Source organism: Gobio gobio (assembly GCF_949357685.1).
Source record: "Gobio gobio genome assembly, chromosome: 7".
NCBI classification, from domain to species: Eukaryota; Metazoa; Chordata; class Actinopteri; order Cypriniformes; family Gobionidae; genus Gobio; species Gobio gobio.
In genome coordinates, this window is record NC_137103.1 from 48302097 (window position 1) to 48446275 (window position 144179).

Genomic DNA, 144179 nt, shown 5'->3' on the forward strand with positions numbered 1-144179 from the left:
CTTCCAGAGTCAGGGCCAAAGCCGATTCGAAAGACCGTTCTTCGCCAGCTTCTTTGTTTACAAGTAGCACGCGGAACCGCCGCCACTCTGCCGTCATTATGTTAAGCCCGCCCACGACTATGATGTGATTGGCCTGACCAGAGTTTGGTTTTTCCAGCTCGCACGCCAACAGAGAGTTGCTAGACGCCCTGGCTGCAAATTAGATTTGCTGCCGCTAGGGTGCGTCTAGATTTCTAGGCTGGATGGGAGTGGAATGTTCAACCGGGTTATTTCCATAATGAAAACGCAATCTACCAGTTAGCACCTGGTTTAAGACGTGCTTTTTTGGGGCGGTAAATAATGGCACAAACCCCAGTAAATTGACGAGCGCAAACCTCAAATCATCTTGCATGATCCATTTAAATACTCACCTCCCATAAATTTAGCACCTGAAAGGGAAACTCCTACAAATGCATATGCAATAAGGTCAGCTGCAAAAATAACTGTCCATGCCTTTTCAGCGCTAATGCGTGTCTTTAGTAAATCCTGACAGTAGTTTTTAATGCCAAAAGAGTTTGCACTGGTGCAAGCTGTACTGGCCCTAATAAATCTATGCATTAAAATATAGGTGTGTTTCATTCAGCTCTTTATTCAGGTCATTGATCAGGGAGTCTGTCCAACATGATCTCATGAGTATTCCTATGTATTTTATGTAAAGTGTGGTTCTACCACATCAGAGCCGTTGAAGACACATCAACAATGAAGACCAGGCTAGTCTGTCGCAATTGCAAAATTCTTCCAACGCACTGCAGTCCATTACTGAAAATGACACATTACAAGGTGTAAAGGTTTAAGCCGCTTGGGGTAAACTTACACTAACATTCGAAAGTTTGGTGTCAGTAAGACGAATTGTTTCTGTTTTAAATAAATGCCGTTCTTTTGAACATTTAAAGAATTCTGGGGGAAATTACGGTTTGCACTAAAGTTGATGATAATCATAAATGTTTCTTGAGCAGCAAATCATCATATTAGAATGATTTCTGAAGATCATGTGACACTGAAGACTGGAGATGCTGAAAATTCAGCTTTGATCACGGGGAAAAAATTACATTGTACAATACATTTTTACAAATGACAAATTTTACATTTTTTTTTTTTAGGAGACTTCTTTAAGAGACTTTTTAAATAATAAAAAAAATCTATAAAACATCACTATAAAACCAAACATTTGAACTGTGCATGTCATCAGATTAAAAATATATATATATATATATATATCTCAGATACTGTTTAAGGCATTTAATCAATTTATTTTGCTGATATTGAATAGAATGTGCTGAAAAACCACAATCACAGTGGTACATCTGAAACTTTTTCCATATATTACATATTTCGAAATAAGTAAGTAAGTCTCAAACACAACAATGACTAAAATCAGATTTTTTTTATTATTATATTGTACATTTATACCCCTTATACAATATATATGTTGATATGTGGTGGGGACAGGTCACTATAATTCATAAAACTCCATAAAAACTCTAAAATGTCATTCGTAATCCATTTTTGAAGTGCCCTATGAAGACACCATTCTTGCAAACCGGAATGCAGTGTTGGTTTTGGTGTCTGCGATCGGTCCTGTTGACACTCACTGCTGTTACAGATCTAGGCGCTGTAATGTACAAAGTCTGTTTGCTTTTTTTACTTCTCAAACATGCCGGCAGAAACTCCCCACTGCTGCACACTCCACATTCTCCCACAAGCCCCTGTAAAGTTTGTTGAGGTACTTTCAGGACGGCAATGCTGAAGAACTTCCAAAACTTGGGAAGGATGAATGCGACTCCTCGGCCGGTGGACTTAACTGGGAATTAATCGTCAATCATCCAACTAGATGCATCATTGGATGCTTGAACCAACAAACAGTGCGAGTGTTGATCATGTTGTCATTTCTCCTCAATTCCCCTCCCTCTGATGAACACAGTGTCTCTCATTGAGTCGATAGATGCATGGTGCTCGTATTAATAATGAATCAGTAACCAGTGGCACAGACACGCTCAAAAAGCTTGTCAGCCCGGTGGGATCTGCTTATGATGTGCGGCTGGGAGTTGATCTCTCTCTCTCAAGTCGGAGGCGTCCAAGGAAGCCCTGAAGTGTTCTGCGCTTGCTGAGATCTTAAGCACATACAGATTCATGCTTCCCTTCCATTCTACCCCTCTGGCAAGCATTCGGGGCATAACAGCCAGATTCTGAACCGGCTTCTTCCCATAAGCTATCAGACTCCTGAACTCAAAATAACCCCATAAAGGACAACTCCGGTGAAAAATGAACCTAGGGGTAATTAACACATGGTTACCAAGTAGATCGTTCTCTGGGATGCGTTTTCATGAAAATCGAATGTAAAGAGTTTTATCTCTAAAACAGATTAGCTTATAACGCTAGTATATGGGGCATAGAATAAGTAGAATTAAATGTCTAGTTAATACCACTAACAAGGCCTAAAATAGCCTCACACTAACACGGTAGCATAATGAGGGTCCCTACATGCAAACCGAAGCATTGAGAACTTTGTAAGTGTACAAACAGTTTAATAAGAAGATACTTTATAAAGACAGTACATTACGCGTATACTGACAGGAGCCATCTTGGAAAACAGTCTCGACAAGTCGAGCCATGGTTGAATAATCCGCCATCTCTTTAGTGTGTATCCTTTGGAAGCACTAGTCTCTGTTGCGTTCAGTTTAAAATATATTTATTTATTTATTTATTTTCTCTGTTGCGTTCAGTGCTTTCTTCCGGAAACAACGGACCATATGAGATTCCAAGTCACAGTTCATCACTTAGCACAGCGTTCGTGGCTTGACTTGTCGAGACTGTTTTCCAAGATGGCTCCTGTCTGTATATGCGTAATGTACTGTCTTTATAAAGTATCTTCTTATTAAACTGTTTGTACACTTACAAAGTTCTCAATGCTTCGGTTTGCATGTAGGGACCCTCATTATGCTACCGTGTTAGTGTGAGGCTATTTTGAGCCTTGTTAGTGCTATTTATAGCGATTTAATTTTACTTGCCCCAGATACTAGCGTTATAATCTAATCTGTTTTTAGAGATAAAACTCTTTTTACATTCGATTTTCATGAAAACGCATCCCAGAGAACGATCTACTTGGTAACCATGTGTTAATTACCCCTAGGTTCATTTTTCACCGGAGTTGTCCTTTAACCACTGTATCTCACTGATTCCCTTGCAGTGAGCCTCATGTGAACTAGACTGGGATACTGCAATAACAGTATTTATTTATAATGTGCACTAACTGGGTTTACATGCCGCCAATTTCCATGGCTAAAAAGCTATCCATCCATCCAGAGAAAACAGTCCTTGATGAGGATGGGTGGGGTCTTTTGTAATGTTTTGGGCCCTGGTCAGACAGCGTTTGTGTGCATGGTCCTGGATGGAAGGCAGCGAAGAGCCGATGATCTTTTCCGCTGTCCTCACCACTCTTCGTACAGACTTCTAGTCTGAGGCTTTGGAGTCCCCAAACCAGACTGAGATGCAGCTGGTCAGTATGCTCGCTATAGTGCTTCTGTAGAAAGTGCTGAGGATGGGAGGTGGGAGGTGAGCTATTCTCATCCGTCACAGAAGGTGAAGACCCTGTTGTGATCTCTTAACAAGAGTGTTGAGGGCCCACTACTGTGTGAACTGCACCCCCAATGTATAAATAAATAAAATGTATACATTTTCAAATGAAAATGTGAATATAGCACTGGAACTAATATTGCAACATTCAGTTCCAAAGTCTTATTTCACTGCACATTATGAAGACATCAATGAACCAGCCAGAGAATGTTCTGAATATTTTATTGTACACACTTTAAAGGGATGGTTCACCCAAAAATGAAAATTCTGTCATCATTTATTCACCCTCAAGTTGTTCCAAACCTGTATGAGTAGTTCTTTGTTCTGCTGAACACAAAAGAAAATATTTTGAAGAATGTTTGTAACAAAGCAGATAGAGCAACCTTTGACTACCATAGAATTTTTTTTCCATACTAAATTTGTATGGAAAGTATTCCATACTATCCCTTTAAAGTAAATGTTCTTTATTGGCATTGATGGTTCCATGAAGAACATTTAACGTCCATAGAACTTCTCCATTCCACAAAAGTTTCTTTATTTTAGATTATTAAAATGTTCTTCACACTAAGAATAAATTTATGTTCTTTGGGACGCAAAAATGGTTCCAATATTTTGGGAGCTTTATTTTGTGAGAGTAGTATATATGCCAAAGTACAAAAATTATGTTGGAACTTAACCAACTGCCTCTGAGTCTTTCTGAAGTGATGACAAAAAGAGTTTACAAAAAGATCCTTTATTGAACTGAACAAACTATGGCATTATTATTCCAGCCATGAAGGCTGCAGAGAAATATGAAATATTATTCCTTCCTTGCAGTTTTCACACCTTTATGAAGCTTTCTGGTTTCTCCTTCAATGCATTACTTCATGGGAAAACCCATTGATCATTTTCTTTGAATTGTGGCCTTCTCTCTTTTTTCCCTAGAACTAGCTCTAATTCTTCAAGGAAATTTGACCACCCACTTATGTGACTGCGCTCTGCCTTCAGCTTCAGAGGAAATCCTTCATTGAAACATTAATCGTTAATCTTTTTCTAAATAATTGACATGGTTTTATATATTCATATATATTTTTAGACCTGGATAAATGTGACTTCAGTAGTGCGCATTTGCAAAAAACTGCATATGATGGGATGTGGTCATGTAATGAAAGTTATGCTTGGTTTACTTTTTTAAAGAGGAAAGCAATCTCAAAATGACTTCAAAAAAATCTTTTTCCGTGATACTCCAAGTTGTTCTTAGATCAGTCATGGCGGTTTGGGAACCCAGACAAATGTCCTGAAGCAGCGTTAATCACAGACACAGGTAATGCAATAGCATGAAGTGTGTCATTGAAATAATTGGGCCAATATTAGTCTTGTCTAAAAATGTTGTCTGTTTATTATGATTAAAAAGTACATCTGGATTTAAGAGAATTCCACTTCTCTGATAGAACCACAGTTTGTCATATATAATGAAGTTACCTTGGCCATTAGTTTGCTTCTCCCTGCGGTGGCTTGTTGATTTTCTTCAGTGATCAGCTTAATGGAGCCGGAGCACCATGTTCCTCAACAGATGGAGATATTCTCCTCTAAACACCTCCACCTGCTGCCATCTCTGCTGCACCAGTCCTCTCTGTGTAAAAAAACTACAGGAAACCTCAAGCAAACGGATCACATTTCATCCTAAAATAAAGAATAAAATCTATTTTGCCTATATATTGTATACTCTAATAGAATGTTTTTTATTAAATTATCTATTTCAAACTTATTTCATGGTTTGCGTTCTCCGGCCACCAAATGCTGTTGCCGTGCGGATGGGGTCCGGAACGAATTGGGGGTGTTCTGTTTTAATTGAAGATTGTGTTATTTAAATGGCACCAAATTAAGTAACTAATCAGCTTTTACAACAGAAATGAATTTCCTATCATCACTGTAAAGCTGCTTTGAAGCAATCTGTTGCAAAAAGCACTATGTAAATGGTGACATTAAATAAGTAATTTTAAATCAGCATATTCCTGACGTCAAAGCACTTCTCTTAAAGGGTTATTTCACCCAAAAATGAAAATTCTGTCATTAATTACTCATTACTCGGTCGACACGTGTAAGACCTTCGTTCATCTTCGGAACACAATTGAAGATCTCATTGATGAACCAGCCATAGGCAGAAACGTCATTGCAACTTCAAAGCCCAGAAACCACAGTGGTTCAACCTAATGTAATGAAGCGACGAGAATAACAAAACTAACGACTTTTATTTAACAATTTCTTCTCATCTGTCTCAGACTCCAAGGCTGTTGACGTGCAGCGCTTCCGAATTGTGTCAGAATGCCGGCTCATTTTTTACATTTTACATTTATGCATTTAGCAGACGCTTTTATCCAAAGCAACTTACAACTTGGGGGTACAATAAGCGATTGGTCATGAAGAGTCGAGTGAGCGCAACAAGTGCCTGAAATATTTAGTCTGCGTACAATTCTCAGTGTAGCACAGGCTAGAGTAGAGAGGGAAAGAGGAGGAGAAAGAGGAAAGGTCAGGCTTAAGGTGTTAAGTGCTCATGGAAGAGAAGAGTTTTTAGTTGACTTTTGAATGTTGTCAACGAATCAGCGTTTCGGATGGCGGTGGGAAGATCGTTCCACCAGCTGGGAACGTTGAATGAAAAGGTTCTGGAAAGGGATTTTTTGCCTCTCTGTGATGGTACTACAAGCCTTCGCTCCTTGGCTGAACGAAGGCTTCTGGTGGGGGTGTGGAGTCGTAGAATCGAGTCAAAGTATGTTGGAGCTGAGCTCGTGGTGGCTCTGTAAGCGTCAGCGCCTTAAACTTGATGTGAGCAGCGAGTGGTAGCCAGTGCAGAGAGATGAAGAGTGGTGTGACGTGGGTCTTTTTGGGCTCGTTGAAGACCAGACGTGCCGCTGCATTCTGGATCATTCGAAGTGTTTGGATCGCACAAGAGGGGAGTCCAGCCAGAAGCGCATTGCAGTAGTCAAGTCTAGAAATAACCAGGGCCTGGACAAGAAGCTGTGTTGCGTGTTCTGTTAGGAACGGTCTAATCTTCCTGATGATGTAGAGCGCAAACCTGCACAAGCGAGCTGTCTTAAATGTGTTCTCTGAAGGACAACTGATCATCAAATGTAAATCTAAGATTTCTGACCAACTTTGATGGGGCAATCAGGGATGTACCTAACTGGATGGTGAAGTCATGTTGCATAGTGGGACTGGCGGGGAAGCTGAGGAACTCAGTCTTTGCCAGGTTGAGCTGTAGGTGATTTTTACTCATCCATGCAGAGATGTCAGCCAGATAGCTGGAGATTCTTACAGCTACTCTGGGGTCGTCTGGATGGAATGAAAGGTAGAGCTGAGTGTCATCAGCATAGCAGTATTATGAGAAGCCATGTGCCTGTATGATGGGACCTAATGAGCTAGTGTAAATGGAGAAAAGGAGAGGTCCAAGCACTGAGCCCTGAGGAACCCCCATGGTCAGTTGATGTGCTTGGGATTCCTCTCCAGGCAACCTTGTAGGACCTACCTGTGAGATAAGACTCACAGGTATATATGCGCAAGTCATTTTTGGTTAGCCATTATTGGTTAGCACGTTATTGCACTGACGTGAACAGCATCAGCCAATGGTGGGTCGGGGTTCTGATGTAGAAGCCGATAGCCCTGCACTGCACTTACAACATAACTGAGAAGAAATTCTTGAATAAAGTCGTTAATTTTGTTTTGTTTTTGCACACAAAAATTATTGTCGTTGCTTCATAACATCAAGGTTGAACCACTAGAGTCACATGGACTATTTTAACCATGTTTTTACTACCTTTCTGGGCTTTGAAAGTTATAATGACGTTGCTGCCTATGGCCCGTTCAGAAAACTCTCCGAAATATCAAAAATATCTTAATCCGTGTTCCGAAGATGAAAGAAGGTCTTACGGGTTTGTGAGTAATTATAACAGAATTCAAATTTTTGGGTGAACCCTTTAAAGGCCCACTAAAGTGCCCTGAAACGCGCAGCATTATTCAATGTGTTGATGTAATTTCCCCTAAAATGGCTCCAACTATTAACAGCTCCTCCCCTTTTTTCAAAACAGCCAATAGCGTTTCATTAATGTAACAGTTTGACTAGAGCCTTTCTGTTTGGTAAAGCCAGTTTCCTCCTAATCTCTAACCATTTATCATCATAATCTCCTCCATATAGCTTTGAAATACAGCATTCTGTGCAGAATTTAAATGGGTGCGATATGTTTTGTTGTCTGCGCCGACTCGCGCATATGATCCGCTCCTCATGTCTCTAGTCTAGACCAGAGCCGTTGGTGTGTGTGTGTGTGTGTGTGTGTGTGTGTGTGTGTGTGTGTGTGTGCTGCGGTGGCGGACGCTTTAGATTCTAGATAGCATTTCATTGGACAGCAGATGTAATGAGAAGCTGAAGTCCGCGTTGATGTCATCAAAATCGGTGATCCATTTTTACGGAAGTGAGAGACTGTACGTTTCGAATGCTTATATCTCCTAAATCCGAATGTTGTCATTGTTTTGGAACACATCAGCTTATTCCTAACCATAGTCATACTAAAAGCTAAAAAACTTCAATTTGGATTTCAGGGGGCCTTTAAAATATAGACCTGTACTTTTGTGTTTTTGCTGTGTGTAGGCTACGTCCCCAGAAGTCTTCTAAAGCAAAACTGATTTAGAACTGAAAACTAAAAGAGTCATTACCTTCACCTACCCTCTGGTTTGAAATGGCAGCAGCGCTGTCTGAAAGTTTATTAGCTGGGGAGTTTCTGGCCCCTGTCTCGTCCATCTTGACCACCTCTCCTCAGGAAAGACTCTGTCCTTTGCTGACTCAGTTTTGTTGGATCATTTTTCAGCAGAGAGCTTTCTCCTGGCCTTGTGTTTGTGTCGGCATATGTGATGGACAAAAAGATAAAGAGCTTACTTATGGATGTTTCTTTCATCCACCCTCATTCATGAGTCAGCATGAAATCTGTCATAAACTATCTGAAAATATTTAAAAGATCTGCTTTAAAACCAGTTTCCTGTGCAAAATAACTTCCAAGTATTTCCATTTTGATATACAAATATCACTAAAGGTATAAGATAGCTTGAAGTTCATTAAAGCTGCAGTCTGTAAGTTTTGCCTCTTTGTCGCCATCTCTGTTTGAAACCTGCCATTGCAGTTATTTGTAGAATTATCTTTATGTGGGTTGTGCATCAGCATGGCTCCTCAGTGCGGATGAACCTAATGTTTTGAGGAGTATGTGTGGCTGTCAGTCACCATACTGTACTTCAGAATCAGATTCTACGTCCTGGAAGTATGACCAAAATGTATGACTTTTCACCGGAAAATGTAATCTGAACAAGTAAGTAATATGTCTACCACTTTTGTTCTGACCAACTGAGGGAAAAAAGGCATTACAATAAATCGCACTACTAATGGTGATTGAATCTGACGATCGCTTAGCTATCACATCAAACTGTGCAAATTATTATTATTGTTATACTTTACTAAGTACTTTACTTATACTAAGTGTATTTAATGTGTCTTAGCGTTACCTGTAGATTTCAATTTCTGTACGGTCTAAACGTTTGCTTTTGGCTACAGGTGAATCTCCAGTTGTCACTGATGATTGTCGTTTGAACCTTTCTGGATTACCATCCGCCATCAAAAGGATACGTTAAATTATTCCAGCTGCTGTGAGAAAAGGCTATAAATGATCCTCCACCTGCAGCATCCTCACATGTGTTACTGGACTCCTCCCTTATGTATAATGACGCAAAGACATGCTCAAATTTCCAGTGGAAAGCTACCAGTATTCAAAATTAGCTCAAATTAGTCCACATTATTACAAGCTTACCGTTGTGAATCGGGCTACGGTAAGGAGATTGTTTTGAACACTGGCTGGTTATGTACTTGCTCAAATTGATTTTGGATAATTTTTTACAGACTGCAGCTATAAGTGAGGTAAATGTCAATTTATTAACCGCTCTCATTCAGTTCAGTGAAGGTGTCACCAAACAAATTTGATGTGGAAACTATTTGTTTAAAGAATCTGCAAATTTAAAGAATCTTATAAATTCAGGAATCGGGCTGTATGTTTGTGATTCACTAAAAAGAACCAGTTTATAAGTGCCTTTCATTAGGAAATCAATCAGACCACATGGTCTCGCTGTATGTTTTGGATCACTCAATAGTCATTTGTTCAGGAGGAATCAGACTACACTGGTCGTGCTAGGATTCACTAAAAATAACCGCTTCATAAGTCTTTTGTTCAGAAATTTTGCCAGCCACCGGGCTGTATGTTTTCAGTTTTACTAAAACGAACCGACTCAAGAGTCTTTTGGTCTTTAATCAGACCCCAGATGTGCTGAATGTTTCTGGTTCACTGCGAAGAACCAGCTCAGAAGAGTCATTCTTTTGGGAACTTACACTGGTCGTGCTGCATATTGTTGATTCACAACAACAACAAAAAAGAATCTGCTTAAATGAAAATTAATGTTTTTTGGGGGGGGCTTTTAGTATGAATATGTTAGCAATATTATATATAAGGTAGTGTGCACAAAAACAATGTCAAAATTTGCATTTAGAAGATATAAGCATTCAAAACGTATAGTCTCTTACTTCCGCCAACATGGATCAATAATTTTGATAACATCACTCTGCACTTCAGCTTCTCATCAGATTTTCTGTCCAATCAAATGTTCTCTAGAATCTTTTGTAAGACATAAAATGACTTGAGACTCGACTCGGACTTGTAACTAAAGACTCCAGACTTGACTCTGACTCCAGTGATAAACACTCCAGACTTGACTCGGACTCCAGTGATAAAGACTTCAGACTTGACTCGGACTCCAGTGATAAAGACTTCAGACTTGACTCGAACTCCAGTGATAAAGACTTCAGACTTGACTCGGACTCCAGTGATAAAGACTTCAGACTTGACTCGGACTCCAGCTTAAAGACTCCAGACTTGACTCGGACTCCAGTGATAAAGACTCCAGACTTGACTCGGACTCATGGGCGTCGGAACCATTGTATGTAGGTGGGACAAGACCCACCCACTTTTTACGATCAATGATATTGGACCCACTCACTATTATCGTCTCTAACATTCAGCACATGTCTGTTTACCTAACCCTAATCGATAAACACTTATTATTAAACACATATTAGACGCTTTATTTCCACTTTTCTAATATTTTCTTAATTTGTATTGAAAATAAATGCCTTTCCGATTTGATATGTGATGGGAAAACGGAGAAGATTGATTTCGGCGAAAGCCGGACTCGAACCGCGGGTCGATTTGTGTCAAAACTAGATGCCGTGCGTCTTACCCCTACACTACTGTCGCTCTCAATGAAATGGCAATTGATTTACGTAATTTTGTCTTTCCGACCTATACGTTTACCAAGTAAAGCGGTATATTTGTACTTAATGTAATTGGCATCTACTCCAGTAAAAAAATTCTGAGGACCCACCCACATTTTTTTTGCTTCCGACGCCCATGCTCGGACTCCAGTGATAAAGACTTCAGACTTGACTCGGACTCCAGTGATAAAGACTTCAGACTTGACTCTGACTCCAGTGATAAAGACTTCAGACTTGACTCGGACTCCAGTGATAAAGACTCCAGACTTGACTCTGACTCAAGTGATAAAGACTTCAGACTTGACTCGGACTCCAGTGATAAAGACTTCAGACTTAATTCGGACTCCAGTGATAAAGACTCCAGACTTGACTCTGACTCAAGTGATAAAGACTTCAGACTTTACTCGGACTCCAGTGATAAAGACTTCAGACTTAATTCGGACTCCAGTGATAAAGACTCCAGACTTGACTCTGACTCAAGTGATAAAGACTTCAGACTTGACTCGGACTCCAGTGATAAAGACTTCAGACTTGACTCGGACTCCAGCTTAAAGACTCCAGACTTGACTCAGACTCCAGCTTAAAGACTCCAGACTTGACTCGGACTCCAGCTTAAAGACTCCAGACTTGACTCGGACTCCAGTGATAAACACTCCAGACTTGACTAGGACTCCAGTGATAAAGACTCCAGACTTGACTAGGACTCCAGTGATAAAGACTCCAGACTTGACTAGGACTCCAGTGATAAAGACTCCAGACTTGACTAGGACTCCAGTGATAAAGACTCCAGACTTGACTCTGACTCCAGTGATAAAGACTCCAGACTTGACTCTGACTCCAGTGATAAAGACTCCAGACTTGACTCTGACTCCAGTGATAAACACTCCAGACTTGACTCTGACTCCAGTGATAAAGACTCCAGACTTGACTCTGACTCCAGTGATAAAGACTTCAGACTTGACTCGGACTCCAGTGATAAAGACTTCAGACTTGACTCGGACTCCAGCTTAAAGACTTCAGACTTGACTCGGACTCAAGATGAAAGACTTGTGAACATAGTATACAATAGATCATAGAAAGTAGTATACTAGTAAGTGAGACTATACTGTGAGAGTAGTATACTAGTAACTGAGACACTGGCCGCATTGTGTGATTTTTATGCACAGCTCGCATTGACAATTCAACAGAAAGATTTGCACTCAAACTCTTGCATCACATCTACACAGACTGCAAACTCACATTCACAACTCAGGTATGATTTATTTATTTCGGGATTCGATACACTGGCCTCGTTGTGTTTGTTTACACACTGGCATACACTTAAATGTTTAGTCTCTTGACTCGTGTTGAAATTTGCTGTGTCAGTTGCATCTGTGATTTATGTATATGCTTTTTATTGCTTTTCTCATCAAAGTTATTGAACCTCAAGTGTTTATCACATTCCTCTGCATATATACAGCAATTAGTTTACTCCCTGGAGACATTCATCTTGATCTTCATGAATCCACAATGTGCTTATATATCTAATTTTCACTGAGGAGTCATCATACTCTGTCTGGGGAACCTCGTTCAGAGACCCGCCTGCAAAGTTTCACATGAGCTCACCTGTCCAGTTGTGGTTCAAAATGAAGCGGCGAGCGAGGACCGGCCGCCTTAAAAGATATCATACATCATCAGATTGCATTCTGGGGACAATGGGATCTGCACTCATTCAAGGCCCAGATTTCCATTTCAATTTTCTGCTCAGTGGAGTTGATGTATGTGGCGAATCGCTCCACAGCCTCGCTCTCCACCGGCCCGTTCCATCTTCACACCATTTATTAGCCTGGAATCCCGGTGACCTTGTCTCCCCGCGCGCTTACGCCACACCTGCTGTCACCGAGAGCAAAGAGAAGTGCCGCGCTATGAGACGGGCCGCAAACCCCAGGACATTACACTTATCTGAATCCAGCACACTTCAATTTGGTCTGGACCCTGCATCTCGGCCCCATTTCAAGTTGTTGGTTAAACTTTACATTCACTCTCCCCTGAGAAGAAAGCTGGGATGGATGAAGAGATGTCACCATGCTTTTCTGACTCACATATATATTGGTGCTTGCATGAAGATGAGCTGAAACAATATATTGTTGTTGTCATTTTTGTGGTTATCGTTGTTATTGGTTGTTGTCCTTGTTGTTGTTATCAGCATTTTTATCATAACTCTTGTTGTTACTATCGTTGCTTTTACAGTTGTTATTGCTATCGTTGATGTATTGTTGCCTTTTCCATCATCGTATGTGTCGTTTATTAAGGTGAGCATTTCTAACAGCCCAGGGGTTTTCAAACGGGGGTTATATATATATGTACACACACATATATATATATATATATATATATATATATATATATATATATATATATATATACATACATACATACATACATACATACATACATACATACATACATACATACATACACACACACACACACACACACACACACACACACACACACACACACACACACACACACACACACACACACACACACACACACACACACACACACACACACACACACATAAAACTGAATTAAATAAATAAAACTTACATTCAAATAAAAAAAATTGATTAATATAAATAAATAAAACTTGATTGAATAAGTTAAAAAATAGCAAATAATTTAATAAATAAATAATTTAACTGTACTATATTATTGTAACTTTATAGAAATATTTTCTATATAATATTTTAGACATTTATAATAATTATTTGCAGACTAATTTGTGTTTTTATAGATTTAAGAGCCTTTATAGATGCCTTTTAAATGTTATGATCAGGGTCTTTCATGAAAATGAGTAGGATCATATTTGGGGGTCTGTGGCATCTACAAGATTGAAAACCCCTCTAATTGAATATTTGAACATGATGTTTATGTATGAAATTTGTTTGTTTGTGTTGGAGACAAATACGGCTTTAAATTGTGTTGCTTGTTGAGGAGAAGTGTGTTAATTCTTTTTTAAAAGTGAGGAAGATGTCATCGTGGTAAAAACTAACCACCTAGCAACCTTGCAATGAACTATGATAACTGAATAACACTGTCATAATTGATTAACTTTGTTATACATAATCACAGTTATTGTCATGATTCCCCTGTGTCTGTGTTCAAGGACTTTTATTTTGTTATTATATTGCCTTGATGTTTCTGGTTTCATTTCCTGTGTTAGTTCCTGTTTCCTTTGTTTCTATTGGTGTCTTGTTAGTTTCCATATTTACCCTTGTTAGTCTCCATGGTTGTTCATCACACACACACACACACACACACACACCTGTTCCTAATTAGCCACTTTTATTCCTGTGTATATAGCTGTGTCCCAATTCAGAGGCTGCATCATTCGCAGGCCGATTGCATAACAACGGTGCGACAAAGGCTGTTCCAATTCGAAGGCTCCTTCAAATATGGCCTCCAAATGCGTCCTTCATTTCCCAGGCAATGAAGGTTACCTGCCTACTAGTCTCGCACAGCCAGACCTTCAGATTGACAGCAGAAGGTCTGGACTCCATCGCAGCTTTCATTGGTCGAGGACCACCCAAGAGGACATTTGACTGACATGTAACGCAACCAATCACAGTTTGTTTTGTTCCGTGTCATGTTTAGGGGCGTGAAAATGTAAAGTCCATGTGGATCTACAAATTATTCATTCAAGAACGATGTGCAAGTTTACTGCAATAATGGAGCCGAGAACTTCACATACTTGTGTAAATCCAGCATTTAATTGATCTTGGTAAAAAAGATCACATTGTTCTTCTTCCACGAGGGAGTTTGGAGTCACGGCATTGGTTTCCCGGCGGACCGTTAAAGAACGCAACACACTCGTCTCGCGGACATCATGTAGAATTCAACCAATCAGATGACGACTTCAAAACTCCTGAAGTCTTTCCAGAAAAGTGTGCCATATGCATCAGACGTTCAGCCAACGGTCCGTGGGCATGACGTCTGAGGCTGAGACTACCTGCCAAACCCAGAATTCAGCTCTAGAGATGGAAGAAACAAAGCTTTTCAAAGCTTCGAATAAATTAAACCAATTTATCGTACTAGTGGGGAGGAGCTACATGTACACTCCACCCATTTGCTCTGCAGTGAGCAGCCTCTCAAAAGATTCGTAAAGGTTTCAATGCTTCATGAAGCAGTTTCTCGAAATCGCCCACCACAAGTGATGACAGGATTTTTTAAAGAGAAATTGCCGGATTACACTTTCAAATGTAAGGCTGTGTGTCCACCAAAAGCGTTTTTATCAAGCTGAAAACACTAGGCGCTCTGCTGAAAACACTTAGCTGTGGGTGCTTGAGAGCGTTTTGGCAGCACAGCGTTTTTTTCTGTCGAGACTCTGCTTGCTATGATACGGAATATCCCCGGAAGTGTTAGTATCTCATTTCACAGCTAGTTGGTTTATGTATTGTTTCTATATAAAAATGTAGATATAATGTAAAGTATTTATTTTTTTCCGTTATTATGCTTGTCGGCATGTTGGTCGGTGTTTTATTTGTCCCGCTCCTCCTCCACTGTGATTGGACGGCTGGGTAAAAAAGTGACAGTGATGAGCGCTGCATTTTACTCAAAGTTAAACATTCTTTTCTGGGAGAGAGAACTTAACACCGTGATTGATTGGGACAGTGTCTGGGGTAACTGTTTTGCCACCTCAAAAAATCCGGCTCATCAAATGATTCACTATAAGTTAATTTACGAGGCATATGCCACTCCCTGTTTATTATATAAAATGAAAAGAAAGCCTGATCCTTTCTGTCATGTGTGTAGCATTGCAAGTCCTGGTACATATGTGCATATGTTCTGGGACTGTCCCCGAATTTAACAGTTCTGGTCTTCAGTCCAGAACTTATTGTCAGATCTTCTGAGGACCCCGATCCAAAAGGACCCATTGGTTTTTCTCTTGTTGGATGATTCTTCATTATCACTTTCTGTCAATTATAAGAAGATTCCGTCCGCTGCCCTTACTGCTGCTAAAAAAGTTATCCCGAAACTGTGGTTGGAACCATCTACCCCAGCTATGTCTACTTGGATGTCCTATTTGCTGGACATTGCCCTCTTGGAGTGTACCACAGCTAAAGTACACAGTGCCACCAGAAGGACAATAGAATTTTGGTTGGACGTTAAGATTCAATCCAAATTTTAAAATCTTGAGATGTACTGGATATCCTTTATATTTATTGTTTTGGTCCTTTTCTTGTTTGTTTGGTTTTTGTCACTTATTTACTTATTTTACTATATGTGTTTATATTTTTTAACTTTATTTCTTTTTTCTATATCTTATGATTGTGGGCGGATATTGGGTTTTGTTGTAAATAGTTGAAAAATTTAAAATGTCTAATAAACAAAGAATCACAAAAAAAAAAGTTGAACATTCTTCAACTCTCTGCAACCGGTAAAAAAAGCTGAGCGCTCAGCACTTGAGCGTGAAATAGACGCTCAGCTCATGGCGTTCTAAAAATGCAGTGCTCCATTGAAAACAATTGGAAAAACTGGCCAGCCGCGTGAAGAAAAAAATAAAACGCTTTGGTGGACACATGGCCTAAGTATTGGGTTTCAACTTACTCGAATATCTAATGATACAAATGTACAAATTTGAAAGCGGTTCAAATGTTGACATCTTACTAAGATGCGATTTTATATAGTTTATACTCTTTGTACATAAATGAACCAAGGTGAACATATTTAGACAGTGAACCCTATTTTGTTTTCAGTTGAATATACTGTAACATTCAAAAAAGTCCAATACAAACGTTGCTGCTGCTCATCAGCTGCAGCTGTCACAGTTGCTGGGCGACAAGAACAATCATCTGTAGGCTAGACCATCCCATTTAACAGCTCTCAGTTCAATCTTCGTGGCCTTTGAAATCCGAGTCCTTCGAAGGATGCCGCTTCCGAATTGGGTCACAGCTGTACCCCCATGTTTCAGTCAGTGTTTGACGTTCGTTTTCTTGACACCGGTTGTAGAGCGGTTACGTCTGTTGTGTTCCCTTTGTCATCATGTTTGAATTATTGCCATCGATTTCTCGTTTGGATTATCTTTTATAGTGATTGCTATAAAATCCTCACCTCTTCTTGTCTCTGCTACTGACCTGAATTAAAACAACATTTAATTAAACTGAACTGACTAATGATTATTGTCTCTGTAGAGTTGTTTTAAAGCTGAAATCAGTGCATAATTTATTAATTTTACTACATTAAAGGCCTGTTCACACCAAGTACAATAACTATAACGATAAAGATATAGTTCTAAAAATCGTTCTCAATATTATAAAAAAAGCAGGGTTCACACCACAGTGTGTCACACAGTGTGTTTCTCTTTAAAAAATCCTGTCATCACTTGTGGTGGGAGATTTCGAGAAACTGCTTCATGATTTTTTTCCAGCTGTTAAATGATAAAACACTGTCAGCCAATCAGAATCCATTCTAATTTAAGGGCTCACGCATTTAGAAAAGAAAAACGACATTACAGAAAAGTTATGCTGCGTTCCAGGCAGGTTTTTGAGCCCGTAAGTTACGTCTTCAAACCACGACTCACGACTTTGTAGCATTCCAGGCAAAGTCACGCCAAACTGCCTGAGCGTGAGGAATTGTGGTAGCTACACTCTAAAAAAAAAAAGGTTCTATATGGCACCAAAAATAGTTCTTGGCTCGTAATCATAGGGGAACCTTTTTTAGTGCTATATAGCACCATTTTTGGTGCTTCAGTGGTTCTTCACCGGTTCTTCACCGGTTCTTTGACTAAGGTGCTATATAGCACCTCTGAAGAACCACTGAAGCACCAAAATTGGTGCTATATAGCACTAAAAAAGGTTCCCCTATGATTACGAGACTTTTTTTTAGAGTGTAGATGTAAACAAAGCATGGCGGACCGTACGGGGCTTATGCTCATTTGCAATCATTTCGTTCGCAAAAGGTGCTTACTCCTTGCTTATTTGAGGGAAATGGAGGGAAAAAAAACGGCGCATAAGGCAAGAGAAGCTGTTATACCTTTTATTTCACATTATTTGAATATCCGTAGGGGCTGCCATTGTTGTTTCGCTGGCTATGTGACGTCAGAGCGCGTAACTGGGAGTACATCGAACTAGTGCGAGTTCACGGGTGGGAAGTCACGGGTTTGACTGCTGTTCCAGTGCACTATCACGAGTAAGGTTGGAAAAACACGAGTTACGGGTTGCCTGGATCGCAGCATTAATCGCAGAGGTCCAGAAAAATCCACCACTGTTTGACAAGTCAAACCCCCTTTTCAAGAAAATGGATATATGGAAAACATTAGTTCTCCTAAAAAATGGTGAGAAGTATTAACGGAGATATCATTGTGCCAGGCTAGCAAACATAAAATTACCTCAGGTATCCAGTGCTCGCTTCGACAACATTGTCTTGCTTCTTTTGAAGTTGCAGCGAAAAAGACTAGGTGGTGTTTTTATTTCACTATATTGACTAATATGTGAGCAAAATTCCCTGTTAGATTATTAGATCGATTACAGCTAGATTTGCTCGAAACATAGCATCTTGTGGACATCTGCTGGTTAAAGCTCTGTAAATGTAACAAGATCAGCAAAAACATGTTCAATGACATTGTACACACTTTGAAACCGCAGCGCGCAAACTTTGAATACACGGACCTTTATCGTTCGTTGGTGTGGACGCTAATATATTTATCGGTATAGTTCTAATATAGTTATCGTTCTTGGTGTGAACAGGCCTTAAAGGGTTAGTTCACCCAAAAATGAAAATTCTGTCATTAATTACTTACCCTCATGTCGTTCGACACCCGTAAGACCTCCGTTCATCTTCGGAACACAAATGAAGATATTTTAGTTGAAATCCGATCGCTCAGAAAGGCCTCCATTGGCACAATGCACGTTACACTCTCAAGACCCATAAAAGGTACTAAAGACGTCTTTACAAAGTCCATCTCATTACAGTGGTTCTACAATAACTTTATAAAGTGACGAGAATAGTTTTTGTGCGCAAAAAAACACTAAATAACGACTTATATCATGATGACCGATTTCAAAACAAGGCATCATGAAGCTTCGAAGCGTTATGAATCAGTGAGTCGATTCAGTGGTTTGAATCGCCAAAGTCACGTAATTTCAGCAGTTTGGCGGTTTGACACGCGATCCGAATCATGATTCGACTCGCTGATTCATAGCGCTTTGAAGCTTCATGATGCCTTGTTTTGAAATCGGTCATCATGATATAAGTCGTTATTTAGGGTTTTTTTGCGCACAAAAACTATTCTCGTCACTTTATAATGTTATTGTAGAACCACTGTAATGAGATGGACTTTGTAACAACGTCTTTAGTACCTTTTATGGGTCTTGAGAGTGTAACGTGCATCGTGCCAATGGAGGCCTTTCTGAGCGATCGGATTTCAACTAAAATATCTTCATTTGTGTTTCGAAGATGAACGGAGGTCTTATGGGTGTCGAACGACATGAGGGTAAGTAATTAATGACAGAATTTTCATTTTTGGGTGAACTAACCCTTTAAGTTAACACTGTTTTCCCCCTGTTTATTAATGTGAAGCTGCTTTGAAACAATATGTATTGTATAAAGCGCTATATAAATAAATGTGTTGTGACTTGATGCTAAAACCACTCAAACCAACACAATGAGCATGTGGCAATTAGATTTTGATAGGCAAACACCACTCGCAGTTTCTTCAAAAAATCTTCTTGTTCTTCTCTTGTTGTTTTCGTTGTGGTGTATTTACATGCAAATTCTGATCTTTTGGAAAACGTTGTGCTTTGCCATTGTGGCCGACAGCTGTGTGATTTTTATTCAGCGGTGGTGCTGAGGAAAGAGCTTTCACCTCACAATAGAGATCTGTTGGTGTTTGTGTGCCCTAGATTGAGCCGGCCTGTGATTACATTATTTCCTGATGTCAAATAAAACATTACACACCCGTTCACTTCACACGATCATTTAGCTAATGTCCCGAGAGTTAATTGGCCCTGTTCCCTCTGCCAGCCCTAAGCATATTGATCTATAGAAATGACTCTTGAGGTACGACCTGAGAGTACGCAGAGAGAGAGAAGAGACGTCGTCGCAGGAATGGATAACATTTATCTGAGAGCTCAGACCTTCGCGGGCGCCACGATATTCTGACGAGGAATTCTTTGAAGCTGACAGAATAATTAAAAACATCGACCCAGTCTCTATTGATGGGTGAGGGAGACGTGGAGGAAGAATGAGAGCGAATTAGCATTTTGACCTTCCTGTTTCAATGGCACGGATGCCCCTTTCTTTCCAGGGCACACGGTAGACTCAAAGAGACATCACACACCTCTCTCTGGCAAAGGTGTGTTACGGGACAAATGCAGTGAGGGAGAGAGAGAGATTAATGTCACATTACCTATTCAGCTTCTCATTGCAAACAGTTTCCACAAAGCGAGGGCATATTTGAATATCTAAATTGTCTGTGTGGCGCTAGAATGGCAGCTAATGGGTCTTCGCCCTTGTCAGATTTCAGAAAGTCAAAAAGGATTGCAGAATTTGACCAGTGACTGTGTAACTGTTGCAGCTTCCTCAAGAAAATCACAAAATAAAACAGCAAATGTGCTACTACTATAATAGTATATATTGTTACACTGTGTATATGATGTGCTTTTGAACCTTACTGTATTATGTAGATGAGAGTGGGCCTAGTTGACACTTTTTACTTCTGTAAACATATCTCAGGGTGGGTTTATTTTCAAAATTCCATTTCTGTGTAGACAAACCTTAAAGGTGCAGTAAGCGAATGGTTTATATTTGAAATCACCAAAACAAACATGTCCCTACCCAAACGGATCACACCCCTATCTTGATGCCTCTACCCCTACATTCACATATTTGCTATGCAACACAGGCAACGGCTATGGTGGAATCTGCTGTATGATGGCGTCAATAAGCGAAAGCTATGATAATTCAGGCTGAATGTCTAATTGTGGGGTCTTCTGCTGTTGTAGCCCATCCGCCTCAAGGTTGTGCGTGTTGTGGCTTCACAAATGCTTTGCTGCATACCTCGGTTGTAACGAGTGGTTATTTCAGTCAAAGTTGCTCTTCTATCAGCTTGAATCAGTCGGCCCATTCTCCTCTGACCTCTAGCATCAACAAGGCATTTTCGCCCACAGGACTGCCGCATACTGGATGTTTTTCCCTTTTCACACCATTCTTTGTAAACCCTAGAAACGGTTGTGCGTGAAAATCCCAGTAACTGAGCAGATTGTGAAATACTCAGACCGGCCCGTCTGGCACCAACAACCATGCCACGCTCAAAATTGCTTAAATCACCTTTCTTTCCCATTCTGACATTTAGTTTGGAGTTCAGGAGATTGTCTTGACCAGGACCACACCCCTAAATGCAGTGAAGCAACTGCCATGTGATTGGTTGATTAGATAATTGCATTAATGAGAAATTGAACAGGTGTTCCTAATAATCCTTTAGGTGAGTGTATTTAGTTAGTTAGTTCAGAGTAAACTATCTTCTGTTTGTTGTATATTATGTTTCTGGACAAATGACTATCATTATCTTTACCCTTATTATTTTACATATACATCTTTTATTTTAAGTATTTATAGTTTTGTTACTTCTCTATTTATATTTTCACACCATCTTAGAATTTTTTTTTAATATCCTGAATTATTGTCAAAGTCAACCTTGAGCAACTGTAGAGCACTGGAAACCCTCAGCCTCTGAAATGTTAAACTGCACTTCAGAGTCGTTCACATTTTATGTATGATGTCTCACATCTGTCCTTGAGTAACAGTAGAGCTCTCAAAAACATCCTCCAGAATTGATGACCATTGCTGCATTCATCCAATAATAAAACTTAATATAGACAACCAAATTGTATTCTCAGTGCAAACACTAGTCTCTCACCATGAAATGAATAGTTTACTGCAGATAATCGATGATGTGATGGCCTTCAGGAAGAATACACTTTCTACAGATACAACAGTGTTTCTGACTTGAGAGCAGCTGCCAGAGAACATGACAAATGGGATCCATCTTGCACTGTTGAGATATGGTGTTTTTGAGACTGCTGCTTCTAAGGGATTTTCTGTTTTGATGCATGTAGCAGGTCACAAGAGCCTGTGTGTTTTATCAGTACCTCAGAAGAGGGGAACATCTAACCATATCAAAAACAGGAATCATATTTCTGTGAGGATGTGCAATAATACAGGCAGACTGAACTTGTTTTTTTCTCTGTCTGTCAATTTAATGCCGGATATACTACCATCAAAAATTTGGGGTTTAAATGTTTTTGAAGGAAGTCTCTTATGCTCACCAAGGTTCACTGTATTTTCTTTTTATTTAAAATGCATTAAAAACAGTATTATTGGGAAATATTATTACATTTTAAAATAATAGTTATATATATATATAATAGTTATATGTTATAATAATAGTCTCTCTCTCTCTCTCTCTCTCTCTCTCTCTATATATATATATATATATATATTTTTTTTATTATTATTATTTTTTTTGTAATGTATTCCTGTGCTGCCGAGCTAATATGATGATTTGCTGAAAACTGTGATACATTTTTTCTTTAGAATTATTTGATGAATAGAAAGTTCAGAAGAACAGCATTTATTTGTAACAGAAATCTTTTGTCGCAATATAAATGTCTTTACTGTAACTTTTTGATCAATTAAATGTGTAAATCACTAGACATCACAAGCAACTGAGATTTGAAATTAAATCAGACTTTCTATGTATTTGCATGAACTTTGTGCTTCTTATTGGACAAGAGGGAGTTGACTGAACACATTTTTCCTTGATTTGACTGTGACCATCCTCGCTGTCCTTTGCCAAGGGCTTACTGTGTGTGTGTGTGTGTGTGTGTGTGTGTGTGTGTGTGTGTGTGTGTGTGTGTGTGTGTGTGTGTGTGTGTGTGTGTGTGTGTGTGTGTGTGTGTGTGTGTGTGTGTGTGTGTGTGTGTGTGTGTGTGAGTGTTCAGGGAGTATTGACAGCAGCTCTAGAGCTGGCAGTCTCATTGGTGAGGTGAGAGGGTGTGCTCATCTGTGGCGTTAATAAGACTGTTCCCGCGCCTGTGTGTGACCAGCGTGCGGCTGTCAGTCAGAGCCGTAACCAGGCGTTCAGCATTAATTCACTCTGTCAGTGGAGGAATGACCATACTGCTCCGCTCCATTACTCTCCGTGACCCTGGGCCGGAAGAGGATTAAAGTCTGTCACAGTGTAGTGTCACCTCCCCTTCATTCAGCACACTCAGCAACTCCTGACTCATAGTCATAAAGCTGCTTTTTCAAATCCTGTTGAAATTTTTCCAGATTTTTCAGCGCTTCAGAGCCAACCTCTTTTACAAAATTACTAGTAGACACTCTCTATAATGTAATACATTTACAGTAATATATTTAACAGATGCTTTTATCCAACACGACTTGCATTTTATCAATTCATGCATTTACTGATAATCAAACCCATGATCTTTGCATTACTAACCGTGATATTCTGTTTAAGGTAATACAGTATAGTTAAATTGGCATACATAGAGTAACATATCCTATCCCTAGTCTCACATTGCACTGTAAACCCTAATGCTCAGATATTTAATTGGTTTAGGACAAACTTAAATTAAACAAATGAGTTCAGTTAACTTAACTTTTATGAGTATTTAAAATGTTCTTTTCCTTTTAAGTTCGCAGCACTGACATATTTCATGTAAACTGAATGGTTTCATTATTTTGAGTTGGTGAACTAATTTCCTTTAATTTAGACTCAATTAAATTTAAGTGAAACAAGTAGTGATTAATGTTTTGTGATGCTAATTTAGAAGAGTTTCTGTTAATGTGGGTTTTTGGAGAGTTACCATTATGGTGACAAGTGGCGCATGCTGCTTGGTTTGTGAGCAGGTAAGTTAGTCTTTTGCTGTACTCATTCAGTGCTATGCTATTATTTCTGAATTAGTTTGGTATAGCTAGCAAAATATTTATGTTGAGATAACCTGATCATTTTAAGTTAAATGTAAATTAGTGTACTCAAACATTTTAAGAACAATAAAAGTTAAGAACAATAAAAATGTATGAGTACAAAATAAAAATCTTACTTAAACTCTGAGTTTCTTAACTTAAAAAAAAAATCTCATTAAACTTTTTTGAGTTCTGACAGCTTTTTGCAGTGAAGTAAATAACTAATTTGATTTGCAACTTAAAAAAAGGTAATTAACTAAATATTTTATGTTAATTACTGTCAAAATGTATGAGTTAACTAACTCAGTATTTCAAGTTAGGAGCAATTAACATACTTGAGTACGACAAAATTGGGAACATCATAACTCCAAATATTTGATGTAATTGATTACTTCAAACTTTTTGAGTTAGCCCAACTTATTCGGGTTTACAGTGGGCCAGACTTTTGAACCACATTTAGACACCTTGGCCCACATATAACTTGCCCAACTACAGTTTGTTTGTGCTGTTGACATTGTAAAAAAAATTTTTGTGCCGCCTTAAAATTAAGTTCAGTCAACTTGAAATGTGAAGTTGTATTAAAATCATGACTCAAATTGTATTGCATCATTGTTTATGATTTAGATGCATCATTCATAATGCTTATATGAGTCTTGCACTGTAAAATTAAAAATTAAGTACGAACTTAGAGGTCGTTTCAACTTAAATGGCAATAAACTTTTTTTTTTTTTAAATAGTTGAATCTTGTATAACTTATAAAAAGTGGAAAATTGCTTCTTATTTTGATGAGTTAAAAAAGTAAAAAAAAATTCATAACGTATTGATCTTATTTTTTTTAGAAAAGAAAGACAAAGGTATTTCTTTCTCTCTCTCTCTCTCTCTCTTTCTTTCTCTCTTTCTTTCTTTCTCTTTCTTTTTCTTTCACTCACATGTTTGGCAGTCATTTAATATTTATCAACTTAAGTCCACCTAATGTAATATTTGTGAATAAATTAACACATTGATATTGTAATTTACTTAGAGCTTATTTATAGCATAAAATTGATGATTTTGACACTGGATTCTGTAGATAGTGTGCTCTGCCATCTAGTGTATACTATGTGTCATTACATTCTGGAAGATGCTTGCATTTTTCCTCATTGGTGTTTCTTATTCTGCAAACCACAGACATGTCTTAATCTGTGTACACTGGAGGACATCTTTGCCTTTCTTACTATGGAATTAGTAATTCAAGCAACTGTTTATTCATGGTGATCTTTGAGCACTTTGTTCTACCCATGGTTGCCTAATAGGCAAAGTGAACCAAGTTTCTCATAGTGTACTCCCTCTTTCATTCATTTGCGTTATTTCTGTTAAATGTGAATGAACACAGAAACATTATTAACACTTACAGACTTTATTCATAGTTGAATATTGCTAGTTGCACCTGTGTGCAAGGTTTCTGTGCAACTAGTCTTGAAAGGTCTTGTCCTGTCTTGAAAGAGGTAAGCTGCTATCTGTCCTTCACAGATCACCATGTTCCTCGTGGTCGCTCTTAAGCAGGATCTTGGCTTTCATCATGTTCTCTGCCACTGCACACAAAGAAAGATATAGACAGGGGAAATGATTAATGCATGCTTAACTAATGACTAGTGAATCAAATATTAATTATCAACATTAGCACAATCCGTAGCATAAAGTAGCAGAGAATGTGTCACGAATGAGCGCGAATAAACAAATGAACAGCTCGGTTCTGCTGTTGGGAGCTTCAGAGGGTCTCTGAAGAGCTCCTGTTTCTCAGCGGAGCTCATTAGACAGAAACACACTCACAGAAGTCCATGTCGCCTGCCTCGTATGTGTACATTCGGTTGGCATACTTTCCAGTGATGTCAGCTCGTACAGTCAGTGAGGGATCTGGGTGGAGGAGAAGAGAAGATGGAGACGAGTGATTCTCATGACATCTTAACCTAATCATCCCAAAATCAAATCATTTCACATAGAAAATGAAACCAGGCCCACCAATTTTTAAAGTCTCCAACTATGATGTGTAAATACTTTATACAAAATTATAAATGCAACACTTTTGTTTCTATGTACACAAAAGGCCTATTTCTCTATTGTTCACAAATCTGTCTAAATTTGTGTTAGTGAGCACTTCTCCTTTGCAGAGAAATGTGCTGTTTTAATGTATTGGGGGGGTTCTGGGGGGGTCCGAGAACCAGTCACCCGCTCACCCACACGACGCCATACACGCTTGTCTGCCATCTACCCTGTACAGTGAAAACCGGGATTCATCCGTGGAGAGAACACCTCTCCAAAGTGCCAGACGCCATCGAATGCGAGCCTTTGCACACTCAAGTTGGTTACGACGACGAATTGCAGTTAGTCAAGCCGTATCAGCATTTCGTCCACACGGATCCAGCGTTTTGGGAGCATGAAACTGATATTTTTTGAAACCGGGTCCCAGAGTGGATAAATCTGAAAACGACACTCTTGCGTTTTCGTGTGTACAGCCAATCCGTATATTTTACATCACACCACGTCCCGCGTGGGAAAGACTAGAAGGGATACAGCTATGGGCACTGGGCATGTGCACATCAGTATTGCGTCATTTAATGACTGTAGGCCCTATTTGCATTATTGTAAGGGTTGGGGTAGGTTTAGGAGTTCATAAAACACATCTGGTAAGTAGCACATTTATTTCTTATTTTATTGTGAGATTTTGCCTCACTTCCTACCATTGTGGTACACCTTGTAGCCACAACTCTTCTTCTCCGTTTTTAGTGTATTTCTGTGGCAGAATTACAGCGCCACATACTGGCCTGGCATGTATACTACATCGTTTTTTTTGTCTTTTTCATTGCTCTCGTGTGTACGCCAAGCCTGTTGCACTCCTATCAGAAACTGAAGCCTCCGCACCTCGATCGCCCCCCGGTGGCTGGTCCCAGTATAACTCATAAACCCCACCTCTCCATGTATTAGAATGGACGCGAGACACACTAAACAATTAAATTACACTTCAAATAATTGTTTCCTAAACATGGTTTCTGTCATTTTAGGCAGTTTTTATCACGATGATTTCATTTCAACGGGGGGAGTGACATCATGATTGACGGCTTCTCTGAGTGAAGTTGTCACTGAGGCACTAACGGACTTTTTTTGGGATTTTTGGGAGGAGATTGGAGCTTTAGCTTTAATTTCTAAATTTCTATAACTGTTTATTTCACACCAACATAATGAATTGTTCTGCATCTGCGAGAGTGTGGGCGTGCTTTTGATAATCGCGCCTCTACTTCCTGCTCTCTACTGTGCAACTCCGGTCCTGAGATCGCTACTGCGTAGACTCGTCACAAGATGTCAGCGCCGTGTGCGGGCCTACGAAAGCTTCAACTCTGGTCAGCGGAAGTCAATGAAGTCGCGTCGTCCATATTTTTTTACGGTCTATGGTGTATGCAGATATTTCTTGAAACGATGGGAAAAAAAGATTGGAAAGGGAAAGCTCTGGCCTCGTGTGGATGGGGCCTTAGAGTGACCTTTTACTGTGGCCAGCCTAAGGCACACCTGTGCAATAATCATACTGTCTAATCAGCATCTTGATATGGCACACCTGTGAGGTGGATGGATTATCTCGGCAAAGGAGACGGTGCTCACTAACACCGATTTAGACCAATTTGTGAAAAATAGTTGAGAGAAATAGGCCTTTTGTGTTCATAGAAAAAGTCTTAGATGGAGCTCAGCTCATGAAAAATGGGGGCAAAAACAAAAGTGTTGCGTTTATAATTTTGTTCAGTGTATATAATATAATTAAATAATTACACAGTATGTTCCATTACAATATTTCTAGTTACTTTGTACCAGAGACTGCACTGACCTAATGACACAATAGTTGTTGCTTCTTGAAATCCCATTTGTGACAGAGTTAAGAATATTATCTTATTAATAAAGATATATTATCCTTACTGTTAAATATATGAAAACTCACCAACAAACATGATTCTGGGGACATAGAAGCCATCAGGGGCCAAGTTTTTATCGGTGGTCTCATGCTGAAATCACAATCACTAGGTCAAGAACATTCTTACTGTTTTAAATGCATATCTTACTCGAATGTCTGTTTAATATTTCACAATATTTGAACTTTACCACTAAATTTAGCATGATGAAATCTGATTTGCCCAGCCTTTGGATGGTTTGATGTTCAGCAAAAGCCTTTTTCAGAGCTAAAAGGGAATAGAGTGGAAGAAAAGATTATTAAATTGCATGCAATCACATTTTCTACTGAAAGCAAAGACTTAAATCAGGGGTTTTCAAACTGGGGCTCAAAAAATAAATTTAATATTTTGATTAAAATATAAAAAATTTAATTGAATAATAATACATAATACATATAATGGTGGTGGTATAGTGCAGAAAAAAATTCAATGATGTAACTTAATAAATATTTTTTTACACATTCATATTGTAAATTTTTTGTATAATATTTATTCAGAATATTAAAGGGTTCTTTCAGGCGCTTCATATATAGAATTTTTTAAGTATTCCCATTAAGTGATGATTTTATGATTTAGTTTGATTTACAGTTTTTCTCTGTCGCTTTGGTACATTTCTCGAATCATCCTCGACATTTGCAAAACAGCAAGTGCATTTCTTAAAACAATTCGTACAAATAGCAAAACACCATAGATTACCTGCAAAAGCCAGTCTCTTGCTCAAAATCCTTAGTTCATCTCTCAAAAGTAAATATCTGTGTCAATGAACATGTCAGTGCCATCAGAATGAGAAGTCCTTGTGTCATTGTGTATGAATAAGTCAAATTGCTTAGTCATATTGTCAATATAACTGTACTCTGGAGGGATGTTCTGATGTAAATATGGCTAAAATTTTGATGACAATTATTGTAAATTGTAGGTTACACCTTAGTGTATGTGTGAGTTTGAATGCAAGAGACGGGACAAGATTCACATTTATGCTTTTACTGTTTGTACTGTAATTTGTTCACAGACCATGTCATTGCGATACAGAAAGGAAAAGACAGCACTGCATAGCACAAAGACCCCCCCCCCCCCCCCCAGAAAAACAAAAGTAGAAATGTGAACGTCTAACGGAAATGTATAGAGATATGCTTGACATTTTATGACAACTTGTTCAACCATTTTGCATGTAAACACATATGCTATGAACTAATGCCTAAATGTTGTGGGGGGTGAGACTATTCAACAGAGACCCATTATAATACATTTTGATCAACATGACATAAGCAACTGATAATGTAGGAAACAGCAGAGAATTGTACATAATCGTTTGCATGGATGTACACAAGCATTTGCAACTTGTTCAAAGAAATGAGAAACTGCTTTTTTGATGTGCACAAGTGACACAATGTGAGAATTGAACAGGTAGTTTTGAGAATTTCAATTCTGATCTGAGAAATGTACCAAAGCGACTGAGAAAAACTGTAATTAATATTGTAATTAATTTTTTTAAATTAATTTACCCATTAAACATGAAAGTATTATGTAATCACTGAAGACATTTCTCCTTATATAGAACCTTTTTGACATAAAGAGTTCTTTAAATTGGGTCAATAATATACCGAATCCTACTGAATTTTTTTTCCAAAAGTGTGCAACCTTTTAAGTTTTGAATAGGGGTCCATCACATACGCATGATGATATTTTGTACGGTTCAAGGAAACTAAAAAAATTAAACCCCCTAATTTAAAGGAACAGTGCACATTACGAGTTTGGAATTAACATTTTTGGGTAAAATATTCCTTTAAGCACACTTGCATGTATCTACGGCACAAGTCTGTGTGTGTTTTTTTTTTTAATTTAATTTCAGATCATGTAGACTATTTGAAAAACGATGAAAATATGCAAACCTTTACTGTACTGACAATCCTCCATATGCTGAATGACCATCAGTGGCTTGTTACTATGGTAAAACAGATATACTGCATAATTAAAGCCACATTATGCATAACATGTAGAGTGGAGTTTAATGTGATTGTGTAATCTTTAGTATACCTTTTATGTGCTTTAGCCAGTCCCTCCTCATAAGTCTGAACCCAGGTAATGTCATCGCCCCAGCCTGAAAGAAATGAACCACTTTGAATTGGATGTTTTGTTTTTCTGTGGTCGATTTGCCATAGTATAAGAACAAAATGGACTTATTTGGTTCTGTTTGTGAATATGTAATTCTTTGATACCTCTTGAAAGAGTTTGGGCTGCCTTTTTTTTCCTTTGAGTAGAGACGTCACAGAATACAAAGCACAGAAATAAGACACAGAACATCCAGTGCTGCATGATGATAGTATAGTTCTGGCGTGCTGAGAGAATAAGAGAGAGAAGAAAAGGGATGTCAAAGGTGACTAATGCTCTGAATAAGACAGTTTTTAAGGTTGGGTCCACCTTGCATGTCATACTGTCATATAGTTGACAAGAGCTGTTGAACTGGCCAAACGTGCTTCTGAAAGCACTGAGGGACAAATGTTCACAAATATAATACAGCATTTTTATTTGAAAAACTATTTTATCTTTTAACTTGACAATATTCATGAGTACATCAGTATTTTCACCTACACAAAATTTACACATACCTTGTCCTGTATAAAATGCTATTATGAATTAAACTTTTTTTTTCCCCATAAAGATTTCCCTAGACATTCAAATTGTACAGTTTTGCATTCTCTAAAAAAATATTTTTTTCGGGCCGGCAATTTTTAAGCGAAACACAAAAGAAACCCAAGCATGTCAAATGAGTAGCCTATGATGTGAAACTAATAAGGCAGTTAGCAGTGCTCCAACAAACAACAACCCAGTTTTTATATATGTGGATAATATTTAGATTCAGATTAACTCTGTCCCATAGCACACAATAAATAATTTCAAGAAATAAAGAAAATTGTAGAAACCTACCGGGAGTGAAACAGGTGAACCAGAGCTACTGTCCCTTTCTCTATTCCACTATACGTTGTTTGTCAGGCACTTTATAGTCACACTCCGTGTAGCCTCCCAAACAGGTTTTTGCATACAGGAAATTCCTCTCATGTTTATTTAGCCAATCACAGAAACTCAATAGACATCTTTATATTGCGTTGTGTCCCAGATAGCAATGAGTCGGCGGACCACCGGCGGTGATCCGGCGGCTGTAGAAGCGTCAGAATTGCGTAATCGCAAACACGTTTGACGGCGCACCGCCGGCGGCAGCCGCTTTTTAAAAGCGGCAGCCGGCTTCCTACCGCCTTCGTACCGCCGCCGGCCCGCAGGCAAACCGCCGTTCCGCCGCCTTTATACCAAAAGGCGGCCCGTCGGAGGCAAACGCTATTTTCGAGCGATCTGCCTCCGCTTATTGTGTAATAAATAATATATATATTTATTTATTATTCATATATTTGTAACATGCAGTTTATGATGGATAATAATTGAACAAACCAGATAAATTCCCATTTGGCATTTTTATTCCACATTTCAAAGTACATTAACTGTCAATGATACAAGATAATATAAATGAAATATAACAGACAATAAATAAGCTTAAATAGGCCTATAAATAACAAAACATTTTTACTAAAGAACCTGCATGTTTCCAATTAAATTTTGGTTAAAAAAAAAAAAAAAACAGCCTTACAAGCAAATTATAACACTTACAATATTTGTTAATAACAAATAGGTCAGCTCTGGGATGAAAAGAATTACCATTAAATATTATATCAAATAATGAGGATATTTGGTACCAAAGAATGTGCAGGATACCAAATAAATCGAGGTATAACATCACATTTAACAAGCCATTTCTAACAATAGGATAAATGGTAATAATTTAGAGTAAAGCTCTGGAGAAGAATAGAACAGTAGTAGAACAGACCATTATAACAAGCCTGACTATGGGTTCTCCGGTTTTCCCCGACCTCCAGAATGAGGCAGCGCAAATTGGCTTATCTTCAGTGATTTCTTGTGCGCCTATATAAAGGACAAACAACCTCGCCATCCCATATCCATCCAAGGAGCTGCCTTCAAGGCAGGGTCACAGGGAATAAAAAAAAAGTAATTTCCACAGTGAACAGTGTGGATTGGGTGAGTGTAGCCTGAAACTTCTGGCTTCTTTAGGGGTCTTGATGTTACTGACTGCAGGATAAAGAAAGGGTTCCAGGTGTCAGTAGTCAGCCTAGGTGTAAGAGGTCGGCTGTGGGTCCCTCTCAGCTGTGCGGCGTCTTTTTCCACCTTCACGATCAGATGCTCCTTTCAGGTAACGCATAACGTTAACCTGGACCGCCTCATCAGTGGCATCCTGGGTTGCCGGGTTCTTCCGGATGGCTCCTGTAGAAAATACAGATCTGTCATTCCATTTGAATGGCATAAGGCCACACACATCTACTTAAATATATAACAAATTTATATATATTACTTTGAACAATGGTCTTCAGGAACATGTCTCTAAAACATGCTTTATCCCCTACACCCGTCCAGGTTGTATTAATGGAAAGGTGATTAGAGAAGATACTCTGAAGTATTCGCCACACGGTTGTCTTTAGGTCCCTCCCACATTTGATTGCCAAAAACCGAAGCTGAAAATACAAAAAAGTGTTACAAATTACATCTCTGAAGCTTCTCATACATAAATATAAAAATGTGACAGGCTGTGGATTCAGACTGTAGAATATGCAGTGTACAATCTTAAATTTTACTTTTTAGATTACCCTACAGCATTATAAACAAAATCAGCACACTTACAAATCGTTCCTGGAGATCTTTATCCTGCCTCAAACTGTTGTCAAGCAACGCCAAATGGGTTGTCTAGGGGGAGTAACAGACCCCCTGGCAGGGAGAACTCTCCAACAGACACATTGGCACTGAAATGTTGCCGCATAGTGTCCATTTTGTTGTCCATGCTACGCACAACATCGCCAAACTCTCCAAGACGTCGCAGCATTAGGGTCTGATCTGCACCTACAGGGGTTCACAGAATAAAAGAATAAAGCAGTCAGTCCTGGTCCCTCAACTACTAAACTATGACATTTACAACTAGGTCTACTACATGTGCAGGTGGCCCCAGTGGGAATTAAACCAACAACCACAGGTGTTGTTTGCAAGTTGTACCTGATTGCCCAGTACGAGCAAACGTCATCAACATTGTTTCACTTGCTTCACCTGCTCTTGAAGTGAGCCGCTGTCATCCGAAGCTACAAAATGAAAGGCATTTGGTAATTTTGGACCTACATCACAGTCAAAAAAGTAAAATTTAAGAAAGAGTGCATGTTCTCACCTGCTTGTGCATTGCTTTCCCTCAGGGCTTGGTTCTCATTCTGGAAATCTACATAAAAAATATTTTATTTTAATTATATATATATATATATATATAAATAAAACAACAACTACAGGCACAATTTTCCATACTGTTAAAGTTTCCAACATCTGCAATTTTCTGTTTGTCCATCTCAACTCCTTTCAATATTCTTCTCCTTATAGCCCAGTAACTAGACATTGTGACTAACAATTTATTTACCTTGAAAGCCGAAACGATTATCCAACAGTAGGTCTCTTGGATGAAGACAACCGATTGTGCTCTGGTCAAGGTATCTGCAAGAAAATGTGAACAAAACCGCATTGTTAACGTTATATACAGAATATACAGTAGCTATGCTGTGGGGGGAAAAACTGGTCAGCCAAATGTGGAACAGTAAAATGTATTCATTCAGTGTAGTGATTCAAGTAAACTGCATTGTCATCAAACATAAAAAGTACAGCAGTTCAGAGAAATAACTCATAAATGACCTTAAATGCTAGAAGAACAGTAGCAACACAGCACATGTTAGCTAACACTTGCTAAAACTGACCTAGCAGCATGCTTGTTCGGACTAACACAATCATTTAAATAACCTATATACATCATTCTGTTTTGTTAGAAAACACCAAAAGTTAAACTTAAGTCTTTCTAGATGTAAAGCTTTGGCTAATTTACCTACAGTAGCTAGATACATTTTAACATGTAGAACATGCTTGAACTCAGTGTGTAAAAAAGGCGAAACAGCACGTGTTAGCTAACACTGTGCATTGTGCACTATATCAGCGTGCGTGTCTGAACAAACTAATTAAAACAACCTACCGGTATATACATCAAAAATGAACATAATATTGTGTGACACAAAAAGGAAACATGTACTTACTTAAACGCTCGTAGTCGAGGACATTTTCTGATCTCCTCTCTTCAAATACTAAAACCGTGTGATGAGTTGCTGGCCGCTGTTGGTAAATCTGTATGTTTTACCGGTTTGTCTTCCGCCTTTTTTACGTATACTGCCCCTCTCGGCCGGTGGAGGTACTTCTCTGTTTTTTTTAATTTTATTTTTATTTAAATTAGTACATGTATAGACAAGTACAATACAAAAAGTACAATGAGAGAAAAATAAAAATAATAAAGCATTGTGGTACAGTTCCGAATATGTAGAACAAAGAATAACAACAAATGTAACACTGTATATAAAATAAATAATAAAAATAAGAATTCTGAGATAGAAAATACTTTATAATATTAAGGCAGTCACATGAAATTGAAAAGCTTTCAGGTTTCTGTTTTTGTAAGCTTTTTGTTTTGCGACCTCATGTTTGAGAGGGTTTCAAATATTGTAAAAATCAGCTTTATAAGAGGTAATATTAGAGGGCTTCTTTTGAGTTATTTTTGTCTTATGAATGTAGAATTTTTCCTAAATAATTAATAATATATTTTTGTTTTTCAGAAAAATATGGGTTTTGAAAACAAAGTAAAATGTCATGAAGTTAGTTCTAATTTTTTGTCATGTCTATTTTAAAGTCAGTCCAAAAAGAAATAGAAAAAAGGGCAATACAAAAATAAGTGTTATCCTAAAATGAACTTTCAAACTTTCTTAACCCTCCTATTAGCCTATGCTAAAAAAAAAAAAAAGTATTACATCCATTATGGGTCAAATTGACCAACACTGTTTAAACACACTCGACATGCAAATAATCAAGTGAAAATTTAAATGTAATTTCCTAAACCTAACCTTATCATGGAATCAAGAGTCAAGAATCTGTTATAAACCCTAATGGCTTTGGAGCAAAAAAAACTAATATTTGATATAATTCACATATAGGCTATTATGATTTTATAATCGCTTCAAATGTGAGAACTAGCTAAAATGCTGTCAGTTCCACTCTATTTCCCAACAAGCCAAACATAGCCAACGTGGCTGGTCGAATTTGAGAGTAGAAATCCTTGTATTTCACAGCGGCTTGCCGCCAGCCGGCCGCGGTCCATTAGGCGGAGGCAACCGCCAGAGAAAATGAAGCCGGCGGCCCGCCGGCTAGTCGGCCGCGGCATCTCGCAAGAAATGGGAGTGACGTATTCGGCGGCAAACGCTTCATCACCGCCAGCGGGACGCACCTATAGCCGACAGCTTAGGGCCGGCGGCAAAAAGAAGCCGTGCCGATATTTTTTGCTATCTGGGGTGTAAACGGTTCTTTTTCAGTCAAAGATCTCTGTGCTTTCTTAAGACATTTCATTCGAGAAAATATTCTTTGCCTCATGCTGTTCTACTATTCCAGGTATGAGATTTGAATATGCACAGTTATGCAACAAGCTCAGAAACCAGTTTTAGGTGGAGGCCTAAGTGCTTAATGATTATCCTGTATCTGTATCTGGATGTTTGGGGTAATAATAGAGACTCACTAGTGGACTCAGACTGATGATAGTCTACCTGAAAAGTTTTAAAAGTAGTTTTGATATTTTTTATATAAAGACTACCCAGCTGAAAAACACAGTTTATGTTCGGTCAGTTCGGTCCAATATCCGCAGCTATTTCTAAACATCCAGTCTCCGGGTGTTTCCCCTTGTTCTGGTCTTGATATTTTTTTAACACATCCTTCACTTAATCAATTGTGATTTGATTATTTTGTTAGTTTACCACACCACATCACAGGGGTCTCTTTATCAATTTGTCAAATATTTAGTACTTTTATTAATTGTCCAAACTGAATATTCCCATCAACACTTAGTTTGACCATCAGATTGGATCTACACGGTCCTTCCTCCTACTGGAGGGCTATCTCAGAATGTTTTACCCGTCAGAGCAGATCTAAACAGGTCTTCCTCGCACTGGAGGGAGTACTCAAAAAATATTTGTCAGGTAACTGTGCATTTAAACATCACCCTTACAGACAAATCTTCCTGGACAGGAACACCAGGGCTATCTCTACCTTCTATGGGATCAATCAATCAATCAATCACCACAGGAAATCATACAAAGATAACTTACCTGTGATGGAGGATGACTTCTCAGTCCCGTGTTTCTTGGGAATATTTAACTTTTAGGTAGACTATCAATATATCAATATTCTCAATCATCAGTCGATGTCCACCCCTGTGATGTGTGGCAGCAGCTGCAGCGCAAGATATCTTGGGAGAATGCTCAAGGAACCACAGACACAGTGTACTATACTATAATACTATAACATTCTCAAATTTATTAAGGAAGAAAGGTCATATATAAAGGTGTAAGTGAAACATGTATGTGCGCAAAATGTGTGTATGTGTATCTTAATGTTTTGTCTGGGATGTCTGGGTGTGTGCGAATGTGTCCAAGGACTACTGAATGTTTTGTCTAATTGTGCACACGTACCATGGCAGAAAAGTCAGTGTTATACAAGGAAAGTTAGAAAGTGAAGCCCAAGAAATAAGAAAATATTAACAGCATGTTACTTGTAATGTGTTACTTTACCTGTTACATCAAAACAGTAATCTGATTACATAATGCATGTTACTTTTTATGTGTTACTTTACCTGTTATATCAAAAAGTAATCTTACATAATGCATGTTACTTGTAATGTGTTACTTTACTCGTAACATCAAAAAGTAATCTGATTACATAATGCACAGTACTTGTAATCAGTTACTTTACTCGTAACATCAAAAAGTAATCTGATTACATAATGCACATTACTTGTAATCCGTTACTTTACTCATAACATCAAAAAAGTAATCTGATTACATAATGCATGTTACTTGTAATATGTTACTTTACCTGTTACATCAAAAGGTAATCTGATTACGTAATGCATGTTACTTATAATGTGTTACTTTACTCGTTACATCAAAAAGTAATCTGATTACATAATGCATTTTACTTGTAATGCATTACTTTACTCGCTACATCAAAAAGTAATCTGATTACATAATGCATGTTACTTGTAATGTGTTACTTTACTCGTTACATCAAAAACTTAATCTGATTACGTAATGCATGTTACTTGTAATGCATTACTTTACCCGCAACATCAAAAAGTAATCTGATTGCATAATGCTTGTTACTTGTAATGTGTTACTTTACCTGTTACATCAAAAAGTAATCTGATTATGTAATGCATGTTACTTGGAATGTTACATTACTCATTACATCAAAAAAGTAATCTGATTACATAATGCATGTTACTTGTAATGTGTTACTTTACCTGTTACATCAAAAAGTAATCTTATTACGTAATGCATGTTACTTGTAATGCGTTACTTTACTCGCAACATCAAAAAGTAATCTGATTACATAATGCATTTTACTTGTAAATGCGTTACTTTACCTGTTACATCAAAAAGTAATCTGATTACGTAATGCATGTTGCTTGTAATGCGTTACTTTACTCGCAACATCAAAAAGTAATCTGATTACATAATGCATGTTACTTGTAATGTGTTACTTTACCTGTTACATCAAAAAGTAATCTGATTACGTACTGCATGTTACTTGTAATGCGTTATTTTACTTGTTACATCAAAAAAGTAATGATCAGTAACGCACATTACTTGTAAAGCATTACCCCCAACACTGCTCATTTCAGATGTTATTTGAAAACACCTGATCGCTTTTGTTTCAGTCTGAAAACATCAGATCAATGTAGATTTCAGTCTGAGGTTTTCTCAGAGAGGAGAGCTAAATTTGTCCATTTTGAACATAATCAGAAAGAATTATCAGCTAAGAAGGGCAAATCGACGTAGGCTACTCTGGAAGACTGGAGGGAGCGTGAGTGTTAGACTGAGTTGGGCTTTCTTTTTCTTTGTATATCCACCAGATCTTTGATGTAATAACGTCCTCCATGTTCTGATATCAAAGACACGCGAAGTTCCACTTATATGAAGTTTTTCATCTGCTGGTCAAACTCAGAAAAATCTCAGAAAAATGTGTGTGTGTGTGTGTGTGTATATATATATATATTAGTCCACCCAATTGGACATCTGAAAATCTCAGAAAAATGTGTGTATATGAAATATAATAACCACAGATTTTTTTTTCTTATGTGTTTTTATTGCTCTTCGGGCATGAAAAACAAGAACTTATAAATCTTGAAATTATAAATCTTGTTTTTCATGCCTGAAGAGCAAAAAAAAAAAAAAAAAAAAAAAAACATAAGAAAAATAATCTGTGGTTATTATAATTCATGCATGAAATGGTTAAATATCACACACACTGATAACATAAAAAAATAGCAAGTTGTTTAAAAATGTAAAAAATAGCAAGTTGTTTAAAAATGTATGTTTTTGTTTTAAAATTAATATTATTTTATTTATTTATTTTTGTTTTGGTTAATAGTTTTATTAAGTACATTTACTATTAAATTCATCATCTTTTCTTAGTTTATTATTATTTTTAACGAATGTATTCATAAACATAATGTATTCATTCATAATTACTCAGAAAGAAAAGAGAAAACAAGAGAAAGAGCAGGGGCTCGTAGCAATAATCTGTATTCTATAATCCCTTCTGTATTTATGTATTTTATTTTAAGTTAATTATTACGTGTTTATTTATTTTTCATCTGGTCTGTTTGTGACAGTTAACACACTGATATTTGTCCCAGTTTCGGGCTGGAACAAGAAGAGAGACCTGACATAAATTTGGACAGCTACAGTGTTCAACTGTTGTTTGTTGTAGTCATGGGCACCTGTAGCCTTTGACGACTGCCTAAATTCCGCGCAAGCGCAGAATCAGCACAGTGGAGGATTGTGGGACAGAAAGCTATCGCCACGGCAACAGCAGAGTTTAGCGAGCGGAAATCTGCAGCTAGCAGAACAGCAACGGCGATTTAATTACCAAACAAACATCTTTCGCACAAAATACTGGTTTAGTTTGATGCCATGAATGAATCAGTAGCCAAAAAGACCCAGGACACTCTGGGAAAAGTGATCAAAAAGCCTCCTCTGACAGAAAAACTGCTCAGCAAACCGCCGTTTCGATACCTGCACGACATCTTCAGTGAGGTGAGTTGCTAAACACATGATGATTATTTAGACATAAGTGCTGTTTTATTTCCCTCACTGTCTACATATTCACATTTAGATTACACAGTTCAAATCCAGTGTATAGATCTCAATGTGCTAGCCTGCTAATGTAGCCTGCGCATAGTCTTCAAAATATATCAGATAACTCATAGTAGATCAGTCTGAATGTGTAAACATCTAATATTAGCTTTAATATTTGAACGCACCTAGCTTTGTTTTAGTTTCAGGGTTTAGGTAATGTTTGTATTTAGATGGTGGTGAGCCAGCTAATAGATGTTTAAAAACAATAACTGTTAAACAATGTCTGCAATATAATCTTTCTTTTAAAAACAGTGTTGGTATAACTTAACTTACTGTTATTACATATTCAGCTCTGGTTGAGCTGTTTACCTTGTTACTAGGCATAGCTCTGTCCACATGGTTATGCAAACAAAACTCAAGGGTCCACAACATCATGAATGTAGATGAACTTGACATATTCATGAGATATCATAACACAGAGATGTACTCGTATGGCAGCATATCTGGAACCAGATTGTGTGGCAACGTTTTGTGGTGTTGAGTTTTTAATTAAGCGTATATCGATCTAATATCACATTTAGTTCATGAAATTATAATGCCCCTAATAAATGGCAGAAATTGCAGACAAATCATCCAATGGTTACAAACCAGTGTCCTGTTAAATCATGCACACTGAGCAAACTAAAATAGCAATTCAGAAATGTGTGTTTTAAAAATTATTAGTATTATTAAATATGAAGTTATTTAATTGTCATTTTATTATTTTTAGTTTTATTTAATATATGTACTATTACATTAATAATCTTATATATTTATAATGTATAGATGGCACATTTAGTTGATAAAGTTATGTACAAAAAAAGCTACTTTACCTGTGAGTGCAATTGTTTCCTGATGTACCTGACAGTGGTGTAATGGTATTGCTAGAGACACTAAATTGGTCAAATAAAATGTTGGTCCAAGTTGTAAACTACAAAATATTAACATAAATTACAGTGACCAAAATATGGTAAACAAATCAATCTATCCTATATTTGATTTTATATTCAGCTCTATACACTGTTAATTCCATCTCTTGTCAATTCATGCGGTGCATTCTAGCAGGCTTTTTAAACAGAATTGCAGAATTGTTCACATGAATGCTGGACACTTGTTGACTACTTTCCCTGTAGTCCAACTCTTTCCCTGTTGTAATGTCCCCATTTTATAGTAGTTTTGTCCAAAAATGTATATGTACCGGTACACACAATTTATATTTGTCTACAAAATTAATTACAAGAATTTAGGGATAGTTCACCCAAAAATTGTCATTAATTACTCACACTCTTGTCTTTTCAAAATCTTCAGAAATGACAAATGAAGATCTTTGATGAAATCTGAGAGCTTTTTGTCCCTCCATTAGCAGCTACGCAACTACTTTGACGCTTTAAAATGTTCATAAAGAGTTCGTAAAACGAATTCATATTGAGCGGTTTAGTCTACATTTTCTGAAGAGACATGATTGTTTTATATGATGAGCAGATTGAACTCCAGATTGAGAACCAATGAGGTTCATTCTTGTGTTACGCAGCACGTTTGAGCTTCTGCAAGACCCAATGAGCTTCATTCTCGTGTTACGCATCACGTTTGAGCTTCCGCAAGAACCAATGAGGTTCATTCTCGTGTTACGCATCACGTTTGAGCTTCCTCGAGAACCAATGAGGTTCATTCTCGTGTTACGCATCACGTTTGAGCTTCCGCAAGAACCAATGAGCTTCATTCTCGTGTTTTACGCATCACGTTTGAGCTTCCTCGAGAACCAATGAGGTTCATTCTCGTGTTACGCATCACGTTTGAGCTTCCTCGAGAACCAATGAGGTTCATTCTCGTGTTACGCATCACGTTTGAGCTTCCGCAAGAACCAATGAGCTTCATTCTCGTGTTTTACGCATCACGTTTGAGCTTCCTCGAGAACCAATGAGGTTCATTCTTGTGTTACGCATCACGTTTGAGCTTCCGCAAGAACCAATGAGGTTCATTCTCGTGTTACGCATCACGTTTGAGTAGGGCTGTACGATTAATCGAAAAATAACCGAAACCGACATTCAGAACCTCTAACCGACATATTTTTCCCATGTCGGTTATTTCGGTTTTCACGTGACTCCGCCCCGCGTCAGTCACATCAAGTGCAGTTTGCACACAGATGCAGGAGCAGTTATATGTGTTTATAGATGCCCAGAATCACTATAGTAACTGCATGTTTTACACAGTTTATACAAGTCAGTTAATTGCTGTTCTTATAGCCTACGCGCTGACACACACACATACACACAGAGAGAGAGACGGCGCGCGCAAGCCCCGAAGCCGCTTTCACTTTCGTGGTCGTAAAGTTTGTCAAGTAAATGCGTTTAAACGAGACAACGCGCGCGCCCTGAAGGCGGACCTCTTTCACCTGCGTTCTCGCAAAGCTTTGTCATTTGTATGTGGTTTAAGCCCTGTCAGTTTGAACATTAAAGCGAGTTTCTACCATCAGATGTGTATTATGTTGAACTAATGCCTGATTTATTGTGACAAACGAACACTCAGACAGAAGCTCGCACATCACGTGAAGATCGTGCGAAGAGGAGTGCAAAAACGCAGGATCAACGCTGTCCTGTGACTAAAGTAAAGTCACTAAAGTAGCTTAGAAACTCAACCGTTATTTTAATACCTTTGAAGTAAGTACAAACCACAGCTTCATAATGAATAGAGACAGTAAGAGTAATTCACACACACAATCACTCTCTCATTAATGCATTCAAATAAATGTAATTTAGGCCTATGTGCTAATGTATCTGTATCTGATGTACAACAAACAGAAATCTGCTCCATAGACAATAACTGCTGAAAGTGAACCGTTTCCTTCAAGTATTTTAAAATCACAAAGAAATGCACTTTTTCATTAGAAAAAAAAAAATCCACCTTTAATAGTAGAAATTATTTACAGTACAAACCTTATCAGGAACTTACTCAAAAAACTTGAGGGCAAAAAAAAAAAAAGAAGCAAAATAATCGTTCATTAATCGTAATCGAGGTCAAATGTTCAATTAATCGAGGTTTTTATTTTTGGTCAAATCGTTACAGCCCTACGTTTGAGCTTCCGCAAGAACCAATGAGCTTCATTCTCGTGTTACGCATCACGTTTGAGCTTCCGCAAGAACCAATGAGCTTCATTCTCGTGTTACGCATCACGTTTCAGCTTCCGCAAGAACCAATGAGCTTCATTCTCGTGTTACGCATCACGTTTGAGCTTCCACAAGAACCAATGAGCTTCATTCTCGTGTTACGCAGCACGTTTGAGCTTCCACAAGAACCAATGAGCTTCATTCTCGTGTTACGCAGCACGTTTGAGCTTCCTCAAGAACCAATGAGTTTGTTCTCGTGTTACGCATCACGTTTGAGCTTCCTCAAGAACCAATGAGCTTCATTCTCGTGTTACGCAGCACGTTTGAGCTTCCTCAAGAACCAATGAGTTTGTTCTCGTGTTACGCATCACGTTTGAGCTTCCTCAGGAACCAATGAGTTTGTTCTCGTGTTACGCATCACGTTTGAGCTTCCTCAGGAACCAATGAGTTTGTTCTCGTGTTACGCATCACGTTTGAGCTTCCACAAGAACCAATGAGCTTCATTCTCGTGTTACGCAGCACGTTTGAGCTTCCTCAAGAACCAATGAGTTTGTTCTCGTGTTACGCATCACGTTTGAGCTTCCTCAAGAACCAATGAGTTTGTTCTCGTGCGTCAAGCATGTTCGGTGGAGGTTTGGAATGACATGAGGGTGAGTAATAATGACAGAATTTAAATTTTTGGGTGAATTATCCCTTTAACAAAAACCAAGGTGTCAATATCATGAGCAACATGAATTCAGTCAGACGTGTCCAAACTGTTGACAGGTCATACAGTTGTAGCCCTGTACAGTTGAGTTGGTTCTAGACAGTATTAGGTAAAGGAAGAGGACAGTTAAGGATGAAGTGTTTGTATCCAGAGATAGCCCTGTGGGTTGTAAGCTCAGGTAAATTTAGCTAGACGAAAAGAATCACACCGTCTGTCTACTGAATGCATCAGGGTTGCCATGTCTGCACAACAAAACCCACCTAATTGCTAATCAAAGCATAATTACAGCCAAAACTAACACAATCTCGTACTGGGGTGTAAAAATGAAGTGCCAGGGTGGGTGGGTGTTCGCTTCAGCCCACAGAATACAAAAAAAACCTGCGGCAATAGTGTAGAAGTAGCCACAGGCTTGACAACACTGCTATGCATACTCTCCTCATATGAGTTTAGTTATGCCATTGCTTGTCATAGAATAATGTAGTATTTTGTAAATTACTTCTCCATCATTACATGTTTTCATTAATGTGAACAATTTACAAAAGTAATGATAACTTTCTTCCAAAACCTAGTGAGCTAGCAATGCTTTGAGTTGCTGTCTACGTAGAGTGTTCCAAATCAATGACTTATGAGGGTCTATTTCAGACTGTAGACAATAACAGCAGCTTACTAGGTTTTGAGTGTATGTCTTTAGATTGCATGTTTTAAGATTACAGAGTGTGTGTCTTCAGATTTTTTTTAAATTAAAAAAGTGGTTTAATCTCTTGTTTACCCATTTTTTTTTAGGTAATACGTACCACAGGCTTTATGAAAGGACTTTATGCAGAAGGGGAGATGAAGTCAGATAATGTGAAGGTAAAACACCAATATAAATGTGTCCACTTTTTGAGGAATGTTTAGGTGCACAGTTTTTGTAAGTTATATTTGGTTAGCTCTTCTTTGTCCCAGTGGTTTTGTGTTAGATATTTACTACCGTAAATTAATACATCTATTCAGCAAGGATGCATTCAATTGATCAAAAGTGACTTTTATACAAGACATAATGTTACAGAAGATTTGTTTCAAATAAATGCTGTTCTTTTTAACTTTCCATTCAGTTTCTACAAAAATATTAAGCAGCACAACTGTTTTCAACTTTGACAATAAGATTTTTGTCTTGAGCACCATATTGGATTATGCTATTAAACAATATAGGCATATTAGAATGATTTCTGAAGGATCATGTGACACTGAAGACTGGAGTAATTGATGCAATTTAATTCACAGAAATTCAGTTTGGCCAACTAAAAAATGTAGATGTGATCTGTCACTTGAAAAATTTCAATTGGAGACCTGAATTTTTTTTACAGTGTACCAACCCCAAACTTTTTAACAGTAACTTGAATCATATTTGTCAAATCCTAGGCCCCATTTACACTGCATGGTTCAAGTGACCCAATTCCGATTTTTCACAGATCGGATATGACATGTGAATGTGTAAGCAGGAAAAAAACCCCGCATGAATTCCGATATCCTCAGATCGGATTCAGGCCTCACTCATGTGTGGTAATAAATCCAATATGATTCGGATACGTGCATTTGCGCCTGCCATGTTAGCGCTCAAATTGGATATTCCCCAGTAAATGCGAGTCGTACGTCATTGAAAAAGGGACGGAGACGAATGACGTCAACTAGGGTTGGGTATCGTTTTTTTTCCCCCCGATACCGGTGCCAAACCGATACTTTTAAAACGGTACCGGTGCCTGAACCGTTACTTTAAAAAAAAGAGCCACAAAACGAGGTGGATGAGATTAAAGAATGGCTTTTTATTGATTTTTTTTATTATTATTTCAAATGAACAATTTATTACAAATTAAAAGTATACTTAAATATATAAATATAAATAAATACAAAAGACAATTTACTTTGTAATAAATACTGTAAAAATACAAATTCACAGTAAAACTAAAGCCACCTAATCCAACTACAACAGGCGTAATTTAACTCTAAATAACAGTTACAGTAATAACAGCAGTAGTTTGTATTCTTGGTATGCTACAAACCAGCTTCAGCTTTATTTTGCAGAAATATGACTATAATCTCTGGCTAAATATTTTAGAACGCATCGCCTTATTGTTTCCATGGCGACGTGCCGTGCTTCTCACATGACACACAGCTGCCACAATAGCGCGTATGACAGCTCAGCTGTATCAGGTTAATTTCGTTTTTTCTTTTTTATTCAAAATATTCACAAACTTGCTAACTATGAACCATGAACTATCTGATATTCTGATTTTCAAATATGTGTGAGTGAATGTGTGTTAGTTGATCTATACTGCGCGATGAGCAGCGCCATCTAAGTTTGCGCCTCAGAGAACCGGATCTGTCGGATTTACATCACGTAAATTAATTCACGTGTCACAAAATGCATGAAAGTAAGTGACTGCTGAACTTGGAGAAGAATAGAGTAAACTATATTAGAGCTGCAACTAACGATTATTTTTTCTGTCGACTAATCTAACGATTATTTTTTCGATTAGTCGACTAATCTAACGATTATTTTCCAGATTAATCTTATTATTCTTTTTTACTGATTATTGCATTTCAAAGAGGGTAGTGAATTTGTATATTATTTTAACATGAAATCAATGAATGATGACAATATTAATTGTATTTCAGGAAGGGTAGTGTACATAGTATGCCATTTTATAATGAAATATATGAACACAAGAAGCTTTTTAAACATAATATATAATGATACTATTCATCATAAAATGTATACAGAGTAGGCCTAATTAGGAAAAGTTGTTCACTATAGTAGTTGAGTATGATTTACTTATTGATTTGTGTCAATAGTAAACGAAAATGCACTTGTATTTATCTGCAAAAGGTTCACATAAAGGAGCTTTCAGCATTGTGTTAATGTATAACTAGTCGTCTATTTTGACGATACATGTGCATAAACAACGACTAAAGCTGCCCAAAGTTTTTGCCCAAACTTCAAAGACACATTTAAATGATTAAAGCTAGAGGCATATCTTACCTTTAATGTTACTTTAATCATGTAAACTACCTATATACAGCAAGTTATTATGCATATGTGTTTGGGACAGAGCGGAACCAGGTCGCATTAACGGCAGATATATGCAGCCCATAATAAATAAAAGCACGAGACGTACTGGGGTCGGAGAAGAACCCCGGAAAATGTGACCGTCTGTTGCAATACACGCGCCACGGTTCAGCTGCGCGAGAGAACACTGGCAGCAGGGTTGCCAGGTTTACACAACAAAACCCACCCATTCGTTACTCAAAACTAGCCCAAAACAAGCCCAATCGCGTTTCGGGGAGGTTCTCTGGTAAACATCGCGTTCGGGGGGTTAAATATGTGTGTTTTTTTGCTTCAACCCGCGGACATGAGACACAGCCCGCGGCAACAGTGTAAAAGTAACGTTAGCCCAATTCCGCGGAAAAAAGCGGACTTGGCAACACTGACTGCAGTGTGAAAGCTCCCGCTCTCCACGCGCACAGCTTCTGCTCTGCCACCGCGCGCAGTGTGAAACCGGCGTTACAGAGCGAACAAAGCACAGTTTTATTCGGCTTCTGTTTAAAGTACTCCCACACTTTTGAATGTCGCGGTCTGGCTTTATATGATAAATGATCATTTTCACTATGCCCGGGAGCAGAAGCTGCCATTATTCTAGATCTTCTGTTTCATTCTAGAACGTAAATAATGTGCCGCCGACGCGTCGACGCATTTCACGCACGTATTCCGTATTTTCGTAGTCGACGTCATCGACGACGTCGACGCGTCGTTGCAGCCCTAAACTATATAGTTTCTATATAATGTGTATCTGATATGAATAATATCAGTTATAGCTGTTATAATATAATCAGTTATAATAAGTTATAACTGTCTGAAATGAATGTTTTTGCCGCTTCCATAGACATCAGTGTGTGTTTTTTGCTTGTAATTATGAGCATTTAAATGTCTGAAACCTGAAATAAACATTATGTGGTTTAAAACACTGAATTGTTGTGATATGTGACGAGCGCTGAGCGTGTCTGTCTCTGGCTTGGCGCCAGCCAAAGCGCGAAAGCACATTTGAATTTAAGTGGCACCGAAATGAGGCTCTGAAATCTGCGTTCAGATTTGGTCCGATACATACCGGTTATACAGGGTTTCGGTACCCAACCCTAACGTCAACTCAGGTGGACACAAATTGCGATGACACCACACTAACGGCACTCTTTTTTCTCTCCGCCTTACGAGAGCAATGTTTTGCTGACCTTTAAAGATTGAATAATCATTTCGTCTGCATCCATTGCATATCGCGCCTTTTTACTTCTTTTTCCGGGTCATCTTGTACTGTTTCTCCAGTGTGTAATTGCAGATATTGGATACAGGTCGCTTTTAAAAGATGATGTAAGTGGGTTGTCCAAAAAATGGATACGGATGTTGTCACCAAATCGGAATTGTGCATCAAGACCTGCAGTGTAAATGCGGCCCTAGTGTTGAATCCAGCACCTTTAAAAGCCAATTCACACCGCACCAACAGAAGGCGACAGACGCGGACAATTACCAGATTACAATACGTCAAACTGCATTTGATTCAGCAAAATCAAGCGTGACAACAACAAAAAAATGCCAACACACTGATCCGACAAAGTGTGTTTTTCTGTCTGTTGGTGTGGTGTGAATTGGCCTTAAGAGGAATGTTAGGCTTTATATGTGTGTGTATGTTCTATATGTCCAAAACAGACACTTATTTCTTACTTTCTTACGTTTTATGTTCCTCTGCAGTGTTACGACTGAGTGACCTCTGTATCTCTCGAATCTCTTGCCTCATTAAGTGTTCTTGGATTCTATAGCCGCAGTATCTCAGACTTCCACTCGGCTGTGTTTTTTGCTGTTCAGGTGTTGACATTGATCAGATAACTGAGTGTAACTCAAGACTCTTCATTTAATTAGCGTGCCAAAGTCCCACGTCGTGATGATCCATGAGGTGTGATAAATCTCCCTGTTAAAAGCTTTAGTTGGATCAGTATCACCGTGACCCTGTTAGAGAGGCAGGTGACTAGCTTACCACATCACTCTGTGTGCAAAGTGAGGAGTTCATGTCTGATCCTTCTCCAAATGCCGGTCAGTCTAAAAGAGCTGTGGCCTTTGATGTCCCAGCATGCATAATAAATGATCTCCCCACACCTGTGTGAAGCAGTACAGCTCGACGGTATACCATGACATTATAATGTTTTGATAGCGCCACCGTTTTAACACTTTTCAGGGGAATCTAATAACAGGTAGCCAACTTACAGCTGTTTATATTTTAACTGGAATAGAATAGAAGTATTTTAACAAAAATATATACACACCATTATAATTGCCTTTCTTACAGCAAACACCATTGCCTTTCTTACAGCATACATTTATGCTGATTTAAGTGTAAAAAAATGCATTGTTTAAGGTTAATGAGAATCAAATGAGTCTCACCATTATGAATAATAGGAATTATATTCAGTATGGAGGTAAATGCAGGTCATAATAAAATCTTACCTTAATCATCCAGGGGTCCGTTCTTCGTACCTCACTAAACTCAGTTAGCTGGATTTGATTGCTGACGGTTTGGCATGATCTTCTGGATTGTTTGGTTCTTCGACGCTCATCCTGGACTTGCTGTCATAGCAACAAGCGACTCGCGAGCAGCTTATTTCATGTAAACAGGTTTAGATTACACCTTTTTAAGCGCCGTTGATACTTAAAATTTGTCCCAACCACTGCTACTTTATTACAAGAGTTCCTTACTGAACCAGGGGCAATACTCATTTTAAATAATAACAATAATAATAATATAAAAATGTACTTTAAAATAATATTATAATGTTGTGTATAATACTATAGACACAGCCACTTGATTTATTTGTGATAGAATAATTACTTTATAATGTTATTGCAGTCTTACACACATGCTGTACAGTTTCTCTGAGCCGTGCATTAATTTGAGGGATGACAGATATTATGGGATGGCTTGATGCAGTGCAGGAGATGCAGAGAACTTGATCTTGACCCTTAAGAAACTTTAACTAATGCTGTCACTTTACAAATCTGCTTCAAATTGAATTCAAAATTAAATGAATGGCTAATTACAACATTGAAATACAAAAGTAAAGGGTGTACAAATACTTGAAAATTGTGAATATAAATAATTGGGAATCATGTTTATATTATAACTTTTATGTTGGTTTGGCTGTTTCCTTATAACACCGTGTCCTAACTACACGCGACGCCGGGACACGCGATAAAAGGTATCTTTTCCATTTTAATTACGTTTTTTGTCCTAACCAGCCACGATGGCGACACGCGATGATTCTATTTTAGAAACGGGTTCTATTTCTGCAACGTCGTGGCTGGAATAACAACACAAAACATGGCGATGATAATCTCTGGTAGTGTTTATGTGCTTTATTTAATGTTAAAAGCGTGTAATGTAACTTTGAATATTATTTAGTGCTCTCAGCTCTGTAACATAGGTGTACTAAAAGCAACAATGGATAATTCGCATCAGACCTTGAAATAAACAAATGGAAAATAGAACATTCAGACTGTGAACAAAAGTATATTCTATGACACAGATTGTTTTAGTAACTCAGTATGTATTTTAGTAATGTTTAAATGGTGTAATATTTGTGAATTTGATTATTGTTGGCTACTTATCCATTTCCTTGCGAGAGCCGTCAAGATTGATCTCTGGTGCCGTGCACTTGCCGCGAGAGCCTCGCTCCCACACGCTGTTCTGATTGGTTGTGGTGGTTTTTGATTGATTTGTCGCATCTCGTAGTCGCGTCGAAGTAGCTTGTCGCTGGAATCTTATCGCGTCGCGTGTAGTTAGGACATGGTGTAAAGGTCCAGAAATTTGTTTAAATTTGTTACGTTTTTTGCCAGGTGGCTTTTTTAATTTTATGACGTCATTAAGGCCTGTTCACACCGGGACTATTTTCGCGCGCATTTATCGGCGACGTTTCACGCCTCGTGAGTAAACAAAGGGCGCCAATGTGAGTGTGCACACCGACGCGCAAAACGGCAGGTGTAAAAGCGTAATTTTTTTTTTAAACGCCTCGGGTTCGTTTTTTTATTTTGACGCGACGCATTAAAAACTGGCCGACCAATGAGATCAACGCTTTTGTTCACGTGCCTGGAGCTGCTGAAGTGACAGTAAAACACGACTTGGTGGCGCTCAAGGACAAAACGGTCTTGCCGAGCACACATTGATACGACGAAGAAGTAGTAAGTAGACAAAGAAGAAGATGAGCTGCTTGCCAGTTAGCAAAAAGTGTGTGAATGGTTTTGGCCATAGACATAATATGTCTATGGTTTTGGCAAGCACGTAAATACTGTCTCTCCTCTTCTTTTGTGTAACAAGCGAGTGTCAGAGGCGCAAAGTGCCGCAGCACCACCTTGTGTACCGGGAGCGCTATCTACTGAATTTGCACGTTCTTTCGGCGCATCGCCAGTGAAAATCGATTTGGTGTGATCACTCAAGACGCGCCGAAAAACGCTGGCGATAAGCGCGCGTGATATTCGTCCCGGTGTGTACATGCCTTTACGTTGCTGTCTTGCCGCCAGCCAATCGCTGCACTGATCGTGGTTTCGAGTATCGATACATCTGCCCTCTTCAGGGAACACAGGAACACGCCGTAATCTTAGACAATTTAATCCAGATATTTTAATCCAATCCGCAAATTTGTTTGAAGAACCAAATTTGCCAGAGATCAGTTATCACGATCTGGGATCTGTCAAATCATCTCAGATGTATTAAGCGAGGTACGAAGAACAGACCCCTGAAATGGGCTTTGTTTTGTGCAAATTTTTTATTTTTTTATTTGGTCTTGAAATGTATATTGCACAATCATGTTTTCAGGAAATTCGCCCCTTTCACTGATTAGCCTTGTGAAACATTCTGATCGCATGGATATTGTGTAGCCAGTAGTTGGATATTAAACGCTGGTCAACGTGTAAAATCATAACAGATCACATCAGCAAGCATACAGGTTGTTCTGCCGCTGGGGCCTCATTAGGAACCTCATGAAGTATGAAAGCATTAAATGGCAATACAGACAGTTGCACTTCATCATAACCAGCAAAGCAGAAATACAGAAAAAGAGGGTTTAATGGAGTGGACGCATCATCAAGCTGCCGGTGATGATGTATGTACTGTTGTGTTTAAAGCATCAGGATAACTTTAGGTTCTTTGTGTACTGTGCAATTAAGTCTAAGCCTAATGTAACTAAGCTAAAATCTTTGTTTCATTAAATTAGAAAAAAAAAAGTTATATTATTTCCTTGACATAGCATATTTATGGAACATATAATCAGGGATCCTATACTGATATTCTGTCGCAATGTTCTAAATTTGCCCAAGTTTGGTATGCATGTTTTATGAGGAGTGAGACTGACACAACAGATGAATACATGATAAGATAAAGTTACAGATCATCTTTGATTGTTCAATTGTGCTACTATAAAGTGTGTAATTGTTCTGTTTTTCTTGTTTAAGCTTTTCACAAATGCATGCACATGATCACAGTTTGTATCAATGATTGGAGCTGCAAAAAGTTCACTCTTTTTAACCCTGGGATAGAGATATACACAACTTTTTGTTTGTAAGATTTTTTTAATTGTTTTTGAAAGAAGTCTCTTCTGCTCACCAAGGCTGCATTTATTTAATAAAAATGTAAAATGTCCTTTTCTGTTGTAATATAGATATGTAATATATATTTTAAATGTAATTTATTTATGTGATGGCAAAGCTGAATATTTGCAGCCACTACTCCTGGCTTCAGTGTCACATTATCCACGATTCATTCTAATATGCCGATTTAATGCTAAGGAAACATTTCTTATTATTATCAATGCTGAAAACAGTTAATATTTTTGTGGAAATCATTAAACATTATTTGAAACAAGATTCTTCGATGAATAGAAAGTTCAAAAGAACAGCATTTATTTGAAGTACAAATATTTTGTAACTTTAGCTGCTTTTCCACCGTTGGGCCGAACGGTTCTTAGAATGGTAAGGAACGGTTCCAGTTGTGTTTCCATTTGAGCCTGGTACGGCACGGCACGATTACAAACCTTTCTCGGCACTGGATTCTCGGCACGGTTGTCTTATTGTGCTGAACCGTGCTGGTAGAATCAATGAAGTGACGTCGCCACTCAGGATTGGTCACTTGTCTGTTGCCTGGCTACCAGTTTCTCTTTAGCTGGCTAAGCGTGCTATTTGAGCAACGTAAACACAAATCAATCATAAAATTAAAAGAAATATCTGATTATCCTCCATAATGTGGTCGTTATTTACACCATCAGTAAACTGTTGTGTTATCAAGGCAACGGCTGACGCTTTTGTATGACATTCCAAAGTCTCACAGTAGAAAATGAAACCAGAACTGTACCAGCTGGCCTGGATCGGCACGGAATACAACGGTTACGCAATGAGAACAGTGGAAAAGCAGCTATAAATGTCTTTACTCTCAGTTTTGATCATTTTTTTTGCTGGATAAAAGTATTAATTTCCTTTACAAAACCTCACTGACTCAAAACATAAGATTTTCTTTCAAATTTAAACATTTTCTATATCTTTCAAAATGTATAGATTTCTAAATATATAAGATAATGAATTTTTTTTTAATAAGATTATATGGTCCATTAATGATGAGCATTATAAGGTAATGTTTATTGATGCCTTTGATGAAAGTAAATTATTGTTTTTATATTGAATGTCACTGGATTGGTGCCCCTGGTTCTGTCAAGGTTGAAAATCCAAACCCTAAAGATTTGTCCAATTTGTATTTTCTGCACCCTTGGTTTCCCCAGACTAAATTGCAATCTGTTCGTTGAAGTGCCCCAACCGGGCTAGCAACGACAACCTTGGCTTATCCAGTGGAGTGCGTTTTGGGTCTGTTTGAACGACAGAAGCCTGGGGCAGTGTTTGAAACTTGTTTGAAAACAGACACGCGTTATGCTTGCAATTCTGTTTTAACGTCTCAGTTCTCTTCATTTGCCCTGCAGGACAAAGACTCAAAAATAGCATTCCTTCAGAAGGCCATCGATGTGGTGATGCTAGTTAGTGGAGAGCCCTTGGCTGCCAAACCTGCACGGATCGTAGCCGGACACGAACCAGAGAAGACCAATGAGCTGCTGCAGGTCATTGCTAAGTGCTGTCTCAACAAGGTCAGTCCTCCGATTAAAGACCACTCAGCTACTGTACTTCTGTCCTGCCAGATTCGCTTAAAGCTATTTAACTAGTGAATGACTCCAGACTAATGATGTCCAAGCAGGGGGTAATTTATAGATGTATTCATTTTAATTGCACCCTTGAGCTTTTTTGAAGGTTAAGGAGTGATGGAACATTGCCAGGGGAACCCACTGATGCCTACAGGGCAAAGAGCAGGCGTGAACATTGCGCTGAATGAGAGCACTCCTGCTCTACAGCACACTGGGATATTTTATAGGTCACAAGAGAAAAAGACAATGAAAGTGTCACAGTGGTGATAGCCAGTTAAAACAGAGATTGCAGGGTTGACAGGTACTGGAAAATCAACAATCCTGCTCTGTCACTTTTATGTCTTTGAGATACACATTTGACCTCATGTTGCTCCTGGATGATTGTAGGTAACTTGAATGGAAACTTCAGGTGAAAGTGGTGATGTTGATAGGTAACCCAAAAATGAAAATTGTCATTAATTACTCGTTTCTTTTTTCTGTGGAACCCAAAAGAATGTATTTTGGGGAAAAATGTTGTTGGTGCACTTTTTCTATGTAATGACAAGGGGTTGTCAATCTTCAAGAGGGACAAAAAGTACCATAAACTGATCATAAAGTAGTCCATTATATTCCAAGCCTTCAGAAGACATATGATAGGTTTCTGTGAGGAACAGTCCGAAAGTTACTATTCGCTTTCCTTTCCTTCTGTCTAGCTTGTGCACATTCAACTGCTTTTATGGCATTGGCATCAACATGAAAAAAGAAGAAAATTAACCCTTAAATTTAAGGATTAAACTTCATTGTGTAACCTATCTCACATTCTTTGTGCTGTGGACATAAGTGATACCCAAATTGTGCAGTTTGTTGAGGAGAGCTGCTGTTGACTTTCAATTAGACAGTTTTTTCACCTAGTGGATAGGGCTGTACGATTAATCGAAAAATAACCGAAACCGACATTCAGAACCTCTAACCAACGTATTTTTCCCATGTCGGTTATTTCGGTTTTCACGTGACTCCGCCCCGTCAGTCACATCAAGTGCAGTTTGAAGGCACACAGAGAGATGCTCATATAGATGCTCAGAATCACTATAGTAACTGCATGTTTTACACAGTTTATACTGGTCAGTTAATTGATGTTCTTATAGCCTACGCGCTGACACACACGCACACAGATGGCGCACACAAGCCCCGAAGCTGCTTTCACTTTCGTGCTCATAAAATTTGTCAAGTAAATGCGTTTAAAGGCTTGCCAGTTTCAATATTTAAAGCGATTGTGCACTATTCAAAAACAACAATACGGAAAACTTATCCGTTCAGTGCTCAGCTTTTTTCAGTCAGACAGAGAGCCGAGTGTCGCGTCTCTGACAACACGCGCGCCCTGAAGGCGGACCTCTTTCACCTGCGTCCTCACAAAGCTTTGTCATTTGTATGTGGTTTAAGCCCTGCCAGTTTGAACATTAAAGCGAGTTTCTACCATCAGATGTGTATTATGTTGAACTAATGCCTGATATATTGTGACAAACGAACTCTCAGACAGAAGCTCGCACATCACGTGAAGATCGCGCGCAGAAACGCACTTTAAAGTGAAGTCATTAAAGTTAGAAACTCAACCGTTATAGGCATACATTTTAATACCTTTGAAGTAAGTACAAACCACAGCTTCATAATGAATAGAGACAGTAAGAGTAATTCACACACACAATCACACTCTCATTAATGCATTCAAATAAATGTAATATAGGTCTACTGTGTTAATTTATCTGTATCTGATGTACAACAGAAATCTGCCCCATAGACAATAACTGCTGAAAGTGAACCGTTTCCTTCAAGTATTTTAAAATCACAAAGAAATGCACTTTTTCATTAGAAAAAAAAAATTCCACCTTTTAATAGTAGAAAATATTTACAGTACAAACCTTATCAGTGAACTTACTCAACCTTATGAGGGCAAAAAAAAAGAGCAAAATAATCGTTCATTAATCGTAATCGAGGTCAAATGTTCAATTAATCGAGGTTTTTATTTTTGGTCAAATCGTTACAGCCCTACTGGTGGATAATAAAATTCAATTGGGCAAGAAAAAATAATCCCATAGACTTGCGACCTGAGGGCTCTTAGTACACTAAAATTACTAACATAAAACTGAAATAAAATATAAACTCAATCTAAATAATTATACCATATTACCATTATTTTATATATATATATTTATATATTTATAAGACAAAATGATTAAAACTTAAACTAAAATAAAATGAGAACTGAAAAAATTAAAATAAAAGCTAAATACAATAATGGTAAAATTATACAATGAGAAAATAATACTAAAATAATATTGATCACATTGATCACCCACAATACTAGTTTTGTTGTTTCTTTAAAAAATCTTTATTTGCCATTTAGTCGTCAAATTTATTTGTATAGCACTTTTCTATACATCGTTTCAAAGCAGCTTTACAGAAAATCTTTGTGTGCATGCATGTTAAACTGATGTTTGTATCCAAAATGGCTCATAGTCTATTTATTCCAGGGAGAATCCCCTTGGATGCAGTGATGATTGTTCATGAATTGGATCTTGCAGCCCAGATAATAAATAAACCATTATACTCCCCCTTCTGCTCAATTAGCCTAACTCTTGATGAACTAAACCCTGAATCCATTTTTTTTTTGGTCTAAGAGCATGCAGAGGGTTGCTTGTGTTCATTATGTTAATTTGTTGTTAAACAGAGTGTACTGTCCTTGTTCTAGCTCTCCAGTGACGAGGCTGTTAGGCGGGTGTTAGCAGGAGACAAGCTGGATCTGAAGGGGAAGCCCAGCACCTCCAGATCCCAGGACAAGGAGAACAGAGAGGGGAGGGAGCGCCACCGAGACCGAGAGGTGAGATCTGCTTGATGTGACCTTTTCAGCCAAACCAGAATTTTCTGTTGTCTTAAATCACTATTCATTCCTCAACTTGTCCCTCTTAGGCGTTTTTGTTATGTCCTTTTCTTTCACTTTTTGAATCGGTTATTTTTAGCACTAATGACTAGTTTATTATACATTACTTGCATACCTTGTTTTGTTTATTGTAATGTAAGTAAAAATTTTATGTATTTTCTGGTTCAGGAGAGGAAGGGCATTAAGGAGAGCAGCGGAAGCAGAGAGCAGAAAGTTCCAGATCAACCGAAAGATCATGAGAGCAAGAGGGACGACAAGGACCGCCGACAAGATGGCGAGAGGTCTGACAAGGGCCGCGAAAGAGACAGGACAAAAGACAGAGACAAGGACAAGGACAAGAGCCGGGATCGGGAGAAAGACAAGGCCAGAGAGAAGGAGCGTGAGCGAGAGAAAGAGAAGGAGAAGGACCGCAACAAAGACAAGGAGAGGGAGCGAGATAAAGAAAGGGATAAGAAAAGAGAACGGGAAACTCACAAAGACAAAGAACGAGACAAGGAGAGAGATCGCGAGCGCGAGAAACGAAGGGAGAGAGAAAAAGAGAAAGTACGACACAGAGAGACCGAGGAGAAGCTGAAGGACAGAGGCGATAGAAAGGTTTGCTCAACCGATTTTATGACTCTGTAGCTTTTTTACTCATCAGCCACAAGGGTAGACAAATTACAAATTTTCCAGCCTTTTTTGTCCAGTCCAGATTTCTAAAGTAGCTCTCTTGCTCTTAAAATACAGATTGTGAAAAGTTTTACATAAAGTGAAAAAATATTGAATGTTCTGTACTATTTCTAGACCTCAATGCAAATGTATGTGCTGCTACACTTGTGAATAAGTCTTTCTCAGCTTTTAATGCGCTATAACAACTTGACTTTTTCCATAGATCAAGGCAGCAGAGGAGATCAGCAAGTCAAAGCCTCAGCCAGAGGTTGCAAGTAAAACACATGTGGCCGAAGCAGAAGAGGTAAGTTTGCTCACAACCCTGTGCTTTACTCTGTTTACGCCCTTTACGTTTGTTCAAGGAATGGGTCATCAATGAGGCTTGTTGACGTAATGTTCCTCATGGTTCTTTATTCTTGTCTTTGTTCTTCGGAATTGGAGGCGGAGGGCGGTGAACTGGAGGTACGAGTCTTTTGTGATTTCAGTGCCTGCTTTGCTTGGCTGTGGAATAATAGGTGTTTTGCATATTTAGCATTGCACAAGGGCAGTCTTGATGGTAGAGCTTGTCTTATCAGGCCCTGACAAGTAGCATTAGATAAATGGCTCTGCCCGAGTTGAGACAATAGGTAAGAATTTTCTCTGGTCCCGAGGCAAAAGTTTGAGGTTTGTAAGATTTTTAAAATGTTTTTAAAAGATGTCACTCATACAAACAGTAATATTGTAAAATATCAGTACATTTTAAAACGGATTTTTTTTAATGTAATTTATTCCTGTGATGTCAAAGCTGAATTTTCTTCAGTGTCACATGATCCTTCAGAAATTTCTTATTATTATTTATGTCACAACTTAAAACAGTTGTGCTCCTTAATATTTTTATGGAATATATTTTCTTTGTAACTGGGTAAAAATTACTGATCAATTTAATGCATTCTTGTAGAATAAAGGTATTAATTTTGTTTGAAAAAAATCTTACTGACCCGGACCCTGACTGGACCCCGGACCCTGACCGGACACAGGCATAAGTTCACAAACTTCTAGACTCTCCTGCTTTTTATGTATAATGGACCAAAGTTATTTAGTAATTAAATCAATAAAGCTTTCAATAGAAGTGTTTGAACAGATTTTTTTTTTCAGTAAATTTGTATTTTACACACATACATTCATGGAATGCATCACATGCTTGTAGTATACTGCATTTTTGAGAATGTCTTACATGGGGCTTTTTGTGCACAGGCGACAGAAAACATGCACTCTCGTTGTCAAATCAAATGGTTCGGCTATATTTTAGCAGTCAGTCTTAAGTCAGATGAATATCTTTGGCCGCTGAGTCGTTTCTCACAGTTTTTTAGGTCTGTTTTTAAAGGGATAGTTCACCCAAAAATGAAAATTTGCTGTTAATTTACTCCCCCTAAGGCGATTCAAGCTGAAAACTAAAGTATCAAGTCAATGGCTACCGTCACTTTGAGAGTCAAAAAAACATTACAGCAAAAACAAAACTAATACCCGTGGCTCCTGGTGATACATTGATGTCTTATGAATCAAAACAATCGGTTTGTGCAAGAAACTGAACATTTATTTACAGCATTATTACCACAGCCTCTGCAAACAGTCCTGAGCATGTTCATGGTAGTCTGGAGAGTGAGCTTCCTCTCACATTATGACGCTGTGTTTGTGTACAGCAGAGAGGAAGGGCCTGGATCCGCATTTTTCACAGATTCTGAACACTTGAGTTCCCACTCATAAGTCATCATGCGATAGGAAGCTCGGGCTTGCATTATATGAATCACCAACGACCACAGTTTCAGCTAAAAAAATATTTTCTGTTCTATTAAATAAGAAAACTCTCTTTGTCGAAGGCCTGAGGGATGAGTAAATTAACAGCACATTTTCATTTTGGAGTGAACTATCCCTTTAAGGGTTTATTTAGATCCGTAATCCTACGTGCTTTGTTTAGCAAGTACCCTTTGATACACCCAGATTGACTGGTATTGTAGCTTCATGCATTGTCTGGCTAAATAGTTTTGTGGGACATGTTGCTCCACGTCCATGTGTCTTTGCAGCTTCTGTGGCTTCTCATTGGGAGTAGTGAGCTTTTTTGCTTTGGCTAGTGTTGCAGCTGTTTAAAGCAAGTGTACTAAAAACGTAAATGTGAAAGTCTTAAGGATCTCTGTTGCGTTTTTACATTCAGCCTACAGATTTCTCTGAAATCCAGGTAATTTCTGTTTGTCCCAAGTGAATCTGTTTCCTCCTATGATAATGTTTCATGTCAAAGTGTTTGTAATGAAAAGAAGGCTCAGGTGATCTTGAATGATATCAGAACTCCTAGTTATAATACATGTAAGTAAATGTCTTTCCTCATTCCTTTCAGGCTGAGAGTCCTTCCCGGATCCCAAGGCCCTCATCGGCTAAAGGACAGAGGCGGTGGCCCAAAACAAAAGGTCAAGGTACTAAACATGTCTTCCTTAACAGACCCTATTAATTATTGATGTACAGTGCATTAATGTGTTGATGCATTTCCAACTAAATCTGTTTAGTTGTTTCGAGACTGAACGCACAAAATAAAAATTTTACAAACCCAGTCTAAACAAACTGATTAATGTAGGATTATTAAAACTGTAAAACAGTTTTTAACACCATGATGAACATCACAGCAGCACATCAGATGTTGTTTTAACATGAATTGTGTATCTCTGTTTCAGAGGAGACTGACAGCGAAGGAGGTGAGTGTTGTTTTATTTCATGAATACCTGTTACCAGGGTACCAACCATACCTGTACCAACCCAATAATTAAAATAAGTTTCATTTATATTGCAATTCGCTTTACAATCAACAACTGAAAATACATAAAAAAACAGGACAAATACAAGAAACTATACAGTATACTAGTGTTGTAGTCAAGACCACCTAATCCGAGACCAAGACCAATGTGTGTTGAGACCAAGACAAGACCAAGACTTTGAGGGGTTGAGACCAAGACAAGACCATGGCAGGACGAGACCGAGTCGAGACCAGCACTCCTTAAATTCATAAAGATCCACATTACCGCCTGAGAAATTACTTGCATTTACATTTACATTTAGTCATATAGCAGATGCTTTTATCCAAAGCGACTTACAAATGAGAGCAATAGAAGCAACTAAAACAGTCAAGGGCAACAATATGCAAGTGCTGTAACACGTCTCAGTTAATCTAGCACAGAACACAAAGGACAGAACTTTAAAAAAATATATATAAATAGACAAACAGAAATTGAATAGAATGATAAGTGCTATTCTTGATTGGTCAGGTGCTGCTGGAAAAGGTGTGTCTTTTAGATGTTTTTTGAAAATGGCTACAGACTCGGCTGCCCGAATTGAGATAGGCAGGTCATTCCACCAGGTGGGAACGGTCCAGGAAAAGGTCCTTGAGAGTCATTTCATGCCTCTATGGGATGGCACCACAAGGCGTCGTTCACTTGCAGAACGTAAGCTTTTGGAGGGTGTGTAAGTCTGAAGTCTGTAAGTACTTATTTTTAATCAATAAATATCAGTAGAATAAGACACTATATAGACCTGTTACCAATCAAATGAAATTACCCAATAAATAAATCAGAAAATGCTCTGGCAATTTATTAATATCCCAGCAGTTGTGGTCTTGACTGGTCTTGAAACAAAATCCAGAGTCCTTGTAGTCTGAGACCAAGACAAGACAGAGTACAAATGTGGTCGAGACCGAGACAAGACCAAGACCGTAAAAAAATGGTCTTAAGACCGGTCTCAAATACTACAACACTACAGTATACACATCAAACACCACGGATGATCATGGAATCTGACTCAAATGCATAGTTCGGAGTGAAAAATATACAAATATCTGACCCAACAGTCCAAACAGAATGAGCAGTAGAGTTCAAATGAAGTAACCAAGCAACCTGCGTCGAAACTGCATCTTGAATGTCCAAACGGGATGACTATAGGAACCACGGCAAAGATGCAGGTTCTCCGTTTGCAGCAATGACACTGCAAACAGCATCAGGTAGGCAGGCCGGTGGATTCAGATAGGCCGGATGAGACACCACAGCAAGCAGCAAAGCGGAGCACATCGCAATCACAAAATCATAATCATTAGGTTGTGGTCCATTTTATAACTGTGAAGCATGGAGAAACATACATTTTAAACAAGACGAAACCAAAACAAACATACAGCCCCGGCAGCCAAGCTTGCACAGTGTACTCTCACCGGAAGTCCAAAAAAACAACAACATTTATTTGTACAGCACTTTTCACTATACATCTTGTTTCAAAGCAGCTTTACAGAAAATGCATGTGTCTATAAACATTCAGAGTGATCTGTTATCAGAGGTGACTGTGTGCAAGTAATGTGTTTCAGAAATCTACATATACAAATCATGCAGTTAGCTAATTTAATGGCCGGTGACTTGCGCAAGGGCTGGCCAGCAAACTATTTAACAGATTTATCAAACAGTTTTAATCGTTTTTTTCCTGATAAAATTGGTGTTGCAATTTATAATGTATGTGTGTGTCTCTTTTATTTTTTTTCAAAGAACTCCTGGTTCGCTATGTGTGTAGGGCTACATGATTTAACCCAAACATCATATTTTGTCATACTCATCATACTTTTTGTCATATATAAAATTTGTCCCAGGCTACATTCACTGTTTTTATGGACTATATCCATTTTATATTATTATTATTATATTACAAATTTGGGAAGATGGCTGCTGCATGTTCCGTTTTGAAATGCACATTATAAGCTACTCAAACGCAGCGTTTACTGCAAACTGAGCTGCTCCGAAGTATATAGTCATAGAAGAAAAAAATACAGCTAAATACTCATTAATTCAAATTCAGAATCCCCTTGACTTAATAAATTAATTTAGACCCTTTCTGTAAACCTCCAAAACATTTTTTTCTTCCAGAAGGAGACATCCCTTCAGCAGAGAAACCAGTCCTCATTGAGAATGGAGAAGCAACGGATTCTGTGCTACCTCAAACAACACACAGGTTCTTTTCTTTCTTTTTTTCTTTCTGTGCTAATGATCCCATAAGTGTGTTGATTTAAAAAATAATAAATGGCTAAATTTCCGTCCAGTGATAACAAAGTAACCCAGTGTGATAATGTGCTGAGGGGATTGTGGGTGAATGGAGTGTATCATGTATGTTCCCATGAGAGATTGTCTGGCAGTGGAAGTCACTGATGCAAATCCCCTGCTTTCACATCACTGTACCGCAAGACCAAACCACAAGATAGATATCACTCTCATCCAGATCATTACTCTTGTTCTCAGGACTATTTCTGTAAGCATTTAGCCATATAGGAACTTGACGTTACTTAAACTCCCCACGCATAAAGTCACACGCACACATTACAAAAGCGCTTGTGTATTTAATGTGAGCATATTTGTTCTTCTTTTGTTTGCAATGTTTATGTGAGTAGAAGATTACCACGGCCCAGCAGCGCTCGACCGGCAGCCCCCCGCGTCAAGCGACAGGAGAGCTACGCTGATGTGACCCCAGCAGAGAGGTGAGAGATCTCGCTCATCAGGCTCTCAGTTTCCCACTTTATATTAAAGAAGTAAGCCACAAGCGGGCTGCGTTAGTGATTTTTCCACAGGTAGGGGGTTTCTGAGTTTGTCTTACAATTCTGAGAAAAAAAGTAGGAGTTTACTGAAAAAGTTAGAATTGAGTCTTGAGACTTTTTCTCAGAATATAAACTTTTGCGAGATATAAACTGTGTGAGATATTTTGTGGCGGAAGCTTCCAGTCTTCAGTGTCACATGATCCTTCAGAAATTATTCTAATATGCTGATCTGGGGTCCGTTCTTCGTACGTCGCTTAATACATCAGAGATGATTTGACTGATCTTTTAACCGTGATAACTGATCTCTGGCTAATTTGGTTCTTCAAATGAATTTGCAGATTGGATTAAAATATCTGAATTAAATTGTCTAAGATTACTGCGTGTTCCTGTGTTCCCTGAAGTGGGCAGATGTATCGATACTCGAAACAACAATCAGTAATGCAGCGATTGGTTGGCGTCAAGTTAAAAAGCCACCTGGCAAAAAACTTGACAAATTCTGTATTTTTTTTTTTTATATTCTGTCTTGTTAATAAATAAAAATAAAAAAAACACAATGAATTTCTGGACCTTTATAAGGAAACAGCCAAGCGACCAAAACAACATAAAAGTTATAATACATATATGAAATGTCCATGATTCCATTTCCCATTGATTTATATTCACGATTTTATAGCATTTGTACACCCTTTACATTTTTATTTCAATGTTGTAAATGGCAATTCCTTTTAATTTTTAATTCAATCAGCAGATTTGAAGCATATTTGTTACGTGACAGCATTAATTTAAGTTTCTTTAGGGTCAAGATCAAGTTCTCTGCATCTCTTGCGTTGCATCAAGCCATGTCCGTCACCACTGAAATTAATGCATGGCTCAGATTAACTGTACAATGTGTGTAAGACTCAAAGATCAAAAATAGATCTCTCAATCAAGTGGTTGTGTCCATAGTATTATACTACACAACATTATCATATTATTTTCAAATACACTTTTATATTATTATTATTGTTGTTATTATTTAAAGGTATTATTGCCCCTGGTTCAGTAAGGAACTCTTGTAATAAAGTAGCAGTGATTGGGACAAACTTTAAGTATCAACGGCGCTTAAGAAGATGCAAGCTAATCCTGTTTACATGAAATAAGCTGCTCCCGAGCAAGTTTAAGCTTCCGGACCTGTTGCTATGACTTCAAGTTCAGGATGAGCTTCGAAGAACCAAACAATCCAAGATCATGCCAAACCGTCAACAATCAAATCCTGCTAACTGAGTTAGTGAGGTGCGAAGAACGGACCCTCTGTGCTCAAGAAATGTTTCTTATTATTGTCAAGGTTGAAAACAGTTGTACTGTTAATATTTTTGTTCTTTGATTAACAAAGTTTAAAAGTAAATATTTTGTTGCAATGTAAATGTGTTTACTTTCACTTTGCTGCATCCTTGCTAAATAAAATGATTAATTGCTTTCACACACACACAAAAAAAGTCTTACTGACCCCCAAACGTTTGAACTCCTCAAGTTGAATTTAAGCATGACTGGATTGTCTTAGGCTGGGCAGTGGCAAGACCCCCGCAACGGTCATTTTGGATGACAAGAAGCTCTCTGAAGATGAGGATGATGAAGATGGGCATTTTGTGGTTGAGGCAGTTCCGCCTCCCCCTGACATACCGGAAATGGAGGTAGTGTAGGCGCTCTATAGGCATGCAGTATTTAGGTAAAAAATCTGCTTGATTCAGACTAAATTGACTTTTTTTATTACAGCGTAATTCACTTGAACTGCAAGGGGATGACAAACATGGTGAGTAATGTCCAATAATAATAACAGCCTGAAATAAAAATTCAAAAATGATGACAGTTGTGAATTAACCATTTAAAGACACACTTGAGGAGGGGGAATAAATAAAAATCCTAAAATATTGAATTGTTTTCATTTGTTCATAGGTGGGCTTGTGAAAAAAATCCTGGAGACAAAAAAAGACTATGAATCATCTCCATCCACAAAGTCAAAAGAACAGGTATGACATTGTTTTAAGCTCCTTGTTGTTCCCATTAATTCCACTAGGTGGCGGTGCTATTCCATCTCACACGGCCCATGATTTATTTTATTTTTGACAACAAAATTCCAGTAACATGAGTAAATGCATTTCAAAATCTCTTCATCAAGGGAATAAGCATTTTTGTGCTGTGAACAATACCTCAGGGATGTGTCTGTCTCTCTCTTTTTATTTCCAAAGCCTGACCCAGTGCACCATCAGTTTACTAAAGAAAGCAACTTTGCAAATGGAGTGGAGAAATGTAATTGCAGTCCCTCGGAGCCATTGAAGTGTTATTCTGTTCAGCTGAGCTTAAATAATTAGGGTAAAATAAGCATGATGGCTCCGTACATGCTGTTTAGATATTTTTGTGGTTAACATGGTTAACAATTGTGGCCTGTTTGTTTGTGAGTTTTGTTGGTTTTGGTTTACTGAATTACAAATTGAAAACCAGACTGTGCTGGTGACTTTTTATAAGCTTGTTTGTGAATTGTTTTAGGTCTGAATTGTTTTATGTTAAAACGTTTTGGGGATTTTATCTGGAGTGTCTTTTGGCCCAAAACCATATTAGGATTCATCATTGGAATATTTCACAGACAGCAACTCTTCAGTCACAGAGTTTCAGTGGGGTTCAGGCTATGTAGTTTTCTGTTCTAGCTAGCGGTGGGCGATATGGCAAAAATATCACATCACGATTCTCTTTCATGTTGGATTTTAATACTATTTTGTAAGTCGCTGAGCAGTGCAGCCAGCATGTTTTGTCTTGCATTTACATTTATGCATTTGGCAAACGCTTTTATCCAAAGCGACTTGCATTGAATTCAAGGTACACATTTTACATTTTGTCAGTTCTTGCTTTTCCTGGGAATTGAACCCATGACCTTGGTGTTGTTGCTAGCGCCATGCTCTACTGTTTGAGCTACAGGAAAGCCTACAACAAGGTAACAAAAGAAGAAAGAATGAAACACCATTTAGGCCAAAGTAAGGAGCGCAGCAGTACAAGCAGAATGTGGCGGTTGGTCAGTTTTGTATTTGTCCTGTCCCTCCACTGTGATTGGACGGCTGGGTAAAAAGTGACAGTGATGAGCGCAGTGTTTTATCCAAAGCTGAACATTCTTCAGCTCGTGGCAACCAATAAAAAATGGCAGACACTCAGCGCCGCGTCACTAGGGTTGGGTACCGTTCACATTTTAACAGGTACCGATACCCAATGATACCTTTTTCCGGTACTTTAGGGATGTTTATATCAATAACCGTAAAGAAACTAAGTCATTTATAGAAGTGTTATTGACATTATGCCAGAGCTGCCCTGGGCGCTGTCTGCCATTGTCTGTGATGTTTGTATACTGTAATATTTACTAGTAAATTGTAGGCTACTAGGTACTTAATTTAATTCATCAACACAACTTTTATTTAAAAAATTGTTTTTTTTAAATACATTTCTTTGAAAAGATTTCCCACAAATTATGTGTTTGTGTATTTTCCGGTAATCAAATGAAGACATAAGACATTCATTTTATTTATCTTTTAATTTAATTAAACTTTTTTTGTCAAACAAAGTGCTGCACAACTGAGCTTTATACGGTTAAAATTGAAACATGAAGAAAATGTTTTGATCATTTATTATTATTACAGTAGTGTTAGTATTATCATTACATTGAGACGTATCTAAATTCTACTGTACAACAGTGATGTATTTGTCAAGTGAAACCGAACTTTTATTTTGACGGGTTGCTGTGAAGACCTTTTGAGTTCTGTGTGTTTATGATATGATGGTAGTTTTTCTCAATTGAAATGGTAAAATGCTCATAAAAGTGACTCTCAGTGGCTCTGGAGAGACACTCAGGACATGCAGTATTCGTATTTAAATAGTCTTTTTGCTATTTAATATTCACAATAATAGTCTATCACTAGATGCGTTCTCAGGTACCGAAATTTAGTACAGATTGATTTAATTTGAATCGGTACTCGGTAGTACCTATGTAATTCGGTCGGTGCCCTTAAAAGAACCGAGTTCGATACCTAACTCTACTCGTCATGCTCATGGCATTCTAAAAATGCGGCGCTCCCATTGAAAGTAATTTAAGAAAATATGCCAGCCGTGTGAAAAAATGCTTTGGTGGACACACGGCCTAAGGGTGGGCGATACGAACATCTTATTATTATTTTATCTTTGTTATTAAAATAAGAACAAAGGTGCAAATTACAAGTAATATAACAAAAACAATAAAATTAATTAGTGCATTAATATTTTCTGCTACAGTAGGTGTATTTACTGTAACAGTAGCATTCAAGTCGAAAATTAAATGAACAAATGTAAAAATAAAACACTATATAGACTGTATTAATTAAATATACACTGGTTCTTAAAGCTACTGAAGTTATTCAGTCACGAGCAGTGAGTGATTTTTCTCTTTTGTATTTTGTTTGATTAATATTAATGACACAGACAGCAGCAGGTTTATTAGAGTACTGTCACTTTAAGACCAAATGCATGGATCTAATAAACTACTGACCTTCTGACTGATCCAAACTGTTTACATTCACTTAAGATTATGTAAACCTTGTGTGTATTTGACAGTTTAAGCGCAATAAGATGGAAAAGAGAACTTAGTTTCTATATTCACATGCTGTGTGACAGGCTTTTAGTGTGCGTGCACTTCCCACCTTGGTCACATGCTCTGACATAAGCGTGCTCAGAAAAGCTTATGTCAGAACAGCGTGCAAATAAAACCTTTTAACTGGGAAGGCTTTAAAACGCATTCAAATAATACATTTTCATGATGGCAAAGAACTGCAGTGTCACGTGTGCATAACCCTACCACTGTACAGCTAAACGTGAGATGAAAATGTACGTCGTGTTGTACAGTATTTTGGGATGGCCAAAGAACTGCAACTGATGCACTAAATGTGCACTGTAGCATGGTACTATGATCTCACTTCAAAGGCAGATCGTGGAGGCATTTTAATCGTTCACAATCTAAAATCGTGATATTGCACAACCCTTCTTTGGGAGGTTTGTGAGCCAGGGAAGATGGGAACAATGTAATTTGAGTGTTGAAGCCATCCTGTCCGTGCCCTGGTGGAAAGGGTGGTCTTTACTGGGTGGTCCACACTAGCCGGAATGTATGCTCCGGTCTATCTGTCCGTCACTGGCTGTAGGCCTGATGGATGCAGCGTTTGGTGGTGGCCTTCATGCAGAACCCTCACCCCTTCACCCTGACTTCCCACCTTAGTCACATGCTCAAAGTGTGAGTTGGCAGTAAAGACAAATAGAGATGTTGGGAATTGTAAGGACTTTTGGCTCTGTCACGGATTTCATATAACGATTCTGGTTCTTTAATGATTCCTTGAATGATTAGTCATTTTGAGGATGAAAGAATACAAACTTTATTTCATACTTTTGCTAGAACATAATTAGCTATAATAAAACGTTTTCTTATTTCCAAGGCTGCATTTATTTAATGAAAAAAAGAAAAAGGTTTTATTTGAATATATTTAGAAATGTATTCCTGTGATCAAAGCTACATTTTCTGCAGCATTACTCCAGTCTTAAGTGTCACATGATCCTTCAGAAATCATTCTATGATGATTTGCTGCTCAAGAAACATGTATTATCATTATTATCACTGTTGAAAACAGCTGTTTAGGATTCTTTGATGAACAGAAAGTTCAAAAGAACAGCATTTATCTGAAATAGAAAGATTTTGTAACATTATACACTACCGTTCAAAAGTTTGGGGTCAGTACAGTTTTAGGAAATACATTTAAAGAAATTAATACATTCATTCAGCAAGGATGCATTAAATTCATCAAAAGTGACAGTAAAGACATTTATAATGTCACAAAAGATTCTATTTCTTTTGAACTTTCTATTCATCAAAGAATCCTGAGAAGTGTTTCTTGAGCAGCAAACAATCATATTCTGAAGGATCATGTGACACTGAAGACTGGAGTAATGATGCTGAAAATACAGCTTTGCATCACAAAAATAAATTAAATGTTAAAATATATTAGATTAAAAATGTATTTTAAATTGTTTCACATTACTGTTTGTTTTGTATTTTTAATCAAATAAATGCAGCCTTGGTGAGCAGAAGAGACTTCTTTTAAAAACATTAAAAAAAACTTGCTGATACTAAACGTTTGAATGTCAGTGTGTATTTATATTATTTGAAATTGTAACAATATTACTGTTTTTACAGTTTTTTTAATCAAATAAATGCAGCTTTGGTGAGCATAAAATATTCCTTTCAGAAACATCTTATTGACCTCAAACTTTTGAACAGTAGTGTATATGCTCTTTTCATTACCTCATATTAATTCAAAAGCTACATTGCAATTCTTATATTTAAAAATGTATTTGTCATTTCATCTCCATATAATGAAAGTAAATTAAGACTCTCAAGAAGGTTTGATGTCAAACCTGAACCGGAGATCCTATTACCTTTCCTTGCATGAAAAAGAGACATTCTTCAACTTTTACAGGTTTGGAAAGACTAGAGGGTAAGTAAATTATCATTAAAAGTTTAATTTAATTTATTTGGTTACAGTCCTCAATGATCAGACGTGAGCTCTGTGTGTTTTGCCGCCGGCAAGATCTCGTTTGGTGTTCAAACTCAGCCGCACACAGTAAGCCGCTCCCAGCTGGCCCTTACAGCGAGCGCTTCCCCCTCCTGTGTTCTTGATTTCAAAACAATCAGACTGGATTTCCTTTCAATCCCAAATAATCAAATTAGATTTCCCCCATCAGACGCAGGCCAACTCCGGACTGGAACCTGAGCGCTGCGCAGCGCGCTCCCCTAATTGACTTAATTTAGCCTCATCAGCTCTCTAAATTCTTTGTCTTAATTGCGAGGCATGAAATGGGCGTGCGTTTTTAAGGTAGTACATGTTAACTGGCACGCCGCACCTCTCCTGTCTAGTCTGCTGTATGGAGAAAAAAAAACCTGTAATGACTTCCTTCCTGACTTGAAAGGGGGGTGAAGGTCAACGCAATAAAGCGGCTGCTCTCCTGTAATCACGGTGTAGCATCCAGGGTTAAAAATGTAAATATTGAGCTTCCTTATCCTCCCCGACAGGTTTGAAGTTACAGTGCTCATAAATCACTTCATAAATATGAGCTTTCGCTCTCAGATCTCTCCATGATTTTGAGTTTACGGAGATCCCCACATCAAGTACGTATGACTTAATCTCTTCGGAATGACCACAGAATCTAGAGTTTTGACTATTAGTAATTCCGAAGGTGAAACGAAGCCAATGACTCATTCCGTGGCTTTATTAGCTTGAGCTTTCTGTTCCGCTTCGTAAGTGAAGATTTACCTCGCTAGGGTCGACAGAACTTCATTTATTAAGATCTGCTAGACATGATTTTTTCATTTGACTGAAATAACAGGCCGGATGCAATATTATGATGGACCGTTTCCTAACACGGTGCGTTTCGCTGAAGAATTTGCCGTACGTTTTGCAGCTGACCTCTATTGTGACCTTCCAGATCACGTGTATATTATTGTAAGATACTTCTTGTAGGGCGTCTTTTTTGTTTTGAGAGTATTGGCCCCTGACAGCAGCTGCGTTTTCATAAGCATTTTTTTCCCTCTTCCCTTTCCCCTCTTTTGCGCAATCAAATTAGCCTGATGAAGGTTTGCAATGTATAAATAAACCGCATGGCACACAAATGGATGGCTGTTGAGTGAACGCCACACCAGCTTGTGCTCTGCGGAACGGGCAGGAAAATAAATAGTCATCCCTTCAGGCCTGTGTCTTTGTAAACATCTACCTTTTTGTTGGACATGTAAAGGAAATGACTCCTATGGCATTCCTCAACGTTTTGCCCTGAACGAGAGACGATTGACATCCCTGTGGAATGACCCAAAGGTTACGTTGAAATTCTACGATTCAAGTCTTTGACGTCTGATAGCATAATTGGATGCGTTTTATCCTATCGTTTCAGTTTTACCACTCTCTGGTTCTCATAAGTCGAACTGTCATCCACTGCGGTTCTGTGGTGATCCGCTTAGCACGCAAGTGCAGGATGGTGATCTCAGTGGTGACCCCCACGGGGCCGAACTGACCCTTCCATCCTGTGTATACGACTCCGCCTCTCTGCACTTCACTTCATCCCAGCTATTTTTATGATGTTGCTGGACGGGGCCCATGTTTTCCCCAAGGAGGAAACCCCTAAACATTGCTAAACAATTAATCTTTCCCCTTTTGAGTCCTTGTAGGACCCACCATGGAGCTTTTTACACCAGTAGCAAGCTGTCTAAAAAGCACTGTCCATGTTAAATTCGTTCTCCATGTAGTTTAAATAAAATCATCTGTAGATAATAATGATCTGCATATTGGTCATTTTAACTGCTTATGCATACTCAAAAGAAATGCAATATCTCACTGTTTTTTAGCATTCCACGCAAAATTGTTTAAGAAAGCAAGTTCTAATTTATAAGTGAAATGTGTTGAAAGTGTACAGGCAATACACTGACTTTAGCCAATCAGAATGTAAAGTACAACCCAATATGCTATTGCAGCCAATCAAAAAGTGACCTTTCCTTCCCACCTGAAAACTAATCAAAAGAGCTTTCTGAAAGCAAACTAGGGGTGAGCGTTTTACCAGTTAATACGATAAACTGGTTGAAATATGTTAACTGGTATACATTTTTGTGTATCGTTTCTATTGCAAGTATGTCAGTGTTTGCTGCAATGATGACTCATCACCATGAAATACCATATTTACCAGGTTAGTGAATGTAATTTTGCAGTCTGAATTGAATGTAGTGATCAAAAGACTGCACATCCTACTTTTGAACTGCACACAAAAACAAACAAAATGCCAGTGTAGTCCGATTCACAATAGACCCTTTACACAGACTGTGATGACGCGTTTTAACGGTCATCAATATCGTAAATCCTGCAACGTTATTTGTAATTTCCTATATATATATATATATATATATATATATATATATATATATATATACACATTTATAACACTAATACTTTGTATTTTATTACTTTTGCATCAAATTACAAAAACAAGTTACTGCTGCTGTGAGGGTGTTTCTAATACAGCGTCTATGGAAGTGATCGTAAAAATGAACATATTTCTCTCTTTTGACTGCCGTTATCAATCTCCCTCTATTTTATCCCTCTTTTTGGAAGTTGTGAAATCACTATTGTGGCATTTTTCTTTTGCTATTTGAGCAAATCGGCACACAAGAAAATATGTAATGTATTCTCTCATTCACAACTATAATATTTAACCCAACTATGACGACTTCCGCTCTGAGAAACCCGGAAATGTGAGAAGGGTCTGTTCAGTTGAGCAACTTCTTTTAATGATTATTTTCACTCAAGTTACTGGTTTGAATCAGTCTGACAAATAGCTAACTGAATTCATCAGAGCAGTTACGGAAACATCTGACTCTCTCAGCGAACTGCAGTTATCCTTACTTTCAGTGATGTCTGTTTCAAAATGAAGCAATTTTTGTGCACTTAAGGTTTGTGGAAATGTATTTAATTTGTGACTGGTTGTGTGGAACTGATCCTCCAGTAAGTTTGGCTGTCATGTTTGCATGTAGCCTACCTGTTATGCCTGTGTTGTCTTCAAGTACTTTAACTAAAGAAAATGCCCACCCCAATGCAAATGTTCACATCTTGAAGATGGCAGTTTTTTACAAATCAAAAGTGTGTGTTGGGGACAAAATGTCCCCAAATGTCTGCCCAAACAGTGATAGACAAGGGGAGTGTTTGCCTTCTTTTTTTTGTGTTGCCTTTTTTCCCCCCAATTCTGTTTGATGCTGCTAGTGGCAAATAAATAACTTTCTTCGTATTTAAAGTTTGTCATACTTGTCCTAACAGAAAAAAGCTTCTCATTTGTAAGCCCAGTTTATCTCATGAGTTGCGTTTGAACTCAAAGTTTCAGATCCACAGAACCGTGACACAGCACCAGAGCGGCAAAGTGAATGCTTCTCAAGTTTATCATTCTCAAGAGGATTGCAAATCTGTGAATTTTCTTTTTCTTTTTCTTTGCCAGAGCTTTCATTTGAAGAGTGCTGCTCTGCTTCTTTTTGTAGTTCTTCATTAGCACTCTATTAATCATGCATTTTGCATGCATTTCTTCATTAAGCAAATTGAGCTTGCAGCTGAAGGGTTAGATCCACATAGCGGGGTAATGAGGCGTCCTGGTGCAAGAGGCTTCGGCCCAATGCATCAGCGTCTCTGGAAGCCACCTGCCCCAGGCACACCGACTCCACATCCCGCTTGTGTCACTGTTTGAGATAATGGGAAAACCTGTCCTCAGCTGCCTCGCGCAAAACAAATATTTTTCTTGGGTCCGACTGAAGAGAGGGGAAAATGAGAGCCCCTATAAACGATTGATTTATGTCCTCTGAGACAGAAAGCCAAAATTTTTCTTTTCTTTTTGACTGAGGGGTGAGGTGCAGGAGGACGGCAAACAGAGCGAATCAGCCCTGGCCTTTGCGCTTCACGAACAGTGAGCCGAATGTGCTCGCCGGTGTTTGTGTAGAGGGGGTGTTTAAGGGCCAGAGAAACCACCCACATTGCAGACAACTATTATACATTTCAATCTGAATGCACTTGTAAACCACAGAGAGAGAGAGAGGGAGAGAGAGGGGGGAAAAATGAATTTAGTCTTTCTTCTCAGGCGTTTGTTACAAATCCTAGAGAAAAGCAGCATAGTTAACCTTTGAAGTGTTTGCAATATAGTTACTGGACTCTGTAAAGTTTTAACAATAAACTTTTGGTTTCAAAACACAAATGATTAGAGACCAGCTCTTATGTAAATATTTTCAGATTCAAATCTTAATAGCGTTTGACCCACTATATATATCTAGCACTGGGTGATAATTTTATTTATACTACATTGGTCTATATAAATTATTTTACATTTATACAATAATATGAATAATTTTAAACCATATTTTTTTTATATACACACACCGATCAGGCATAACATTTTGACCACCTTCCTAATGTTGTGTTGGTCCCCCTTTTGCTGCCAAAACAGTCCTGACCCATCGAGGCATGGACTCCACTAGACCCCTGAAGGTGTGCTGTGGTATCTGGCACAAATATGTTAGCAGCAGATCCTTTAAGTCCTGTAAGTTGCGAGGTGGGGCCTCCATGGATCGGACTTGTTTGTGCAGCACATCCCACAGATGCTCGACTGGATTGAGATCTGGGGAATTTGGAGGCCAAGTCAACACCTCAAACTCGTTGTTGTGTTCCTCAAACCATTCCTGAACCCTTTTTGCTTTGTGGCAGGGCGCATTATCCTGCTGAAAGAGGCCACAGCCACCAGGGAATACCGTTTCCATGAAAGGATGTACATGGTCTGCAACAATGCTTAGGTAGGTGGTCATGTCAAAGTAACATCCACATGGATGGCAGGACCCAAGGTTTCCCAGCAGAAGATTGCCCAATGCATCACACTGCCTCCGCCGGCTTGCCTTCTTCTCATTGTGCATCCTGGTGCCATGTGTTCCCCAGGTGAGTGACGCACACGAAAACGTGATTCATCAGACCAGGCCACCTTCTTCCATTGCTCCGTGGTCCAGTTCTGATGCTCATGTGCGCATTGTTGGCGCTTTCGACGGTGGACAGGGGTCAGCATGGGCTCCCTGACTGGTCTGCGGCTATGCAGCCTCATATGCAACAAACTGCGATGCACTGTGTATTCTGACACCTTTCTATCAGAACCAGCATTAACTTCTTGAGCTACAGTAGCTCGTCTGTTTGATCAGACCACACAGGCCAGACTTCCCTCCCCACTAGCATCAATGAGCCTTGGCTGCCCATGACCCTATCGCGGGTTCACCACTGTTCCTTCCTTGGAAAGCTTTTGATAGATACTGACCACTGCAGACCGGGAACACCCCACAAGAGCTGCAGTTTTGGAGATGCTCTCACCCATTCGTCTAGCCATCACAATTTGGCCCTTGTCAAACTCGCTCAAATCCTTAAGCTTGCCCATTTCTCCTGCTTCTATCACATCAACTTTGAGGACAAAATGTTCACTTGCTGCTTAATATATCCCACCCACTAACAGGTGCCGTGATGAAGAGATAATCAGGGTTATTCACTTCACCGGTCATAATGTTATGCCTGATCGGTGTACTTAATAACTTCATTTTGGCTACTGAAGTCACAGGTGTTATTAAACCACCTCTCAAATTGAGAAACAGAGGGATTGTGAAACTGGTGCAATGATGTTTAATTGCCAAGTAAAAAGCTTGTTACAGTCATATAAAAGATATTTACAATGTTGCTTAGTTGTGTATATCGGCAGAAAAATGTAATAGTGTATATATTGTAAATATGTCCATTTATATCTAACACACCTTTTTGAAGAGTTCATGTAATGTTCTTGTCTATTTTGATAAGGAAGTTTCTGGTTATTGTATTGTCATGTAGTTTAGGTTTGACGTTCTGCCTTCGAAAGCAAGATGTTAGTGTTTGTGGCCATAATGACATGAATTGCTTGAGCAGTTCAGCTTGAAACAAGGTAAATGTGAAGTAGTTGTTACCGAATACTGTTGTAAAATAACTTCACTGCCATTGCCTGTTACTAAAATAAACAAAGTCATGTCTTGCATGTGGGTGTGTGTGTGTCTGAGTGGGACGGAGGCAGTAAGAGTAAAGCCTGTTTGGCCTAGTGCCACACACAGCCTGTGGCCCCAGCTGAGTAAATAGACACGGGCCCTGTGTGCCAGGGGGGCCATCTTGTGCTTGGCTGAAGGGTGACTGGGGCACACCAGGACCCCCCAACCACACAGCATACAGAGGAGGCCTTCAGTAACCACTCACTCACATTATGGATCCCATGTCTCTTTCGTTTTGATCTTTATATACATTGCAAGGTTTGTATAATTCCTGCCTTGAAATTCTAAACATTTGTAGCCTTGACATTGAAAACCCACTAAATGCAGACTTCTCCCTGGTGCTTTTTTTCCTCAAAAGTATATTGTTGGTAGGTATAGATTTCCTCTAACCTCATTCATCTATAGCATTCATCTGAAGTGCTCCCTCATGGGAGTGACTTCCCACTAGTCATTTTTCAGTTGAAGCTTAATTTACGTAGTCGCTTGAGAATCAGAGGAAGCGATTGGCCATTAACAGCCTAAACGACCCAACTCTTAAAGGGACAGTTCTCCCACTAATTAAAATTTTGCCGTTGTTTAATCACCCTTATGTCGTTCCAAACCTGTATTCCATTTGTGGAACGTAAAATAATATTTTGAAGGACACTTGTTCTGTTTCTGTCCATACAATGTTTTGGACCCCCATTGACTTTCATTGGATGGACCAGAAGCACAGAGACACTTTTTTTTTAAATATTTTCTTTCGTGTTCGATAGAAGAAAAAAAGGTCCTACAGGTTTGGAATGACATGAGTGCAAGTATATGATGCTCGTCCAAATGCAAAACCATATATACGTTTTTTTGTTATCCTACAAATACACAATCGCAGCATGTTGACAACGGATTGAAGAGAAATTAGGCAGTCATTTACATCACATCAGTGACTCTGACAGAAGAGGTTGAGATTTCAGTAAAAATGTCAGGAAGTGTGACATTGTTTTCAGACGGCTAGTGTTGATCTTTCTCCTGTGGTTCCATCTCTCTCTGAAGGATCGGACACTGGTGTCGGAGGCGTCTCGTAAGAAAGAACGAGAACTGGTGGCGAAGGAGATTGAGCGCTTGCGTTCGTCCATACAGACGGTGTGCCGCAGCGCTCTGCCCCTGGGCAAGATCATGGACTACATTCAGGAGGATATGGACTCCATGCAGAATGAACTGCAGACTTGGCGCAAAGAGAACAAGGAGAACGCACAAGCTCTGTTACAGGAACAAAGGTGCACAATCATATTCGCTCTGTGAGCTGTCTTGTTGTCTACTGCCTACATATGCTGCATCCTAACTAAAGTGAAAGCGTGAATTGATTTGGAACGCTGTGCATAAGTAGAAGCTCAATGGTCATAAAAATAATGCTCCTCAAGCAGTCACACAGGAGTTGACTTAAAATTGATTTCAAGTTAAGGCGATTTTTTTTTTTTAAATTACAAGATATCACTGTGAAACTTCTCCAGTTTATTACTGGCATAAACATAAGAAAAAAAATACAAGTTTTGTGTAAATTAATGTTTTAATATGCAAATGAGGCCTTATATACTTAAATATACGCTCATTTGCATACATTTCAAAATCTGGAAATTGGAAAGGACTAGGTTTAAAATTCTTGGTTCTTGGGCTTTTACAGAGGGGATTCTGGATATCTTATTTTGTGCTTTAGTAAATTAGATAATACTGACAAATTGCCATGTTTTTTGGAGTAAAAGGACCTATAACTCAGGATAGGAATGATATATCAACAAATCCCTCTGTAAAAGCCTTCATTATATAGTTCAGTATAATACTGGAAAAGTTGGTGCTTGTAGGTGCTACTGAAGTGGATCCATCTGTCTCTGAGTGTGAGGAAAAACTCATTTTGAGAAAACGGCCTTTAAAGTTTTATATTGTATAATTGCATACATTTCTATGAAACCCCCAACCTACTAACTAAATTTTAAACTAAAGTTTAAAATTCAGTTCATTAATATCAGTAGTGTATAATATTTAAAACACATGGAAATTGATAAATCAATAAATTATTAATAGCAATAGCCTTAAACTGAAGAGAACTATCTTAACAAACACGCATAACAACAGTCACTGCAAAAGAACTGTCCCTGTTTGTTGCATACGTCCATCTATAACTATTTTAATCTAATTCTGACGGGGTTTCATCGTCTAACCTGTTGTTTACTTTCTTTTTACTACCTCTTGCTACTTGGTCTTTTCTGTGAGTGTTTATGGGCTGATTTCAGCGTTGTCTGCACTTTCTCTCAGACGGAGAATACACAAGGAAGCGGCAGCACGTAGTGAGAAATTCACATTGACCAATCAGATGTGATTTTCGGCTGCAAACTTTCGCGGTTGGTTAGTTCTACAAAGGAAATGCCAATATTTGGATTAGACAGCGCTGTGTGTGAGAGCTTTATAATGATACCAGGCATGACATGTTTCTGTGAACAGAGACGGCACGAGAGCTCGCGTTAGAATAACTTTTGATGAATTCTAGTAGAAATCTAAAGGCGCACGTTGACTAAATATAATGAAATAACCACCTTAATGTGTAATGTTGACAATTTTTTTTATTTTGACATGAAAGCTTACATGTTTAGGGAGCAAACTAGCCCAAAATCTCAAAATTGACCACTGCATGAAAAAAAACGATGTTTTCACCTGCCATGTCTCGCCTTAAGCTAAAATCCATATATAGATATAAAATTGGCCGTCCTATTGGTTATCGGCCATTATGTAAAAATTATCATCAGGATCAGCCATAATGCAATGGATCAATATTTATCACGATTGAGATATCCAAATGCTTTTTGATAGTCTTGTTCTTCTATGTTTAACCATTTCTCTGTCTATGTCTCAGAATCACGGACAGCGTCGTGGAACCTCTGAAGTCTGAGCTCGCTGAACTGGAGCAGTTAATCAAAGACCAGCAGGACAAGATCTGCGCAGTCAAGTCCAACATCCTGAAGAACGAGGAGAAGATCCAGAAGATGGTATCCAACATCAGCTTCTCCTCGCAAACATGAATATCAACACGTCCCAAATGAAAGCTGACGCACTGAGCAGCGGGGAGAGCTCCTGTTAATAGACCTGATGTCTTTGAGCCGGCACTGGAGAGACTTCAGAAGGTGCAGGTATGGCCAGGAGTCACTCTCCTCAACCCCCTTCATGTAAGGTGCCTTCTGTAAGACCCAGGATCTGTTTGCGGTGGTCCACCACACTCGCACTTCTGCAGTAGTTTTGCACTTGTCACTTACTTGAGAGATAAATGTGTGGTCACCATATTGATGTGTCTGGAATTTTTTTTTAAACGGTCTCCATGTTCTCTTAGGAAATAGACAGTTTTCTCCATTCAGACTGACAGGCTTTTGTCTCACAAGAGAACATTGGCAACGATATATGATTATATATTTGTATGTGTGCATGGACACAGTTCATGTTCATATATATATATATATTGGTAAGCAATAGAATTTTACAGATGACCTTTAGAATTGCCAAAAATTGGAGACCCACTTCACACGCACCTCTGCACTTTTGATTAATGAGACAGTCATACAGCACATAATTTTCCTGTACACATTAAAAACCTCTCAAGTAGCTTAATGTAAGTTCTAAGAATTGAGATGAGATGGCATGAATGTGTTTTTAAGTCAATTCAAGAAATGTACCCTGATCAAATGTACTTGTGTATGTTTCAAATTCATATTAATAATGGAAAAAGTTCAACTGATATTTCATTTAAAAAAAACAACAACAACTGAAAAACTTGCTGAATCACTTTTTAGAGGGCTGTTGAGAGTTTTCTACTGCAATCTGAGATCCATGAAGCAATGAATACATTGAAAATGTCTATTTTAATAAGGTTGAAATGTTTGCAAAACTGTGTTAGATGAAGCAATAACAGGTCCGATCTGTCGAAGTTGATCAGCTGGTCAAGCACAACATTTTGGAAATCTTTAACATGTATAACTAGTCACACTTTATGGATACTGTGGTACCAGTGATGAATTTAAAATCTAAACCACACAGCGACAAACTTTAATATACAGATTATAAACTACATCAGTATTATCAGCTGTACACTATGACACAAAATACTGTTTGCTATTTATTAAAATCAACCTAGACGTCAATAAATTATCTTTGCGTTTCCATTTACTTTGTAAAAGAGCAGACCATTTACACTGTAAAACTATTTTTATCCCATCCATACTTTTTGCTGTACATTTTGTGTATATGTTGTTTGTATCATAGTTCCCAAATGAATATTAATTTTGTAGTGAAGTCTAATAAACAGTTACATTTTCTGTTAAAAGTGTGAATTGTGACAGTTTTACAGTGCATGCAGTTTGGAAAATGTCCTTATTGGTTTGTTTAAGAGAACATAACATTGGCTCAACCAGTTTATTTTTAACAGGATTACCTGTTTGACAAACAGGGCAAGTCAAGGGGGAGTTTTCGCAACGTCAATCTTTGGTTGACCGGAAAGGAATACAGCACAACATATACTAAATATTGCTATTTTATAAAAGCTATGTTAAACACTATGCAATGAGAGATTCTCATGAGAATGCACGTTTTATTCAGAATAAAAGCAGATATTTAGCATTTAAATCCAATAGTATATACATACCACAATTTCAATAGTTAGGGTCGGTAAGAATTTTAAATGTTATTGAAATAAGTCTCATTTATTTGATCAAAAATACAGTAAAAACTAGTATACATTTCTAATATTTAGAATTTCAAATAGCTGTTTTCTATTTTAATCAGGGTTCGTACAATGTGCTTGAAGTACTTGAAATGTACTTTTCTGGGAAACCCTTGAAAATAGCCATATTTACAAATAGGTGCTTATGAAATTAGTGTTTAATTTTTTCAGCAAAATAACAAAACACAAATACAATATTTTCATGGAAAAATTGAACACAGAGCCCATCTGATAAACCCCCATCAGACCTTTTCTCGATACACCAACATTATAATATAAAATATTATTTTTGAATCGTCATAGCCATGATAAACGTTGTATTTAATATATATTTACTTTAAAAAAAATTCTTAATCCTTAAAAAATAAAAAAAAGATATTGTTTGATAAGTGCAATCTCTGATTGTAGTCCTTGAAAACCAAAAAGTAGTGCTTGAAAAGTCATTGAAAGCCCTGGAATTTAATTTTACTGTATCTGTAAGAACCCTGTTTAATTTATTTAAAAATGTTATTTATTTCTGTAATGTAAAGCTGAATTTTCTGCAGCATTACTGCAGTCTTCAGTGTCACATGACCCTTCAGAAATCATTCTAATATGCTGATTTGCTGCTCAAGGAGCATGTCTTATTATTATTATTATTATTATTATTATTATTATTATCAGTGTTGAAAACAGTTGTGCTGCTTAATATTATTGTGGAAACTGTGATACATTTGTTTCAGGATTGATAAAGTTTAAAGAACTGCATTTATTTGAAATGGAACACTTTTGGAACATTACAAATGTCTTTCCTGTCAGTTTTGATTCATTTGAACTCATCACATTGGAAAGGTCACTCAAACGCATTGCATTGTGGGATGCAACACTCGCATACTGTGCTCAGTATACATCTATGTACTGCAATTATAGTAGTGTTCTCCTCTGAACAGGCATTATTTTTACAATACTGTTTAGTGGTGCCAGTGACAAAAAAAAATTACACACGTCACCTTTAAGTAAACATTGCGACATTTTAATGACTGTTTTCAATTGCATTTCAGAGCTGCGATAAACATGCCAAGTGAATGTTTTTGATGAGTTCACAAAAAGGCCTGGACGTGTTTAACGTGTCACACAGCACGCTTTGGAAAGCTGACCCGGTGGGACATAGCGAAAACACAGAATAACATTTTAAAAGCCTGTATCAGCACATCAGTTTTGATTTTTATTCTGGCGGAGCTTGAAACAGCTGCACCACAGGCTTACACGCACAGACTGCAGGAGCACTCGATCGTCTCGATATACGACCAAGATGGCGGCGCGAGTAGATCGCGAGGCTCAGCGTCTCTCCAGATTCTGCAATTTTGCGGTATTTTTCTTGTTCATCTCGGGTCTGTTCGTACAGAACAGTTGTGCTTTTACATCGTACACCCGTTGTGAGCTTTTGGATATTGGTTTGCGAATTTCCGACAGTTTTATGGACAATCTTCAACTCCTTCCTGAGATCGCTAGGACGCCCGAGGCGATGCGCTCTGCCCGGCCGGGCGGAAGTGCTAGAAGGCGGCGCTGTGATCGTAAACAAAGACGGGGTAAGCGTGGAGGTCTAAGAGCTAAGCTAAGGCTAACTCCTTACCGGCTCTCTTTACCCAGCATTTTCCTTGCCAATGTACGATCGCTAGTGAACAAAATGGAGGAGATTCGACTCAGCATTACACACAGTAAGAAACTTTTGAACTGTAACGTCCTAATCTTCACTGAAACCTGGTTAAACAGAGGAATACCGGACACCGCTATTGAGCTAGCGGGACGCCACACACTCCGGGCGGATAGAACACTAGATGGCTCCGGGAAGAGCAGAGGGGGTGGATTGTGCATTTATATTAACAAAGCTTGGTGCACAAACTCTGCTATTGTTGGGAGTCATTGTTCAGCTAACCTGGAGTTTCTCATGGTTAAATGTAGACCGTTTTATCTACCGCGGGAGTTCACCTCCACTATTATCACTGCAGCCTATATTCCCCCGGATGCTGATGCCAAGCTTGCTATGAAAGAACTTCACGCAGCCATCAGTAAACAACAGACTGATCACCCGGAAGCTGCGTTTATTGTTGCAGGTGACTTTAATCATTCAAACCTAAAGTCAGTGCTACCCAAGTTTCACCAGCATGTTTCCTGCCACACCAGAGGAAACAAAACCTTAGACCATGTATATACAAACATGGCTGGAGCTTACGTTGCGACACCCCTCCCCCACCTGGGACAGTCAGACCACCTCTCTTTGTTTCTATCACCCAAATATTCACCCCTCATCAACCGTGTGAAGCCATCAGTAAAGACCATCAAGGTGTGGCCTGCGGGGGCAGACTCCACACTCCAGGAAAGGTTTCTAAACACAGACTGGAGTATGTTTGCTTCTCAAGCCACCAGTGGCGCTCACACGGACATTGACTCATTCACTTCCTCTGTATTGGATCATATCAATACCACCATCGACAGTGTTACAACCCAGAAACAGATCACCACATACCCTAATCAGAAGCCTTGGATGAACAGGGAAGTTCGACTCCTGCTGAAGTCACGCAATACTGCCTTCAGATCAGGTGATGCACAAGCCTACAGTACATCCAGAGCTAACCTGAAGAGGGGCATCAAAAAGGCCAAGCACTGCTACAAGCTAAAGATAGAGGGTCACTTTTCCAACTCTGACCCTCGACGCATGTGGCAGGGCATCCAGGCCATCAGTGACTACAAACCCCCCCACTCCACCCCCGCAGCCACTGATGTCAACTTCCTGAACGAGCTAAATTACTTTTATGCTCGTTTTGAAAGAGACAACAGAGAAACTGCCACCAAGCTCAAACCCTCAGCTGACCACCCACCAATCACACTCTCCTCCACAGATGTCTGCAAGGCACTGAGCCGGATCAGCGCACACAAGGCTGCTGGACCAGACAACATCCCTGGACGTGTGCTCAGGGCATGTGCGGAGCAGCTCGCTGGGGTTTTTACAGACATTTTCAACCTGTCTCTTGCCCAAGCAGCTGTACCATCATGCTTTAAACGCACTTCCATTGTGCCAGTGCCAAAACACTCTAACCCGAGGTGCCCTAATGACTACCGCCCTGTAGCACTCACACCCATCGTTATGAAGTGCTTTGAGCGGCTGGTCCTGGAACACCTAAAAGACTCTCTACCATCCACATTGGACTCACACCAGTTTGCCTACCGCAGCAATAGGAGCACAGAGGATGCCGTTTCCATGGCACTGCACTCTGTGCTCACCCATCTGGACCATAAGAACACGTATGCACGCATGCTGTTTGTTGACTTCAGCTCCGCATTCAACACTGTAATCCCATCCAAGTTAATAGCTAAACTTGGAGACCTGGGCATCAACACTTCAATGTGTAACTGGATTTTGGACTTCCTAACTGACAGACCCCAGAATGTTCGTTCAGGATTCACCTGCTCCACATCCATCACACTCAACACTGGCGTACCACAGGGCTGTGTGCTAAGCCCGTTTCTCTACTCCCTCTTCACCGCCGACTGCAAGCCTGTGTATGGATCTAATTCTATCGTCAAGTTTGCGGACGACACTACGGTGATCGGGCTCATCAGCAACAACGATGAGACTGCCTACAGGGAAGAGATCCAGCACCTGGCCACATGGTGCGCTGATAATAACCTGCTCCTCAACACCACCAAAACGAAGGAGCTCATCGTGGACTTCAGGAAAGAGTCAAGAGGCACACACGACACCATCCACATCAATGGAATGGCTGTTGAACGTGTCTCCAGTTTCAAGTTCCTGGGGATCCACATCTCGGCGGACATGTCGTGGACGACCAACACCTCCAGCCTGGTCAAGAAGGCTCACCAGCGCCTCTTCTTCCTGAGGACACTGAGGAAGAATCAGCTCTCCTCGGCTATCCTGGTGAACTTCTACCGCTGCGCAATAGAAAGCATCCTGACCAACTGTGTGGCAGTGTGGTATGGGAGCTGCTCTGTTGCGGAGCGCAAGGCACTGCAGCGGGTGGTGAAAACTGCCCAGCGCATCACAGGGACTCCACTGCCTGCCATCGAACACATCCAGAGGAAACGCTGTCTGCATCGAGCTCGCAGCATCCTCAAGGACTCCTCTCACCCAGCCCACAGACTGTTTTCTCTCCTGCCCTCCGGCAGGCGTTTCAGGATCCACCGGACCAGGACCAGCAGACTAAAGAACAGTTTTTTCCCCAGAGCTGTCTCTTTATTGAACTCAAACCCCCGTTGATCCACTTCCCTCATAAACTGATAACTCTCCTACCTCACATCTTCCTTCACTTTGTTATTTGCACTACCGACTGTTTATCACAGTAACAACTGTTTACATATGCATCTTACACTGCCATATCTTAACTGGATTATGCTCATTTGCACTGCCGACTGTATTTATAGTACCAATGTTTACATTTGCATTTTTGCACTGTACTTCTAAATGTAATATGCAACCACTTTCCACTGCACTTTACACTTTTTTTCCGGATAGCTCTGTCCATAATTTATTGCACTACCCTAATCCACTGCTATTCCTCATATTAGCCTAACATATTATTGTATACCTCTATCTGTAAAATTCTGTTTATAGTAATAGCCATCTGTATATTGTATTCATAGTACATATTCACCTGTAAATTCTGTTTATAGTAATAGCCATCTGTATATTTATTCACTGTACATATTCACCTGTAAATTCAGTTCTGTTTATAGTAATAACGTCTCTCTATTTATACATATTTATACATATTCAGTACATATCCATGTCCTGCACTTACGCATCCATTGTATATCCTGCACTTGCTGCTATTGCACTTCTGGTTAGACCTAAACTGCATTTCGTTGCCTTGTACTTGTACTTGTGTAATGACAATAAAGTTGAATCTAATCTAATCTAATCTATTGAGTAACAAACAGTTGGCCGGGGTGTTTAAGATCAGGATTTGGAGGCCCTTGAAAACCTGGGCACCTGCCTGAGATCCCTGAGCGAACGTTTGGATTAGGTCGGAGTGAACAGGCCGCGTGGCCTGCGGGGCTCTTTTGTCCGAGCGTTCTCCTGCTGTGGGCCCTGGAGAAAACACCAGCCGGAGGGTCCTTGGGACTGTCAGAAGTGATTGTGCTGCTTTAGCAAGACGACCAGTGAACAGGTGGGACTTGCGTTCTTCGGTTTCCTACATTAAATCCTCTTTTGAAATGAGTTTATTTTATTTTATGCCTTATTATTGAGGACTTTTGGTCAAAAGTAATTAAATCCACCATAACCAGCAAGGAAAAGGCTTTAGTGTATGACCTCCAGGAAGAGTCATTTTAAAATACTATTAACAAAGATCATTTAAATTCATGAAATGAATCATTATTACGATTGCTCATATTTAGGGTTAGGGATTCCAACAAAACCATTAACCATAAATATTAAACTTCAGCATGTAACTCTATAAAAGAAACAACCTGATCTAAAAAACACCTAATAACCACCCGAATATATTTTTGCAATGGTCAAGTTTAATGGAGAACAGCTAGTAAGAGCTGTGCACGTAAACCCCACACCCCTGGCCTCAAGAGGCGCACTAGCTACTGACGAGAGGCTGTGGTCTTAAGTGTCCTTGTTAGCATGCCCACCTCCCATGCCGGAAACACCCGTTCGAAACCCACTCGGAGCGGTGCGAGTAGAACCGGAGCAGTTACATTTGGCGCCGTGACCCGGATGGGAGTGAGGTGTAGGAGGTGAGTAAGGTATTTAGTGCGGTCTTAAGTGTGTCCTTGTTAGCGTGTCCGCCTCCCATGCTGAAGACGCCAGTTTGAATCCTGCTCGGAACAGTGCAAGTAGAACCAGAGGGTTTACATTTGGTGCCGTGACCCAGATGGGAGTAAGGTTTAGGGGGGGGTGAGTGAGGCCAGGTGTTAGCAACTGACGCTAACAGACTGCAGTCTTTAGTGTTAGCGTGTCCGCCTCCCATGCTGGAAACGCCAGTTTGAATCCCGCTCGGAATAGTGCAAGTAGAACCAGAGGGGTTGCATTTGGTGCCGTGACCCAGATGGGAGTGAGGTTTAGGGGGGGTGAATGAGGCCAGGCATTAGCAACTGACGCTAAAAGACTGCAGTCTTTAGTGTCCTTGTTAACGTGCCCACCTCCCATGCTGGAAATGCCAGTTTGAATCTCGTTCGTAACAATGCAAGTAGAACCAGAGGGGTTACATTTGGTGCTGTGACCCAGATGGGAGTGAGGTTTAGGGGGGGTGAGTGAGGCCAGGTGTTAGCAACTGACGCTAACAGACTGTCTTTAGTGTCCTTGTTAGCATGCCCGCCTCCCATGCTGGAAACGCCAGTTTGAATCCCGCTCGGAACGGTGCAAGTAGAACCAGACTGGTGCCTGGACCTGGATGGGAGTGAGGTTTAGGGGGGTGAGTGTAACGGAGGCCAGCTAGTAAGAACTGTGCATGTAAACCCCACACCCCTGGCCTCAAGAGGCGCGCTAGCAACTGACGTTAGAGGCTGCGGTCTTTAGTGTCCTTGTTAGCGTGCCCACCTCCCATGCCAGAAACACCGGTTTCGAATCCCACTCGGAACAGTGCGGGTAGAACCGGAGGGTTTACATTGGTGCCATGACCCGGATGGGAGTGAGGTTTAGGGCATGAGTGTAACGGAGGCCAGCTAGTAGGAGCTGTGCATGTAAACCTCACTCCCCTGGCCTCAAGAGGCGAACTATCAACTGACGTTAGAGTCTGCAGTCTCTAGCACACCCACCTCCCAAGCTGGAAATGCCAGTTTCAATCCCGCTCCGAGCGGGGCAAGTAGAACTGGAGGTGTTTCACAAGCAACCACATAGCAATCCTAAAAAAAACATACCATAGATACATGTTAAAAATCACCCAAAACTCTAGCAATAGCAAAGCGTCATGCTAAAACCACCCAGAACACATCGGCAACCCCATAGCAATCCAATGGCTACAGTTATTGTGTAGTTACATTTTGCACAGGCAAGGCTCACATTTTCATTAAAAAGCTTTTGTATTCATAGCCATATTTCAGCCCAAATCTGTTGTATAATTTGAGATTTCAACAGTGCCAGCTGAATGACTATTGCTGAACGAGACGGCTCTCTGACTGATGTCTCCTATTTTCCAACTCAGAGTAGCTTGTGTTTAGAAAGTTGTGCGTTGTAGCTCCCTACGGTCCAGTTCCCTTCAGAGACACATTGGGCCGTCAGGCTCGCTGTTTATTTTTGAAGCCCGTAGGCCAGTGTACATGCTTCAGCTGTCGTCAGGCAGCAATATGGCATGCGTCTGCGGCTCTTCAGTATAAACGTCCAACAATGACCGGCTCAAGTCACCTACCACAGTTACAGAGATTCAAGCTTTGGTCCACACTGCACTGGACTGAACTCTCCTCGGGTCTCTGATTCAACAAGCAGAAGGTCAGTGAGTATGAGCATGTGTGAATATCAGGAAAACTGTCAAAAACATGTTCAGGTTCAGCTCTCCTCCTCGGAAAGCTAGATTATTGTAAATGTTCATTATTGGCATGGTATTTGTGGTACTGCCATTAATTTAAGATCATTTAAATGTAACAAAAAATATATTTCTTTAATGTAATACAAGGAACAAAGACTACAGTAATGACAATCCCCATATGAAATAATGGGAATTACAAATATCCTCAACATAAAATATATAGCTATATTACAGTGAAGACATCTTGGTGGAAAATAATATTTAAAAATAAAAAAAATAATGCAAAAAAATTGCATTGGCCAAAATAAATATATATAAAAGAAGTTAATTAATCAGATAAATAGTCTTAGACCTCGGCTACTAGCATTTACACTTATGGAAATTGTATGGTAACACTATTTATATTGTTTCACAATTGCCACTTTATAATGCAGTATTGTTCTCCCTTGTGAATTACTTTGTAGTAAAACGTCTGCTAAATAAACGTGCATGCAACAATGCTGTGCTAGTCACTATTGAAGTACATTATGAAGAACTGTGCACAAATCCACATCCATCTCTTTTGTAGCATAATTGTATTTGTCTGTCTTGCATAAAACATACCTCTCGTTGTATTATCATTTTAAGTCACTTTGTATTAAAGCATAAGATAAGTAGGCTAAATATCTCCTCAGGTATTTCCACCTAATTTGTAGCAGTCCACCTTAAGACCAGATGAGCCTGAGCCAGACAACTGCAAGTCAACCAATCAGAGAAGCTCTTACAGAGATGCAGCCACGAGTCCATGCTGCTGCTAAAAACAACATAAAACACAGTCGCTCGCGATAGTTTTAGTCAGTGAATGTGGTTTATGTTATGACATTATTTAGAAGTAGACTGACAGGACATGATGGCTGATGGTGAGAATGTTGAGCTCCCAAACACACCTGGTATGTCATTCTACCTCTGAACTGAATGTCTGACTATGGACAGAATTATTTAACATGGCATTATGTTCAGTGCAGATCTATTGGGGACTGTGTAGTTGAAAAGCCTCTTGTGAACCCAAGTGAGAGACATTCATATTTAAAACGTATTTCATACCCGTAAAGGTTATGCTGCCTTCACGTGCTATCGGAATTGTCGTACTTCCCACTTCTGAAGTCGTAATTGCGAGCTCTTCGCATTCAAATTTTGACTTGAGAGGGCGTTCGTGTCCATTTTTCTACCTAGGAAACTAGTGTTTACGATAATTCCGATAGCACGTGAAGGCAGCATATATTACTGAAACTAAATTTAAAAGCTGAATCCCATTTAAAGCTGAACGTGTCACCTGTTGCCTTCTCGTGATACCGGAATGATCGTAAATATAGTTTCCTAGTTGGAAAAATGGACACGAACGCCGTTTTAAATCAAAATTTGAATGGAATGAGGTCGTAATCACGACTTCAGAAGTAGGACAGTTTTCCCCCTGTCGTCTCATGTTTAAATAATAGAGGCTTGTTTATAACTTTCTTCTTGTACATAAAGGCACTGTAGCAGCACATAACCTAGGGAAATGTTTCTGGTTATTATGTCTAAAATTCAAAAGTGCTGTTTACTTCATCTACGATAAAGCAAACATCGCGAGAGGCGTGGCTGATGTCGAACGCGAATTTACTTGACTGGGGTCGAAAATATCGTCCACTGACTGTTTTTGTTCGTGTATCTTTAACATAGAATGCAAGAACGCGTAGATAAAAAAAATAATAATAATAGTAAGGGGATCCACAATAAAATGAAGGAGAACAAAAAGTAAAGCACAAGAAATGTGGACATGTCCAATGATATTTTCAGAGCACAACAGTTCTTCAGTAATTTCAGTGAGGAGTAAAATAGTTTGAATTCACTCATAAAATGTTCAAAGCATGGATGAAAATTGCTCCACAATGATATGGTATTTAGCAAGTAGGAAAACAATATTCACAATGCCTGTAGTTGAATTATTTAAACCATATCGTCCACTGACACGCAGCATAGCGGGTGTTTTCAATTTATTCCTATGGAAGTTTAGCGGGGAATTGTGGGATTGACAGGGTAGTTTGACAGTTATGCTGCCTTCACGTGCTATCGGACTTATCGTAAATACGAGTTTCCTAGGTAAAAATTGCACATGAACGCCCTCTGATGTCGTGTTTACCACTGGGAAGTTCGGAAATAATTTTGATACCCCAATTCCCGAGATGGGCGTGTCATAAGCTTTAAACATGGTGGCGGGGAGAACTGGACTGCTGTGTCCAGTGCAGGACCAAAACAGCTTGGTCGTCTTGTCTTGACATTAACGTAGTACATATTTACATGTGAGTAATCATATGAAGTGTATTGTATGTTTGGTACACAGCGAAAATAGCCTGCATTTGACTGAAATTACAGAATCAGCAGAAAGCGGACTATGTGGAATGTTTATATGGTTGTCGGTGCATGGAGACTACAAATGATGATGGTTTTAATAAGATTTTCCCAATAAATAGGCAAGAATAACCTGGTGTCCACCATGATTCCTGTTCACTCCGACAACAAAGCACTTGAATGCAACAAGCTCGTAATCACGACTTCTAAAGTGGGAATTAGGAAATTTCCGATAGCACGTGAAGGCAGTATTAATGCAGGACATTTTCGTAGATCTGTATATGAAAGCCACTTCAGTAGGTATAAAACAATCTCATACCTCTATGAGTTAGAGTAAGGCACTTACAGATACAAATTTATTATTGAGTATATTTTGAATATGAACCTATTATACAGATATATCATAATTTATTGATCTGGTCTCTGTTTCTCTGTTAGGTCGTAACCTGAGGGAATGGCTCCAGGAGCAATTCGGCGACAGGCCTCTGGAACCGAGTGAGGACATGCGTCTACATAACGCTGCCCATTTGGGAGATCTAGACACTCTCAGGACCCTACTACAAGAAGACGGCTTCAAACAGTGAAATTTCCTTCTGAATTAATTCGTTCAGTCATGATGGGAGTAGTAGCGTCAGATCTTTTCTTCTGTATTGTGACACATCCTGTAACGGATTATCAAAAAAAGAGAAAATATAGCGCCTACTACAAAATGGTTTCGTTTTAGGGCCCACGTAGAGCGGCGGGCTAACTCTTTACCAAAATTGTGTTGTACTGTAAGTAAGCACAGAGAGTAAGAGAAGGAAATAAATGTAAAATGCTTACATTAGGCAGAATGCAAATACAAAGTGATGATGTATTAGATAATTAGCACATGTCATCATCTAGCGACTTTTGGAACAAGCCTTGACTGCTTTCCATCTGCTAAATGCATAAATGTAAAAGTTCTTGTCCAATTCAAATGGTGATCTGGGTTGCTTAGTTATGTTAACACAGAATATAAGATTGTGCTAGCTGAAATGTGTAACGTTGAATTATTTCTAGGCTAATCAACGAGAAGTTGATTTGGTCATGTGGTTTGCTGCCCTGCACGCCCCTCCGTATTGCTGCCATGATGGGTCACAGCAAATGCGTGGAGTTCCTGATCTCTCAGGGAGCTGGAGTGGACCTGGTGGATGTGAAGGGTCAGACTGCTATGTTCATGGCTGTGGTTAATGGACACCTGGACTGTGTGAAGATCCTTCTGAAGGCCGGTGCTGATCCGAACGGCAGCAGGCATCACCGAAGCACACCCATATACCACGCGGCACAAGTGGGCAGAGTGGACATCCTAACAGAGCTGATCAGGTGGGGTTGCTTCTCAAATAATATTTCTGGCAAACTCTGTCATTACTTAAAAAATGGAGTTTAGTTCTGACTGACTGACTGACTGACTTATGTGAGTGTGCAGTCATGGCCTAATGGTTAGAGAGAAACCCGAAGGTTGTGGGTTTGATGCTCAATACCGGCAGGAAATGACACAGCAAAAAATGGCTGCCCACTGCTTCGGGTGTGTGTGTCCACAGTTTGCAGTGTGTGTGTTCACTACACACTACTCCTAATGTGTGTGCACTAACTTGGATGGGTGAAGTGGACAAATTCTATGGCTATGAGTATGGATTACTATACTTGGCCTTCACATGTCACACTATACAGGGAGTGCAGAATTATTAGGCACGTTGATTTTCTGATCATATTTTTTTTCCAGGCACATTTGACCAATTCCAAACCACAGTAATCCTAATAACTACTATTGATTTAGTATTTAATAATGTATAAGTGATATATAATTGTTCATGAAGGCTGGAAATGAAAATCACCTTATATTCAGGTGTGCAGAATTATTAGGCATGTTTTCTTTTACAGATAAATTGAGCCAAAAAAGAGATTTAACTCAGACTGAAAAGTCAAAAAGTATTAAATGCCCATGAGAAGGATGCAATACTAATGCAATACTAGACATTGCAGTTAAGGCATGACCATTGGACAGTGAAATGCTCGTTGGGTCAGCAGGGTCAGACAAAAACAGGTGGTGAAGAAAAGACACCTGTTAACTGCAAAAGAATTAAGAATTAAGGTGAAGAATTAAGGGTGAAACCATCAGGAACCCTTTAGTCTCCAGCGCCACCATTTTCCAAAGCTGCAACCTACCTGGAGTCTCCAGAAGTGCAAGGTGTCAGGATCTCAGAGACTTCAGTTAGGTAAAGAATCCTAAAAAATGACCCCCACTAGATAAGAATCACAAGCTGAAGTGTTGTAAAATACATGAAGAAGGTTTTTTTATAGGCTTTATGGACAGATAGGTTGAGAATGACTCTTGAAGGACCAGCACCACATCCTCTAGTACCACTGTTTGAAGAATTCATCTTCCAGAATCTGGCAGTACGTTTTGGGAGTTCATTTTTAGTCCATCTCTGCAAAACGGACTTCAGGATGGACTAAAATGAACTCCCAAAACGTACTGCCAGATTCTGGAAGATAAATTCTTCAAACAGTGGTACTGGTCCTTCAAGAGTCATTCTCAACCTATAAAACCTATAAAGCCTATAAAAAAGCAGGTTTCATGTATTTTACAACACTTCAGCTTCTGATTCTTATCTAGTGGGGGTCATTTTTTAGGATTCTTTACCTAACTGAAGTCTCTGAGATCCTGACACCTTGCACTTCTGGAGACTCCAGGTAGGTTGCAGCTTTGGAAAATGGTGGCGCTGGAGACTAAAGGGTTCCTGATGGTTTCACCCTTAATTCTTCACCTTAATTCTTAATTCTTTTGCAGTTAACAGGTGTCTTTTCTTCACCACCTGTTTTTGTCAGATCCTGCTGACCCAACGAGCATTTCACTGTCCAATGGTCATGCCTTAACTGCAATGTCTAGTATTGCATTAGTATTGCATCCTTCTCATGGGCATTTAATACTTTTTGACTTTTCAGTCTGAGTTAAATCTCTTTTTTGGCTCAATTTATCTGTAAAAGAAAACATGCCTAATAATTCTGCACACCTGAATATAAGGTGATTTTCATTTCCAGCCTTCATGAACAATTATATATCACTTATACATTATTAAATACTAAATCAATAGTAGTTATTAGGATTACTGTGGTTTGGAATTGGTCAAATGTGCCTGGAAAAAAAATATGATCAGAAAATCAACGTGCCTAATAATTCTGCACTCCCTGTATATTTATTATAATTATTGAGCCATAATTTACTGCACAAAACGTACAAACCATGTCACCAATTGGGTGGTTTGTTCACCAAATGTAGTGTTTTTTTCCCCATTATTGCAGCGATTTTTATTGTTTTGCAATTTGGGTTTTATTTAGATGTATTTGACAATTTTTTGGGCATTTAACAAACAGATAAAACAATTCTATTGCTTTTGACGTTCTCTCTCTTCCCTTATTATCATTTTACTTGTAAATATAGTTGTAAATATGGCTGAAATTACAGCACAGCCATTGTCTTTAACTTGTAGTATGTATATGGTGATTTGTCAGATGACCTCGCGATTATAAATCAGGATTTTAGCACTCGTTCAAAATAAACAGAACAAATATGTAAATAAGAACCGCTTTATTGGGAGTTAAGTTCTGACTGACTGAGTGTGTGTGTGCTATGAGCAAGTTCCCTAGTCTGTATGAGCCCTGTAATGCACACAGGTTCAATGCTGATGTTGATATTGACCACCGGCTGGAACAGAGGGCTATGTACGGCACCCGCATTTTGGCAACTCTGGCAGCCTGTCCACTCTTCATCAGTGCTGCTTACCACCACTACCCCTGCTTCCAGATGCTTCTGAATGCCGGGGCCAACCCGAACTACAACTACAATGGCCCTGTGAGCAGGGAAGCGCTGGTCAGGGGCCGGGCCTCCTGTATGCTGGATGCAGTTCTGAAGCTCGGATGCGAACCAGCCTTTGTTCGCTTGCTGTTGGACCATGGCGCTGACCCATATCTAGTCCCCTGGGACAACCTCGATCCTGACACCACGGTTCGCTCAAAGGTCAACGCTGAAGCTCTTCGAATCTTCCAGGAGGCCAAAAGTAAGTTGTGTTTTATTGATGGGTCATTCATATTATGCAATGCACAAGTGCACATTTTTATACAGTGCAGTCCAAAAAATATTAGATTTATTTCATTAAAGCCTGGAAATAAATGGTTTCAGGGTGAGGAAAATTTAATAAAATATCCTGGTCTTCCAAGCTTTGTAATGGGAGTGAATAGGGCTTTTTGAAGCTCCAAAAAGCACATCCATCCAACATAAAAGTAATCCATACGACTCCAGGGGGTTAATAAAGGCCTTCTGAAGTTAATCGATGAGTTTTTGTAAGAAAAATATCCATATTTATAACTTTATAAACTATAGTCTCTGGCGTCTGGTAACGGCCATACGTGAGTCGAGTTCCAGCGGAAGAGTGACCTCTGATAGAGCAAAACCAAACTGGTCACTAATTAGAAGTCTAAAACGAGAATTTTAAAGAGAAATGTCGGAGGAGCTTGAAATTGTTGCACAGCCCTATTTAACCGTGAGAGGCATCTTCTCTCACCTAAGCTTACGCTACTTCTACATCATACGTCGGGTCAGAGGTCACTCTTCGGCCGGAACTAGACTCACGTACGGCCGTTACCAATTTCTGATGTCAGGTGGTAGTTGGTTCCACAGAGCTTGGCTGGAAGATCTAAGGGGACCTAGGGGCTACATGGGGATGAATGATACCAGCTAGCCTGGGGCCAGAGCATGAAGAGCTTTAAAAACCATCAGCAGTGTTTTAAATAAAAAAACAATTTAAAATAAAAAGAAAGTCATATACACCTAGGATGGCTTGAGAACGAGTAAATTATGGGATAATTTTCACATTTTTGGGTGAACTAATCCTTTAAGGTTCTAGGAGAAGAACCACAGTCTTTTGTGTCCTTGAGCACACACACTTATGTTCCTCCTTCTCATGGTAGGCACACACACATACATAACTAACAATTACTGTACATCTCTGCCAATATAGTATAGGCATTCCTTAGAAGCAAAAACAAATATCAACATTGTAAGCAAAGCATTGGCTAAATATGTTTAGATCTACAATAAACATTGAGGCAGAGTAATTGCATTTCCTTGATTAAAGTTCTTCGAGCTCTGCTATTACCTGCGCTCACTAATATTGTTTTCTAACACAGGAAACCCGAGGAGATTGATGCACCTGTGCCGCATTACAATCCGGAAGATCATGGGCAAGGAGCGTCTGCCATGCATCTCTTCCCTTCAGCTGCCAGAAATCATCAAAAGGTTTATTTTTCACAAGGATTGATGTGGCTCTGCTTCTCCATGTAGATGATCAATTAACTTGAGGGTGAAAGTGTCCACTCGCTCCCCAACATTACTTGCATTGGAAACCAATGACTAGGTAAAGGCACTTTTCTGTGTTGGTTCTGGGGGGAAATCTGTGGAATAAATTAATGGTAAAACTGCATGAAATGGAGCTTAGAATACTACATTCTTGTGAGTATAATGCATAAGCATATTAGCAAAAAATATTTAATTAACATGCTGTTGCGGCCATTTTAAGAGAGTTTTCGATACTCAACTTGCCAAAGAACACCCCTTACCAATAGTAAAATACCTGTAACAGACTACCTGTGGCTTATTGCAGTGAAGGACAATATTAAACACCACTGATGAGAGAAAAATGATGAGAGAAAAAACACCACTGATGAGAGAAAAATGATGAGAGAAAAAACACCACTGATGAGAGAAAATGATGAGAGAAAATCTAATCTGATATTGGTCTTATTTTTGTTATTTTAGCTTGTGCCAACAGTTGTTACAGCATTAAAGTAATGACTATTTAATATTATTATAATTAATATATTGGTGTTTTTATGCTGAAAATTTGCCTTGCATAGTCCCTGTATTTTTTGCACATTATTATTTGTTGTACTTTACTTTATTGAAGTAGCTTTACTTTCCTTGAATATTTTAATTTGTGGCAACTTTTGTTTACCTCGCTTTTTTTTTTTTTTTATCCAGATAAATATTTTTTGCACTCTGATACATTCTGATTGTCTCGTTATTCATAACCCAGATTAAAATGTTTCAGTTCTTGCGAAAAGTGCGGAGTGGTGCGCAATGTAGGAAGTGCACAGAAAAGTCTAAACATCCTGCCTGATAAGCGTTTTTGTTTTTATTTCCAGAATATACTGTCAACAATAGCACTTAAATACTTACCAAGGCTGCATTTATTTGATTTTTTTATTAACAATTTTTTAGATAACTGATTTCTATTTTGGTGTATTTTAAAATGGAATTTATTCATATGACGGCAAAGCTGAATTTTCAGCAGTTATTACTCCAGTCTTCAGTGTAACATGAGCCTTCGGAAATAATTTCTGAAGAAAAATTTGTCACTATGACTGGTTTTTGTAGTAATGCGCACAAAGAAAGGAGAAAAAATTTTATTTATTAAATCCACAACAGAAAACTCAGGAGATTGTGGGAGTAAACACAACCACTTTTAACATGGACAAGGACAATTTAACGGAGGAAACTCTGGGCTTAAATACATGGGGAGAGAAATCAAGTTCTAATGGAACAGATGTGTGAACTAATTAATAATTAGGGAAACTAGCTAGGGAACGCAGGCAGAAACCTGCAGGGAAACCAAAACGCTATGATAATAAAACAGAACATACTCATTAGAAAAAAAATATCAAGAAACATTTCCTATTATCATAATATTTTTGTGTAAACTGACACTTTTTTCAGAATTCTTGAATGAATAGAATGTTCAAAGGCACAGCATTTATTTGAAATATAATCTTCTGTATCATTATAAATGTCTATCACTTTTGATCAATTTAATGCATCTTTGCTGAATAGAAGTAAAACAATCTTAACTAGGTACTATTTTCTTTTTCATTTCCATTAAACTACCACTTTTTGATGTAGTATCAGTACTTTTACTTGGTTCGGAAACTTGACTACCTTTTTTACCACTGTTCAATTCAATACTGATATGGAAAACCTATTGGACACCACTCCATGCTCCTATGAGCTTAGTTTGTTCGTGTTTGTGTTTAGCTGGCTTTGTTTTAACCCCAAGGGCTTATTATTGTTCTTCACTCTCAGCATGTAAATTATTGCTAAATCTCATTATTGAAAAACGTAATTAACATTCAGCACAGGAAGTGATTTATACTTCCTGTAAGATTGATCCTGTCTTTACAGAGGCCCTGCCCACAAGTTTCTCAGGGGTCTTAGCAGCAGATATCATATTGAGCTATCATATCTCACCATCATGTAATGGCCTCTAATCTGTACTGATTCCACTGAGGTTTTCAACCATATCGCAGATTTCCCAGGCTTCATCCATCATGATCACTCTCTGGGTACAACTGACTTTTTTCCTTGTCAGACTATAACTTTAGTGTGCTGTGACATTAAAACCACATCTTTCTGAAAACCACAAACAGTGGAAAGCAAAGCCTGGGAAAGGCCGGACTCTGCCAACGAATCACCAGTGGACTCGTAGACAACTGCAGTCCCTCTGTCTGAGTCTGCCCAATGGGGGAAAGGTGGGTTCACACACTACTAAGTGCACTGTTGTTCATAAGTACCCTGTAATAATCTCCCCTCTGTGCATTTTTGCTGTTATGCTGCCATCAAACACTTGATCAAAGCTACCTATGTTTAAAGTCAATATGTCAGCAGGAGATCTTGAGTGACTGTCATCTTTTTCCGATAGTTTTCAACAACGGATCTGGAAAGTGGCCATTTAGAAATCCCAGGATGCATGTCCAGATGGGTGGATCCTGAATTACTAAAGTCATCCCAAAATTCTCATTTGTGATTGGCCATTTCCCAAGTCGGGATGGAATGTTCAATGAAAACTCCTTGATTTGAACTGGAGCGGGAAGCAGTGACAAGAAAAGACAGATTCAATTGGCCTTTGCCTATCCAAAATAAATATGTAAGTACAATTTATAATATAACCTACAAAAAGGATTAAAAAAAAATTGTGGTCCCTGGTGCAACTTGTTGCCATCAAGTTAGCACCCTATCTTGCTACCTAGCTAGTAAGGACCAGATTTACTAAACAGGGCAAATTAATGCGTAAAACCAAAAAGTGCAGATCGGAGTGGAAAGTTCTGCGCGTGATCTACTGGCGACGCACAAATGAAAGAACACAGACGCAGCCGGATCATTTCCATAATGACCAACGCAATCTACCAAGAGCAACGTCTGATTTAAAGAGCACCTATCATGGCATTTAAAATGTTCCAAATATTGTTTTAGAAGTCCCCAACAACAGTTTTCCATGCATGCAATGACAAAAAAGACTTTAGTTTTCTTATAATATGCATTTATTTTTACCTGTTTTGACAGCGATTCTCAAATGATTCCTTTAGTGATTCACTTTTCAAAACCCCGCCTTTACGTGACGCTAATCTGCGGTGATTGGTTGGTCCGATGACCCAGTCAGTTGTGATTGATATAGTCTGTGCAGATATTTTCGGAAACGGAACGCCCATCAAAGTCGTATAGTGACAGTAATTTGTTAATATGTGTCAGGAGTTATGAAAATGAAAACCGCGTCGGTACCGTTTGATTGTAATATGAGCCTCAGCTGATCTCATTCATAAAAAAACTCCTCTATTCTCCTCACGAAGACTCGCGACAAATCAACATTCCTTAGGGCTTTTAGTTCAAAAGTGTGCAGATGAGGAGACATATTGATAGATTCTCATATGTCTGTGTCAAATTTCTAAACAGAGGAGTATTTTTTATTCAATACTTCCTCAAAATGCGCAGATGTAGCCTAATAATGAGCGATTGAGGCTTTTATGTGTTGTTTTCAATTCATACTGTTAGCCGGAGGGCGCTCTGTGCACATGTAGTCCATATATGGTACAGACAGACGAAGAAGATACCATGTGCCATAATAGAAGTCCATAATAAAAGCTTCCTGAGATCGCGAAACATGCAAATAGAGACATTTGACGATTAAATAAACACACAATCGCGACGATGTATGGTTTGTCTTCAAGCCACTTAGTCTTCAAATGCTCATCCTTGGGCAGATGAAAAAAGTTTGCTTTTGAGTCGCACTTCAGAACACCTCGTCTCGTCGCCATGATGTTTTCTAGTTTTCACTGGCGTCTTGGAGCGCAATAAGTGGGCGTATCGTATTCAAATAACTTGACAAGTTGACGTCATCTAGTCAGAGAAAAAGCTTCGGTCTTCTAACGATTCTTAAAAATGACTCAGAGTCGACTCTTACTTTTGAAAGAAAATAACTATATATACGGTGCACTGTCATATTTCAAACTTTGCAGGATGTTTTTGTTCACTTAGATCTATGTTACACACTACATGAAAGGTAAATTTCAAAATTCCATGATAGTGGGGTTTTTTTTTGGCCGTTAAATAATGCCGCAAATACCAGTAAATTGACAAGCGCAAACCTTAGTAAGTCACCTTGCATGATTCATTTAAATACTCTCCTCCCATAAATTTTGCGTCTGAAAGGGAAACTCCTACAAACGCATATGCAATAAGGTCAGCTGCAAAAATAAGCCTCTCCACACCTCTATTTTGTTCTCTGCTTGTCTTTAGTAAATCCTGAAAGTGTTTTGTTTTTTTTGTTTGTTTTTTTTTATGCAAAAAGAGGGTTTGTGCTGACGCAAGCTGTTAGTAAATCTGGGCCTAAGGCTGTAGCAGATGTAGGGGATATTAAGGATAAAAGTTGTTTGTCCTTAAAGGACAACTCTGGTGAAAAATGAACCTAGGGGTAATTAACACATGGTTACCGAGTAGATCGTTCTCTGGGATGCCACGAACGCTGTGCTAAGTGAGCTGGTCGATAGGAATTATGTTCAGCTTAGCACAGCGTTCGTGGCTCGATTCGTCAAGACTGTTTTCCAAGATGGCTCCTGTCTGTATACGCGTAATGTACTGTCTTTATAAAGTATCTTCTTATTAAACTGTTTGTACACTTACAAAGTTCTCAATGCTTCGGTTTGCATGTAGGGACCCTCATTATGCTACCGTGTTAGTGTGAGGCTATTTTGAGCCTTGTTAGTGGTATTAACTAGCGATTTAATTTTACTTATTCTATGCCCCATATACTAGCGTTATAAGCTAATCTATTTTTACAGATAAAACTCTTTACATTCGATTTTCATGAAAACGCATCCCAGAGAACGATCTACTCTGTAACCATGTGTTAATTACCCCTAGGTTCATTTTTCACCGGAGTTGTCCTTTAAGTGACATAACATTGCAACAACGGGGGTTACAATTTTATTCATGTTATTTAGGCTAAAAAAGTTTGGCTAAAACTCTTATTTTGCACATTTGGGTTTGTTATGGGATTTAGGGGAAAAGGCATGTGGTTAGAGGTTAGCAAAATAGTTTAATAACACCTTCAGAGCTATATAAACATGACGACCAAGTCACTCATGTACAGATATGGTGAAGGAAAAAGATAAATGAGATGGGAGGAATTTTTTTTTGTCTTGTGTTCTCTCTCAAATGTTTTGCGTTCCCAGAGAAACTTTGTGTTCACTCGCAAAAAACTTTTGCGTTCTTCCGGGAAACAAAAGTTTTGTGAGCGAACGCAAAGTTTCTCGGGGGAACGCAAAACATTTGAGAGAGAAAGCAAAAGCATTGACTTTTTATTTTTCCTCCCATCATATTTTTTCCACCTCCCGTTTCATATTTTTGTCCCTTTAGCGGCCCCTTACTCGTGGCTAAGCTGCATCCCAGTGACCTTTGGCCACCTTATTTTTCAATGTGGAGTTAAGAGATTTTCTGTGAATGTGTGAATGAGCAAATTTCAATCTGAAATGAGCATCCCTATGCCCTACTCATTCTGAAAGGTAGAACATGACCATAAAAGATTAAACTTCCATTGCATGTTCCCTTCACTAACGGACCTGAGGAAGGGCCCTTCGTGAATGGATTCAGGTGTTCACTTTTGTTTGGAACACTTCTATAAATGGCGTCCCCTTCCCGAAGTGCCCTTCAGGGGTGCAAAAACCCTGTTTGGAATTCACCACCACAGTTCATTGGCCACTATAGAGTGGTGCAGGTGTTACATCATTTTGTTGGCCAAAACATGGAAGCGAGTTAGCATGTTAGCACTTCTGGTTCCATTGTCCTTAAGGCAATGAGTTTTTATGAGTGGGATTTTGTTTAAATGGCTGAAATAAGGTCTCTGTGCTCAAGACGCTTTCACGTTTTATTCTGTGACATAAAATACATCAGTATTACCCCACTTGTGAATTTTTTTTTTTAAGCTTTTACATGTCTTGAAACAAGGTTGTTAACTAGTGGCTAAATGGGACTGCAGGCTGTCGAGGAGATTAAACGTCATCATGCCGAAAAGGTAAGCTTTTACAGCCTCATTATGCTCATAATTGTGCTCTTATAAACTATTCTAACTCAAATGTTCTGGGAAAATGTTTTTAGATAAAAGCTGAAAGAGTTGTCGGAAGCTTATTGATGGTGACGTTGAAGTCCAACGACTTCATTTATACCCTACCTTTAGCTTTGTACTTATAGCGACTGCGTTTAGGCTTCAAAATTCATATATTTTGTTCATCTGTGATAATTATCTTGATAGGCAAAACGATCATAAACTTTTGTTGCTCACAGAGCTTGTTTTTACCGATAATCCAAACGCCTATGGGAAAATCCTATTAGGTTTGTATTGAGGGAACCAGTGTGATGCTTACTGCCGATTGGCCTACAAAGTGACGTCATACCTGCACCACTCTATAGGTACGTAACTAGAAGAATAACAAAGTCCTGTAAATGGTAATACTATTTGCACTGCAAACTAGTGTTTATAATTATGACAATACGTTAAAATATGGTAAGATACCAGTTTGCAATATCAAGCCGCATCAAGAGCTGTTCTATACTGCTAAAATAACTGGAAACGAATGACACCAGAGGCCAGGCACATTCAATTTACAAATGGCCACGTTAAAAATAAGGTGGATAGACACACATAGAAAAGCATAATTCCTCCATGTAACATTATATCCAAGTGTAAGTTGTCAGTTTGCTGCATATTTCATTTGAACCCCTTCATTTTTACACAATTCAGGTTTGGTCAAGTGGCATCTCTTTGACACAGCAAAACTACACAGATTCTTCATAGTAGATATTACTTTATTATGAATCCGTGTAGCACTATATATGGTGTATTGTAATGTTAAATCAATTCCCTTTATTTAGTCATTTAAGATTATATTGCACTGTATATTGATGGTTTGTGCATTTAACTTATCTGCTCTTTGTTATGGCTGTCGTAGTTTCAGTTTAATGGGTGTATATTGACTCAGAGCTCTAGATGGCACTATCTTCATGTGAAGCCTCACCATGTCTTCTTTCTCTCCACAGACACCAAAAATATTTTTTTTCTTGGTCATTGTTATGTTTATATGCATGCATGTAGGTATGAATGTATTTAACCATATATTTTAGGGGTCATCAATACCTTGTCTATCAATTCCTCTGGACTCTTCTGCATTCAACATTTCTAAATGTAGGTTTCTTTGCTTGTATAACAAACATTTACATTTTTGGTTTTGTGAAGAGGAATTTTGATTAATTCTGATATTTTGTCTATTGTTGAAAGATAAAGCAAAGTTTCATTTATATTTCCTGTTATTTCTATTTTTTTTACATAAACCAGTCAGCTGTAGTTGTAGCTTATCAGTTGTTTTATGATGCCACTAATTGCATTTTTGTCTTATAAATGTAAAAAAAAACAGCTTAAGTTTCCAATGAAACAGACAATTTCCTCATGCATTTAATTTGGTTCTAACGGAAATGCAATTAACTGCATCTTAAGATTTTATATAGGCTTATAAAAGTGCATGTGTGCTTGTGTCAGTATAAAATGACTTTTTCTTCTTTTTGTTAAAATTGTGGAACAGCTGCATGTTGTTTGGTTCATTTTTAATCTCGGATCTCACCTTCTATCAGAGTAATTTGCACTTGCACTCGTATTATATTTTCCTTCTTTAATTGCAGCACATTTTTTTGGAACAGTGATCTCATACCTTTGACTAGCTCTTTTTGTTGTTCAGATTTTCCCCCTCCTCATCCTGCGGGATAGTTCACATAAAAAAAAGCACTATTGATATGCAGTCCAAGTAAAACAGTATTTTTGCTTGTTTTGTGTCAGGTCAATATAACAGGAAGGGTAGCGATTAAATAAATATTGGTAATTTTTCATTTCTGTGTCATACACATGCAAAATCAATTACAATAGTATTTCCGGTGCAGTTCTCCTCTCAAACGGCCGTTTGTGTGTCAGATCTCAGAGCATGACTGCCCTGTTGACAGTAAAGGAAGCCGACGCTTAAATCTGTGGCTTGGTTTAAGACAGGAAATATTGAATGGAGAAAATGTGTTTTAATTAGTAAACCAAAATTGCCTCTTAATTTGACTTTTTTCCAGCAGCCCTGGCAGTTGTGAATTGCGGCAAACAGCGGAAGATAGAATCGTAAATGAATGTTCCAGACTCTCAGCTCCTGCCTCCTGAAACGAATCAAAAGGTAAACAAGTAACATCTTTAGCCTTTTAGCACTGGGTTGGTGTTCATTAACCTAGGTCGATTTAGAGATCATGCACATTAGCTGTAGATTGTTATTTTATTACTAAACATCAATCTTAAGCAACACAAAACTGCTAAAAATAATCTTGTAGAATGTTTTACGTTTTCCCTCATGTGAAATACCACACAGTCCTAGAGTTTTTCCAGCTCTTTAAGTACAGAGGCTTTGTAATTGATAGTATTCATTAAGCCAAACTACCCATGGTTAATTGCTTCTGTGAAGCTTTGGCTCTGGGGAGCAGCTCCACAGCTGAGCTGAACCGTTTGCTCTTGGCCAAGGAACAAAGCTATCAGCAGACATGTTTGAGGGCATTCGGGCTTCCTCTCGAAATTAAGCAGGAATTGTCACTGGGCTGACAAACCGCCATCAGACAACAGCATCAGCAGGAACCCTGGAAAAGAAGAGGAAAATAACAATTCCACGACCACTATGGGAATGCAGTAAAATGTGTTTTTCTGCAGCCTGGAATCCCAGACTTAAACCTGCAGGCACAATCGAGGGGGAAGCGGCCTGTGAACGCCATGCATGCTGGTTCACAGCAAGAACGGGTAGAGTCACAGGATTGCATCATCGTGTGTCACGAAACCCCCTACCACCAAATCCAAATCCACCACATGCCTTTAGACTTCTGAATCATGCTATTACGTAACTCTGAGCACATTCACAGACTCTGAAAGGGGTGTCGCTTTCTGCGATTCGGATCAAGTGACCCTGAAGTGGAACCCGTGAACAGCGTAGAAGGAGGATATGGGGTGTCTCATTTGGATGGAGGCCCTACAGCGATTCCCTCGGCAATTCCTCCTAGTATGACCCTTCTGACAGAGGGTGGGAAAGGATCCAAGCCCACGGCCCAACGCCACATCAAATCAACCATTTCCTCCCCTGATAAGACGGCACAGACGAGCTTCCCAGATCTCCAATAAGGAGGAAAAGAGATGTTTAGAGGATCAGTCCTGGTGGAGGATGATTTTGGCTGTCGTTGTTCCTTCCCACTTAAGCCTCTCCTGTTTCCTCTTCAGCGTTGAGAGATGTTCAACTCAATCTCACATTGTTTGGAATAAAGGTATACTGCATTAAGCCACCTTCATTTCCAACAGTGGACTTTGACTTAAAGGGATAGTTCACCAAAAAATTACTCACCATCATTTTGTTCCAAACCCGCAAGACTTTCGTTCATCTTCGGAACACAAATGAAGATCTTTTTGATGAAATCTGAGAGCTTTCTGCCCCTCCGTTGACAGCTATGCAACTACCACTTTGACGCTTCAAAAAGTACGTTTGTAAAACTAATCCATATAAATTGAGCGGTTTAGTTCAAATTTTCAGAAGAGATTCAGATCACTTTATATGATGAACAGATTTAATTTAGGCATCAGTTCACACATCAGTTGTGGTAAACAGAAGCTCAAGCACGTTCACTTGACGTGTGAGAACCAATGAGGTTCATACACGTGTTACGCAAAACGTTTGAGCTTCAGCAAGAACCAATGAGGTTCATTCTCATGTTAAGCCTCACGTTTGAGCTTCCTCAAGAACCAATGAGGTTCATTCTCGTGTTAAGCATCACGTTTGAGCTTCAGCAAGAACCAATGAGGTTCATTCTCGTGTTATGCATCACGTTGAGCTTCCGCAAGAACCAATGAGGTTCATTCTCGTGTTAAGCATCACGTTTGAGCTTCAGCAAGAACCAATGAGGTTCATTCTCATGTTAAGCCTCATGTTTGAGCTTCCTCAAGAACCAATGAGGTTCATTCTCGTGTTAAGCATCACGTTTGAGCTTCAGCAAGAACCAATGAGGTTCATTCTCGTGTTACGCAGCACGTTTGAGCTTCCTCAAGAACCAATGAGGTTCATTCTCATGTTAAGCCTCACGTTTGAGCTTCCTCAAGAACCAATGAGGTTCATTCTCGTGTTAAGCATCACGTTTGAGCTTCAGCAAGAACCAATGAGGTTCATTCTCGTGTTTAGCATCAAGTTTGAGCTTCAGCAAGAACCAATGAGGTTCATTCTCGTGTTTAGCATCAAGTTTGAGCTTCAGCAAGAACCAATGAGGTTCATTCTCGTGTTACGCATCACGTTGAGCTTCCGCAAGAACCAATGAGGTTCATTCTCGTGTTTAGCATCAAGTTTGAGCTTCAGCAAGAACCAATGAGGTTCTTTCTTGTGTTAAGCATCACGTTGAGTTTCAGCAAGAACCAATGAGGTTCTTTCTCGTGTTACGCAGCACTTGTGAGCTTCCGCAAGAGGTTTGTTCTCGCGCGTCAAACAGGTTTGGTTGAGATTCTATTTATGTTCACTGATGTTCAATGTTTATATGTGAATAAAACCCTAAATTCAATCTGTTCATCAATAAAGCAATCGTGTCTCTTCAGAAAATTTGAACTAAACTGCTCGAATCATATGGATTAGTTTTATGAACTTTTAGAAGTGTCGAAGTGATAGTTGCATAGTTGCCAATGGAGGGACAGAAAGCTGTCAGATTTCTTCAAAAAGATCTTCATTTGTGTTCTGAAGATGAACTTAAGTCTTACGGGTTTGAAATGACATGAGGGTGAGTAATTAATGACTGATTTTTTTTTTTTTTTGGTGAACTATCCCTTTAACCCGGAAATTAGCATCACCCTGGAAGCCTCAACCCCAATATTATTCTATGATATGATTCATGTTTTGTTCTTTATGATAATCTTCACAAATGAACACTTTTACAAATTGTCAGGAAGCTAAACGTAGTCTATAAAGGACCTAGACAACGGTCACATGACATCACCATCACTAAGCTTCTGACAACTCTTTCAAATATTTATTTATAGACATTTTCCTGAATATTTGAGTTAAAATAGTTTGCTAGTGAGTAGATGAGTTTACCTGTTCGGTGTGATGACATTTAATGTCCTTGACAACCTCTATAGTCTCATTTTGACAACCTCTATTTATCCCTCTATTTAGTCTAATTTGTCCCATTATTAGTAAATACATTTAAAAAAAAGCTTTAAAAAAACGCAAGGGGTTATTACTGATGTATTTTATAACACCAAAAAACCTTATTTCAGGCATTAACCAAAGACCTGCAAAAATGCAACTTGTTTCTGGGTTTTGGCTTAAAAATTTTGCCATCATTTCTGCAGCACTCTTTTGCACAACATTAAATACAGATTGCAAATTCACAAATTCATTTCTTTTGCATTGGCGCTTATGATTTAACAGTAGTGGTCAAAAGAAATCATGTCAAATTGATTGTGCATTGGGATCAAAAGCAGTCCTAAACCTGATGTATGCCGTGCTTGCTTGCCTTTTCAGCAGATGCACTCGCCTAGCGCAGTTTGCAAAGACGGAAATGGATGCGTCCTGAGACCCAGGAGCCTTCAAGCCCAGGTGGATTGGATCGATGGCCGTGACGAGGCTATAATGTGAAGAGTCAGCACTTGAATAGGAAGGTACACAAAAGTCGACTTAGCTGACCCATGTGGCAGAACCTGATACTCCCTAAGCGGAGCGGAGGCCTGGTTAGCTCTGCTCGTTTACCTCAGCTTGATCTCTAAAGGGCTCTGACTGCCTTTACCTCTTTAGCTTCCTGTCAGGAATATGCATTTCCCGTCTACTTGTTTTTTTCCTGATATTAAATAGGAGAGACAGGTGTGTGCTTGATGCTACCTTTATCTGACACCCAAATATTATTACAATGTTCATTTTTTGGCTAACTGCATCCAGTTTAATCAAGAGATACCTGACATTCCTGTTTCGAAACAGTGCAGGGTATATTTATCTTGGGTGGTTGTGCTAAAATACGAAGTGCAGAGCCTGTGATGGTTGATTGTAATAGTTGCACAAATTTCCAAATGGAATGTTTATTTGGAGCAATGATTGCTGGGTACTCTGAGGTGTGTTAAGAAAGCTCGCAATCTCTCGCTGGATCTCGTCAGCATTGCGTGACAGTGGATTGAGGATCCGGTCCTTGGTGAATTCCATCATGAAGTATATTGCTCTTGTGGTTTCAGACGGTTTCTGAAGTCACGGCGAGGCTTGTTGATTTATAATCTCGGATGTCATACTTCACAATGACTCTCCTCTGAGACAGACCCTGCGTTCCAAGCTCATTCGACATGAATGTTTCCTGTAGAAATAGGCGCATTCAGTCAGTCTTTAACCAAAGCTTTGGGTTGGCTTCAGTGAGGCACGTGCTGTACTGCCTAGCTTTCCTCAAGTTAAACACAGGACTGTAAATGTATACCCTAAAAATCACAGCAGACTTGACTTTCGTTGAGCATCAGCTCTTGTTGTATCTGGCAGCACGTTTGGCTATTTAGAAGAGCCCTAAGTGGCGAGGGAAACTCCGTAACGTATGATTAATGAAGAGCCGACTCATCCTGATTGTGGATGTGTATCTCGCCTTATGCCCTAGGCAATTGCACATGGAGACACAAACAACCACTTTTTATGATTCGGTTGCTCCAAACCTCCAATGTTTCATCCCTGATACACGCCTCCCTCTCGTCAAAAACTCATGCGCTCATTAGTATCCACATCCTCTGTAATTTACTCATCATGAGGACAGCATCCTCAGTTTACTGAGCTGATTTTGCTTGTCATCTTCTGGCCCATATTTTGTTGGCAATGTGCATAAACTCCCTGAACCTTCAGCAAAAAAAAAAAAGTTGTCAAGGGTCAAGATGGCCTGAAAGTTGTCTCCTCATCATGCCAACTCAAACATTCAAAGAGGATCTTGAATGCAACTTCCAAAAACTATTTTTATCTTTCATAACTGCAATATGTTGCATTATTATTGTCAGTTCAACTGAGCCTGATGCTATTTTTCTAATTATTGTAATATTAATTATATTAAAATTAGATTTTTTTTGGTATATTTTTAAATGTTTAAATATGTTAAATACATAATTAGTATATATAACTATATATATAAAATGTATATATGTACAGTATGTGTATATGTATGTGTATGTGTATATATAATGTATTATGTCTATGGAATATATATTTATTTGTGTATGTGTATATATACATATTTACACGTACACATGATTAATTTAAAGGATATATCCATTATATTTATTATATGTTTGGTAAAATACATTTATATGTATGTTTATTTATTTAATATTTTGGCACAGCTTTGGAATTCCATAACACTCATTTAATTTATGTATCATAAAGGATATATGAATTATATGTTAGGTAAATTCAAATATAGTAAAATATAGTACACCCCCCCCCCCCACACACACACACACATTTTATTTATATAATGTTCAACAATAATTTTAAAAGCTATAATAATATTTTATATATGATATATTAATTATTATTTATTTGATTGCTTCTATTCTTATTTGTAAGTCGCTTTGGATAAAAGCTTCTGCTAAATGATTAAATGTAATGAATTTGATTTTATTTACCTAATAAATAATATTATACATTAATTAAGTGGTTTAGTTTAATGGCCAAACAAATGTATAATACATCGTTTTAGATCAGGATTTGATATTTTATGAGAACTATAAAATAAAATACAATTTGTCATCTCTTGTGAATGGCAGCAAGTAAAAAATGTGTGCATGACTACTGAAAATAGTGTGCTTACATTCTACAAGTAATTGTTTTAGACCCTGAATTTCTTATTGAAAGTCTTTGAAGCTGAGTGATGGCCCGAGTGTCAGGAGGATGTCAGCAGCGCACAGCAAATGTGAATTGATTGACGGGACTTCCTCTGATTACCCCTCAAGAGGATGTGATATGAGATGAGTTTGTTTGCTTGTTTTTAACCCAGCCTTGCTAAAGCTGTGTACCGTCTGCTCGTTGCATTACAGGCTGTATAGCAGGAAGCGAAGGACAGATCTTCAGGAACTGGAGAAACAGCTGGTCACTGGCCTGGACTGTGCGTGTTCCCCAGGCCTGTGATCTCATTCGCACGATGGACGTCCCTTGACGTGGCGAAACAGCATCTGACTTTTCGTTCATCACTAAATCAAGCTGATGATCAGGAGCAAGTCCAAACAGCTCACATCATGCAGACATTTTATAAAGTTGTATCCACTCAAGCTTGACTTTATGTGTTTTTGTGTATTTGCAGAACTGTTTTATGGGCTATAATGAGAGCGGAGAGTCATTCAGTGGACAGAACAACATTATACAAAAGAGCACATTTCACTGAGGTACTGTGTTCCAGGGGTTTTCAAAATGGGCTCTGCGGAAAAGAAAATGTTAATTTACACTATTTTATATTATTATGGTTTCATTCTGCTCTATACCGTATGCTCTATAATCCGGATTGGATTAGACGATACGGATTGGTCGAACATCATATATTATTCACAAAATATTTTCATTCTATTGCCAGTTTAACGTTTCTTTTTAATTGTATACATTTTAGTAGCATTCCAATGGTCCTGCATACTTATAATTACCTGAAACAAAATTTATTTTATTTTTTGCCAACGAAACATATGTTTCATTTAATTTAACTTGGTTTCCTAAAATTACTAAAACTGAAATAATAATTAATAAAAGCTATATTGAAATTTTTTTTAAACTTTGAAAAAGACAAAACCACAACAAAATGACTAAACTAAAATGGAAAATAAAAGTCAAAATATTAATAAAAACTATAATAGTATCTCAATATTATTAATTCGTTTGCAAATTTATTTATACATGATATATACATTATATAGCTGCGTTTATATTTGGGGGTCCCTATCAAAAAGTATCCCACAATGCAGTGTGCCTGACCTAACCATCCATTTTCAGTCTGATGAATGAATCTTGGTCATTTGATCAGACTGCCAAGAATTAAGACATTTGTACAGAAAATTGGATGAAAAATGCATTTCTGAGATAACTAGATGCCAAATGAATCATGCAGTGTGATGAGAACATGTGACAATATAGCATACCATTGAATGTTTTTCATTCTGTAATACATTCCATTTTAAGTATTTAAAAAGAAAGGTTCCAAAAGGGTGTTTTCAAAGCGATGCCATTTCTGGTTCCTCAAAGAACTTTTCATTGATCAGTTCTTAAAAGAACCATTTTTTATTTGTGTGAAGAACATTAAAAAAAATCTAAATAACCTTTATTTTAAAGAGTGAGATTCCATTCTCCTTTTTTGTTTGAGTTAGTTTTGGCCTGTTAAAACCCTACATTATGAGGACAAAAAGATGGCGATATCAGAAATCCTTGTCCTTGTGGGGACATTTTTGGTCTCCTTGAGGAAAGCAGCTTATAAATGTTTTTGACCATGTAAAATTGCAGAAAGTTTTCTATGATGGGTAGGTTTAGAGTTAAGGGACAGTTTAAAAGCCATTATGTCTATGGAATGTCCCCATAAAACATGAAAACCCAACATGTGTGTGCATTTTTTGACAGTTTGGTGAAGCGTTAGCTGTGGATTGGCTCAACTTAACTAGCCAAACTCGGTGCATAAACATTTCAACCCCTGATGCGGTTTTATTTATCGCAGCACACTTCCACATCCTCCGCCAATGGCCGGCATGTTGCTTTGATAAAAGCGAGTCGGCGAGGAAAAGGGCTGGGGTGTAGGTGGGGTGTGCTTTGCATGCAACAGGCCACTCCACACTGTTATTCTTCTCTCTGTGTTTGATGGGTGGGAGGTTTGCCAGAGAGCTCGTGTGTGTGTTTATAGTGTCAAATACGTACCACATGTAGGCTCAGGTCTGGTTGTGCACCGTCTCTCCCTCTCTCGGAGAGCATCCTGATGGCAGACAGGAGTAATCAGCCTGTCTTACTCCTCCTCGGCAGTGCGGTGCACCTGCTTTGTGGTTCTCAAGTACTTTTACAGACCATTTCCAACCGGCTTTCATTCATTAGTTCAGTATGGATTTATTTTGATATACAAAGGCTAAATGGACAGCTCTCTGCCAGAGAGCTAAAGGAGTAGGGTGGATCCCAGTGTGATTTATATGGACAAGCTGTAGGGAAGTTCATACATCATCCGTTTGTTGGTGGAAGTGCTATTTTTTTGGTTTTGTGTACAGCAGCTGCCCTGCCTAAAAGCAAAATAACATTATTTAATATTATACAAAGTTAATTCAGTCAATTGGCCAGAAGGTTTAGTATAACTATAACATCAGCGACTTGAATGCAGAAGTTATTAATCTTAAAGAGAAGTTTTAATGTTTTAAAAATGTTAATGTACTTGTCAGTAACATATACTTTAAAGAAATTAATACTTTTATTCAGCAAGGATGCATAAAATGGGTGGGGGGGGAAGTGACATTTAAATGTCAAGACAATGAAGGTTTCCACCAAAAAATATTAAGCATTTTCAACACTTAAAAATTATTATTATTATTTTTTTTTGTTTGAGAAATCTGCATATCAGAATGATTTCTGAAGGATGTAATGAAGCTTAAAATTCAGCTTTGCATCACAGGAATAAATTACATTTGAAAACATATTCAAATAAATTGTAAATAACATTTCTGTTTTACTGCATTTTTTTATCAAATAAATGCACCAAAGAGACCTATTTCTGTCACGACGTGCTTGTGGTTATGTTCACTGTCATGTTTTCTGGGTTTAGTCATGTGATCCTGCCATGTTCCATTGTCATGTGATTCTCTTGTCCTCGTGTGTTATGTTCTCATTGGTTGTTTTTGACATGTGTTCTCAGTTCAGTTCTGTCATTGGCTCATTGTCTTGTTTAGTCATTAGTCTTTGTGTATTTAAGCCCTCATGTTTGCCATTTGTCCTTGTCGAGTATTGTTCCCTGTAACTCGCTGTTGGTGAGTGTCTGCCATGGTTCTAGTAAAGTCTGTTCAAGTCAAGTCTGTTCTAGTCAAGTCAAGTTCAAGTCATTGTTTATGTTGTATCTGTTCATGTTTGTTAATAAACTGCGCTTGGGTTCACTTCAACTTGCCTCCAGTGGAAGTCTGTTACAATTTCAAAAACATTAAAAAAATCGTATTTTATTGGTAAGCTCGTTTCTGAAGTTGACTAGAATCTTTACATTTTTAAAGTTCTAAATTATCTCAGTATTTACACAGACGTCCAAATTTAAGAGCTTGTCATTTGACCATAATGGAAGAATTGCTGCCTTTCAATTCCATCAGGAGGTTAGACTTGGCTTAAATGATTAGATCATTTATTATTCATATATCAGTTGCTTCTAAATCAGGCTGTTCTTCAAATGGAACGTTTCAGGATGTCTTGAATATATGGTTAAGTTTATAGTTGACTTATTTACAGATTATCTGGTGAAATGATCAGGGAAAAAAATAAAAATGCATTTAATTTAATTGCATGGTATTGTTAAATTGAATGACATCATTTGAACTTGCCATATTTTGGCTTTATTGATGTGACGTCGCTGCTAATGTACCTCTGTGCCACTCAGGATAATAGTACCTACTTGAAGGGGTAGTTCACCCAAAAATGAATATTTTTACCCTCACCCTCAAGTTGTTCCAAACCTGTATGAATTTCTTTCTTCTGTTGAACTACTTGTCAACCAACATTCTTTAAAATATCGTCTTATGTTCAACAGAAGAAAGAAACTCATACAGGTTTGGAACAATAAATGACAAAATTGACATTTTTTGGGTGATCTATCCCTTTAAGCTTTTATTTACACCCTGCTAAAAAGCACTGAAGTGCTTTACCTCCAGCATAAAAGCAGTTTTAAAAATCTTCCATTTTAGTCACTGGAGAATGTGACATACTGACAGTATCATAAAGCACAGCTTCATCAAAGCCTGGGAGCTCAGCAGGCCATGATAAAAGCATCATCTCATGGCATTTTGTCTTATTCTGACTTCATAGCTCTCCTGATGGAAACCGAAGACGAGCGATCGAGGCTTTGGCTCCCTACCAGACGCAACATGCTCCCATTTACCCTTCTCCAACGGTCTGGATGCCAGCCGGAGACAAAGGGCAGATGTTGTGATGCGGTGTGTTTCTTCTACAGTGTTTATTTTCTCAGTCTGTGTATACATGCAGTTTGTTTATTTACTTCTTTAGTCTGTACAGTATCCACCAGAGGCTCACTTCCGCTGAGAAATGATTTTGTTTACAGGGCAATTTTCACATATGCATAGGCATACACTGCTCTCTGTGATGGCAAACCACTTCCTAAGATGGGAGCGATCACAAACAGGCCTGACACGTGTCAAACAGGGGCATGAACTGAGCAGGCTAGGTTTTTTTAATTAAGTGTTTTCCAACCTTTTGCTCTTATGTACGCCCACAGATCCAGCAGTGGCTCAAGTGCTCCTTCACTCACAACAAACCTGAAAATTCCTTTTTAACTTTGTGGATTTCCTTAAAAATAGCAAAAAAAAGTTTTTATTTCTATTTTATATGGTTTAATAAACATAAATCTTATTTTTTCCAAGTACATCCTGAGGTGTGCATACTATTGGTTGGGCATCACTGTTTTATTGAACGGAGGACCGATCCATGATCACCAAACACTGTAAATCAAATAAATCAGGAAGCTATTATCGGTTTAGACATAGTTGTACGACAGTTTGCACCATGTAGCCAGGTTTATTTGAGTCAAAATCTATTCTGATGTATACATTTTATTATAACAAAAGTATTTAAAATAATTAGTAACAAGAGTTAAAATAATATAAATAATTTTTGTATGCTTGCAAACTATGTTGACACTCAAATCCTGGGAATGCGTTATTGTCGCATAAATTAAACACAAGATTTTCTTTAAAAACATATGAGTGGCAGTCTGACATATATTCCGCCCAATGGCCGATAGTGAAAATAATTGCTTTTATCGGCTGATACCGATTATTGGCATATATATATATATATATATATATATATATATATATATATATATATATATATATATATATATATATATATATATATATATATATATATATATATATATATATATATATATATATATATATATATATATATATATATATATACAGACATACATAATGTATAGGCTATGTATCAGTGGTGTGTGTTGGTGTTTTAAAATGAGGAGGCACACTCTTCACATTTTTTTATATATCAGATGTAAATTTATGTCCCTGTTGCATTTAAACATTACATACAAAAGAGAGACCAAATACAATTCTATTTTGTATTTTTACACTAACTATGTAATTAAATTCTTATTAAAATAAATAAATAAATTTATTAAAATAAATTCTTTAAAGGAACACTCCACTTTTTTTGAAAATATGCTCATTTTCCAACTCCCCTAGAGTCAAACAGTTGAGTTTTACTGTTTTCGAATCCATTCAGCCGATCTCCGGGTCTGGCGGTAGCAATTTTAGCATAGCTTAGCATAGATCATTGAATCTGATTACACCGTTAGCATCTCACTAAAAAAATAACCAAAGAGTTTCAATATTTTTCCTATTTAAAACTTGACTCCTCTGTAGTTACATTGTGTACTAAGACCGACGGAAAATGAAAAGTTGCGAAAAGTTGAAAAATCAAGGAACTTTGCTGTTGTACCATGGGTGCAGCGGCGCAATGATATTATACACAGCACCTGAAAATAGTCTAACTTCCGTCACCATAAGCAACGTGGCAACCTGCTTGCACAGAGAGCGTGCTGGGGACTATTTCCAGGCGCTGCGTAATATCATTGCGCCGCTGCACCCGTGGTACGGCAGCAAAGTTACTTGATTTTTATGCAGGAATGAGAGTATAGTTCCTAGCCATATTGGCCTAGAAAATCGCTACTTTTCATTTTACATCGGTTTAAATATATTTTATTTGTGAACTAATTAATGTTCAGCTTTTCATTTTAATGAACTTAGTTTCAGCAGTCATCAAGCTATACTGGTCACAGGCACAAAGATGTACGTTTAATTTCCCCAAGCTGATTGCTTACTAAAAACCCCACAATCATCATGTTTTCAGGCCATTCCATGTTTTCTCACTTTTTAATTAGTCTTCCCATTAACGGCATCATTCTCTTCATTCAAGCAGATTCGAGAGAGAGCACAAAAAAAGAGGTGGGATTTATCGCACAAACCAATCATATCCCATCGTAAAAAACTTCCCATTCAAAAACTTACTTTAGCTAGACAGTAACTTTTTTTTCTGGAGATGTACAGCCAAAACAATCTCTCTTCCATTAATTTCCTATTATCACTGTAAAGCTGCTTTGAAACTTTTTTTGACTTGTCATATCCAATCATAGCGCGATGGAGGCGTTACCTCCACTCACGTGACTTTCCCCCATTCATTCTCAATTACCCAGCGCATGCTTTAGGGCAGGGGTCTCCAAACTCGGTCCTGGAGGGCCACTGTCCTGCAGAGTTTAGTTCCAGCCCCAAATAAACACACCTGAACCAGTTAATCAGTGTCTTACTGTGGCTGCGTCCGAAACCTGCAAAATGCTGCCTTCGGAGGACGCATTTCAAGGCAGGAAGGCATCAAGGCACGTCCGAATCTAATGTTAGCTTCACTTCCTGTCTCCTGAGAGACCTTCATCTGATCGATTTTCGAAGGCAGCATACATGTATGCTTCGCTGCCTTTGCTATCCCACAATCCTGTGCTTTCCATTTTGTGACAGTTGAGCTGGGAAAAAAAGATGGCGTCTGAAAGTTGCATTCGCTGGTCAGTTTGTGTGTAAATGTACGTTTTGTACCAACATTTTCCACTTCTGATGTAATTTCTAGAGAGAAATTACTAATGTAGTAATTAAATATTATATTAATTCTTTCCAAAGCTCTCTCTATTTTGCTGTAGATCATTAAATGGTTACACTGCCTAAGAAGTCTGTCCGAAATTAGTTTCGTGAGGTGCCTTCATGCACAAACGCTGCCTTACAAGCCATTGTCTGATAAGGCAGCGAGGCAACGAGTCAGCTGCCAAGGTTTTCGGACGCAGCCTAGGCCCAAGTAAGACACGGATTAGCTGGTTCAGGTGTTTTAATTGGGGTTGGAGCTAAACTCTGCAGGACAGTGGCCCTCCAGGACCGAGTTTGGAGACCCCTGCTTTAGGGGGTCTTTTAAAAGTCAATGGGCTCAGGGGAGGCAAGCTTCCCGATGTAACTTCACCTACTGGTGTCGCTGTTGGACAGTGTTACTTTATAAAAACAAGTGACTTTTACACATTTTAATGTCACATTTTGTGATATTTGCGTTGTTAAATTTTTGTAATATCGATTATTTTATCATCCTTTGTTTTTTTTGAGGAAACACTGCCTCCCTTGCCTCCTAGGCGGAAACACCCCTGCTATGTATCTGTGTGTGTGTATATATATATACATATACAGTATATATTACCAGTGTAGCGTGGTGATCAGTTGCACCCCGGCCCATCACATTGCCTCCTGTGGCGGAGTGAGAACGCTGCACGCCCTGCTTCCCCCAACTCCTAATTCAAAGCACATTTCACCAAGTGCGGCTTAGAGAGGGGATGTGGCTAAAACAAATAAAAGAATCATAAAGGAGGGATCAAAGCAGGCCTGCAAATCCATTCCTTCTGGGTAAAGAGCCTTTCATAAAAAAAGAAAGAAAAAAAAATGAAAAGAAATCCCACATCCCGACTACATATCTCATGGAACGGATCACTGGCAAACGCGTGCCTGCGCCGGATTGATGGAGCGGACACTGTTGGCAGGGCTCGCCTCGCGCCTCCATACTCTTTCCTTCAGAGCGAGTGCGCATGGGGGCGTTTTCATAACTCTGTGTTATCAAGTCTTTGGGGAAATACGTATGTGTGTGTTTATGTATGCATAGATGGGGGTCTCGAAGACAGATGTTGGCACGGACGTATAAACGATTATAAAGTGCAGGCCACCAGGAAGTCGGTAATGCTCTCAAGGCGTTGCTGCCTGGGCAGGAACATTTGGTGACCATTGTGAAGATATCCCTCAACACAGCTGCAAAAGAGCACGAGGGACTGACATAACCTGCTTCATTTAGCCTCACAGCTGAGCAGACACAGGCATTATCCTACTGAAGGGTGAGGTCTTTTCCATCACTCAGACATCCGCCACGCGTAGTCAGAGGATTCTGGGTAAATCTGGACCGGAGCTACACTTTGCACGCATTGCATACTTGCAGAGTGATGCATCTGTGCTCGTAATTTGCAAATGCTGTCGTTTTACGCTCGATTGACAGAGTTTCGCAACAGATCGGCTTTTTAAAAGAAGAAAAATAATGCTGTAAGTGAAAATCCACGGCTAGTTTGGGATTTATTTTACATAGGATCAAAGATATCAAGTTTTTTTTCATAAACCGCACGATGACTGACTTCCCCCAAATAAGACAATGAATCTTCAACCCCTCTGAAAAACCCAACAAAAACACATTAACGTAATGGGTAATACATATTCCAGAGTTGTCGTATTGTAAACTCGGCTGATTGTTTGACTTCGTACAAGCTTAGAATTGACACGAGTTTATTTCCCAAGCTCTCGAGTCCTTCCTAAACACAAAAGAGTCACTGTGCGACAGTTTCCACACACAAAGTCTTTGTAATTACCACAAAGGACATGCCCGTGGGGTAAGTCAATAACTCATCCGGCAAACAAACTCTGATGTCGGTAAATGATCCAAAGACTTATGATTTGGTGCAAAAAATAAAACTCGCCTTTGGTTTGTGGTTTGTCCCTGAGCACAACAACTCTGTTTGCTGTTCCTCTGACCTGTTGTGACAGTATACCAAAAGAAGCCTTGTGCATCAAAGTGGATGAGAAAAGCCAGGCGTTTTGTTGTAAGAATGGGCTGGTAATGAAGATGGTCCATTGTCAGAGTGGTGTGGTTGATGCTAATATATTTCGATCGCTGCCACCACAATGTGAAGGATCCTGGTTGTGCAGATCCTCCACTGACCCAACAGACAGAGTGCAGGGGTTCAGAAAAGGCGTTGTATGATTTTACACTACTTTCTGAAGATTGTGCACCATATTGCATAGTGCCTGTTTTTAAATGGTGTAACAATAGGCATTTAAAAGTGGAACAATATGCATTTAATTATATTAGTTAACTGTGCGCTACGTTGTTGTCATGACCTCATGTTAGTGCCATCCATTTGAAAATAATCCATTTCATTTCGTATTATATCTTTGTATTATAAAGTCACATCTACCAAAAGCAGTAAATCATTTTGGAGTTGAATAATATATACATTACTGGTCAAAAGTTTGGAAACATTACTATTACTATTATAAAGTTAAACATTACTATTTTTTTTTAAATGTTTTTGAAAGAAGTCTCTTGCTCATCAAACCTGGATTTATTTATTTGAGACTTTATTTGAGTCTTAAAAACATAAAAAATAGTAATGTTTCCTAACTTTTGACCAGTACTCTATATGTGACCCTGGACCACAAAACCAGTAATAAGTCGGACAGGTATATTTGTGGCAATAGACAACAATACCTTGTATGGGTCAAACTTATCGAGCGATTTTTCTTTTATGTCAAAAACCATTAGGATATTAATTAAAGATCATGTTCCATGAAGATATTTTGTCAATTTCCTACCGTAAATATATCAAAAATGTATTATTATTAGTAATATGCATTGCTAAGGACTTCATTTGGACAACTTTAAAGGCGATTTTCTCAATATTTCAATTTTGCACCCTCAGATTCCAGATTTTCAAATAGTTATATCTCGGCCAAATATTATCCTAACAAACCATACATCAATGGAAAGCTTATTTATTCAGCTTTCAGATGATGTATAAATCGCAATTTCAAAATATTGAACCTTATGACTGGTATTGTGGGGTCACATATATACATTATTCAACTCCAAAACTAACCCTTACCCTTAAATTCATAAAATCAAATTCAGTACATAGGAAATCATTTTGTTGTAATTTGTCAAGCAAACCAAAACAATGTTACAAACGAAACTTAAAGGGTTAGTTCACTCAAAAATTAAAATTCTGTCATTAATTACTTACCCTCATGTCGTTCGACACCCGTAAGACCTCCGTTGGAACACAAATGAAGATATTTTAGTTGAAATCCGATGGCTCAGAAAGGCCTCCATTGGCACAACTGCTGAAATACGTGACTTTGGTGATCCAAACCGCTGAATCGACTCAGATTCATAACGCTTCGAAGCTTCATTGATGCAGTGTTTTGAAATCGGTCATCACTATATAAGTCGTTATTTTGGGGGGTTTTTTGCGCATAAAAATTATTCTCGTCGCTTCATAAAGTTATTGTTGAACCATTGTTATCATATGAACTGATTTAAATATGTTTTTAGTATATTAATGGATCTTGAGAGTGTACAGTGCATTGTGCCAATAGAGGCCTTTCTGAGCCATCGGATTTCAACTAAAATATCTTAATTTGTGTTACGAAGATGAACGGAGGTCTTACGGGTGTCGAATGACATGAGGGTAAGTAATTAATGACATAATTTTAATTTTTGGGTGAACTAACCCTTTAAAGACATGTTTCGGTCGTGACTGTTTTGGTAGTGACAATTTTAGATGCTAATCAGCACATGGTTAGCAGTCACTGGTCAGAACTGTTGTACACTTATAAAAACTAAAGTTGATGGAATAACATCCCAAAAAGTTTTCTTAATCGTAGAAAAAATTAGTTTGGTAGTGACATTCCTTAAAGTTACACACAGATTTTCAGACTTTAGAACACATTTACCTCAAAATGATGGGATCTACTCATCAAGTAACATATGAGAGAGAGGGACACAGGAATATTTCCTGATCAAAAATGTTGGGTGTGTGGGTCAAATCAGTCTCAGCCAATGGACTAAAACATTCATTGTTTCAGTAGTGACATGAAATTGCGGGACACATTTTTTTGCATAAAGTTTCATGATTAAAAAAAATAATAATAACTTTAATTTTTTTTTTTATCAAAAATATTTGTTTAAAAACAAGAATGAGAAAAATTTTACAACATTTTTCAATATCATTTTCACAAGTTTAAATTTAGGGGTTAGGGTTCGGGACAGCCACCTCCCAATACCCAATAAATTATGATTTTATATATATAAAGCTTACTGATATTTTAAATATTATTGTGGATTTCAATAGATAATTGAAGGATCTTAGTAAACATCTAAAATTTCAATAATTAAATGCTTTTCAGATGTGTTTTTTGGATGTGGGACAGCAGTTTGCACCAATTCTATAGAATGGCCCATATATGTATATAAAACATAAATGCATGCAAAGATTACAGACAAATATTTCTCCTTTTGTCATTTCAGACATGCTTATTTGTTACTGACCCCCATATGGAGTGCTGAAATGAGTCGATGTAATGAACACCAGCAGTACGATCAAGGGGGAAAAGCTGATCTTCCCTGGCCATCGCAGTGGCATAAAGCGTCAACCAGATTTCCTGCTGACTGGTGTCGTTACATAATAAAAGATAGAGTGACCCCTGCTAACTTTGCCGTGCCGGGCCCCCTTTGCGGCCGTATGGAGTTAACGTCCCAGCCTTGAAAAGAAATAGTTCTCAGCTATTAAAATACCTCTGAAAATGGGATGCTTATCAAATAATATGAACCAGATTGCCCCGTTTTCCCTCTAGCCTGGCAAGCACTGCAGTTGAGAAGATATCTACACCTTTCATGTCGCTTTTGAAGTCTGTGACATTATACGGGCTTTGAGCGTCTGGGAATGTTGCGTAGTTATTCAGGCTCTGAGCAAGAGCATTGGTTTCTGGGGTCAGGGTCCTGTTGCACCAAACCTCGTACTCTGCACAAAAAGGTCATCGCGTATTTCCGCGATCAGCAGGGACAATCTGCTATCCCATTTTCTTTGGAAAACAACTGCAAAGTTGCTGTGGGTGTTTGCCAGAGTCATGCTCTGGTGACACGCCGCTGTCCTTCTAGTGAGCACGGATGAGTCTTTTATAAAATGCTGTGGAATATATTTCCGGGATTTTCCGGCATTAAAGAGTCTGTCTGATTTAACTGCAGGCAAACTCTGAGACTCTACCAGGCATTCGAATCTGCTCTGTCAAAGCCACTTACCATCACAGACAGGTCTGCTACTTCAGACAGACGTATTTCCATACAAGATCATTTAGGTTAGAAATACGGCCCTCAAAAGCAGCCTAGGACATGAGAGAGAGAAGCGTTTGGTGGAGGTTTAGGAGAACGGAGGGCAGGCGGAGGTCAATGCTTTTAATATTCTTCTGTATGTGGGTGAGGGCAGCCAAGCTCCCAGAAGAATCTCAAATGACAATTTCAGGTGGAGTGTGTATGTGTATGTTTGTCGTAAATGTGTGCTTTTTTTTCCCCCTGACTGGCTGATTGCAGCTAAGCCTATGGTTCACATCAAAAACTTTTAGTCTTGACAAGATACAAAGACTTTGATCCAACTCTGACTTAATAACGACAGATGACATGATTGTAACGTAATGCTCCGGCACTGAGATTGAGAACCCTAGTGCAGTGGTTTTATATAACAAAACAATTGCTAAACAAGAGGATAATCTAGCATAATCCACAAGACCCCAGGATCAAAACCAAGATACTATTATTAAAGTTAACCGTTAACGTTCACATTTAAGACCAGACAAAGAATAAAGACACTATAACAAAAGCATATGTGGAGTTTTTTTTTTTTTTTTTTTTTTTAGAACTTGCACTTGACTTTCTATGGAAGGTTATTTTAGCAATGGGATAAAAATGTTTTAAAGGTAATTGCAACCTTTTTATCTCACAATTCAATTTCAGTTTATAACAATTCAGACTTTTTTCTCTTAATTGTGAGGGGAAAAAGTCAGAACTGCGAGATGTAAACTTGCAATTGTGAAAAAGTCAGAATTGTGAGAGAAAAATGTGCAATTGCCTTTTAATGTTTTTATTCCGTGGTGGAAAGAAGCTACCAAAACTTTCATTGTATTGATGAAAACATTACATTTTACAAAATATATTCTTTTGTGTTCTGCAGGAGAAGAAAAGTCATTTGGAACAACATGAGGGTGAGTAAATGTATTATTTTTGTATTTATTTTCTTACCTCACCTCTTCCTGAATGATGAATGAAATCTGACTCCTGCTGCGTCTGTGCCGTGCCTTTCGTTCGGCTCACTCACACTTTATTGAAAAGACACGTTCAGTTTTTAATTGTTGTGTCTGTTCTCTAACTGAACGAAATAATTGTATTACTATGAATATCAAAACGACGGTGGGGTGGGGGCGGGGCCGCGGTGGGCAAGTGATGTAACCAGTAGCCGTGGCTTTGGGAGTGGCCTCGTAGGGCAGCGACGCAAGTGCATTCTGGGAGTTGTTGTCTTTCATCCACATGAGACAAAAATAAATTTTCTGTCTTTTCTCGGTCTAGAAGGCACCAAATTCAAAAATAATTTCACATTTCTACTACATAAATGACCCAGTTTAAATACACATTCATCTTCCCAGAGCTGAAGGATATTCAAACCCAAGCCGTTAAACTGGCGTCATCGGAAAGGGAACACCATTCCAGACTGGAAGTTACTTTTCAGATTTTGATTAAAGGTTACCATGACAAACCATTTTTTTCTGTGTATTAACTTGCATGGATTAATTGTTCAACCTAAGACCTGTAATGTGTGCTAACAAAGTAATAAGATTGATTTCATGAGGACTTTAACCCTCTGGTGCTCTTCGGTCAAAAAAAGTTTTTTTTTTTTCTGTTTGTTTTTTACTTCATCAAAATCTTGGTTAAGGTTTTGGCACTTGATGTGAAAACAAACAAAAAATTGACATGGCTTGAAAAGGTTAAATGGTCCTGAAAAAAAAGTCACTTTTTTTTAGTTGGTACTCCTCGCAGTTAAAAATGGCCACATTGGAAATTCATGGGAGACGAATTTCATCTAGTGAAAACTTTTGGTACTGTGCCCAAACAAAATCTTACTAAAAGCTAATTTTTTGAGATAGTATTGACCTGAAATTTGAAACGCAACTTGTTTAGATGAGAATTTGCTTGGAGTTTTAGAGTAAAACATATTTTTGAAAATGCATATTACATAAAAAATATTTTTGTTAAACACATTTGTTAAAACATTTTTCTTAACAGTAAATATAACATTCTGTAACTTTTTTTTTTGTTCACTTTTTAAAACTTCAGCAATAATTTGCCAAGTGTCGTCTTTAAAACAATACCAAACTTAAGTCTATGCTCCAAAGCATTCAAGATTTACGACCGTTTAAGTTGGAAATTTCATTTTCTGGTCCATGCACAAAGAGTGAATAAATTGATTATAACTGCAACATAAATATAATTTAGTACCATAAAATCCCCTAAAAATACAAAATATTAAATAAGAAACATTTTATCGAACTAAAATATAGTACATTCATTTCAGTGAAATAAAAAAACTGTTAATTCAGTTAAAATAAGAGTACAAACTAAACTAGACATCACAATATTTGTCGGGTTAGGAAGGTCCCTAGGAAGGTCACAGGTTAAATATGTATAGTTTATATACACTTTTTTTTTTTTTAAATATATTTCCTGTGCTTCAGGCTGAGAGACAGTGAGATGCACTGACTGGCTCAGGCTGGTGCACAGGAATTCTTCATATGGTAATCAAGGTTGAGTAAACATTTCATGGCATGCATGTGCAGTATAGCCGTCTGTCTTTGACATTTAAGTCTGGCGGTCACAGTCATGCGCGCATTCTTTCGGCATGGCTCATATTCTTCGTGTCCAGTCCAAGAAGTCTTCCCTCGTGCTGCTTTTTCAGGAGGAAATTATTTTTCATTGCCCCCGAAAGAGCAGTGCCTTGCCAAGCGGTGTTACTCCACGTTCTGCCGGTGCGATGCCAAGTCCTCTCCCTTTGGCTCCCTCAGGAGCATCGAAGGCTTCCTTTAACCCTGCCGAGACACAATAGAAGTGAGTAGTTCTGATCTTCAACAAGAATTCCCTGCACCCAACAATAAATGCGGTTTCATGTATATACAGTATATGAAACTGCATTGCAACAATATTTCAAAATGCACTGCAAAGACAAAACAGTAACAACTACTAAAATTAGAAAAAGAAAAGCTATGTTCTTGCCGCACGGGAATGGATTTTGATTGGCTGTCAGTGTTTTTATGGGTTAAATAATCACTCTGAAAGTGATTCCAATGCTATTTTTTCTTCTGTGTCTTTGTTATATTTGTGGTGGTATTTTCCCTTACAGATGCGTGGTTTTAAAAACTGTATAGTTGTTGTAGTTACTGTTTTTGAAGACACTCGATTTCAGTCGCAACTTAACTCCGACAAAATCTGTCTGCGTTTTTATCCTTTGCACAGTACGGTTAGCCTAATGTTATCATCACATGACCTCATTACATTGCATGTTTAATTCAGTGTGTTGCGTAGATATATAATATATAACTAGTGGTGTAGTTGCCGACTTACATTTTTAAGTACAATCAACTTGGATGTTCAAGTCATTTCAACTTAAATTACATTAAACTGAGTTGAATCTTGTATAACTTGAGTTAAAGCAATGTAAAAACATATTTTGGCATAATAACTTATTGATCATATAATTTTTACAGTGTATATTGGCGATCCATCACAGTAGTTATAAAACTGCGGTTCACTCAGAATATTGCCAGTATTGTCTGTTTTTCGCTAAAAATAGTTCCAACAGAACTGATGTGATGATGATGATGTTTAGTTTTTGAATTAATCAATGTCTGTGTCCGAAATAGCATACTCTCTTGAGTATGGGTACTTATTTTGAATAAGCACTTTCTTTGCGAACGCTAAAAAAGTATGTTCTATATAGTATGAATGTGTGTGATATTAGTGGCCCTGTCCCAAATGGCACACTTCATATGCACTTTCGGTCTTCTGGACTTACAATGGCTGCCGCGTGCGCATGTCTGTTAAGTCCATGAGAAGTCCCATTTGTCATTTTAGGTTTCAGAAGGATGCTCGCGAGTGCCCCCTTTGCAGTCGATATGCACCTTCAATTTTGCCAAACCCGCACTGAAGCGAGCTCCACAGCAGACTTCTTTTAAACAGTCAAAGCAGTGTTACGCCACGAAAGTGCGGACTCGTAGGAAGGCCACGAGTGTTTAGGGTGGCATTCACAAATCCTCTCCCGTGGTCTCATGGGATAGTAAAGTGTCCATCATATGCACTCTTCAGAATCTTGCCATAAACAGTACTGCCCTACAAAGACAAAAGACCTTAACTCGCTAGAGTGTGGAACTGAGAAAAATAACTTTGAAGATTTTTAGTTCTCCAGCCAAATGAATTATAGGACACTGGAAATCTGTCAATTAGATGTTTTAGTAATGAAAATGATCTACATAAAAAAAATCTTGAGCTCAAACTTGACTTTTGACCCCTATTTTGAAGTCAGACCAAGGCAAATAGCAGTAACTTCCACATTATCAATATATGGTTGCTGTTCACCATTTACAAAATCATTATAGTAATGATGATTATAGTAAATCATTATATTTACATTTATGTACAAAATCTACACCTGTAATCTACACAATTAACACCTGTATAAAATCTAGTGACCATGGCATTTCAAAAGCCATCTCGTGTAACTTCACAGTAACTTCTAAACAACGGCTAAACAATAGCAGAGTATCCACATTTTTATATTTATTGATATTTTTGGGACATTCAAGACCTCCTTTATCATGTGGAGAAGTATCTTGAGTCAATTCCGTTGTTTTATCGAGAAAATAATGGGTTGTCTTAACAGTAACTTCCAAAAGCCCAGGAGAAACCAAGGCAGAATACTGTCTTTTGCCTTTGTAGGGCAGAATAGGTCATCTGGGTAGTTTTTGCCAACTTTGCGGGAAAGTATGCAATTTTTGGATGGACCCTGTGTTTTTTTTAACAAATCGGTTTTATGAATAATTGACCTACTGGTGTATATATAGATATAATCTGCAGAAAGAGTAACAAAAATCATGCACAGCCAAAATATAACATGTAATACAGTATAAAAACTATACTGGAGAATTTGTGAGAATGGAATGATATTCCAATTTGTTTTGTTGCTTGCTGTTGGTGCAAATATTACACACTTCAGCTTCGGGTGTTATTTTGAACACAATCTCTCTCTGAAGTAAAGCAGAACAGATAGCAAATCATTTTTGAAGGTTATAAAGAGCAATATTATCCCTTTGTTGTTGGTTTTCTTTCTATTGTGTCCACGTAAACTGTCACTTCTGACGTAACGTGACTGCAAATAATTCTAAAGTGACATTTCGGCAGCATTCTTTGCTCTTGTGGTTTCTTTTGAAGAGTTTGTTTTCCTTCAATTTTCTTGAAATTGAATTATTATAGACTTCACATAAATGTCACCATTAAAGTAGGTTACCCACATACATTCCCCTTTGACCAGTAAGCAGAGCTTGTTGTGCTGTGGAAAAAAAATGCATTGTTGCCATGAGACCGTTGAGTTTACAGCCAGCAGAGGATTAGCATTTTAGGACAATATCTCATGTCGACACACAAGCTCACCTCCACTTACAGTACGGTCTTCTCTGAAATTCATGCGGGTTTTTGGCGAGACGTAAACTCTTAGGCCTGCTGCCATGCAAAATCACCCACAGATGTACAGAAAATTCTTGGATGCACTGTTGAGTTTAACCTGTGCCCTTCGGGCAAATGGAAATGGGTGAAAGATGACGGTTGGTTCAGTGTTTTCTGTATAACTGATCATAAGCCAACACTGCTTTTGCAATTATTTGAACATTTTGAGATATTCCACTTAGGTCTGTTATTGTGCTGCTAACTATTTCTGCTTAAGCCACCTCTAAACAGACTGTGGTTGGTTGCTTTATTTGTCAATCAGACCTGATGAAGTAGGCGGTTCTTGGCCAGAATAAGCTGCAATGTGGACCAGTCATGTCAAATGACTCATTCTTTTTGATGCCTGTTTACCTTTAGCAATCTGTTTCTCATAATCTATTGCTTTCTTTATTTTTCCTTCCTTTTTTATTCGAAAGTTTTGTGTTGTGGGATTACAGCCTGACAGTGTTGTTGGCTGCATTTGAAACAAAGGAAGAGAAACACCTTCAGCACAGATTGGGAGTCTCAGAGCAGAAGGCCTGATCATGTGTGAAGGTCTGTGTAGTACATGAACAGAAGACCATAAACCCTGTAATAAGTTTGTGATGTGTTCACCACTGACAGCCTGCTTATGATTTAAATGAAGAAGTCATCTGACGCTGGGTGTGCACTGGGTGATTTTCTGTCTTTTGCAACTGTTACTTGTCAAAATGTTCAATGTGGTCCCAGTGAGACACTGAGTAACAGCCAAGTCAGATTGTGCAACATTAACTTTTATATCAGACTGTATGATATAGACTTTCATGATTGACAGTACCGACTGGGCTTTCTGACAGCCTCAATTTGACATGCAAAATTGAAATATTACAGCACAAACTCATGTTAATGTTGGAAATATTTAGAGTGTCTGGTGTCTCTCATGGCTGGGTAAAAAAACATGGAGCAAACATGGAGGTACATTTGTTAGTACAATGTGAAAGTCCCACTAGCATTTTTAACAAAACATTCTCCATTTCTACTACTTTTCCACACAGATATGTCAATAATTGCTGTGCTTCTGCTGGTTCTTCATTAGATGGCTGTTGTAGCAAAGACAATGACACAAAACACTGTTGGAAGGCTACGATTCATCGTAGAGGCAATTAATCGGTGAGAATTTCACTGTTATGCCCGTTTCACATATGCTGCATTTGCAGTGCGCAACTGATCCGCGGTTGTATACCACAAACACAGCATTTATTCATTATTTTTATTTCAAATCCAAAAGTTGTTACTGAACATGGCTAGTCAGCATTGCAATTGTCTTTGTATAGCCATACACTCTTTCATAGATGTCACGTTTATAAACGCACACTCTCTTTGATGAATGTCGATACCAAGGTTCTCGCGAAAGCTTTGGCACGTCGTCTAGAGAAGGTGCTTCCAACAATTATATCTCAGGAGCAGACAGGCTTCATAAAAGCACGTCAGCTTTTTTATAATGTCCATACTTTATTAAATGTTATCTACTCGAAAGGAACCGCTGCCATTCCAGAAGTTGTAATCTCTGCTGACGCAGAAAAGGCATTCGACAGAGCTGAATGGAGTTACTGGTTTGCAGTTTTGATGAAATTTGGTTTTGGTAATGTTTTTATATCATGGATACGCCTTCTCTATACATCACCTTCCGTCAGTATCACAACTAATCATTTTCAATCTAGTTTTTTTTTCCTTAAATCGTGGCTGTAGACAAGGTTGTCCTCTTTCTCGCCTTCTCTTTGCCCTTGCAATAGAACCTTTGTCCATTTATTTGAGATCTTTCCCCATTTTTAACGGCATTAACGCGTTCCCGTGTCGAATTCAAACTTTCTTTATATGCTGACGATCTGCTACTGTATGTCACAAATCCTGTAGGGTCGTGCCCTGTTATCCTTTCTTTTTTTCATAGATTCGGTTTGTTTTCGGGATACAAGATCAATGTCTCGAAGAGCGAATGTTACCCGGTCAATGCCCTAGCAATGCATATAAATACGAGTCCTTCTGGATTTAAGTATCTGGGGGTTCATGTGGCCAGGTCCTACAAGTCTTTTTATGCTGTAAACTTTTCTCCCTTATTGACTGAGATTAAGGCTGATTTCCAAAGATGGGATGTCCCTCCCCCTTTCCCTGATTGGTAGAATTAACGTGGTTAAAATGAATGTCCTCCCAAAACTCTTGTTTCTGTTCCAGTGCCTACCTATATTTTTATCTAAAGGTTTTTTCAAAAGCATTGATTCAACTATATCTCAATTTCTGTGGAATGGTAAGACACCTAGAGTTAGGCTAAAAGTACTTCAGGATTGCAAATTTAATGGTGGCCTCTCTCTACCAAATTTCAAAGTTTATTATTGGGCTACAAATATAAGTAAAACTATATTTTGGCTAGAATTGGTCAACATACCTTGGTGTCAGTTGGAAATACAATCATGTCCCTCGTCCTTTTTACTGGCGAGTCTGGCTGGCGTGGCTTCAGTCAACCCCTTTGGCTTTACTAGCAACCCAGTGGTCATTTCCACATTAAAGATATGGTTTCAATTTAGGAAGCATTTTAAATGTCTTACTCCCACCATAAACGCACACTACAGTGAAACAACGTTTTATTCAATTCATTACTTTATATTTATATAGCCTAATTTACATTTAGCTTGCTCACGCGAGTGGCAAAACATTTAAACATAGACTATAGCCTAAAATCACAAACATTTTAAATTAAAACTTAAAACAGGCTAGACAAAAACAGGCGACTCTCTTCTTTTCTTTTGTTTTTAAATCTTTTTTTACAAGAAATCCTGCAGGTCATAACGAAATTAGTTTTTCCACCTCCAAGAAAGGACAAATGCTATCCATTATGTCACCTTTTTTACCTAAATGCCAGGTAAAGGTGTCGTTTGCTTTACCCGAGGAAAAAAGCCATGCGTTGACTTTGAAACAGAGTAGACTTTAAATTCATGTGACCGTAATTCAAAACACATGCATCTGTGGTGAAATTACTACATTTTCGCGTCAATACATGTTTATTTTAATGCGAACAATACGCTGTCACTTTAAAGGGTTAGTTCACCCAAAAATGAAAATTCTGTCATTAATTACTCACCCTCACGTCGTTCGAGACCCGTAAGACCTCCGTTCATATTCGGAACACAAATGAAGATATTTTTGTTGAAAGCTGATGGCTGAGAAAGGCTTCAGATAGGCCTCCATTGGCATTCAGTACACTTATACTCCCAAGACGGATAAAAGGCACTCAAAACATCGTTACAAAGTCCATCTCACCACAGTGACTCCACAATAATCTTACGATGCGACGACAATAGTTTTTGTGCGCAAAAAAAATCAAAATAACACCTTTTTCCAACTTGTTACTGCCTTCCGTGTGTGCCTCCACGACGCATGCGCGAGAATATGACGCAGATCCGGCGTTCGGACAGATGACCCAGAAGTGATTTGTTTACAATCAGAGGAAGACGCGCGTATCTCAGCTGTTGGATTCTACATTGATCGTGCTTTAGGTCTCAGCGTAGTGCTCAAAATGGGGTTAGAGTGTGCATTTCATGGATTCCCGAACCCCGGCGCTACGTCATATTCTCGCGCATGCGTCGTGGAGGCACACGCGGAAGGCAATAACAAGCTGGATAAAGGTGTTATTTTGATTTTTTTTTGCGCACAAAAACTATTGTCGTCGCATCGTAAGATTATTGTAGAGTCACTGTGGTGAGATGGACTTTGTAACGACATTTTAAGTGCCTTTTATCGGTCTTGGGAGTATAAGTGTACTGAATGCCAATGGAGGCCTATCTGAAGCCTTTCTCAGCCATCAGCTTTCAACAAAAATATCTTCATTTGTGTTCCGAATATGAACGGAGGTCTTACGGGTCTCGAACGACATAAGGGTGAGTAATTAATGACAGAATTTTCATTTTTGGGTGAACTAACCCTTTAATTCAGAGCATCCAGCACAGCAAAAAATAGACTCAGTGCACCGCACTGCTGCAGACGCACCGCTCCTGGAACGGATTGATGGACAGCATCCGCATGCAGTGTGAAAGCTGTAATCCGATACACACTGCAAATGGAGTATGTGTGAAACGGGCGTTATACTTCCCGATATACTTCAAGCGAAATCGAAGAACGTAATATTACGTAATAGATAGGTGTGCTCAGAGGCTCCGCCTTCTTTCACATTTGAAATCTTTTCTGGTTCATTTCCTCTGTTCAGTCCATAGAGGTTAGACGTCCGCAAGTGAAAACATGAACATGTTTTAAGTGGACACCAGACATTGGGGGGGACTACATTACAATCAATAGAAAGACTCTATAAGCAGGCTTTGAAAATACTGGATAAAAAGTCTAATTTATAACATCATTGTAAAATTTTAACTAAATATGATGTTTTTTTAAACTGGGAAAATATGATTAAATTTGCAGATATTTTATGGTATGGTATGGCCCCACCTCCACTTAATGAGTTTATTAGACCAAATTGCTGCATCGATAAAACAGTGGTTATTGGATAATCAATCATGTCTTCATAATGTGGAGTAGTTGCATGTTTCTGTCTGCTTATATTTCAAGTTATTTTGTATTTGTGTTAATATGTTTGATTAGGGTAATGTTTGCTTGAATGTGTTATTAAATATTTTTTTCTTTCTTTTTTTTCTTGTGGACTTTACCATCAACCTGCCAGGGACTACAGATGAAAAATGAATGAAAAACGAAGTTTGTGGAACTTTTTCGGAAAAGTTCGCTCTGGCTGGTAAACACCTTTGTAGTGCCATTGGTCCGTGGCGATTACGTAATAGGTAGGTGTGCTCAGAGGCTCCGCCTTCTTTCATGTTTGAAATCTTTTCTGGTTAATTTCCTGTTCAGTCCGTAGAGGTTAGACGTCCGCAAGTGAAAACATGAACACATTGGAGAGATGCTTAGAAAGATAGTAGAAAATGAAGTTGTACTTCTGACGTTGTTTTTCATGTTTAATATGGTAAAACTACTTGATTTTAAGCAATCTATTGTATAAAGTGCTATATAAATAAACATGCCGTGACTTTACTAGAGTGCCGAATTGCAGAGCTCGTGCAAACATATCCACATTGCTATGATGATCAGATGCTTTTCTTATTCTTTATTTGAAAAAAATGCTGTTTACTCAATTTTTTTGTTATTGAGAGCAAAGCGCAGCACATATTTACAAAAACGTCACAAACTTCGTTTTACCCTTCAATGAAGAATGAAAGAGAACTTCACCATGAGTATATCTGTGCCTTTAGCAATTCAAAAAAAATTTACAACCATAAAATTGTGGCCAAAACCTGGCCTCGATTTGCTTGCTTCTGTGTAATGACTTGATGGTCCACTCTTGATTTCTCCTGCAGTGATCTAATCCTGTACAAAACAGCAGCTCATTTTGTCATGCTTGTAGTTTGTCTTATACTCCTCCTCACCAAGTTAAATGAAAGTGTTACCACAATAGACGTGACCTTTTCACAGACCTTGAGGGTTGTGGTCATGAGCAATTATGGTCATTTGGCTTCTGTTGAGGACGCTGCTTTGTGTTGGTCTTGCAGAAAAAGTCTGTGGAGACTGCCACATATTTAAAACAAAATTACTCGTCTTAATGCAAACTATATGAGCATGCAAATTGATGTCTGGCTTAACACTGAGGGCAGCAGCATATTTTGGAATGAACATATGATGATGATTATCTTTTATTTTTCATGTGTGGGATTCACACTGGCCACAGTCATGATAAACACGGAAATAAATGGGCATTTCAGAACAATGTTATTTTAGTATCATTGGATACTATTATAGTTTTTAATCATATTTTGAAACTGTTCATTGTTTTATTTTAGTTTGTTATATTGGTACATCAAATTGAACTAAATTAAATTGTTGCCTTTGACAACTAGCTGAAATGAAATGGAAATAAAACTCCATAGGGAAATTGATTTTTAATGATAACTTGAACCTTTTTAGACAGCCCTACTGTGAACTGTGAGGTTATTCATCGATGGTATTTGCTTCTGTTGAAGCCGTCAGCCCGCATTATTTCAACTTATTTTTTAAATTACAGTGGAATTTGTGGTGAAAAACTTCATTACCCATAATGCTGTACTGAAAATTCCACCAATCAGAGTCGAAACAAGCAAACCGCCAAAAGATCTCATTAGCTCCACCCACACCAAGCACTGTGAATGACATAGTCTCCGTACACTCAAAATACCTAAATATTTGTATTTATATGCATATTTAATGCATATAAATATTTAATGCAAGACTTAGTATTTCAGGCACTTTCTGCGTTTATTCGACTTTTCCTGACGGATTGCTTCCTGTACTCCCCACTTGTAAGTCGCTTTGGATAAAAGCGTCTGCTAAATGCAACATTTTTTATTGTAAAATATTTCACAATAAACTTTAAAATATGTTGATAGGTAATCAACATTTTTAAATTAGTAGTTTTATATTTCTACATTTTTTTATCTGATTATGTTGTTCGTAATGCTTCATGGGATTTAAGATTTTTTCTCTTACTAAAGCCATTTAGTACACAGTCTTGTACCTTTTTTGTTCAATTTTCAAATAGTTTTTTGCTTCAAATCAAAGTTTGTAATGTTATTGTTGGCTTGGTTCATTGCTTATAATGCTTTAACGAAGAGGAAATTAATGGATAAAATATTTCCGGAACCAATGCCACTGAAAAAGTAGGTGAGCACTGTTGCACTCTTTTAAGAGATGGCTACCCTTGATGTTCTACTCGGAACTGTTCCCGTCCACGGACTGGGAATAATGCTTTTCTATGGCAACACTATCAACGGCAAAATGAATCTGCAGCAGTCAGGTGGTACAAGTCAGAGTTAGTGGTACTGTTGTTTACGTTCATTATTGTTGTAATGTTATGTACTTTGAGACATCCTGTAACTTCTCTCATGACGCTTTGCAGACTCTGCTCTGGTCGTGTGCATTCACATGTTTTGAAGGAGGCGTGGCTTTGGAGAGCACTCTTAAAAGTGGGTTGGATCTTATGCTTTGAAAGCTACCTTGCTATTGCTAGCCTCTCCGAAATTGCCTACCCTAAAAAAAGGGCACAACTTGCCTCACTCTCTGTTACATGTGCTGCTTGGTTCAATGTTGTGGTACAGAGCTGCAGGAATTCTGTTAGATTTGCACAACGTTTGGCTTTTCATGCTTTACTGCATCTGTGCCTTGCATGCAAATGCCTCGTCATACAGTTTCTTAGGGATGCAAGTGCAAACAAGCTGGCACACACACAGCCCTGGTGGGCTCTAGAGACCCCACTCTGAGACCTGCCACTTACTTCCGCCAACTTATCCTTTCCACTGAAACCATGCAGGCCTCCTAATTGTTCTCAGATGTCAGCCTGGCATATATAAAAAAGTGTTTTTTTTTTTTTTTGTCTGGGATGAATTATTCATTGGAATTCATTACAATGGTTGAATAATCTTCTTCAGTATAGATTTAAGCCATCTTTAATGGACATAAAAGGCTGGTTGCATTACTGGTTGCTCCTGTGTTTAAAAGTTTTATAATGCATTTGTTTGTTTCCTGAAAATACATTTTAATCAGCTTTAGAAATTTGAATGTAACATTTTATTTCATAAACGAAAGTTTATTTCACCATGGAATAAAAACGACTGATTTCCAGAAAGCTCTAGTTTACTCCAAAATATTCAACAGGGAGCCAAACAAAAATGTATTTATTTATTATAAAATATTTTTTAAGATTATCCTATGGTAGACTTTTTGTACATTACGAATATACAACTGCTGTAGAATAATTGAACATTTACATATACACCGATCAGGCATAACATTATGACCACTGATAGGTGAAGTGAATAACACTGATCATCTCATCACGGCACTGTATTCCCTGGTGGCTGTGGCCTCTTTCAGCAGGATAATGCGCCCTGCCACAAAGCAAAACTGGTTCAGGAATGTTTAGAGGAGCACAACAAGTTTGAGGTATTGACTTGGCCATCTGTGAGATGTGCTGAACAAACAAGTCCGATCCATGGAGGCCCCACCTCGCAACTTACAGGACTTAAAGGATCTGCTGCTAACATCTTGGCGCCAGATACCGCAGCACACCTTCAGGGGTCTAGTGGAGTCCATGCCTTGACACATCAGGGCTGTTTTGGCAGCAAAAGGGGGACCATCACAATATTAGTCATAATGTTTTGCCTGATCGGTTTATATGCTATGTAAAAGACTGAAATCTTTTAAGTGACATCTAAAACTAAAGTTTGAACTCATATAACAAGCTAACTAAAGAAATATCAAATATTTTACAATGCAATTGCTGACATCCAAGTACTAGAAAGCATTGTGAAGGGAAGCTATAAAGAGCAGTCATTACTCTTTTAGATAAGATGTGTCCACCTCCTCTTTCTGCTTTATAGAGCTCAGCCAAAACTGCAGATTTATTTTCTAAATATTTCTATAACGTTTCCTAAATGCCAGCTGATATGCACATTACTCTTACCTTGGAGTTTGTTTACCTCAGGAGTTTAATGACATTTCCATTGATACTTATTGCATTATTGTTTGTTACATAAAACTACCATTTTTTTTTTCATTTTACCCCTAAATTAACTTTTAATACAAAAATAAAATTAACCAAATCAATTGATGAAATATAGCACTGTCTAAATAAATGGCCTATATATGTTTTACAGTGTACTCTTTATCCAGTTTTATTTCGAAACAGCATTTTTAGTGCCCCATCTATTATCAGGCAAAACTATCTGATAATGAGCCAATAATGAAACTCTTTTGTTGGTTATGTTTGAATGCTTCACCTGAAACAGATGACAATAATAGCCTCCTCCAAAACATGATTTACCAAACGTAGTTGCACTGACTCATGAGGGCTTTACTCATTCAATGATTATTCATGAGAAAGACATTTTAAACACTGGCATGAGTCATTTAATCAGTGTTTTTGGGATGAAATAAGCAGTTTTTCATGGGATGAGTCATTTTATTAATGTTTCTGCTAGTGAACCAGTCTCTAAGGCTCCAGGAACATGGCACAATAGTTTTGCTGTAATAATTTGTGGTTCGCACTGACCTACCAAATGTCATTTATCACTCTAAGGAGGTTTCTAAAGAGTTTTACGTTATCTAGCTCAAGTCTTCCAATAGAAGCATTATGCCTACGGACATGTGACCCCCTCACTTGTGCAGAGCTGATTTTGTAACTTTCAACTCCCATCGAGGCATGGACTCCACTAGACCCCTGAAAGTGTGCTGTGGTATCTGGCACCAAGATGTTAGCAGCAGATCCTTTAAGTCCTGTAAGTTGCGAGGTGGGGCCTCCGTGGATCGGACTTGTTTGTGCAGCCCACGGATGCAACTCTCGATTGGATTGAGATGAGGAATTTGGGGAATTTGGAGGCCAAGTCAACACCTCAAACTCGTTATGTTCCTCATACCATTCCTGAACCAGTTTTGCTTTGTGGCAGGGCGCATTATCCTGATGGAAGAGGCAAGAGCCACCAAGGAATACTGTTTCCATGAAAGGGTGTACATGGTCTGCAACAATGTTTAGGTAGGTGGTACGTGTCAAAACAATATCCACATGGATGGCAAGACCCAAGGTTTCCCAGCAGAACATTGGCCTCTGCCGGCTTGCCTTCTTCCCATAGTGCATCCTGGTGCCATGTGTTCCCCAGGTAAGCTGTGCACACGCACCCGGCCATCCATGTGATGTAAAACAAAACGTGATTAATCAGACCAGGCCACCTTCTTCCATTGCTCCGTGGTCCAGTTCTGATGCTAACATGTCCACTGTTGGCACTTTCGGCGGTGGACAGGGGTCAGCATGGGCACCCTTACTGGTCTGCGGGTATGCAGCCCAATACGCAACAAACTGCGATGCACTGTGTATTCTGACACCTTTCTATCAGAACCAGCATTAACTTCTTGAGCTACAGTAGCTCGTCTGTTTAATCGGACCACACGGGCCAGCCTTCGCTCCCCACGTGCATCAATGAGCCTTGGCTGCCCATGACCCTGTCCCTGGTTCACCACGGTTGCTTCCTTGGACCACTTTTGACCACACTGACCATTGCAGACCGGGAAGACCCAACAAGAGCTGCAGTTTTGGAGATGCTCTGACCCAGTTGTCTAGCCATCACAATTTGGCCCTTGTCAAACTCGCTAAAATGGCCCATTTTCCTGCCAACACATCAACTTTGAGGACAAAATGTTCACTTGCTGTCTAATATATCCCACCCGCTAGCAGGTGCCGTGATGAAGAGATAATCAGTGTTATTCACTTCACCTATCATTATAATGTTATGCCTGATCAGTGTATATACTTTATATATACAGTATAGATATACTATGCTGTTTTTGGTTTTCACCAAACGTGGCGCTGTGCATTAGGGCCAAACATCTCCACTTTGGTCTCGTCTGTCCAAAGGACCAAGTCATGTGGTTTGTTCAGATGCATGTTTGCAAACCTATGCAATGTTGTCCTGTCTTTTTCTAATTGCATTGCCATAAACTTTAACATTTAACATGCTAACTGAGGCCTGTAGAGTCTGAGGTGTAGTTCTTGGGTGTTTTTCGTGATTTCTCTGAGCAGTGCAGAGTCTTACCTTGGGGTGAATTTGCTGGGACGTCCACTCCTGGGAAGATTAGCAACTGTCTTAAATGTTTTCCACTTGTGAATAATCTTCCTCACTGTAGAATTATGGACTTCAAATTGTTTGGAAATGGCCGTTTAACCCTTCCCAGATTGATGGCAGCAACAACTGCTTCTCTAAGATCATTGCTGATGTCTTTCCGCTTTGACATTGTGTTAACACACACCTGAATGCTCCAGACCAGCAAACTGCCAAAACTTCTGCTTTTATAGAGTTGGTCACACTTGCTGATGATCAGTTAATCAAAAGCGTTTGATTAGCAGTGCCTGACTGCTACTTACCCTCTTAATTGCTATGGAAGCAGGAAGGGTGTACTTACTTTGTCACATGATCCATTTTTTGTTAAATAAACCATGACACTCTGTAATATGTCATGTTTTGTTGATCATCTGAGGTCGTATTTACCTCATTTTAAGACCTGCCAAGGACCAGATGATTTTCTTATTATATGTCCAGTTACGTAAAACCATAGAATTCAAAAGGGTGTACTTTCTTTTTCACATGAGTGTGAAATGTCCCCATGTCTTTTGTTGTTTTTTATTTTGTACAGGGCACCAAGTGAGTGCATGATGACCCTGCCTTACAAAGCCTTTCTGAGTAGGTTCCTCATGTAGCTTGTTCCCAGATTGTCCTCTTCTTCCAGGAAAGCTGATAATGACATAACAGACCGTCTTCTTAAAATGGGAAAAAACAACACGATGCAGTGATTATGTGTTCCTCCTATTCTTAATCTGGTGACCCCTGAGGACTGCTCAGGCTACAAGCAGTGTATTGGCTGCACCTGTACGGTGGTCAAGAGCTCTTTATCTTACTGCGTGATAATAAATGAGGGCTCTAAGCACCTGTCAACACGGTCATCTATGCCGAAGAGCACCTCAGTTCTTTAGCACAGGATGATAGAGTTCGGTATCTGGCCAGTCTCTTTCTTCAGCCACACATACTCAAGAGCCCGAGAGCTTTGACCCCGCGAACCTCAAGGCCATTCAGCAGCTCAGTTGCAAGAGTTTGAGATCTGCGGGAACAATTAACACCCCCTTCCATAAACTCACTCTGAGAGGGGGAGAGATAAAGGGATTTGTCTTTTAACAGAGAGGGAAGATCTGGAACAGTGGATCTGATCCAAAACAGAGTGAGCTGAATCACTGTCTACTGCATGCATAGGCTGCTACCTTCTAAGTCAGCGTCATAACTGCATAGTAAATATACATTTTTCATGGGATGCTTTGCTCTGAATTATTTCATCTGCTAGATAAAACTAGCTTAGTGATGTTCCAATGATGTGTGAATCATTCTTTTGATTTGTTCTTTTGTCAATGAAAACAGATTCACAAATTGGCCTAAATGACTCTCTAACAAATTGATCTGAATCTAAATGATTTGGTCCTTACTCAATAGTCACAAATGACTGGAACTAGCCTGACAGGCCAGACCCACATCAAGATTTTGAGTCTGGGAATTCACCATTGGCAGGGCTCAATCCGAGGGGCAGGATAAACGGTTGTCTTTCAAATTCCCTCTGCACGCAATATGATAGCACTACAACCAACCAGAGCAACGGAGAAGGTGAAGCAGAGCTAGTTGATAGATTAAACTTTCGACGTATCCGGTCAGCAAAACTCCGAACACATCTTTCTTTCTTAAGAATGACTTCGGTGCCGACTTCCAGAGTCACGGCCAAAACCGTTTCGAAAGACAGCCGTTCGCCAGCTTCTTTGTTTATGAGTAGCATGCGGAACCGCATTATGTTAAGCCCACCCACCGACTCTATACACGATGTGATTGGCCTGACCAGAGTTTGGTTTTTCCAGCTCGCAAGCCAACTGAGAGTTGCTAGACTACCCTGGCCGCAAATTAGATTTGCTGCAGCTAGGGTGCTTCTAGATTTCTAGGCTAGACTGGAACAGTAATGGAAAAAAATATATCAGTTAAAGGGATAGATCACCCAAAAATGTACATTCTGTCATCATTTACTCACCCTGTGTTGTTCCAAACATGTATGTGTTTCTTTTCTCTGTTGAACACACAAGAAATTTTGAATAATGTTAGTAACCAGACAGGTAGCCATCGACTTCCATTGTATTTTTTTCCCTATTATGGAAGTCAGTTGGTGCCGTCAAATGTCTGAGTATCAACATTCTTTAAAATATCTTCTTTTGTGTTCAACAGAAGAAAGAAACTCATACAGGTTTGGAACAACTTGAAGGTGAGTGGCCTAAGTAATGACCATAGACTGTAAAGTAGGGACGAGCTGGCCGTTGCCATCTTGGCAGCGCATCACTCCCGGATAACAGAAAATGGGCAAAAAGGCGGGACGTGGGCAGAGCTGAAGTGACGCGATGACTAACAGACAGCAGATAAATGGCTATCCACCTGTCACTCGAAGTGGCCACGTCCTTAATTATGCAGAACTTTTATGCGTTATAAAAAAATTCACCCCCCTCACAGTTGTCATGAAGGGCAAAATTAGCCGTTTAGATCAAAAACCACAATTTGTACCAGGCTGTAAACATGTTTTTATCTGCTGTAAAGTTGGGCATTTTAACATGGGGCTCAATGAGATTCTGCTCCCTTCTGGAGCCTGTCCCTAGCGGCCAGTCGATTAATATATCAGTATATGTCACTTCCGTATTGGCTTCAAGAGAAACTGCGGGAGGTTGCCGCTTGGTAATGACGTATGAAGTAATGGTGAACCATCTCTTTCAGGCTCACTACTGATTTCGGTCAGCTAAGCTAACAAAGCAATACTCTTACATAGTACAAAAATACAAAGAACACAAATATAAAATAGTTGATTTGTAATTACATTTCACATGTTTTGGTATTGAATGTTATATTTATTTATTTTGATGTATTATTTATCTAGATACTAAAATTAAAACTTTTTTTCTCTGTGAAAAATGCATGTGATGCTGCTTTGGAAATATTTTTGAAGAGACTTGACCTCAGGAGCGTGCTTATGATGCCTTTTAATAGGCCTATTGTCTAGCCATGTCCAGTCTTATCAGCGAATTTGTGCGGGCAAAAAAGTCCTACTGTCTGTCAATAGTGTAGCGAGGCCTCGTTTTTAAAACGTGCGTATGCACAGATTTAATGTGCGTACGCTAAAATCCCAACGCTATCTCATGACCAATTCGTATGTATTTTACGAGGTGGCTAATTTGTACGTATTTGTACGACCTCACTCGTGCGAATTCGTACGTTTTGTCTAAACCTGAGTGACGGGTAGGTTTAGGCGCGGGGTTTGAAGTAGGTCAGTCTTACGAATTCAACCAGAATTGCTGTGAGATCGGGTTGTAAAATCCACACAAACGTTCATATTTATAAAATCTGCCTTTGACATGGAAAAGTGCAGACTCTTGTGGCAGAGATTTGGAGTAGGCTACGTCAGGTATTTGGAAATCTAGTCGCTCGCCAGCATTGTCTTTTCACGCGAAACTCGCGATAACCTGATTTTCTATTGAATGACTAGATTTTGCCCTCGAAAATTCACTGAACAACAGTAAATATGGCCGCACCTTATATACCCTCACTATAGGTTTGGTACAGAGCCAGAGGTTGTCAGAATATATGTTGATTCTAAAGGCGGCGGCTGATGCATTGCCGTCTCTCCTGTGGTGTCCCTGCCCAGCCCACGGGAGGACTGTTTATGTAGAAAGATTTTATGAGTCTGATGTCTTTTCCAGACATGACTGAGAGCTGGACAGAGCAGGAAAAGAGGGGAAAGTGTCCCATATTTTTTAATGAGGAAGAGTGTGGTGGAGTGTCACAGCTCACAGGCTTCCTCCTTGAGCAGCTCCTAGATGTCTGGGAACTCTTGTTGCTGCACCGTTGGGGGGAAACGCGTTACAAGTAACTCACGTTATATACGCTGAGGCTTATTTTTCTATTCATTTAATTTACTGATAAATACAATTGAATACTTCTTTATTCCCGTGTTGGAATAAAGTTTTTGCTATTTTTTTGGCAAATTTGAGTGCATGAGTATTTCAGGATTCATGAGATTGTGATTATTTTGTAAATGGCCTACTGTTATTTGACACATAAAAAGTCAGGAAACAACTTTTTGGTCTATCAAGTGTATACTACTTTATGGTTGGGTTGTTTATGCTTCTGAAAGAAGTCTCTTGTGCTCATGCTCACCTAACCCTAACCCCACCAAGTCATTTATTGGAAAAGACTAATATTATGAAGTATTACAATTTAAAATGTTTTTCATTTAAATATATTTTATTTGTTATATTTAATTTATTCCTTTGATGCATCATGCAAAGCTGACTTTTCAGCATCATTACTCACATGATCCTTCAGAAATCATTCTTATATGATGATTTGCTGCTCAAGACACATTTATTATTATCATCAGTTAAAAACGCCAGTTGTGCTGCTTAAACAGATACTTCACCGCTGGAAAGATGAATGAGTATTTAATTTGGGTCATTTATGTAGTAGAAATGTGAAGTTATTTTAGAAGTTGGTGCCTTCTAGACTGAGAAAAACTAGAAAATGTATTTTTGGCTCATGTGGATGAAAGACAACAACTCCCAGAATGCACTTGCTTCGCTGCCCTACGAGGCCACTCCCAAGCCACGCCTACCGTTTACATCACTTGCCCACCGCACTGCCCCCACCGTCGTTTTCATTTTTATAGCAATAAAATAATGGAGTTCAGTTAGAGAACAGACACCACAATTAAAAACTGAACGTGTCTGACTAATACAGCGTGAGCCGAATGAGAGTCACAGCACAAATGCAGCAGGAGTCAGATTTCATTCACCACGGGAGCAAACAGCTGACAGACTAGATGATCGCGGAAGATTTGGTTTCAAACCGTTTTGTTGTTGTGTTTTTCATTAAGAATAATAGGCTAATGAACCCACAATTCAAACAACCCGCCCCCGAATTGGTGCTAATTCTAAACCGAAACTAAAATGAGCACGGCCGCCCGGCATTCATTCACGGCCGCATTGTCATTCATTCACGGTGCGAGTCCAGTCTGGCGCATTTTCAGTTCATGCCTATGGAAGCTTAACTTTCAAAGGAATTAATTGAAAACACTCGCTTTGCTCTGCACCGCTCCGTTATGAATGCTCGAGCGGCTGTGCTCATTTTACATTCTGTGAGTGAGATGGGTGGGTTGAAAACATGTGGAACTAGCTCCTACTACTGGCTGTAGTCTCTAGCCTCTGGCCAAAAAAGCCTCTGATGATTTTAAATTAAATTTTTTAACAGATAAAAAAAAGCAGAAATCTCTCGTCTCAAGGGGACATGAGGGAGGGAAGCACTGTCATTCGAATATACTACCGGGTTTCTACTGATACCAAAGCTTAAAGGGATTAGTTCACCCAAAAATTAAAATTCCCTGATAATTTACTCTCCCCAATGCCATCCAAGATGTTCATGTCTTTCTTTCTTCAGTCGAAAAGAAATTAAATATTTTGAAGAAAATGTTCCAGGGTTTTTCATCATATAATGCTTTTCAGTTGCAACCAAAATGCTGAAGGTCCATATCAATGCAGTTTCAAAGTGATTCGATGGACTCCTGAGGCTCTGCGTGATCCCAGATGAGTAATAGGGTCTTATCTAGTGAAACGATCGGTCATTTTCACCAAAAAATAAAAATGAATATACTTTTTGACCTAAATTGTTCATCTTGTGCAGCTCTGCGAGGTGCTAAGGATGACGTAATCACATCGGAACGGTTATGCTAGACGTAGGCAGAATTATAAATTATCAGGAAATTTGTTTTTTATCAGGTATCAGTATCAGGAAATTTTCATTTTGGGGTGAACTAATCCTTTAATGCTATTCGGTGAAGTGTCCCTTTACTATTTTTGTGGAAACTGACCAACAGCATTTACTTAAAATAGAAATCTTTTGAAACATTATTAATGTTTGTTGACAATGCATCCTTTGTTTCCACGTATAAATTAATTTATTTCAAATAAATCCTACTGACCCCAGACTTTTGAAATATTGTGTGTGATTGCATGGAAAAATGTCACTCAGATAAATAGAGAAAACTGTGCACTTCTATTGTAAACGCATTTCCAAGTATAGCCTGATTAGTTGCTATTTATAAGGCAATATCATATTGCGTGTACTTTTGAATGTACAGTAACATTCCTGGAATGGACAAAAGCATGTCTGAATGGGTAAGAATGGGCAAGATTATTCTGTATGCTGCCTATAAAAGAACAGTCTGTTACTTCTCGACAGCTGAAATGAAACTGAAGAGATATCACAGGCTTCCAACATGCCCTGATTATATTAAACCAAACCTGGAAGCATGCCTTGAATATCAAGGTTCTCTAGACTGTTAAACAAGGATGTTATTTCCTCTCTCACTCTCTCTGAACCCAATTACTAAGTGAAATGTGCACCTGGAATGTGAGGAGGCGCACTGATTGTTTAGACATTGTGTTTATTTGGCCAGATCAAGGCGCTGATCCAACAGGCCAAACACACATATGCAGCACAAACAAATGACTTGGACAATCAGCTAGTTTGCATTGCTAATGTGATGAGACAGAATTAATTCCAACAAGGGCAACACAAAGACCAAACAGTGCTTAAGGAACACACAAAGTTTGGACACTTCACTGAATTTGTTTGTCATGATCGTAAAAACCTGTTGATCTAAAGACTTTTGCTTAAATAATTTGTAGACAAATGTAAATTGTGTAATTGAATTTCTATACAAAACGTGAATAGTGGATGAGCTGGAGCAGATTGTGAAGGAAGT

General features: G+C 38.7%; 3 protein-coding genes across 7 annotated transcripts; 2 read left to right on the top strand and 1 right to left on the bottom strand.

Annotated features, from left to right (window-relative positions):
- Positions 1-25281: 25281 nt before the first annotated feature.
- Positions 25282-31181, bottom strand: agr1 (anterior gradient 1). The gene is made up of 8 exons (XM_079822520.1): positions 30796-31181; positions 30087-30206; positions 29905-29968; positions 29760-29812; positions 28022-28098; positions 27861-27924; positions 25709-25792; positions 25282-25470 (listed from the first exon to the last, which is right to left on the bottom strand). Exons 2-8 carry the CDS (start codon positions 30181-30183, stop codon positions 25403-25405), a joined length of 507 nt encoding a protein of 168 aa, XP_079678646.1. The 5' UTR covers positions 30184-30206; positions 30796-31181; the 3' UTR covers positions 25282-25402.
- A 7688-nt stretch (positions 31182-38869) lies between these two features.
- traf3ip1 (TNF receptor-associated factor 3 interacting protein 1) lies at positions 38870-79406 on the top strand. 4 transcript variants are annotated; one of them, XM_079822513.1, is made up of 17 exons: positions 38870-39140; positions 43815-43883; positions 53067-53228; positions 56008-56136; positions 56365-56790; positions 57068-57148; positions 57286-57306; positions 59033-59056; positions 59213-59288; positions 59544-59564; positions 61764-61848; positions 62282-62368; positions 63966-64095; positions 64178-64214; positions 64358-64431; positions 76101-76324; positions 77953-79406. In XM_079822513.1, exons 1-17 carry the CDS (start codon positions 39018-39020, stop codon positions 78116-78118), a joined length of 1935 nt encoding a protein of 644 aa, XP_079678639.1. In that variant the 5' UTR covers positions 38870-39017; the 3' UTR covers positions 78119-79406. The 4 variants fall into 4 exon arrangements, with proteins under 4 accessions (XP_079678639.1, XP_079678640.1, XP_079678641.1 ...); XM_079822514.1 differs by lacking the exon at positions 59033-59056; XM_079822515.1 differs by lacking the exons at positions 57286-57306; positions 59033-59056.
- Positions 79407-88039: 8633 nt separating this feature from the next.
- asb1 (ankyrin repeat and SOCS box containing 1) lies at positions 88040-95721 on the top strand. 2 transcript variants are annotated; one of them, XM_079822519.1, is made up of 6 exons: positions 88188-88204; positions 88280-88323; positions 90081-90222; positions 90684-90986; positions 93339-93721; positions 94851-95721. In XM_079822519.1, exons 3-6 carry the CDS (start codon positions 90146-90148, stop codon positions 94979-94981), a joined length of 894 nt encoding a protein of 297 aa, XP_079678645.1. In that variant the 5' UTR covers positions 88188-88204; positions 88280-88323; positions 90081-90145; the 3' UTR covers positions 94982-95721. The 2 variants fall into 2 exon arrangements, with proteins under 2 accessions (XP_079678644.1, XP_079678645.1); XM_079822518.1 differs by lacking the exon at positions 88280-88323 and having other exon boundaries at positions 88040-88204.
- Positions 95722-144179: the final 48458 nt, after the last annotated feature.

Excerpts from the sequence above, each read along its gene's own strand:
- agr1 (XM_079822520.1), bottom strand. The coding sequence starts at position 30,183 with ATGCAGCACTGGATGTTCTGTGTCTTATTTCTGTGCTTTGTATTCTGT. Across the intron at positions 29,813-29,904 it reads CTGGCTAAAGCACATAAAAG|TAACAAGCCACTGATGGTCA; the intron begins GTATACTAAAGA and ends GTTTTACCATAG. Across the intron at positions 28,099-29,759 it reads GGATTGTCAGTACAGTAAAG|CTCTGAAAAAGGCTTTTGCT; the intron begins GTTTGCATATTT and ends ATTCCCTTTTAG.
- traf3ip1 (XM_079822513.1), top strand. The coding sequence starts at position 39,018 with ATGAATGAATCAGTAGCCAAAAAGACCCAGGACACTCTGGGAAAAGTG. Across the intron at positions 53,229-56,007 it reads CTAAGTGCTGTCTCAACAAG|CTCTCCAGTGACGAGGCTGT; the intron begins GTCAGTCCTCCG and ends TCCTTGTTCTAG. Across the intron at positions 62,369-63,965 it reads GATGTGACCCCAGCAGAGAG|GCTGGGCAGTGGCAAGACCC; the intron begins GTGAGAGATCTC and ends GGATTGTCTTAG.
- asb1 (XM_079822518.1), top strand. The coding sequence starts at position 88,162 with ATGATGGCTGATGGTGAGAATGTTGAGCTCCCAAACACACCTG. Across the intron at positions 90,987-93,338 it reads ATCCTAACAGAGCTGATCAG|GTTCAATGCTGATGTTGATA; the intron begins GTGGGGTTGCTT and ends TAATGCACACAG. Across the intron at positions 93,722-94,850 it reads AATCTTCCAGGAGGCCAAAA|GAAACCCGAGGAGATTGATG; the intron begins GTAAGTTGTGTT and ends TTTCTAACACAG.